The following is a 144,179-nucleotide window of genomic DNA, read 5'->3' on the forward strand; positions in this document are numbered from 1 at the left end:
AACAGGATTATCACAATTTGCGAATGACCCAGAATTTGGCCCTCAGACAGAGAATCACAAAGTGATGGAATATCCTTGCAATATATCAGATTTGCTTCTGCAGTATTGTCTATCATAACATGCACTGCAAAACACAAGAAGATTATTAATACATTCAAGTCATTGGGTAATAAACTTAAACCTATCCTTAATGTTAAATAATATGCTACAGATTATCGATCTGGCAAATAATATATTATAATCTACCATATGTAGGCTGCAGATCACCACAGCACATATGCCATTATTATGACCAACTATATCTTAAACTGCCTGAAGCATCTCACAGGCTGTGCCCATGCTGCCCATGAACTGGACCCATCTACAGCTATAGAAAGACAAAGGTACACTTTTATTTATATATATATATATATATATATATATATATATATATATATATATATATATATATGATATACAATCCAAAGAAAATTTCTTTCCCCTTTTCTATAGTGTACTTGAAGTAAATGGTCCCTGGCTTGATCTCTGTGGAAGATGGTTGATGAACTGATTAACTAATCAGCAATTACATATTCTTCTTTACTTATCATGCATGTCATTAAATCCAACCTAAACGAGCGCTAATCATTTCATTATAAATTGAGATTCTATGTGCCATTTGTAAGTCTGAATTTCAATCATGAAATTATTATCAGGAAGAGAAGAGCTGATCTGGCATAGAGTACTCTCCATATACCCTATGGGGATTATCTACTACTGCTGTGTATAAAATGGTGCACGCCCCTGCATTATACAGTACAGACCAAAAGTTTGGCAACACCTTCTCATTCAAACAGTTTTCTGTATTTTCATGACTGTGAAAATTGTAGATTCACACTGAAGGCATCAAAACTATGAAGTAACACATGTGGAATTATATACTTAACACAAAAGTGTGAAACAACTGAAAATAAGTCATATTCTCGGTTCTTCAAAGTAGCCACCTTTTGCTTAGATTACTGCTTTGTACACTCTTGGCATTCTCTTGATGAGTTTCAAGAGGTAGTCATCGGAAATGGTTTTCACTTCACAGGTGTGCCCTGTCAGGTTTAATAAGTGGGATTTCTTTCCTTATAAATGGGGTTGGGACCATCAGTTGTGTTTGTGCAGAAGTCAGGTGGATACACAGCTGATAGTTCTACTAAATAGACTGTTAGAATTTTTTATTATGGCAAGAAACAAGCAGCTAAGTAAAGAAAAATGAGTGGCCATCATTACTTTAAGAAATGAAGCTCACGCAGTCCAAAAAACTTTGAAAGTGTCCCCAAGTGCAGTTGCAAAAACCATGAAGCGCTACAAAGAAACTGGCTCACATGAGGACTGCCCCAGGAAAGGAAGACCAAGAGTCACCTCTGCTGCGGAGGATACGTTCATCAGAGTCACCAGCCTCAGAAATCGCAGTTTAATAGCAGCTCAGATTAGAGACCAGGTCAATGCCACACAGAGTACTAGCAGAAGACACATCTCTACAACAACTGTTAAGAGGAGACTTTGAGCAGCAGGCCTTCATGGTAAAATAGCTGCTAGAAAACCACTGCTAAGGACAGGCAACAAGCAGAAGAGACTTGTTTGGGCTAAAGAACACAAGGAATGGACATTAGACCAGTGGAAATCTGTGCTTTGGTCTGATGAGTCCAAATTTGAGATCTTTGGTTCCAACCACCGTGTCTTTGTGCGACGCAGAAAAGGTGAACAGATGGACTCTACGTGCCTGGTTCCCACGGTGAAGCATGGAGGAGGGGGTGTGATGGTGTGGGGTTGCTTTGCTGGTGAGACTGTTGGGGATGTATTCAGAATGGAAGGCATACTGAACCAGCATGGCTACCACAGCATCTTGCAGCGGCATGCTATTCCATCTGGTTTGCGTTTAGTTGGACCGTCATTTATTTTTCAACAGGACAATGACCCTAAACACACCTCTAGGCTGTGTAAGGGCTATTTGACCAAGAAGGAGAGTGATGGGGTGCTACGCCAGACGACCAGGCCTCCACAGTCACCAGACCTGAACCCAATCGAGATGGTTTGGGATGAGCTGGATCGCAGAGTGAAGGCAAAAGGGCCAACAAGTGCTAAGCATTTCTGGGAACTCCTTCAGGACTGTTGGAAGACCATTTCAGGTGACTACCTCTTGAAGCTCATCAAGAGAATGCCAAGAGTGTGCAAAGCAGTAATGAAAGCAAAAGTTGGCTACTTTGAAGAACCTAGAATATAAGGCATATTTTCAGTTGTTTCAGACTTTTTTGTTAAGTATATAATTCCACATATGTTAATTCTTAGTTTTGATGCCTTCAGTGGAAATGTACAATTTTCATAGCCATAAAAATACAGAAAACTCTTTGAATGAGAAGGTGTCTCCAAACTTTTGGTCTGTACTGTATATAAATTGAGTCATTAGAGATTCTTTATGACACTGAGGTTATAGTCACAACTGGCATATCTGAAGTTTTTTATACTTCCTGATTCACCTGATTAAGAATTACAGAAATCCATGTGCATCCAGGATCTTAAAATAATAGGGGCACAAGCCCCAAGACACGTTTTGAACCCCTTCAAAAAAAAATACATACATTTAAGACAAGTTAAAGCGTAACTAAACTTTTTGACAACTTTTGATTTTCTGGCAATATTTGTGCCACTAATAAATTTTGGAATATATTTTATTAACAAATTTTGTCTCTTTTATGTGAAATCCTGCATCTCTTTATTCTTTCCCATGATTCTGTATTGAGAGCGGTTTCTGCCTCTCACTGAGTAACTGTGTATGGAATACAGGAATGTGTAATATGTAGAAAATGTTATATTTCAGGCATTATAAAATGTATAAAAGTTGATGCTATTAGTAGAGATGAGCGAACACTAAAATGTTCGAGGTTCGAAATTCGATTCGAACAGCCGCTCAATGTTCGTGTGTTCGAACGGATTTCGAACCCCATTATAGTCTATGGGGAACATATACTCGTTAAGGGGGAAACCCAAATCCGTGTCTGGAGGGTCACCAAGTCCACTATGACACCCCAGGAAATGATGCCAACACCTCTGGAATGACACTGGGACAGCAGGGGAAGCATGTCTGGGGGCATCTAACACACCAAAGACCCTCGATTACCCCAACATCACAGCCTAACAACTACACACTTTACACACTCAATACCACCTCTCTGACAGTAGGAAAACACCTTGAAACATGTGTATTTGGCACTTGCAGTGAGGAGAGCTTGTCACCAGCAGTGAATTTGGCCCTTGTAGTAAGTTGAGGTTGGCACCAACATTTGTTTTGAAAATCAGGGTGGATTGAGCCTCTAACCAGCAGAGTTGGGGCAAATTCATGGTGGAGGGAGCCTCTAAAAACCCCAGTTTGGACCAATTCATGGTGGAGGGAGCCTCTAAAAACCCCAGTTTGGACCAATTCATGGTGGAGGGAGCCTCTAACAACCCCAGTTTGGACCAATTCATGGTGGAGGGAGCCTCTAAAAACCCCAATTTGGACCAATTCATGGTGGAGGGAGCCTCTAAACAGCCCAGATTGGGCAAATTCATGGTGGAGGGAGCCTCTAAAAACCCCAGTTTGGACCAATTCATGGTGGAGGGAGCCTCTAAAAACCCCAGTTTGGACCAATTCATGGTGGAGGGAGCCTCTAAAAACCCCAGTTTGGACCAATTCATGGTGGAGGGAGCCTCTAAAAACCCCAGTTTGGACCAATTCATGGTGGAGGGAGCCTCTAAAAACCCCAGTTTGGACCAATTCATGGTGGAGGGAGCCTCTAAAAAACCCAGTTTGGACCAATTCATGGTGGAGGGAGCCTCTAACCAGCAGAGTTGGGGGAAATCATGGTGGAGGGAGCCTCTAACCAGCAGAGTTGGGGGAAAGCAGGGTGGAGGGAGCCTCTAACCAGCAGAGTTGGGGGAAATCAGGGTGGAGGGAGCCTCTAACCAGCAGAGTTGTGAGAAATCAGGGTGGAGGGAGACTAACCAGCAGAGTTGTGGGAAAGCAGGGTGGAGGGAGCCTCTAACCAGCAGAGTTGGGGGAAATCATGGTGGAGGGAGCCTCTAACCAGCAGAGTTGGGGGAAATCAGGGTGGAGGGAGCCTCTAACCAGCAGAGTTGGGGGAAATCAGGGTGGAGGGAGCCTCTAACCAGCAGAGTTGGGGGAAATCATGGTGGAGGGAGCCTAGTATTAGCAGAATTGTGCAACGCTTATGGTGGATGAGTATGAGGATGCGGAGGAATTGGAGAGGTTGAGCACAGACATGGAGTTTCATGTTGGGGTGCTTTACACAGGTGGGCACAAAAATGAAGGCTCTATCCAGTGGTGGTTCATTTTTATCAAAGTGAGCCGGTCGGCACTCTCAGCTGACAGACGGGTGCGCTTGTCAGTGATGATGCCACCGGCTGCACTGAACACCCTCTCAGATAGGACGCTGGCGGCAGGACAGGACAGCACCTCCAAGGCATATAGGGCAAGTTCAAGCCACAGGTCCAACTTCGACACCCAATACGTGTAGGGCGCAGAGGGGTCGGAGAGGACAGGGCTGTGGTCGGAAAGGTATTCCCGCAACATGCGCCTATACTTCTCACGCCTGGTGACACTAGGACCCTCCGTGGCGGCACTTTGGCGAGGGGGTGCCATCAAGGTGTCCCAGACCTTAGACAGTGTGCCCCTCGTTTGTGTGGACCGGTGAGAACTTGGTTGCCTACTGGAGGAACTGCCCTCCCTGCCGCCAACGTCACATGCTGGAAACATCTCCATCATATTCTGCACCAATTGCCTGTGGCAAGCATTGATGCGATTGGCCCTCCCCTCTACCGGAATAAAAGACGAGATGTTTTTATACCGGGGGTCAAGGATAGCAAAGATCCAGTACTGGTTGTCCTCCATGATTTTGACAATACGCTTGTCGGTTGTAAAGCACCCCAACATGAACTCAGCCATGTCTGCCACAGTGTTAGTTGGCATGACTCCTCTGGCCCCACCGGAAAGTTCAATCTCCATTTCCTCCTCATCCTCCATGTCTACCCATCCGCGCTGCAACAATGGGACGATTCGAAGTTGCCCGGAAGCCTCCTGTATCACCATCACATCATCGGACAACTCTTCTTCCTCCTCCTCCTCCTCCTCCATTAAACGCGATGAAGCGGACAGATGTGTGGACCTACTCTCCAGCTGTGACGGATCGGATGCTATCCCTGACTCCTCTGTGTGATCTGAGTTATCCCTGATGTCAATCAGGGATTCTCTCAGAACACACAAGAGCGGGATTGTAAGGCTCACCATCGCATCCTCAGAGCTCACCCTCCTTGTGGACTCCTCAAACACCCGTAGGATGTCACAAAGGTCTCTCATCCATGGCCACTCATGGATGAGAAACTGAGGCAGCTGACTTTGTGGCACCCTAGGGTTTTGTAGCTGGTATTCCATCAAAGGTCTCTGCTGCTCAACCACTCTATTCAACATCTGAAACGTTGAGTTCCAGCGTGTGGGGATGTCGCACAAAAGCCGGTGTTGTGGCACATGCAGGCGTTGCTGGAGAGATTTTAAGCTAGCAGCGGCTACTGTCGACTTGCGAAAGTGGGCGCACATGCGCCGCACTTTCACCAGTAGCTCTGGAACATTGGGGTAGCTCTTTAGGAAACGTTGCACCACTAGGTTGAAGACGTGGTGCAGCGGCTCAAACCATATTGCCGTCTCATCGAGGAGGGCATCCCTCACCTCGGAGGCAGTGTGCTGTCTGTCCCCCAAGCTGATCAGCTTCAGCACAGCCTGCTGACGTCTACCAAAGCCAGTGCTGCAACGTTTCCAACTCGTAGCTGGGGTCAATCTAACAGCGGAGGAGGAGGCGGTGGCGGAGGAGGAGGAGGAGGAGGGGGGTGTTCTTCTCGTGTCCCTGCCAGGAATGTTAGGCGGGGAGACGAGGTACACCGGGCCAGTTTGGGAAGCAGTCCCAGCCTCAACTACATTCACCCAGTGTGCCGTCAGTGAAATGTAGCGTCCCTGTCCGCATGCACTTGTCCACGCGTCGGTGGTCAAGTGGACCTTTGTGCAAAGCGCGGAACTAAGGGCCCGCCTGATGTTGAGTGACACGTGCTGGTGCAAGGCGGGGACGGCACACCGGGAGAAGTAGTGATGGCTAGGGACGGCATAGCGAGGTGCCGCAGTTGCCATCAGGTCCAGGAAGGCGGGAGTTTCAACAAGCCGGAACGCCAACATCTCCTGGGCCAGCAGTTTAGCGATGTTGGCGTTCAAGGCTTGCGCGTGTGGGTGGTTAGCAGTGTATTTCTGCCGCCGCTCCAATGTCTGAGAGATGGTGGGTTGATGTAAAGAAGCGCCTGATGGTGCCTTTGATGGTGCAGGAGAAGGAGATAAGACAGGAACAGGGGAGGATGAGGAAGAAGTCAACAAAGTGGCGGAGGCAGATGAAGTGGTGTCCTGGCTCGTCCTCTGGAGTGCATCGCCAGCACAGTCAGCAGTGGCAGTGGCAGAGGCAGTGGCGTGAACGGCAGGCGGCCTTTGTCCTGCCGTTGCTGCCTGCCACTGATTCCAGTGCTTGGATTCCAAATGACGGCGCATTGAAGTGGTGGACAGGTTGCTCTTCTCAGAGCCCCTAATCAATTTCGAGAAGCAAATTGTGCAGACAACACTATATCTGTCCTCGGCGCATTCCTTGAAAAAACACCTTCGAGAAACGTGCCCTCGAGGTGGGAGTTTTTCGGGGCTGGGTACGAACTGGAACATCTTGGGAGATTCCGGGTGTGGCCTGGCTTCGCCTAAGCTGCTGACCTCTGCCTCTGCCTCTAGCTACCCTTTTTGGTGCTGCACCTGCCTCAACATCCACACTACTTTCCCCGCTTGACATCCCTCCTGTCCAGGTCGGGTCAGTGTCCTCATCATCCACCACTTCCTCTTCCAACTCCTGTCTCATCTCCTCCTCCCGCACAATGCGCAGGTCAACTGGATGCCCTGATGGCAACTGCGTCACATCATCGTCGATGAGGGTGGGTTGCTGGTCATCCACCACCAAATCGAACGGAGATGGAGGAGACTCTAGTGTTTGAGCATCTGGACACAGATGCTCCTCTGTTAGGTTCGTGGAATTGTGACGTGGAGGGGCAGGTTGAGGGACAATGAAAGGAGCAGAGAACAGCTCTGGGGAGCAGGGACAGTTGGGGTTATTGTTCTGTGAAGCTTGGGAATTTTGGGAGGAAGGAGGACAAGACTGTTGGGTAATAGGAGGAGAGGAGGCAGAGTCTGACTGGCTGCTGGACAATGTGCTGTAAGCGTTCTCCGACAGCCATTGCAAGACCTGTTCCTGGTTCTCGGGCCTACTAAGGTTTGTACCCTGCAGTTTAGTTAATGTGGCAAGCAACCCTGGCACTGTGGAGTGGCACAATGCTTGCTGCCCCACAGGAGTAGGCACGGGACGCCCTGTGGCTTCACTGCTACCTTGCTCCCCAGAACCATTCCCCCGACCTCGCCCACGGCCTCGTCCACGTCCCTTTCCGGGAGCCTTGCGCATTTTGAATTCCCAGTCAGAAACTGGCACTATATGGCAGTAGCAAGAAATGAGGGTATTTGTAACCCCAATATATTCTTTGAATTCCCAGTCAGACAATGGCACTATATACCAGTAGCAAAAATTGTGGGTGCACGTTACCCCAATATATTCTTTGAATTCCCAGTCAGAAACTGGCACTATATGGCAATAGCAAGAAATGAGGGTATTTGTAACCCCAATATATTCTTTGAATTCCCAGTCAGACAATGGCACTATATACCAGTAGCAAAAATTGTGGGTGCACGTTACCCCAATATATTCTTTGAATTACCAGTCAGAAACTGGCACTATATGGCAGTAGCAAGAAATGAGGGTATTTGTAACCCCAATATATTCTTTGAATTCCCAGTCAGACAATGGCACTATATACCAGTAGCAAAAATTGTGGGTGCACGTTACCCCAATATATTCTTTGAATTACCAGTCAGAAACTGGCACTATATGGCAGTAGCAAGAAATGAGGGTATTTGTAACCCCAATATATTCTTTGAATTCACAGTCAGACAATGGCACTATATACCAGTAGCAAAAATTGTGGGTGTATATAGCCCCAATCCTATTGCTAGGGGACTTGCAGGGTATTTCTGAGGTGAAGGTGGTGGGGGGGGGGGGGGGGTCACACCGTCGGAATGGGGATTTGGGGTGTATATATGGGGTATACGGGAATACACTGTCAGTGTATTCCATTCAGGATCCTGGGAAAGCTGGGTTGCGGCGATTGAGCCCGTCAGTGCCACGTTACACTGACAAGCTTCTCCCTGGAATTTAGCTCTTATAAGAGCTGTTGGTTGTCTTCTCCTTCCTATCCTAGCCTGTCCCTGCCTACCCAGAATCTAACCCCTAGCTAACTGGACGGAAACCTCCGTCCCCAGTGAATTGCAAGCTCAGAATGACGCGAAGCTGGGCGTCGCTGTTCTTTTAAATTAGAGGTCACATGTTTTCGGCAGCCAATGGGTTTTGCCTACTTTTTTCAACGTCACCGGTGTCGTAGTTCCTGTCCCACCTACCCTGCGCTGTTACTGGAGCAAAAAAGGCGCCAGGGAAGGTGGGAGGGGAATCGAGTAATGGCGCACTTTACCACGCGGTGTTCGATTCGATTCGAACATGCCGAACAGCCTAATATCCGATCGAACATGAGTTCGATAGAACACTGTTCGCTCATCTCTAGCTATTAGCTCATAGCTCACTAAAGTTGCAGTGCTATTACTTCCAAAGAGATTACTGGTTGAAAACACACACAAGATTAGGATATTTATATGCAGATGCATAATATATGATATAAATATCCTAATCTCGACTGTGTCTTAAACCAGTGATATCTCTAGAGATACTTGAGATAGCACTGCAGCCTTAGCGTCATATTAAAGAAGAGAATCTCCTCTTTCATATGACACCGAAAGCAAGTTTCTAGGTTATAACACCAGAGATATAACTGTTTGTAGTGAACCCCAATTCCCCCTTTATTTTCTCTACCTTTTATACAGGCTCGTACTCCAAGCTCGTACTCCAAGCTCGTACTCCAAGCTCGTACTCCAAGCTCGTACTCCAAGCTCGTACTCCAAGCTCGTACTCCAAGCTCGTACTCCAAGCTCGTACTCCAAGCTCGTACTCCAAGCTCGTACTCCAAGCTCGTACTCCAAGCTCGTACTCCAAGCTCGTACTCCAAGCTCGTACTCCAAGCTCGTACTCCAAGCTCGTACTCCAAGCTCGTACTCCAAGCACAGTTACTGAGGAAGACAGGAACAACTTTCAATACAGAAGAAAAAGGAGGGATTAAACAGATGCAGGATTTCATAGAAAGGAGCCAAAATGTGTTAAAGTACAGTATATTACAATATATTATTGACACAAATACTGACAAAATAAAAAAACACTTTATATGATAACTTTTATAAAATGGCTTAAGATAGTAGCTCAGTTTAATGTATACAGTATAGTTAAATTCAGTGATTCACAGGTTACATCTTCTATGATTGTAACCATTTAGTTTTCCTTTTCTCTTGTATCTGGGCCCACATCACTCATCTGTTTGCAATCCATATGTCCCTTTCAGTGCCCCAACTAATAACAACACTCCCTATTGTGCAAAAAAAAGCAATTACCATAGTTTACTCTCAAAATGTCTCAGACTCTTCAAAAAAAAAAAAAAAAAAAAAAAAAAAAATTGCATTTCTTTTATGAAATTGCCATAGGAGCAATTTTCCACAAATGCAGAAACTGCCAGATACCAGAGAGCAGCTGAACAAGCTAACTCAATCTCACAGCATTGGTAAAAAGTATCTACGTCTATCGCAAAGCCAGTTGGTCTTGAGCTGGATTTGCGTACAGGTTATCGCCCCAAAAGCTTAGTGTAAGATATACATGCCCTATAAATGGATATCAAACCATATCCCACAGCAAGACTCCCTAAGGCAGATCAAACCAGCAGAGGTCAATCCAAGATTTAACAGTCAAAGCCAAAATCAGTAAGTAAGGAATTATCCAGTAAATAAGACAAGGTCAGGAAAACAGCAAACCAACATATATGATCAGAGCACAGAAGTCTAACTAGTCAGAGTTAACTAATAGCAGGCAAATGGGGAGTTCAGAACAGACTTTAAATATCCCTCCACATCTGCCTATTGGTTCAGCATCTCAGAGCTCTGAAAGCTGCAGAAACCATGTTGGCATGACAAGGCAATAGCAGCAAGCAATGCTGCAGTGAGTAGAATACGCAATGAGATTGCTATCAAACTCCTACTCTCCTGGAAAAGTTTGAAAATTAGACTGGTACTGTGCGATATATTATGTGTACACCACTGGGATGCAGTCCGGTGGCGAGACTTAACTCTACTCAGGGGAGTGGGGCAATATGTGTAAAGAGGGCATCATTTGAATATAACAGGTAAGGCTAGGTCTTAAAAATTCCCTTTGCTTCTGGTCAGTAATTTGGAAATATTAAATTAAAAAAATAATACTGTTCCCCAGTTCATGCAATGAGGCACCGCCTATGGCAATTACCTCAGATTGCTTCATTGCAGACGCAAGAACATGTAACACGGGCCTTGTTTGACAACTTACACAGTATTTAATTTGTGTCACCACACAATAGTGCCATAAATTGGGGCAACATGGTAGCTCAGTGGTTAGCACTACAGCTTTACAGCGCTGGAGTCCTGGGTTCGAATTCTGCAAAGACAACATCTGCAAAGAGTTTGTATGTTCTCCCCGTGCTTGCGTGGATTTCCTCCCATACTCCAAAGACATACTGATAGGGGAAAAAAAAATGTACATTGTGGTCCTACATGGGGTTCTCAATCTACAACCCACCCCCCCCCCCCCCAAAAAAAAAACAAAAAAAAAAACGAACAAACAATAGTGCCAAAAATCCAAAGATGGTTTGCTGGTTGTAATATTTAACAGAGATGATATAGTCATTATGATAATAATCATGTACAGATTTTTTATGTTTTTGGAAAACACCATACACAGATAAACCTTCTTACCAAATTATCTTTATTTAAAAATATGAATTTAATTAAGGCAACTTTTCAGTGAAATGTGTTTGTAGTACAAGCCAAGAAAATTAAAAATATAAGAAAAAGACAGAAAACATTTAGTGGCATATGGAAACAGACCCAAAGACCAGCTATGGCTGAAACATCTGTCATATGTCTGTGTCGAAACAGTAAGGGAACATGACACTGCCTTAAAACAGTGGGTCCCGTTTCCCTGCCTTACAAAGATATCCTGTGTGCACCACTGTCAGAAATACGTGTAGTAAAATAGTCCCAACAGCACGAGACTAAAGGTGGCCATATATGTTAGTGTTCTGTCGCCCGAAATGACCAATGATCATTATAAAAAAAAAATACTGTTCACAATGTCAATGTCAGACTCAAGTCTGCCAAAAATAGATCAGCCATGTTGGAAATTCACGCCCAGAAGTCAGACAAAAACAGAAGTGTTTTGACCAATCAAAAGCCAAACTGGCGCAGATTCGCAGAAGTTTTTTTTGTTTTTTTTAGATTTCCTCCTGATTGGGCAGTTTAGTCATTAAAGCTGATGGCCGGATCATGACTGCAAACCATCAACGTAAGTGCTGCATCACATCTATTCAGAAACTAATGTCTATGGTCAGCTTGGTGACTTGATACATCTCCAGCCTTGTAAATTGAAGAGATTCTCTTTTGTTGACAGCTCCATTATATGTTTAAAAGACCAAGTGGGCAGTGAGTCAGTGTACCCATACCACCACCCATTAGGTATTCACAGCATAGAGTTTCATTGGGTCCCTCCTCATGGTGATGTGGCCGACATTGCGCTGCTTTGAGGGTAAACTTTAAGGTCTTAGATGAGAGAACCAGTGGCTTCCAGATGCGGAGACCGACTTGTGAAGTCACGTTGTCACAGATTTAATGGAATTTCCTCAGGAATCTATAGCACTGCTGGATATTGTTGTGAAGTTGAAGCAATTACATTTAAGATATTCAGCAGAGCTGAACTAAACCATTCTAAGTAAGCAAGAACTGGGCACAAAAACCCCTTCTGGTTCTGATACCAGCTGGAACATTTGACATTTTTGAGCTTTTTTGGCTTTAATGAAGAGTCTTCCCTCATCGAATATCCCTGAAATTTCATTTTCACACATTACACAGAATATTCCAAGCCACGGAGAGAGGGAGAGAATTATACAAATTCAAGTCATCTAGTAAATCGGCCTCCTTAGAGTAAGTAGTACTGTGCCTGTGCAATGGATAACAAGCTCTTATTCAATTACAACTTCAGCTACCGAGACCGTATCCTGGGGTCTGGACAAAGTTGTTGCTTCCAGTAGAGCGTAAACATTAATAAAATCCACCATGCCGCTTCAGTGGTCTTCTCTTTGGTAACAATATATTTCAGTAGTTAAAATCCATAGACAAGGCATTTTGCTCCAAACAAAATATTCATCTTCAGTCATGCCAAGAAAAAAAAAAAAAAATTCAAAAAAACCCATTTTGACTCTGTAACTTCAACTGGGATGATCTGATCTGGCAGAACCCCTGTGGAAAAAGAAATACCAACATTGATTTTATTTTTTAGTAATTGACAACAAATATCTTAAGATCTTAGTGACCCCATCATAAAGATATATTGTACCAAAGAGGAAACTTGCTGTTATTTTAAAAGGGACTCTATCATTATAATATCGTTTTAACTAAATACACGTAGGAATAGCCTTAAGAAAGGCTATTCTTCTCCTACCTTTAGAAGTCTTCTCTGTGCCACTGTTCAGTAGATATTCCCGGTTTTCGTTGTTATGTTAATGAGTTCTCACAGCACTGGGGGCGTTCCCCTACGCTCAAACAGAACTAGGGGTGTCTCCTGTGCTGCTTGAAAACTCTCCAGCACCGGCCTCTGTCTTCTTCTCTGTCTCTTCTCTCGCGCTCCCATCGCGTGTTCATCCAAAAGCGTTGACTGCGCATGTCCGCTGGCCATTTTCCTGTGGCCTCTTCCATTTGGCCACAGGAAAATGGCCGATGGACACGTGTAATCAGCGCTTTTGGATGAAGACACGATGTGAGTGCAAGAGAAGAGGCGGAGGTGGAGGCGGAGAAGAAGACAGAGGCGTCACTGAAAAGTTTTCAAGAAGCACAGGGGAACGCCCCCAGTGCTGCGAGAAAACTCATTTGCATAACGACGAAAACTTGGAATATCTACCGAACGGTGGTTTCTTAAGGCTATTCCTACGTGTATTTAGTTAAAAAGGTATTCCAATGATAGAATCCCTTTAAAGGGATTCTACCACTAAAACACTTTTTTTTTCTAGTTACCACGTCGGAATAGCCTTTAAAAAGGCTATTCGTCTCTTACCTGTGGAAGTGCTCTCCGCCGCGCCGTTCGTTCAAAATACCGGTTTGTACCGGTATGCTAATTAGTTCTCTCGCAGCGATAGGGGCGTCCCCATCGCAGGAGCAGCGATGGGAGCGTCCCCATTGCAGCTCGAAAACCGACCGCAGCGCCGCCTTTCTGGTCTTCGGTGTCCTCCCCTTGCCTCTTCAGCGTCTGTCGGACGCTTGCGCAGTATGCTCTCTGTTCGGCGAAGATTGCCGAACGTACTGCGCATGCGCGAAAGTGCGGTGCCCGCACTATGGCTGGGACCGCAATTTCGCGCATGCGCAGTACGTTCGGCAATCTTCGCCGAACAGAGCGTACTGCGCAGGCGTCCGACAGACGCTGAAGAGGCAAGGGGAGGACACCGAAGACCATAGAGGCGGCGCTGCGGTCGGTTTTCGAGCTGCAATGGGGACGCCCCCATCGCTGCGAGAGAACTAATTAGCATACCGGTACAAACCGGTATTTTGAACGAACGGTGCGGCGGAGAGCACTTCCACAGGTAAGAGACGAATAGCCTTTTTAAAGGCTATTCCGACGTGGTAACTAGAAAAAAAAGTGTTTTAGTGGTAGAATCCCTTTAAGTATTTTTCTGCTGCCACGGTTATAAAAAAAGATATGCATTTTGCTGATTTTAACAGACCTATAGCTATATAGGGTGCAGAGCTAGACATTACCCCATGTCTAAGCCAGATTTGCATTTGGCATATTTCTGTATTACTACATATTGTATTTATCAAGTGAGTTGCAGAATGGGCATTTTTCGGTACTTAATATATCCAATCTGATTCTGTATTACATAATGGAGAAAATATTGTGTACCTGTATAGAACAGTATGACTAAAATTGTGCAGTGCACATCTATGTTATATACCATATTTCCAGGACAGTGTCAAAGATGGTTGCAAATATTGGACGAGTTATGTTAACAGTTATGTCTCCTCCATAATAAAGTGTTTTTTTCAGATCCCATTCTTGGAACATCTGAAGTTTCCTGCAAATCAGCTTTTATAAAAAATATGATTAAAATACAGCTGAAAGGTTAAAAGGGGTGTTTCCACAAACATCATTTTTCACCTATGCCCAGAAACCATCATAAGGTATGATTGCTGATGGTCCAATTATTGAGCACTTCACCAATTGCTGTGGTCCGCGAGTTCCTCTGTGCACATGACAGACTGACAGAGATAACCAAGCACAATACTCCATCAGCCTCACAGCAGTAAACAGAGTATTGGTCACACATATACAAGCACTAGTTCTCCTTTCATCGGGTTGGTCCTTGTTCTTGTAATCATTAGGGTCACCGTGGTCAGACACCAGGACACTATACAATTACCACTAACCATGCGGCTAGGTGATGAACGTTGTTTATGGCAAGACGCCTTTAACATCACAGTAAAATAATCCTGGAGTTGTACATAAAACATGACATTAGAAGGAATATGGACTCTTGAAAAAGAATAGGTTTTACAATTTAGTGGAACTCTGAAAAGGTCCAATGTTGCCAAACCTATAGGCTTATAGAGGAGTACTGAATGTTTTAATACCTGTGATAAGGTGGAGGGGGCGCATCATATGTTCCAGATGCCTCCAATGCCTCTTCATAGGATGGCAGTCCTGGGGCTGTAGGTTCAGGTAATGGAGGTTGGTTCAGTGGGAGAGCTTCAGGAAGTGGTGTATTACTAGTGAGGTGTACTGGGGCCCTGAAAACAAAATTTTAAACAGATGGTCAATAAATGGGTGATTTATTACTTAAGGGGAGTCTACCACCACCAAATTCACTTCTAAACCACATTTATGGTGTACATGTGCACCAGTTATTCCATGTGATCATTCAGACCCGTAAATCTTTAAGTTTGGAGGTGGTGACCACTGGTGAAATCTGATGCTCTGGCCACATCTTGGGTGCAACATGGAGCCTTACCACTCGTTCACATCTGCGTTTGGTAACCGTCCGGGGAATCCACATGGGGACCCCGGAACGGACTACTGAACGCATTTGCAAGCGCTGTTCAGTAAAAGCACACAGACCCATAGTCTATATAGGGGTCCGTATGCTTGCCGCAAGTTCTCTGCACGAGTCACGTGGAGAGGAAAGTAGATTGTGAAGTACTTTCTTCTCCGCGGTGATCTCGTGGTAAGCACACGGACCCCAATATAGTCTATGGGAATCCGTGTGCTTTTACTGCACAGTGTTTGCAAATGTGTTTGGTATTCCGTTTGGGGGGGTCCCACTGCGGACTCCCCCGAACGGAATACCAACGCAGATGTGAGCAAGGCCTTAGTATTAAAAAGGGAACCTGTTTATTTATTTATTTTTTAAATTTAACTTACGTTAGTATGTGTAGAATGAATTAATGACCTGTTCTGTGGTGTCCTTTACTAAATTTTCTGTTGTTGAAAAGTTAAAGTTATAAGCTTTTAAAACCTTAGATTAGCATATGCAAATTTACTGTAACTAGTCAATGGGAGCAGCTTCAGCAGTTAAGTAGGGTATAAAGCTGACGTCTGACAGTGAGGGTCATGTCAATCACGCCTCACAGGGTGTAATCCACTGCAATGACTGCATGACTAGATGAAGCTGTTCCCTGTCCCTGCTCCAAAGATTAGCTAAAGTAAACTTGACTTTCCAGCAACAGAAATCTTAGTGCGGAGAAACAGGAAAGGTCATTACTTGACACTACATATCCTGGGACCAATTTAGGGTGGAGAAACCCTGACTGTAACCTTTAAATTAAGTTATGTTATCACAAAACAATTCCCAGAAATAAATCTGACAATATGACCAAACATTCATAAGGACCAAGTAATAACTTTTGATTGGACATCTGTTTCATTATCCATAAAATGCAACTTTATAAAATAAAAAACAAAAACAATCAAAAATAAAATCCCACATGCACCTAGAAGTATAGGGCACACCTACCTCCCATGTCTTGTCCGCTCCTTGGCTTTGTAACGCACACAGTACATGATGAGAACACCTATCATTACCAGCAATACGAGTCCTCCCACCAGTCCTGCAACCAAACCGGCAACATCCACAGCAGGGGAGTTTCCTTAAAGTATGGAAATGAATAAATGTGGTAGAAATTAGGACATGCTAATTAACCACCACCCACATCTTATACAAGTATACACGACGCTAGCAATTTGTGCAGGAAACCATGAGGACTGACTTGTACCAACATATAGAAGAGATAAAACCACATGTCAGAACACCGTATACAATCGAGAAACCAAGAAGAAACACGTTCCATGATTTTGCAGATATGAATGATAACCTGTGTACAGTGTTCTAGAAAATGTTGCCGTTATATAAAAACAATACAAAACAAAACTAGTTCAACAAATGTTATGATGCTATGCTGTCTGCCACAAGAAACTCTAAGGGCTAGTTCACACGGGGTGTTTTGGCAGCGGATTTTGAGGAGGATTTAATTTTCCTGTTTTTTTTTTTTTTTTTTTCCTAAATAAACCAATTTGCTGCATATTGTGTGTCCCTGTCTGGTTGGGTCCGCACCACTGCTACTACCGAGCTAAATTCCCCACAATATCTATAAAAAGAGGATTATCTCTGCATTGCATCATGTTTTTGTGGCCACTAAACTAGATTTCTGCTCAACATAAAGGCCTCTACCCAGCAGTATTATTGGTTTGGGAAAGGTTTTGGATCTGACAGACTCACTTTAATGAATTCACCTTATAATGTCCAACTGAAAAACTTTAACCACTTACCTGAATTACCGCCCTGCCCATTGTGTGCATATGTTTTCCAAAAGTCTTTCTAAAATACAAAGAAAACATCAGTATTGTATTATTTAAGACATCTTCTATGCAGACATATTACAAATACATATAATACACAGTATAATGTGAATGTCACGTAGGGGCAGTCCTAGCAAGTGACGCAAGTGCGGCTGTCAGTGGTCAACTCCCTTCACTCACTCAATCTTGTGCTCACCCTTCACTCTGGCTGCATATTGGAGCGTAAATCGCACCCCATCTACACGCCACCTCCACCTATTCTATGCACAAAGACCAATAGGAATGCTAGACACACTACTGCTTCCAATAGTCAGTAAAACACAAACACACTTCATTCCTACATTCCATCTAAATTGTGGCATAGGTGACTTCCCTGGACAGAAGGTAGAGGATGGGGTGCTCTTGCTCAGAGCGATTCACCTAGCTCAGGACCACACCCAGTCCATAGGTGCTGGTATGGATTTGTACCACAAACCTATGGGCATAATCTGGGGCTTGGAAAACAGGTGAGCTGGCTAAGTCGGCTTTTAATGCATCGAAGGACTCCCGACATTGAGCGGACCAAGAAACAATTTGGTGAGGCTTTTTATTCTTGGTCAGGTGGGCTAAGGGTTTAGCCATTAGCAGTAATTTGGCACAAACTTTCTGTGATAGACAGTTGTACCTAGGAACATCATCATCTGCTTCATAGTTTTTGGGATGGGTCAAGTGGTAGTTGCTTGTCACCTTCCCTTGTTCAGGTCTTAGCACTCCACACAGTGCCCTAGGTAATGCACTTCTGAATTAGCGATTTGACACTTTCCCGGTTTGATAGTCAAGCCTGCTTCTTTGAGTCTCTCCAACTCTTGCAACAGGTGAACTTCCATGCAGTTGCTAAACATGGGTATGACCCATACTCACGTATATCATGCTAGGTTCACGCTAGTGTTCGGGTTTCTGTTGTTTGCGTCCACATGGGGACCTGAAAGACGGAGAATCTGTCCACTTAACAAGTGGTTACCTCTGGACCCCATAAACTATAATGGGGTCCGTCAGGTTTCCTTGTAGGTTTTTTCTCTCCACCAATTTAAGTGGGATCTGCAGCGGAAACTCCAATGCAGATGTGAACCTAGGCTCTCTCAGTCCTGGGCAATTGTATTTGCTCTTTATTTCTTAAGTGTCTAAAAAGGAAATTATTTCCACCCCACAATGGCACTAATAAACTTTGGAGTCAAACTTATTCATTGTGGGTCATTATGGCTAATATGTAGAATTTTTTAGTGCTGCTAGGTTTAAGATAATATCATTATAGAAAAGCCTCAAACCTCTAAAGCTAGGCAGAGTGATCCATAGGGTGAATGCCCATTGCTAGTATAAATATTAGGCAATAATAGAGGAGAGGGTAGGAATGTTCATTCTGGATCAATAATACGACAATATATATGGACTATATGCTTGACTTGGGTCAGTTGTTGGCAGCATATGACCATTTTACTTTTTGTCCACCTTTTCTTTTATTTCTTCCTCTTTTTCTTTCCATTTTGCATTGTTATTCTATGGTTTATTATAATAGGTTTGTATCATTAAAGAGGCCCTTTCACCACTTTTGGGCACATGCAGTGTTATATACTGCCGGAAAGCTGACAGTGCGCTGAATTCAGCGCACTGTCGGCTTTCCCGATCTGTGCCCGCTGTAAAGAGCTTACGGTGCCGGTGCCGTAGTGCTCTATGGTCAGAAAGGCGTTTCTGACCATTAGCCAGAGACGTCCTTCTGCCTCGCGGCGCCTATCGCGCTGTGCTGTGGAGCGGGGAGGAACTCCCCCCTCCCGCTCCGGATAATGCTCGTCTATGGACGAGCGCTGTGAGCAGAGGGAGGGGACGTTCCTCCCCGCTCCACAGCACAGCGCGATTGGCGCCGCGAGGCAGAAGGACGTCTCTGGCTAATGGTCAGAAACGCCCTTCTGACCATAGAGCACTACGGTACCGGCACCGTAAGCTCTTTACACCGGGCACAGATCGGGAAAGCCGACAGTGTGCTGAATTCAGCGCACTGTCAGCTTTCCAGCAGTATATAACACTGCATGTTCCCAAAAGTGGTGAAAGGTCCTCTTTAAATCTCACGTTATAGTGAATTTTGTCATTTTGTGTTGAATTTCAGTAAAAGTTAAAAAGACATTAGCAGTACTGTAGAGGGCACCATGACAGACTAGACCAGATGAATTTCACATGCACTTGCTACCTATTCATCTGCACATGCAGAAATTGGATTCAAGAGTACTATAGTTGGTTAACTTGCATAAAGAATGAAAGCTTTATTTCTGCATAGTGAAATATCACTGAAGCAAAGGAAATATATGTGTAAAAAGCTTATGCATTGCCCTACATCTCTCTGCTAACCGCATATAGACAAATCTGGTTGAAGACTAGCGTTAAGTGCATTCTGGTGAACTATCACTAGAGGGCACACTTTGTTTTTCGACAGAATAAAAACTGCCTTGCTCTTCACATCTTTAAAAGGTCACACACACACAAAAAATTTCAATCTTCTCTTTCAGCAAATCCGATCAGAAATTATTTGTAGAATTGATCAGATAATACCGATGTGTATCCTTAACATCTGCATTTAAACTTGTACTATAGCTAGAAGAATATAATTTTGGAGATTTTTAACAGGTGCAGTCGAGGAATATAACAAAACCCCCTGCAGTCACGAACCATCTCTCAATTGTAGGAAAGAACCAAGAAATGTCAAATCTTAAATCATGCCGCGTTCAATATAAAATGAATGGTTTACTGTAAACCGTTTACATACAGTATAAAAGGAAATAAACAGCACACTGCATGAATGCCATTACCGTACACATACAATATGTATTTAGGCAGTTACCAGCTGCTTAATATCCAAGGGGGAAAAAAAAAGTCACCACCCCTTCTCAAAAAAGATTATCCTTTAGAGGTAAGATTTTATGGTTTGTCCAGCCTGTAAGACATCTGTCCTTACTCTGTATTTTTGTATCGGAAGCAAACTAAAAATAATTAAATGCTTTCATCATTAATTAATATATAAATAAAATTAACATTGAATTTATAACCGGTTTTATTAAGATAAACTAATCAAATTGTGCCTTACTTTATTATTTTTCCCTAGTTGTTCAGTTTTTCTATTTAATACAGGAAAAACAAAAATAAAAGCCATCCCAGTTCTGCATTGCATCTGCCATAATTATACCCCCATACAACGCCTCTCCCTTCTTAGAGCTCTGCAGAAGGGTTTTGGTAATAGCCATCTGGCAGTCTGTCAGCAAATCACTGCCGCCACAGTTCAATCAGATCTCAGGTGTCCATGGCAACCACACTGCCAGAACTGTCAATCATGCAGCGTTCCGATCTCCATCATTAATGGGACTGGATTACGTGACTGCACAGGAGCTGGTCTCTTCAGGCTGTGCTTCCATTGCATTCAGTAGCAGATAGATGAATCACAATTCCCTACTAAGCTATGGCACCGAGGGTTTGTCAGTATTTGGAGGAAGTTAGTGACGTCACACCAGGAGAGCAGAGATTTTATTTTAGTGGATATTTCAATCATTCTGAATATAATTTCTGGGCAGGACACAAGTAAAATAAGACTGGGACTAAAATGCAGCCCTGGAATACAAGCCCCAACAGCCGACGTACAAAGGAGCAGTTCTACTGAAATGGTCTAAACGCAAAGTTGTCTTAGTTGCCCAAAGCAACCAATTGCAGTGCAGCTTTCATTTTGTATTCTTCTCCTGAAAAATGAAAGCAGCTTAGTGATTGGTTGCCAATTATATGGCACATACAATATACAAGTTTATTTAAAGAATGTTATTACTTATATTGGTCTCAGTCACACTAGCATTATGTGACCACTTAGGGCCTCCATATCCCTCATTCTGCTTAAAACATGATCGAAAGTATAGTCCTGTAAGCAGGACTTTCCTCTCTGCCGATTTTGGGTAGAAACCCTGTGGACCCCATTTTAGTCTCTAAGGTCTGCGGTTTTCTGTGGGTAACCACTTTTTTTTTTTTTTCTTAATATAGATTGTGAGCCCCACATAGAGCTCACATGTACATTTTTCCCTATCAGTATGTCTTTTTTGGAATATGGGATGGAAATCCATGCAAACACGGGGAGAACATACAAACTCCTTGCAGATGGTTGGGTAACCGCTTTCAAAGCAGATAGGGTTTCTGTTCTTTGGGTCCCCAAGCGGATCCGAAGCACAGAGACCTGAATGGTAGTGTGAACCTAACATCACTAAATACCTTTAAAAAGAGGACCTTTCATAGTTTGGGGCACAGGCGGTTTTATATACTGCTGGAAAGCCGACAATGCGCTGAATTCAGCACACTGTCAGCTTTCACGATCCGTACCCCGGGTGAAGAGCTATCGTTGCCGGTACCGTAGCTCTTCACAGTCAGAAGGGCATTCCTGACAGTCTGTCAGGAACGTCCTTCTGCACAGCAGCGCCTATAGCGCTGTATTGTATGAGCGGGGAGGAACACCCCTCTCCCCTCCTGATAATACTAGTCTATGGACGAGTACTGTGAGCAGAGGGAAGAGTCGTTCCTCCCCGGTCTCACAGTACAGTGCTATAGGCGCTGCTGTGAAGAAGGACGTACCTGGCAGACTGTCAGGAATGCCCTTCTGACTGTGAAGAGCTACGGTACCGGCAATGATAGCTCTTCACCCGGGGCATGGATCATTAAAGCCAACAGTGCGCTGAATTCAGCGCACTGTCGGCTTTCCAGCGGTATATAAAACCGCATGTGCCCCAACTCATGAAAGGTCCTCTTTAAATATGTTTTTGGAGTGTGAGAGGAAACCCCACAATCAGAGAACATGCAAACTCTATGCAGTTGTTTCCCTTGGCCAAATTTGAACCCAGGACCCCACAGTGTTTACCCAGGATCAACTCCACAATAATACTCCTTATTCTTCCATATGACAAAGGAAAGTACACACATGACGTGTTTCGGGGTTAACATACTCCAAGTGTAAGGTGTAAGAACCTGGTATGGAAACGCATCGTGGATCCTGGGTAAGTGCGGTTCCTTTCCTATTGGGTTCTCCAAATTTGGATGTGCTTCTGATCCTTTGCTGTTCTATTCCTGGCGCCCTTCACCAGGTGCTGTGAATCCTGCTGTTACATCATACACAGTGATGTGGATTGATTTTGCTTACAAAGGTTAGTTGTGTTCTAGAACATAACCTGCCACACTGAGAGACACCTGTGTATTGCACTTATCTACCTGCCTTTAGATCAATGGTAATACACTATGCACTGCTAGCTGCTTGTTCTTATTTGTGTCCTACAGTAATATTGTAAACCCCCCCCCCCAAGTCATTTCCCTCTTTCACTGAAAAATAGTGCACCCACATTGTGGGTTCAGGACCCACTTCATGTGCCGGGGTATTAATTCTAATTCCGGCAGTTTACCACCTAGATGCTACCTAGTGGTCAATAGCACAGCATTCAAGTTGTTGACAAAGGGGTGGGGCTCGCTTTGTACACCATCAATACCAACAGTGGTTTAAAGTTATAAAAAGTTTACAAAAATGATGACAATGATTTCAAGCAAGGGCATAACTAACAAACTTTTGACTAACAACTAATATTAATAACTAATAAACTTTTGACCCCCACAATGCATAGCGCCCCCTTTCCAGGCCCCCACACAGTATAACTCCACATTTACACACACTATAATGTCCCACAGTGGACCCTCCACATAGCATCTCATTATCCCATCGTGGCGCCCCCCTTCCACATAGAAAAATCTGCTACTGAATTCCATTGAAATGAAAGGGAAAGTATAGGAGGTGGTTTATGAGGCAGATTTTAAGGTGTGAACTTACCCTAAAGTAGCTATGACTTATGCACAGATAAACTAAGTGAAGTTTCTTAACAGTTTATTTGTTTTGGTAGGCAAAGCCACTTCAAGCATATTATAGGTTGGGATGACATCCACTTTCTAGCATTGCGAAGTCTTGCCAAAAATAATCTCCCAAACCAGTTTTTTTAGGATTAGATGAGGAAGTGAAAACAGATGTCTCTAAGTACATGGATTGAGTGGTACACTAAAATGAGAGGAAGTCTGTCTCCAGAACAGTGACTTCGCAATTGGATGCAGTGACAGAATTCTGATTTTTTTCCCCTCATATGCTAAGGAGCAGTTTGGTGCAACAAAGGCGTCGTCATTGCTTTCATTGCATTGAACAGCCATGCTTTCTAGCAAACAGTCCCTCCATCCATCCCTAATATGATTAACATGTGCACTGCCTGGAACTATCAATCATAGCAGGTGCAATGAGAGCAAAGGTAATACCCTGGTTACAACACACAGTTATCAACATATCAGGGGAAAAGCTAAAGCAGAATTTTTGCTCCGTTGTTTCCACCAATCCATATAAAACTATGAGGAAGAAAATGCAACATTTTTGCAACTATAATTAACATACTGCATCTTATAAAACGACACAGCAGTGCATTTTCCACAAGGAAAAATGTGTGGATAAGATTAAATTAAATCTCATTCACTTTGCTGTAACTGTATAAAACAGCATTTTTGACACCTGCATTTACACAGTGGCTACTGCATTTCTGCAATGTGTGGACTATGCATACGCTCCATGCATACGAATGTGTGCACTGTCAGTTTGCTCTCCATGGTTTTTCACGTTTAGCACACTGACCCATTATATTGTAATGCCCTGTACACACACTCCTTAAATTATCACAAGCTGTATGGTTCTGTGATACCGGGGTCCTGTACTTATATAGCCTTAAGATATTAAACAGGTTCTTAGAATAAGTCATATATGTCATCAGATCAGTGGGGGTAAGATTCCTGGCACCATCACCCATTGGCTGTTCACAGCAACCGTCAGCAGAGAAATATACACAGAGAATGGGAGCAACCAGTGAATGGGACCTGATCTATGCGCAACAACTACAAAGAGGACTGCGTTGTCAGTTTCCAACTTCATTAACTGTTTAGCTTCTGGAAGCTGCTGTGACCAGTTGATTGGGGGGGGGGTGCTAGATGACAGCGATCTACCGATCTTAAGGGGGCTCTATCATTAGAATTTGGCCATTTGAGGTATTCATATGCCTGAAGGCTATCCAGGTGCTATTCGTTTTTTCAGTGACCCCCCCCCCCCCTTTTTATTACATACTGGTAAAACCGATATGTAAATGAGCCTGTCCGTCTACCTTGGCCATTCCTCCAAGTCTCTGTGCACCCCCTGCGTTATACCTTCAAACCGCCCCCTCTTTTGCTTGAGCTCCAAAAATTCCTCCTCCTCTCCCCCTGTAACCGCCTCCAGCATCTCTCATATCTCTCCTGCACATTGAAATGTTGGGCATGCGCAGTAACGCTCCCTTTTGAGCGCTACTGAATATGCCCGAGTGCCATTTTCGTGTGCGCTTTCTTCCACTGTCCACAAGAAAATGGCGCTCTGGCATGTGTAGTAGCACTCAGAAGGGAGTGTTACTGTGCATGCCTGACATTTCAATGTTCAGGAGCAATAGGAGAGAGACGCTGGAGGCCTTTAAGGATAGGGCATCAATATCTTTAGCTGCATTAAAAAGAACGTTTCATGTCCTCTGATACCGGTAGTATTGTATACAACTAGAATGCTGACAGTTCACTGAGTTAGCTTTGAGTTAGGTAGTTATGTCCCGTGTTACTTGCTTAAGCTGTTGAATGGCCTCAGTGGTCACATGGGGTGGGAGTTGCATCGGAAGGGAACATCCAAGTAGCAGGACTGGAGCATTGGGGATAGGCGAGGTTTTTATTATTATTATTATGCATTTAGGACACTGTTGGAGAATAATAATAATAATAATAATAATAATAATAATAATAATAATAATAGAGACATTATGTGCCTCGGGAGACAAGCTATCGGTGCCATTACCGATCTTTGTCCACTGTCAGAAGAGTGTTCCTCACAATCTAACTGGGAACGCCCCTCCTGACAGCCCGTCAATAGCTCTATACTGTCAGAAGGTGCGTTCCTTACCACCCAGCAATGGCTCTGAGCAGTGAGGAATGCCCTACAGTACTATTCTATGGAAGAGTACTGCCAGGAGAAGTGGGTCATTCCTCACTGCTCTGTCACTGAAACGCGTGGTGTGTACTTTTAGTTTTTGTTAATAAAAACAATTTACTTTGGACCTTTTTGAAGAGCGCAGATTTTTTCCCCCTTGTATTCATATTGGTTACAGCTTCAGAGAGAATACAGCCTACTAACATGAACTGAACATGAGCTGATCGGCTTTTGCAGGTATGTGGCATCTTGCAGAAAGCAAAACGGAAGCTTCCCAATTTATAATCGTATACAGTCCTCAGTAAGACAGGGATGGTAATACACCATCCCCGCTTTCACTATGGGGAGTCTGGCTATCACTAACATCTGCTTTCATGCAGCTGCAGACTTTCAATGATGTAATATTTTATCTTTGCAGAGTTAAAAGCTATTTGACATATATGGTTTATGCATGGAAGGCAAGTAGATAAATATTACTAAGGCCTATCAATGAGTTGTATATCTACATACAGTCGAAGGCTCCCCATTTGCAGCTTTTAGCTCAGGATCACCCAAGAAGAAGCAATTTGAAGCAATGCAAATGCTCAAGATTTCAACAAGGAAAAATAAAATCATATTGTGAGGAATTTCATGCCAGACAAAGTTCATAGACAACAACTTTAAAAGACATAACAAAATAAATGCACTTACTGTTTTCTGATCATCTTCAAAGCATTCTCGTGCCTCCTCGTAGTTACACACCTCCTCGTAACATTCTCGCTCCAAATTACCCTGAGTAACCATCTCAAAATCCCAACTGTTGTATTGCAGCTTGCGGGTGATGAAGGAATTGGCATCTTCATTATTTAAGAACACTAAAAATAGAAGAAAAGGAAAAATTCAAGGCACCTTACATGCAATTTTATTTCTTAGAATAGGTCATCAATATCAGATCACTTATGAACTGGCGTCATATCCTTGCTGATCTAAGAATGACTACTGCATTGTCATCAACTCCCTCACCCAATTTAAAAAAAATAATAATAATTCTGATGCAAATTACCAATTTGGAATTTAGAAGGAATCTGTCACTGGAACCATGACCCCCAAATTGATTCAGGTGACCCCAACCGAACACTATTTTCCCCTCTTGAATAGGTACCTGTCTTTTTGCCAACATGCAAATCTTTGGAGCAACAAGGGCATTGCAGTTGCTCCAAAGAGATAGTGACAACACTCTTGCAGCTTTAAAGAGCTTTGCATATTGACAAAAACACAGGCATCAAATAACATGAAATTGTCATTTTATGATCATGGCATGATTTGTTTTTATACATGCTAGCCTATCCGAGTGCGAACATATAGGTGTAGCCCTGCTATTTATTGGTATATATACATTAGTATGTAGATTATTCGGGAGTATTACAGCTGGGAGTCTGTCCAAAGCAGTCACAAGATGAACCTCGAGGATAGAATTGTACAGAATTATAAAAATATTGGTCCTTTGTTCCATAAATGGCCCTATTTGTCTGTGGGTTGTAGCTTGTATTTCAGCGCAGCTCTATTGAAGAAAATAGGATTAACTTGCAACATTAGTTACAATCGAAATACACTGACACTAGATTCACACTAGCATTTAGTCTGAGCCATTTGGGTCCACATAAGGACCTGAAAGATGGAGACCCTGTCCACTGAAAAAGCGGTTACCTTCAGAAAACCACGAACCCCATACAGTAGACTATAATGCCCGGTTTCCACTGGTTTCAGTATAAAATCTCCTCTTTGCAGGACTTTTCTCTAAAAATTTTATATCTAAATCACTTATATGCTGTTTAAGGGCCATAGTGAACACTTTCACCTGTGGTCACCACATATTGAGATCTGACAATCTTTATGTAGAAGGTGACAAACCTAAGCAAATACAACTGCTTTGGCAGATGCGGCCACACCAAACAGCTCATTTCCATAATGATTAAAAGTTGATTTTGTTGATTGCACTTTGACATACACACACAAAAAAAAGTACGTTCGCTATGTCACAAACAGCTCCTACAACAGAATAGAAGTTGTTTAGAAGTGATCTAGGTGGTGATAGTGATCTGATCAGATATAACCTGTGCTCACCTGTTTTGCGTGACTTCAATATTGACAGCATCTGGGATTCAGTAGCCACTACAAATGCCTGGATTAGAAGGAGGCATCTTGCCCACTGCATGGTGCCAACCTGTTAGATAAAATAGCACAAATTTCAAAGTATGTAAAGCAAAATTCTTAGCCAGAAACCTTAATTTTAGAAAGATTTGGCCCATGTATTTTATAGTACAAAAACACTTTCAACCAAATGTAAATCTGATTTATTTATTTATTTTTTTAAAGGAGTTTAAAATTTTTAAACTCACCAGTTACTGTAAGGGAATGGAAAGTTTGAATTCTCAACTCATATGATCAATTCAAATGGATGCAAGTTCAGGGCTTTTTAGGTATAAGGCCATATTCACACGACTGAGTCCTATCTGGGAAACAATGTGTGAGCAGGCCATATTTACTGCACTGAATGGAACTTATTGCAACATAGTTTGTTATGTTGTGGTGATCTCCCAAGCAGCTGAATTTCTAGAGTTCTGAACTGACAGCTTTATGTTGGTTCAGTACTGTAGCGATCCTGACAATCGGGAGAACGCTGATAACTCTCTATGATATTCCAAACATACAACAGAGTTCAGTCCAGAAAATACAACATGCGCACAGTCTGTTTCCCAGGGGAGATTTGGTTGTGTGAAGATGTCCTAATAGCGCCCTCTCTTGTGATGAGTCCCATACTTGAAGGGGTTGGCCACTTTCAGACCAATATTTAGAGACGAAAGTTATTGTTTGTATAATGAAAAGTTGTACAATTTTGCAATATACTTTATGTATTAACGTAATTCTTCACAGTTTTCTAGATCTCTGCTTGCTGTCATTCATTCTCTTACTTCTAGTGGATAATGTCTGAGCATGGTCATGTGATTTACGGTCCATGGTCATGTGATGAGCACACAGGTGCACAGCTGATTACCAGGCAGATGTCTGATTACTGTGCTGTGACTGTAACGAGCGGCACCTGTGTGCTCATCACATGACCATGGTCAGAGTTTTATCCACTAGAGCGGTGGTTTTCAACCTTTCTAATGCCGTGACCCTGCAATACAGTTCCTCATGTTGTGGTGACCCCAAACCAAAAAATAATTTTTAGTCTATATCATTAATATACCTCACGTAAACCAATAACTGTCCACATTTTGCCACATCTGTAGATTCATCATACACAGTATTATATGCTGCTCAGTACGCCCCCCCACAGTATTAGCTGCTCCTTAGTACGCCCCCACACACACACACAGTATAATCTGCTCTTCAGTACACCCACCCACACTGTATTATATGCTCCTTAGTAAACCCCCACCCCACTGTTTTATATACTCCTCAGTATGCCCCCCCACACAAATTATATGCTCCTCAGTACACCCACCACCCCACTGTATTATATGCTCCACAGTACGCCCCCACTTTAAAATATGCTCCTCAGTATTCCCCCACACACACTTTATCATATGCTCCCCAGCACATATGTACCCCCCCACTTTATTATATGCTTCCCAGTACATATGTACCCCCCCACTTTATTATATGCTCCCCAGTACATATATACCCCCCACCTTACAAACACACTATCATACTTACTCATGAAGAGCCACCGCGCGACCTCTTCCTTCAGACTGCAAGCGTGATGACTAACGTCATCGCGCCTGCGTCGGGGCAGAGGTTACTCTCTGCCATCAGTGTAGGCCGCGGTCGTGCGGCCTACAGTGACAGCTTTCAGTTGTATGTGCATTTGCGCAGCCTACAGTGACAGCTTTCAGTTGTATGTCCTCGGCGGGCTGCATGTGGCCCACGTGCCATAGTTTGAGTACCCCTGGCTTTAGACGACCCCTGTGTTTTGGTCGTTCGACCCCCGCCAGGATCGCGACCCACAGGTCTGCACTAGAGGTAAGCAGAATGAATGATAGCAAGCAGAGATCTAGAAAACTGAGGAATTGATACTGAAAGTATATTGGAAAATTGTACAACTTTTTATTATACAAACCATAGTATTTGTCTCTAAATATTGGTCTGAAATTGGCCAACCCCTTTAAGTCAGTTGGAGATGATTAAAGAGTATCAACTGCCACCATACTGCCAATAGGGCATGAACCTGTCTCAGGACACATTGTGAAAGCATCCATAAATGAGTGAAAGGAGCAGCTCAGGTTCATACTCGATGACACTGGGTGATAGAGATCACTCAGTTGTCAATCTATTTGCATATTAGTCACGGAAACAATCCAAGCTGACTGTAAGGGAATTGAGCAATAAAAACACAAAAGACTGCAGTTAGGAGAAAGGTAAGACGCAAAGTATGGTTGGAGCTTAACTCATCTGAGGTTTGAACTCCGTGTTAGGCTGGGTTCACACCAGCATTGGCTCTCCTTATGGATTCCGTTCTGCCCTCTGCTTGAAAAATATGGAGAGAAAAGTGCTGCAAGAATCGCTTTTCTCTCTCTATTTTTTGCACTTTTCGGGTAGAAACTGAGCGGAAACCAGGCGAACCTCATTATAGTCTACAGGGTCCATGGGTTTCTGTGGCTAACCTAGACTTAAAGGGATTCTATCATTGGCTATTGTGATTTTTAACCCCTTAGCGACCCTTGACGTAACTGTACGTCATGGGTCGCATGGGGATGTATGGAGCGAGCTCACACGCTGAGCTCGCTCCATACACGGCAGATGCCGGCTGTATAATACAGCCAGGACCTGCCAATAACAGCAGCGGTCGGTGCCCGAGCCGATCGCTGCTGTTAACCCTTTACACACTGCGGTCAAACGCGACCGCAGCGTGTAAACAGCGCAGGCGGCATGGGCGCCGCCATGTTTCCCCGATCGCCGCCCTCCTGAACGTCACATGAGGGCGGTGATCGGTTGCTATGACAGCCAGAAGCCTATTGAAGGCTTCCAGGCTTGTCTCTGCACGAGATCTATTAGACGATGCCAGAGGCATCGTCTAATAGAAGTGCTGCGATTTTCCTATTCACTGCAATACTGTAGTATTGCAGTGAATAGTATGAGCGATCAGACCCCCTAGGTTTCAAGGTACCTACGGGGTCTGATCATAAATGTAACAGAAGAAAAAAAAAAGTTTTTAAAAGTATTAAAAAAATAAAAAAAATATAAAAGTTCAAATCACCCCCCTTTCCCTAGATTAGCTATAAAAGTAATTAAAGAACATTAAACATAAACATATTAGGTATCCCCGCGCTCCAAAATGCCCGAACTATTAGAATATTAAAACATTTATCCCGTACTGCGAACGGCGTAGCGGCAAAAAAAATAAAAACAGCCAAAAAGCGTTTTTTCCAACACTTTGCCTCCTATAAAAAATTGAATAAAAAGTGATCAAACCATCAGATCTTTCCCCAAATGGTATCAATAGAAACGCCATCTTGTCCCGCATAAAAAGACACCACAACCAGCTCCATACATGGAAATATGAAAAAGTTACAGGTGTTAGAACATGATGACACAAATTTTTTTTTCTATTTTGCAAAGTTTATCATTTTTTTAAAAGTATCAAAACATTTCAAATACTATATAAATTTGGTATCACCGCGTTCGTACTGACACGTAGAACACAGGTAACATGTCATTTGTACCAAACAGTGAACGCTGTAAAAATTAAACCCATAAGAATATGGCGCAAATGCATTTTTTCTCCAATTGCACCTCATTCTGAATTTTTTTCCAGCTTCCCAGTACATTGCACAGCATATTGAATGATGCCATTACAAAGTACAATTTGTCCCGCAAACAATAAGCCATCATGTGACTCTGTGAACTGAAAAATGAAAAAGTTATGGCTCTTGAAATGTGAGGAGGGAAAAACGAAAATGCGAAACAAAAAAATGGCCTGGTCCTTAAGGGGTTAAAGAAGCATATATTTGCATAGCCTTTAGGGAGGCTATTCCAGGCATACCTTTTATTTAGTAATCCTTCCAGCCGTTTTTGATTTAGCCTGCATTAATTGATATGCTAATTAACCACCAGGGTGCACCCTGAAGTGTCTGTGATGCTCTCCAAGCACTGTGTGATATGTGTAAACAGGGGGAAGTGAGAGCAGGGAGGCTGATAAGTCATCAGCAACAGCGGCCTCCCTGCTCTCACCTCTCCCCTGTGTACACAGATCACACAGTGCTCAGAGAGCATCACAGACACTTCAGGGTGCACCGTGCTGGCTAATTAGCATATTAATAAAAACGGGCTAATTCAAAAACAGTTGAGAGGATTACTTAGTAAAAGGTATGTTTGGACTAGCCTTTCTAAAGTCTATACAAATACTGTATATGCTTACTTAAAAATCACGATTGCCAATGATAGTTCCTGTTTAAAGGGATTCTGTCATATCCCTAAAATAAAGTGTTTCTATAAACTGACAGCAAAAAGAAAGTGATAGAAACACTAGTACAGTAGAAACAATAAGAATGTTTTATATACGTAAAAATGAAACATTTCAAATTACAATCTGCACTCGCAGAAGAGGGACCAGGGGAAACCATAAGGCCAAGAGGCGATACTACAGCAAATATATAACATAGTCACAACCCAACCAAAACTGATACTATAGAGGCAAACTGTGCAGCTGATGTGATGACCTTCAAGGCAAATTTTTTTAAGAAGATCTCAGCCTTGTCTAAAACAGGTGAGAATAGGCTTCCTGTACAGGTTTTGCCCTCTAGTGGTGCTGTGTACAAGGAAATAGAAAATGTACTTGAATTCTGAAGGGCACAAGAGCGCCTGTCAGACAGTTAGGACTGGGGTAGTGTCAAACAATTTTAAAAGAGTCCTAGATAACATCATTGGCCCAATTTGATTTTCCAGGTTCCTTGAACCCCGAACCATTCTCGTATAACCTTACACAGCTTTCTCCTGGCTATACAGCGCTAAACAGATTCCCAACCAATTTCCTGGTTAATGTGCTGTCTACATGTCACTGGCAGGTTGACAGGAACACTCCTTTACAATATTTGTATTAGTCATAGAAGGATTGTCCTTTTAACTCTTTGTAAGTGGAACTCCGTTCTCTACATAGAGAAATAATTTATTACACAGGCGTATCTCACTTCTATTTCTTATTTAAATCCCATTTTCACTAAAGAAAAAAACAAAAAAAAACAAAGATATAAGCAGTAATACAGGATGCATTATATTTAAAGAAAGCTACAATATTATTACATTCAAGTAGTGTAGTAAGAAATAGGTCAGACTGCAGAAAGTATATCGGCATGACCAGACTAAAAGTTTATAGTTACCATGGAAGCAGATGGGCCTGCAGAAGAACTGTACAAATAATACTATATACGATTTTTAATCAAGGTGCTTCATCTTTTGAAGCTATATCTTGAGCCATAAAGAAAGATGGTTATGGTCTTTCCTTACTGAGAATATGTGAGACGCAGCTACTGTAGAGAGAATGTGAGAATAATCTACTTATAGTAAATGGCAGAGTCAGCAGTAAGGCAGAACGAGTTACAAACATGGAATAAGAATACAATGTCATAATAGTTCTATCAGAGAAGAAGTGAGGCTTTGTCCTATGCGGCAGCCCGGCCCACACAGCTTATCTATACCAGCTTAGTCCTTATTGGGGAGTTTCAACTACCAGTGAAAATCCAGCTTAAAGGGGATGTCCAGTTTCAGAAAATAAAAGTTATTGTCCATTTCCATTCATTATTAAATTCCAGTGAATAAAAATCAGTCCATGGTCATGTGATGTAATGAGCAGTACAGCTGTGTGTCCAAGACTAATATCTGGTGATGGTGACAGTACCGAGTCATGCACCGGTGTGTCCGTCATATGACCATGGACTGATATTAGTCACTGGAAGTAAATAATGAATGACAGTAAGCAGAGATCTACAAAGCCGTGATGAGTTGATACAGAACATATATTGGAAAATTGTATTACTTTTTAGCATACAGACAGAAAAGACTATTTGTTCAAACTGGACAACCCCTTTAACCACAGTAGACAAGTGCCTTGCTTCTTAGGTCTAGCAAATGGCCGCATTAAAGGGTCTGTCCAGTCTTCACAGTCCTGTGCTGACATGTGGCGGAAGTCTCAGCCACACGTGAACGCTGAGGCAAATCAGTGGCCTCAGCAAATGGCATGAGATGTCACTACCTGTGACATAATGGGTCTTTTCATGGGGTCGCTGAGGCCAATCAGCAGCTTCAGTAGAAGGGATCTGTGATGTCACAGTCGGCAAGTAGTTTCACTTTGTGAAGATGCCAAATCAGCAGGACTGGACTGTGCTGGGAGGACACCATAGCCCCGGGGACAGGTGACGCTAGGTTCACAACTTCGGGTTTCCGTTCAGGGGAAACCTAATCTGCTTAAAAAAGCGGTTACTCGCGGATTATAATGGGCTCCGCCGCTACTTGCAGTACTTTTCTCTCTGCATTTTTCAGGCAGAATGGGGAACCGAATCACCCATCAGAGAGCAGTTGCACGTGTAAACTTAGTCTAAATAGGATTGTCTTATTCAAATAACATATTTAAAATGGAAAGCATCAGAAAATAAGCTATTCTGCAAAACACATTTAATATTAAACATACAGTATGTGTTTATTATCCTGTGATAGTTCATTTTCTCTACTGCACAGAGCATGCCCACAACACTTTCCTATAGAAGTCAGTTATCAGACTGCAGGTTCCTATGGCCCATAGGGCTGCTGTAAAGCAAGATAGCCACCCCATAATCACAGTCAGAAAGCATCTAAAACATTCCATATACGAGGTGGAAAGCCTGTATATAATTTTTGGTACAACCAAACTACACACTTTATATCTAATTTAACAAAGGAGATTTACTGCATAGCAAGCTATTACCTATGTACAGGATAGGGGATAACTTGCAGATCAAGCGCTCCCACTGATATGAATAGAACGGTGTGCGTGTGTTGCCCAAGCACCATTCCATTCAGAACGGCAGATAATAGTTCTCCTGATTTGTGGGGGTCTGACCATTTGGACCACAGATCTGCAAGTTCTCCCCTATCCTATTCATAAGAAAAGCGCTTTAAGACTAAGGCCCCACACGGCATCCTGCAGCAAAAAAAGCTGCGTTTTTTCTCATAGAGGCAACTCATTGTGGTTCTTCCTGCAGCACTCTTGGCAGAAAGTTTGCACAGTTTTCTTCTGCAGACTTTCTGCTTCGATTACACCTATAGTGAAACAGCTGGCATGTATGTAGGTATAATTGAAATTCTGCGATTGCGGCGTGTCCAAAGCGTATATTTTTAACACAGATTGGGGGTGGAATTCAGTAGTATCCCATCCACTTTGATGGGACTGTAAAATGCCATGTTTTTTTTCTGTGCGATTTACACTGCTGGCAAACTGTGGTGTTTAGACCACACCATAGGTCACTGATATGTGATTGGTGTCCAATACTTAGGACCCCCACAGATCAGCTGGTTGAAGAGTCTACAAGGTTCAGGAGAGCACTACAACCTTTTCACTGAATACCAAACACAGTGCTGTACATTGCATAAGGGCTGTGTCAGGTTGGGGCTGAGCTACTGCTGTACCATGTGACGGATGAACGTAATGGTAATAGCACAGGCAAAATGCCATGGTACTTAAGCAGGTGACTGAGCAGCTGGTCCTGGGTATCAGACCTCCACCGATTACATATGGATGACCTATTCTAAGAAAAGGCCATCAATATGTAGGCCCCAGAAAAACTCTCAGTAGAAACTAGACTTTGAAGTTCTCCATAGCAACCCACTGTGAATTGCCAGCGGGAATCTGTACTCTCCTGTATGACCGTCCTAATGAAGTCCATGACTGTTGCTAACTGTACCTACTTAAGAGACTCTACACCAGTTTACCAACATGTAGGGAATAGTATATACTACCCATTGTGTATTGCCAGTATGTAGCAGTTTACAGAGGATGTCACTTCAATGACCATGACAAACATTTGTAATGTTTTTTTCTCACCAATGCTAAAAGTGCAAAGCGTGTTGTATAGTAGAAGAATTATTGGCTGCCATATAAGCATTTATCCCCAACACCTACAAGGCTCAGTTGTTTTACATACACACGTGAATAGCTGTATCTCTGGTTATATATCACCTAGAGCAGTGGTTCTCGCAGCTTTCATATGGTACCAAGATTGCAGTTCTAGCAGTAAAAATATTATTTACAAGATAAAAACACAGTTAGAAATGTAAGCTTTACATGCAGCAGTGGAAATAGCTCTCCCATCCCTCCTACAGTCCATAGACATGCTTTAATGAGGCTTTGCCTGTAAAAGTTGGAAACATGGAGCAGACCAGAGCCATTGGCACAATTCACACTCCAAAAAGGTTACAATTTTACATTATTTAATCAAGCTAAAAAGATGAATTCTGAGAAGCGAGTTTAACTGTAGACCCAGGGAGGAATTGGCTAACTTCCCCTGCTTGGTTTCATTACAAACAATACTGCTGACAGCTTACATGGAAATAAAAGTAAACTCTTTGAGCTTTATATCCGCCCATAGATTACATTCTAGATACTATACACAATCAAGTCAATGCCTTGTTTTGGATGTAAGAATTAGATGAAGCATTAGTTGATGTTACCAAGTAACCATGACAACATCTATATTCCTTCTAACAGGTTGTGCGCATGCGCAGTAGGTCAGCGAAGACGATGCAGCTGATATTTGGCTTTTCACCACTTCATATTGCCCGTTTTCGCCTGGAATAAAGATTTGCAAATGGGTCCTTATTGGAACCATGACCATAGCTATTTATTGTATACCCCAAAAGTAGGTATTGCATTTATTTATGTCATTGTCACTCTTCTAAGGGAGGTGTTCACTCATTCATACTTCATTGCATAGGATAAAACCAAATTTGAGATAAATGTAGTTTTATTGATGGGGATTCTGTCTGACCACTCTTGACAAAAAGCTCATGTCTATATTCTGCATAGCACTAATTAACCATTACTATTTAGCGCCAATCGTGACTGTTTTCAACCATTGATATCTCCTGGAAATAATATAGGTGTAACTCCTCTTTCATACAATACCAGAAGCAGGTTTCTATATTTTATAATAATTCCAGAGATATGACTGTTTGCATTGACCCTCCCTACCCTTATTTTCCCTGCATTACACACAAGCCTGTGACCACGCACAGTGATAAGCAGGGTACAGCCCTTAATATAGAAGAAAGGGAAAGAATAAAGAATTGCAGGATTTCACAGAAAGAGAGCAAGATTTGTTAATAAATTATATTACAAAATGTATTAGTGACAAACGCTGGAAAAAAAAAAAAAAGTTGTTTGAAAGTTTAGTTGCGCCTTAATGCTGAGGCCCCAGGTAGAGCAAACTCCACATAGCAAAAACCACAGTGTTTTACAGTAGCTGCAAAATGGATGGGATACTGGCTAATCCACACATTGCAGAAATATATCCACAGAGGACATTTCAAAAATCATTTCTTTTTTTTGTAAATCACTGCATTTCAATTATACCCATGGAAACGCTGGCGTTTTATGTATAGATATAATTGAAGCAGAAAGTCCGTAGTGAGTCTCCACCACAGTTTTTGCCACAGTACTTTCTGGCTACTGTTCACTTCGTGGGGCCTTAGTCTAAAAGAGAATGTCTTATCAGAATGAGCCCTGTTCATATAGGTCATATGGACAACATGCTAGCTCAGGCAGACTCAAGATGTTGATTGATTATGGCAATTCATCCTAAGGGTAAGTTCACAATGAGTTTTTTGGTCCAAAAAGACGGCTTCCATTGAAATCAATGGGAGCCGCTCAGGTTTTTTTTTCCGGGAGCCGTTTCTTCTGGTTCCTGGATAAAAGAAACGAGATGCTCATTCTTCAGGCCAAGTCACCTCGCGATTCGGCCTGAAGACACTCCCTCCTCCGGACTAGGCACATTCATTGGGCCTAATTCGGAGCGGAGTGCACAGCTGGATGCAGTACACCGGAATTCAGTCGCGGCCTCAGTCCGCCTCAGGTTCCGATCCAAAAAACTCCATGTGGAGTTTTTTTGGTCAGGAATTTGGTCAGGAAACGGACTCAAATTCTTCCTCCTAAAAACGCCTCCGCATAGGACTGTAAGGTGAGGCTTTTTTTTGAGGAGGAATTTGAGTCAGTTTCCTGACCAAAAAACTCTGTGTGAATGCAGCCCAACGGTCAAGCCAAGGAGTATATAGAAGAGCAGGAAAAGCTAAAGGAGTTTTCCCAGAATCGGCAAGAATGAGGAAATGGCGTAACATTAAGGAACCATTGTTCACCTGAAAAATCCTCTGTCACTTCAGTAGTACCTGCAGGTCTTTGTTTACAGTAATCTCTCTCTCTAAAAGTTCTGGTTAACTCTGCCACATAAGTATGTATACTTATACTTATAATATTAACTAATTATTATAATATAATATTATAATTATATAATAATACACACACATACATAGTGTGTATTTATGTGTATAGCAATATGGACACACACATATACAGAGGCATATAGAGGAAACATATAAAGCTATTCTGCAGATGAAGCCATCAGACAGGACTGATACCAGTAATTACTACGCAGTATACAACATAACATTCATTATACAGAGCTTTCACTTAACCAGTTTGACCATTGTACGAGCAGTTAGATTAACGTCAGTTTACATTACTTTAGTCCCCTGAGGGGATTTTGCTCCATTCATTATGAAATGAATGAGATAGAAAGGGTGTGAGCAGGTTATCCCTTGAAAACACAATACACAAGTAGGTGCTGCAATGTGCAGCTTCACTAACACTGAGGCGTGCAGCGCCTCAACCCTCTCCTGTCAAACGTCACATTGATTAGTTAATAACTAGATTACTCAGCATAGATTCAAGCTAAATCCTGCACCCTCTCCTGTACAGAACATAAACTAGTATAGCATACTTTATATCATTACAATGTCAAATTCCAGTGCCTTACAAAAGTATGCACACCTCTTGAACTTTTTCACATTTTGTCACCTTACAAACACAAACTTAGGGCGGCTTCACACCAGCTCCCACTCTCCATTTTGTAGGTTTCCATTTCCTGCCCGAGAAACTGGACAGGAGACGGAAGCCTGCGGTGTGCAGTAAAAGCACACAGACCCCATAGACCATAATGGAGTCCGTGTGCTGGCTGCGCGCTTCTTGCACGAATCACGCGGGCAGGAAAGTGTATTGTGAACTACTTTCTTGTCTGCATGATCCTTGTGGAGATCTGGCGGCAAGCACACGGACTCCACTATAGTATATGGGGTCCATGTGCTTTCACTGACACACCGCTTGCAGTTAAGTTTGGTGGTTGTGGTGGTGGTGGGGGGGGGGTGTCCTCATGCGGACTCCCCCAGACGGAATCCAAACGCAGATGTGAACGAGGCCTATCAGAGTACAGGGGACTGAATACTTTTGCACATCACACTTCTGAGATTTTTTTTTTTTTAATTACAAATTTTAAAACCATGTATCATTTTCCTTCCACTTCACAATTACCTGCTACTTTGTGTTGGTCTATCACTTAAAATGGCAATAGCCATTTTTAACTAAACATATCTTTGCATATCCTTTAGAAAGGCTATTCCAGGCATACCTTTTATTCTTTCATCGTATTTGAATTAGCGCAGTTTTAGTGATATGCTAATTATCTAGCATGAAGCACCGGAAGCCTTCTAACTCTTCCTTGAGCACCACAGCAGCCACCTTCCCCTTCTCACCGCCATCTGGAAGCAGTGAAAAACTGTAGGAGGAGGGATCCTGTGTAAAGAAGGAGGCAGTGAGAAGGGGAAGGCCGATGATGCTGCAGTGCTCAAGGAATAATTAAAAGGCTTCCGCTGCTCCATGCTAGATAATTAGTATATCACTAACACATGCTAATTCAAAAACGCCAGCGCCAATGAAAGAATAAAAGGTAGCCCTGGAATAGCCTTTCTAAAGGCTACACAAAGATATGTTTAGTTAAAAATGGCTATTGCCAATGATAGACTCACTTTAAGTTTGTGGTTGTAAGGTGACAAAATGCGAAAAAGTTCAAGGGGTATAAATAATTTTTCAAGCCACTGTATACAGCGCTAACATATTCTGCAGTGCTTTCCATGTATTTCATCACTCATTGTTCCAAGCAGGGCTCTTAATCTATAAATATCCCATCAGAATGCCTTTGTAGTGTAGGAAGAAACCAGAGTATTCAGGGAAACACATGCAAACATGTGGGGAACATACAAACTCTGTGCAGATGTCCTTAGCTGGATTTCAACCCAAGCCTCCAGCCATTCAAGCTACTGAGCCATGAATTGTTTACTTTTACAATCTCATTTTGTTACAAGGGTCCCCCAAAAATAATTTATTGCTCCTCCAGGAATTAGCTGTGATTTCTGTGGAAAACCGGCTTAAGTTTCCTGAAATGATACTTCAGAGGAAATCGAAAATTGCAGTTGAAGTCTGTCCACTGTCCCAGATGTATCTGGTCCTCCAGACCGTTGTAGTAAGCGGAGCTCTCTTTCCACCAGTGTGCTATCCTGATCTACTGCAGTAATAGTAATTCAGTAATAATCACCTTCATGTGTCCCGTATTCGAGAAGCACGCAAGCGCCGGTGGTCACACAGCCACCACCTATTTAATCCCCTGCTCTCACCATCCCTTCATTCATTTGTTATCCACTGCATCTCCAGGTTAGCATGATGAAGATACCAGTGTGGGTGTCAAAACGCGTTGCCATTTAATCTAATAAAGGATTTCAAGCTTTTAGCAACGCAATCTTCATCCTGCTTTTTTTTTTGTTGCAATTTTGCATGGTCTGTGCCTACTGCAGTAATAGGGTACTTGGAAATAATTTTTGTAAATCAACATCAAATGACTGCAAGGTTCCAAATTAAAACTATCTAGAACATGTAAATGGCTGCTTTTAACCCTATAGAGACACAGCTCAAAAGTGACTTGAGGACCAGGCCTCTTTTTTTCAAAACTGACATGTGTCACTTTAAATGGCAATAACTTTGAGACGCTTTAACTTACACAAGTGATTCTGAGATTGTTTTTTCGTAACACATTGTACTTCATGTCAGTAGTAAATTTTAGTCGATATGTTTTGTCTTTAATTATGAAAAAATAGGAAATTTGGTGAAAATTTTTTAAAAAATGCAGTTTTCAAACTTTGAAATTGCAAGCCTTTCAAATAGAAATCCATACTACCCAAATTTTTTCATAAATATAATTAACCATGTCTCTGATTTATGTAGCAGTCAAATTTTAATTACCCTTTCATTTTTTTCAGATATTATAAGGCTTACAAGTCAAGCAGTAATTTTCCAAATATTCAAGAAAATTTCCAAAACACATTTTTCAAGGGACCAGTTCAGTTCTGAAGGGTACTTGAAAGGCCTCTCTAATAAAACCCCCCGAAAGTCACCCCATTCTAAAAACTGCACTCTTGAAAGAATCCAAAACAGCAGCTAGAAAGTTTCTTAACCCTTTCAGCATTTCACAACAATTACAACAAAATGGAGGTCAAATTTACATTTTTCAATTTCTGTCGCTAATATATTCATTTAGCCCTAGAATTTACACATTTACTAAGGGTTAAAGGAGAAACTGCATCCCACATTTTGTTACACAATTTCTCCCGAACACGATAATATCCCATATGTGCTGGTACCCTAATGTACGGGCACACGGTCGCTCTCAGAGCGGATGGAGCGCTAATTGGATTTTGTAGGCCAGATTTTGCTAGAATACTTTTCAGGCGCCATGTCCCGTTTGCAGAGCCCCCAAGGTGCCAAAACAGTGGAAACCCCCAAAATGTCACCCCATTTTGGAAACTAGACCCCTCAAGGAATTTATCAAGGGGTATAGTGAGCCCTTTGACCCTACAGGTGTTTCACAGATTTTTTTTACCATTGATATGTGAAAATGAAAAATTACTTTTTTTATAATAAAATGTCACTGTAGCCCCAAATTTTTCATCTTCACAAGGGGTTAAAGGAAAAATTGCACCCCAAATTTTGTTACACAATTTCTCCCGAACACGACAGTACCCCATATGTGCTGGTACCCTAATGTACAGGCACACGGTCGCTCTCAGAGCGGATGGAGCGCTAATTGGATTTTGTAGGCCAGATTTTGGTACAATACTTTTCAGGCACCATGTTCCGTTTGCAGAGCCCCCAAGGTGCCAAAACAGTGGAAACCCCCAAAATGTGACCCCATTTTGGAAACTATACCCCTCAAGGAATTTACCAAGGGGTATAGTGAGCCCTTTGACCCTACAGGAGTGTAACAGAATTGGCCCAACAAAAAGAAAAGTGACATTTTTTGCTATAAAATGTTGCTTTAACCCCAAATTTTGCATTTCCACAAGGGGATAAAAGAGAAAATGCACCCCAAAAATTGTCAAGCATTTTGTCCCAACTACAGAAATGTCCCATATGTGGATGTAAAGTGATGTATGGGCACACTGTGAGGTCCAGAGCTGAAGGATCGCTATTGGGATTTTGGAGGGCAAATTTAGCTGAAATCTATTTCAGGCACCATGTTGCATTTGCAAAGCCCCTGAAGTGCTAGAACAGTGGAAACACCCCCCCCCCCCCAAATGACCCCATTTTGAAAACTAGACCCCTCAAGGAATTTATCAAGGGGTTTAGTGAGCACTTGGACCCTACAGGTGTTTCACAGATTTTTTTACCATTGAGATGTGAAAATGAAAAATTACTTTTTTCCAATAAATTGTCCATATTTTTAATTTTTACAAGTAGTTAGAGAATTAAAAGCCCCCCAGTTTGTTACACAACTTCTCCTGAACATGGCAATACCCCATATGTGGTCATAATCTGCTGTATGGGAACATGGCGGGGCTCAGAATGGAAAGAGGGCTATTTGGCTTTTGAGGGCAGTTTTCTGGTGCCATGTTGCATTTGCAGAGCCCCTAAAGTACCAATACAATGGAAACCCCTCAAAAGCGACCCCATTTTAGAAACTACACCTGTCAAGGAATGTATCAAGGGGTATTATCATTTTGAGCCTAAAAATGCTTCCCAAAAATTAATGTACAAAATGAAAATTTTAATTTTTAAAAAAATATGTCATTTCGGTGCCCAATACGTTGCTCCCACTTTGTATTGTCAGAGACCTGCACTCCTAAAACTATTAAGTGGGCCATCCCGAGGGGCAAAAAATTATATATGTGGGTGTAAACTGCTGCTTGGGCACACAGCAGGGTTCAGAAGGGAAGGAGAACTGCACTTTTTAGCTTTTGGGGTACAGATTTAGAGGGACTTTCTGGGTGCCATGATGTTTTTGTAGAGCCCTGGAGGTGACAGTGAACTGGAATTCCCCAAGAAGTGACCCCATTTTGTAAGCGCAATTTTAGGGTCTCTGTAAAAGTGTCATGGCATCCAAAAAAAACCCCCAAACCGTCTAAGTCTGTGCTACAAAAACCAAATAACCTTCTTCCCTTCTGTGTCTGGCTGTGCCCTAATATCAATTTATACCCACATATGACATTACGTACATTATCCTGGTTACACCAGTATCATACATGTGTCATACATGTGACATAAAATGCAGTTTGGGCGCACAGCAGGGCACAGAAGGGAAGGAGCGCGATGCGGCTTTTGGAGCACAGATTCTGATGTTTGGTATCTGGACGCCATGTCATGTTTGTAGAGCCTGTAAGGTACCAGAAAAGTGGATTCCCCAAAGGAGTGACCGCAGTTTGAAAACTGCACACCTCAAAGAATTTATCAGGGGGTGTAGTGAGTATTAGTATCCCAGACGGGACTGCACAGCGGATGGCGAAGAGGGAATATGTAAGCTGTGCGGAGGACATTGCAGACACCAAATTCCCTACTATGTCCCAGTAGCTCCTATAATTGGGGGAGTCACTCTGGGGGTCACTTTGGGGTCACTTCTGGTATATTTTCCCTCGTAAGCTCTAAATCTGGGGTGTCCCCTGATATTCGCTCGCACAGCTTATATATTCCCTACATGACGCAGCCAGTTGAGTTCTAATAATTTGGCGATTTTTGCGGGTTTTTGTTCTTGCATTACTAGATGCTATATTTTCTTTATTTTTCTGGTGACGCGGCCATATAAGGGCTTGTTGTTTGCGGGATGAGATGTATTTTGTAATGACACCATTTTGGGGTGCCTACAACTTACTGAATACATTTTATTAACTCTTTTTTTGCTGGATTTAAATAAAAAAAATCAATTCCGGCATTGCGTTTTACCTTTTAAATTTTTCACCATGCAGCGTACAGTATAAGTAACATATCTTTATTCTGCGGGTCGGTACGGTTACGGCGATACCTCATTTATATTATTTTTTTTATGCGTAACTAATTCTGCAGAACAAAAACACATTTGGAGACATAAATCAATGTTTTTTGCATCGCCATCTTCTGAGAGGCGTAACATTTTTATTTTTTGGTTGACAGTGTTGGTTGGGGGCTTATTTTTTGCGGGACAATGTGTGCTTTTTATTGGTACTGTTGTGAGGTGCATTTGACTTTTTGATCACTTTTTATAGCACATTCTGTAAGGTGAGATGGCAAAAAAATCACTACTTCCGGCGGGTTTTTTCAGTTTTTTTTCTCCGTCATTCACCGTGTACATTAAATATTGTTTCAGTTTTATTGTACAGATTGTTACGGACGCGGCGATACCAAATATGTATTGTTTTGATTAATTTTTAGGTTTTTTTTTTAGAATTCATTTTCTATAGAAAAAAAGGGTTTTTGGGGCTTGATAACTTTATTAATTGTTTCAAAACTCTATTTTTTTTCCACTTTTTTTTTTTTTTTTTTTTAACTTTTTCATGTGTCCCCTATGGGACACTTGCATGAGTGAAGATTGCATCACTGATCCTGTTACAGAGTGAGTCACAGGCTGCAGTAAGAGCCTGCACGTTATCACTCTGTAAACAGGAAGTGAGGCTCGGCTCGTGCAGACGGACAGGACAGCACAGCTCCAGAAGACGCCGGCCAGGATACAAAGGTAAGTGGGACTCAGAGCTGGCTGGGGTGACTAATTAGACCCCTGGCTACATAGTAGGGATACCAGCACCCCCCCGATCTCGCAGCGGAGGGTGCCGGGGATCCCTACAAGATCGGGCAACCCGTTGTTTGCCGTGATCATGTTTGATCACGGCAATCAACGGGTTAAAACCCAAAATCAGCACTCATGTCTGATGGAGGGGGATGGAGCAGGATGTTAGGTGTCAGATACAACTGACATCCGCTCCAAGAACGCCCGCACTGCGCTGCGGGGATTGTTTACATCCATGACGTACTATTACTTCATGGGTCGTTAAGTACCAGACATCCATGAAGTAATAGTACGTCATGGGTCGCTAAGGGGTTAAGGCCCAATGTAGCAGGTAAAAACCGCGGGAGGTTTCCTATTCAGACTCTCTGCTTTCTCTTTTGGAAACTTCAGCGTTTTTGCTGCGCACATTTTTCTGCAATGTGTGAATGGGATTATCTAGAATCCCATCCACTTTGCAGTGACTGTAAACCGCCACAGTGTTTCTGCCACATAGGGCCATGGCCTTAAATGGGTCTTGCTGTGAATAACCCAATATGTAATTTCGACACCTACAGTATATTTTGTTAAATGCTATGTAATGCTTTATGGTTGTGGGTAGAACATCATCATCTGAGCCCTCACCTGAGATAATGCCAAAACATTGGACATTCCTGACAACTAGATCAAGAACAAAAGGATTTTGTTTTGGAGTAATAGTATCATTTACTGCAGATATTGAGAATTAACCAGATTGTCTGAGGTAGACAATTTCACAGGGACTGATGAAACTCAAGAAAACACTTGGCAACATTTGCAAGGTTAGGATAGGGCTGCATGATGCAATGGACGTGTTGCCATGTATGAAGGGACAGAGAGGGAGGAGACTTTTGCATATAGCAAAGGGTAGGGGTTCCCATTGATGGGACAGTGCTTGCAGCTTAGGCCCAGTTCCCATCTGCGTATGGTATTCCATTCAGGGAGTCCGCTTGAGGACCCCCCCAAACGGAATACCGAACGCATTAAAAAGTGGTGTCCGTATGAGTCATGCGCATAGGAAAGTATTTCAAGCACTACTTTTCTCTCCGTATGATTTATGCAGACACCGCATGGAAAACACACGGACCCCATAATAGTCTATGGGGTCTGTGTGCTTTTACTGCTCACTGCTTTTTAATGCGTTCGGTATTCCGTATAAAACCAGCTGGGATCCACTGTGCATGGAGTAACCTACTGATCACTGTCCATATTCACGACTCAACATTATGACATACTGTTAGTGACTACTATTAAACATGGTCTGATTGTTATCCAAGTTACAATTGTAGACAAATATACTGCGTAATGGCTAACACTATTGCAGCTGAGCAGCCAATACACAGTACAAAGGTGCCTGCTTTTGGCACTGTACACAGTCCAGATATCAGCTGATGGGTTGGGGCCTCAGGCATCTGAGGAGAGGATATCAATATGACGTCTTGAACAATGCATTTAATTCAGAGATTCACTTACTTTTTCTTCTGCAGTATGGAGGATAAATCAATGTGTTCACTAAACGTACACAACCTGTACTATGGTTTACTTAGGTCCCTTGCACATGACCCTGTGTGCTATCCAGATTTTTCCCAATAATTTCTGTTGGCCCACACGCACAACAGCCATGTGCTGGCTGACAGTCTGGGTTGCAAAACTCAGGACAGGTCCCATTTCCGTCCGGATTTGCGGCCATGATTCCACGGCTTCAAAGCAAGGGCAGGAAAATAAAACAGGAATAGGACCAGTTCTATATTTTGCAGCCTGGACTGTCAGCCCACACATGGGCCCATTGAATAAATTTTATTAGCGAGCCCTAGGCACCCCAGTCTGACACCAATTCTACTTGGCTGTTCAGGTCCCACATTATCCGCACAGTTAGGCTAAGGTTCCACGTAACGTCCTGCAACAAAAAAAGGGCTGTGGGAAAAAAAAAAATGTGGCAATTTCTGCTTCATTTATACCTATAAACCGTCAGCATTTCCATAGGTATAAAGCAGCACCATTTATACCTGGATAGTCTCTGACTTCCTTGGGGAAGTAGAACACTGTGGTAAGGAGGAGGAGGACGGCTTGTGATGAAGGACATTTGGGGCATTTTTTGTGGTTAAAAGGACAATAGTGCTGATGCAAGATACCGAACTATCAGCTGTGAGCAGGAGATCTCACCACCTACCAAAGGAACTACCACATGTTATCATGATATGTCCCCCACCTCTGCAAAAATTTCTGCTTGTTATATCCACATGCTGTGACCCCCCTCCTCGTGTCCTACAACCAAGTCGGCTGTATTATTATTATTATAATTATTATTATTAACATCAATCTGCACAGAGAACTAAATGATCCTGCAGTGTGTCTGTGTTTCTTTCTTTTTTAGTTGCTATGATTCCTAGGACTTCTCTATCTGCCATGAGCTTCTATGTGTCTCTCTCTTGTTATATACTATTGTACCATCTATGAAACTGTATCACTGAAATTTCCCCATTGTGGGACTATTAAAGGAATATCTTATCTTATCTTATAACAGACATGCAACGATTTCTAAAACTGCAACGGTTTTGGAAATCACAGCAGGTCCGCTGCACGTATTTTTCTGCAAGGTGAGGATGGGATTCGCTAGAATTTTGCTGTGATTGTAAAACTCTATGGTACATGGGTTAATGTAAATTGCCTAGAGGCTTTCAAACGAAATCCTTAAGAGTTTTTCTTATTGAAAAGAACATCTTGTAAAAATACACAAATGCTGTTGTGTTAGGTGGTTTCCCCATTACCACAAAAACGTCCTGGCTAAAGCTGCAAACATAAAGGTGCATAATAAAGCTATAATCTCATAATATAGGAAATTGACTTTACATACTGAACATGACAAATGCCATATACATGTTTTATTTGTTAATTTGACCAGAACTTATCAAATCTGGGCTTATAAATATAACAGACTCTGGCAGTTCACAGCTTTCAGGACCTACGGTGTAAATTCAGAGGAAAACCATAATTATGGTCAAAATAGACTGACTATTTTTATCTTTCATGTCCTGGTCATGTGATCCATGTAGACAAACATACTGCGTAATGGCTAAGACACACTGTTGCAGCTCAGCAGCCAATACACAGTGGATTTGTAAAGTTGTAGAAATGCCAACCTTCCTCAAAATTGCTACAGGTAGGGACTTTAAATCCTTGCGCAAGATTGACATGTATATCTGTTATGTATGTTTGGTCTACTTTTTGGAAATAGGTTGGTTTGACGATGATAACCACACGGAAATCTGCTGTGCCGTGGAGGGCCCCCTTTTCTCATCGTCTTTTGTACAGCCTATGCACACTACAGTCTCATGCTATACAGTCACGTCAGACCGGGGGAAATTACTAAATAAAACAAAGGATTCACCCGCACTTTTAGGTTGTCCATCCAGAATTTCATTGCACCTACTTGTGTATGGGGCTTACTCATAAAGAGACAGACTGCTTATAGATGCAAGTATAGACAGCTTAGGGTATGTTCACACATCAGTATGCCATCCGTCCATTTGAAATCAGTTTGGCACTTCAAAACGTACTGATGCACATACTGATTGCATACTGACACCTTTTTATGCTGATAGCAAACGTTCTCCGTCCCCTAGAGGACAGATAAGGAGATTAAAAGTAGCAATTGTAAACAGAGTAGAGATAAGGAGGACACAGGGACATTTATTATATCTCCTTATCTTTACTTTGTTTACAATTGCTACTTTTAATCCCCTTATCTGTCCTCACAGTGTTTGCTATCAGCATAAAAAGGTGTCAGTATACAATCAGTATGTGTATCAGTCCGTTTTGAAGTGTCAAACTGAATTCAAAGGGACGGATGGCATACTGATGTGTGAACACAGCATTAGAGTGTGACTGAGAAGCAGTATGTGTAGGAACTGAGCATTAACCTCTATGAGAAGTAGGCAATTGCAGCCTTGGAAATGCTACTCTCACACACATACCCCATGCAAACCTCTACAGACTTTCTGTGAAAACCGCTGTGGGAAAAACTGTGATGCGTTGCTGCCATGGTTTTTCCCACAATGCTTTTTTGCTGCGACCTGCTACGTGTTTCACCAGTAAAAACCAAATGGTCAATAACTACATTATAAAACTGCAGCAGTGCGTAGTAAAACCTGTGGTTTTGTTGTGCAGCGATCTAGTACAATGTATGAACCCAGCCAAATAGTATTGTTATCAAAATGAAATGAATACTCCATTAACATCGTTGAGGTCAGACAATATATTTTTTTTCTTACTTGAAGTTCTGCCTCGAGGTATAATGTCACACTAAGCGTGTAGTTAGCATTCAGCGCTATAATGGCACGACGCTGTAATGCCGTGGCCACAGAAGCAGCTGTGACTGCGGCATTACTTCCAGCACTCGGCTGTGTTAAACAGCTGAGAAACTGAACCAGCCACTTGAGTCGGAAGATACTCCAACTCCGGCAGATTAATCCCCTTAATGCCGTGATTTATAATGACCGTGGAATCAAGGGGTTTTGGGGGCCAGATCACCCCTAGTCTCTCTGCGATAACATTGCAAGTTCCAAGAGGTTGCATGTCAGCCAGGAGACAGCCTCCTGTATGCCTTTGCATAGTTCAAAAATGCTTGCGGTTTCCATATGGGTTAAATAAGGGAAGAAAAAACGCAGAGAAAAATGCTGCAGAAAAAACTATGCATTCCTGCAGCATTTTTTTTCATAGCTTTTTTAAATTTTATTCCACAACGTGGGGCCCTAGCCTTATGGGGATGGGCAACATTACAGAACCTCTCCTTTTTTGTTTTACCCCTCTAAGTATACAGCACAAGGATTTGCATTTTCTGTTCATAGTTGTTGAAATTTTCCAATTTTTTTTTATTTCACTTTCCAATGCAGGCATTGGGATAGTTGACTAAACATAAAATCTCAATTTCATTCAAGTTTATGGGCGATTATCTATTTTAATCTAGATTTTAATGTTTTTCCTTCACTAGTTCCCACCCCATGACTATTACGGCTGCGGTGGAAACCTGTTCACGTGAGCTAACATAATAGTATGTCAGGAAGATGGCGCCGGCTTAGGAGCCATCAGAAGAGCAAGTCATCTGTGACACACGGTGGACATCCTCTATTAATGGCTGTCAGCAATGAAAACATCATAGAAGTTTAACCCCTTAGATGCTACCATCAATACTGATTATGATAAAAATCTGAATAACGATTCTTTGAAATGAGAGATTGAATTAATTTGACTAATTGTGCAGATCTATTGTAAAGACTAGATTAGTTTCATTGACACAAGTAACCTCTTTATGAATAACATAATGATTGAGATAGTTTTATAAATTATTTCTATCCTAGTTCCAGTGTAAAACACTAATTTTTTCTTTCCTTACAATTTTTTGACCCTGTAAACTTAATTTGACAGAGAGAATTTGGGCAAACCACCGTGAAAATTTTAAAATGTACCACATATGGTTTGTAGCCACAAATAGTGCCCTGTGTAAACTATCCCAAAGCCTGCGTTGGAAAAACCAAATTCTTTTGGTCAGATACCAGATGTTCAATCACCTAGCAAAATACCAAGTATTGCTTATGAAGTGGAGAAAAAAAAAAAAAAAAAAAAAAAAAATGAACAATGGGAAATTTCAGCAACTATGAACAGAAAATGCAAGTCCTTGTGCTGTATAGTAAGAGTGGTAAAACAAATAAGGAGAGGTTGTGTAATGTTGCCCATCCCATAAGGCTAGGGCCCCACGTTGTGGAATACAATTTTAAAAAAAAGCTATGGGGAAAAAAATGCAGCAGGAATGCACATTTTTTTCTGCAGCATTTTTCTCTGCGTTTTTTCTTCCCTTATTTAACCCATAGGGAAACCGCAAGCATGCAACTATGCAAAGGCATACAGGAGGCTGTCTCCTGGTCGACATGCAACCTCAAATCAAATCAAATCAAATAGGCTTTATTGGCACGTCTGAATGGATATTTGGCATTGCCAAAGCTAGTAAAGTGTGTGTGTGTGTGTGTGTGGGGGGGGTTCACACAGAGTTTTTTTGATCAGGAATTTGGTCAGGAATCTGCCTCAAAATCAGCCTCCAAAAAAAGCCTCCCAATAGAGTTTCTTGTGCTTAAAAAAAAAATGTACATGCTTCACAGCAGTGGTTTTCAGCCTATGATATATGTATCCTGAGGGTCTACCCCAAAGGAGTTTTCTGTGCGGTGTCCGCACAAGTCACGTGGAGAGGAAAGTAGTTCATGAAGTACTTTTCTCTCCACATGTTCCGTGCGGACACCGCACAGAAAACACACAGACTCCATTATAGGCTATGGAGTCCGAATGCTTTCATAAGCTTACTGCTTGTCAATGCGTTCGGTATTCCATTCAGGAGGGGGGGCCCCCATGCGGACTCCTCAAACAGAATATTGAACGCATATGTGGCAGGCCTTAGACAGTATTCGTTAATCTTCCCCAGTGATGTCCAAACCCAATGATTTTGCCGTAACAGAGAGTTATCTAATTTACAGGGAGTGTGTCAACTTTCCCCCAAAGACAAACGTCAAGAGAAAGAAAGAACAGGTAAATTGTACTCATAGGAGATAAATTGCTGTGGCGGGTATTTGGCAGCAACTTGTTTCCCTCTCCCCTCACACATGCTCTGCCAAGCCCAGTGTTCATGTGGACAGGAGATATAACATTCACCTGCGAACTTGTCAGAGGCAGCAAGCTATAACTATTAGAATTAGTTATCATATATATGTAAAATTGTTGCATGTAAATGTAATTGTATTGTACATCCTGGAGTAAACAAGGATATCTGTCCGTCTAGCTGTAACACAACAGATAATATTTGCATGTCATCATACTTAAATGTTACAACACCCTGACCAAGGAATGGACGGATTTTATTTACCACCCTTGTTACGTAATGAATTGTGAAGTGATAAATCCTTTGTATTCGGTCAAAAGCTGACACTGCAAGTTACCATATCCATCTGCAAGAATGAGCGGCCAAACAAATAACTGATAACAGGTTTCAAAACAGCAGAATGTTATGGGGGAGGGCGGACTGTGGGTGAGAATGCAGCAGAGAAATGGTTTTCTGCATCACGCCCTAGCTTCTGGGCAAGAAGGATTCATTACATATCATCTCCCAGTATACAAAGCAAGGTAGCTAATGGGAAAGATCATGCCACATAAGTGCCATCTTATTATAATCCTTCATACTAAAAGGCTTGTGTTCATATAATTTGGATCATGATGGGGTGTTTGGTTGAGCCACTTTTGAGACCTTCATGATCAGCTGTTACTGCTGGGTAAATGCTCACTTTATAAGTGAGAGGTGTTGTATACAGTAGTCCCCTGCCACAGGGCAAAGCCCTAAGAGCTTACTCACTGTTTTGGTCATGTTACTATTTTCTCATCGAAAAAACTACATAATATTTCTCGCAATTTTGAAAAATTTAAGGAAAAAATAAAAACAAACATGTAATAGGACGACAACAACACGCCAAATAAACCCTCAGGAAACGATCCAACTTTAGAAACATGTATTTGTTGGATGGAAAGAGTCTTTCAGTAGAAGGGGAATAAGTGGCCTCCAGAAAATCCATCAGTGCTCATCTCTCATGGAAGAAAAGGATCAAGCAAGATATACAACTGGTCTCTCTTCACCTAATGACAGACATCGGGAAACCATGAAAAGGTCTTATTCACACGCCCATGTTTTGTGTCTGGCATACATATCCATTAATTTCAATGTATTTATTCAGACTTTCATTTTTTTTGTATACTATAAGTCTACAGAAAAACAATGGAAACACATCCTTTTTTTTTTTTTTTTTTCTTCTTTACAGACGCATCACATCAATGAAAGTCTATAGGTCTGTGTGCAGGGTGGGAAGAAGTTTGTTACTAGCACAGAGATCTGAAGTCCAGAAAATGCGAATAAGGCGTTAGGGCTCGTTCCCACGATGTAACGCGGCGCTCATTCTGATACGTAAACACGTGTCAGAGTCAGCGCTTCAAAACAGAATCCCATTGACTTCAATGGGTTCCGTTTAACGCGCGTAACACATTTAAATCAATGGGTTAAAAAGCCTCCCATTGATTTCAATGTGTAGCGTGCGTAAGACGGAACGCATTGAAGTCAATGGGATTCTGTTTTGAAGCGCTGACTCTCACATGTGTTTACGTGTCAGAATGAGCGCCGCGTTACATCGTGGGAACGAGCCCTTACATTGTCATTGGATTTCACTAAACATTGACCGCCTGCTTCATATCTATCACTTATGAAATTCCTAATTCTTTGTTGCCTTATTTACTGCTATGACTTTGTAGTGGTTTTATGGCATTTAAAATACTTCATATCTTCATTTGTGCAATAGATATGAATGTGTTTTCGAAATAATAGTAACCGTAAGGTTGTTACCACACATACAGGGAACTTTATGATTGGCATTTCCTATGCCAGCCTTAATCCATTCCCCCTTCCCTCCCGGTGGCGTGAGATATGCCAGAATTATTAAAAGGTTCTATCCTCTTAATAATTACAGTGCACAGCGGGAGGTCACATGAAGCATATGTCAGTTAGGGACTGACGTCGAGTTATGGCATAATTCATGCCAGTTTTAAAAGGTCGAGTTATAATAAGTATGGCAGGTTGAAGCGTCCCCGACCCAGTTTGCCTCGATACCTGTACATTTATTCTAAGGGTCCATTCACACGGAGGAAAATGGTGAGGAATTTGGTGTGGAATTTCAGCGCTGAAAAAAAAGCCTGGCATTGACTTCAATGGGTTCCTTTTTCTGCCACCAGGCAGTTTTCACAAGCAGTGCATTTTTTCAGTGCATTTTGAAGAATTTTCTTTTGCAGCCATAAATTATATTAAACTCCGTACTCTTGATCAAAGGGGTATAATTTATCACAGAGTATGACATTTTATCTATAGGCTTCTCTCAAGTATTGAGAAATGCCAAAAATCTGTCAAGTTTGCTAATATGGTCCACTGAACTAGTTCATTCTAGTGGAACATCTGACCATCTAATGTGAATGGAGGCATCTTGACTCACCCCTGATGGCAGATGTCAGGGGCAAGAAGGATTGAACTGCTGGATTTCAGCATGGCCGCCGCTTGCGTTCTTAAGGGAGATAAGCTAGCACCAGAAGTGTCTGCTCTTATTCAGAACATATACATACTGTTTGTATATAAGAGCTATCTAGCATGTATGGCAAGCTATATACAGCATCCGATATATGCATCCGATTTCGTACAAAACCATATGGAATTTTTTGTCTTATTGATTCCAATACACAAATGCAAAAATCACCGAAACTGTTCTCCCTGGAAAAGTAGAAAGCCCTGTCTGAAACCCATAACAATAACTGACAACCTGCGGGATTTAAACCAACAGCACAAGTCTCACTGCACTGCTTTAGTAACAGCATTCAAAAGTTCTGATTTGTTGTATTAGTATCCCACACAAGCCCATAACTGGGCACCCCCATTACTGGCTGACAATGAGGATCCCACGTCAAGTCCTTAAATTTATTGTACTGGGGAATCCTTAAATTGAGCCCTGAAGATAGATTGGTTCATGTGATAATAATCTAAAAAGGTTTTGTTTTTAGACTCTGCAACACAGGCATCCATTTAGGCTAAGGTCCCACGTAGCGAGCCACAGATAAAAAGCACTGTGGAAAAAAATGCAGCAGAAACTCTTTTTTTTTTCCACAGTGTTTTTCTGAGTTTTCCTTTGCAGAGTTTCTGCATTTTTATACCTATACGAAAAATGCCAGCATCTCTGTAGGTGTAATAGACATGTTGAGATTTACATAAACGCAAGCATTTTTGAAATTGCAGAATTTCTGCTGCAATGTGTGGATGGGATTAGCCAGAATCCTACCCACTTTGCAGGGACTACAAAATTACGTATTTTTGTTACATGGGGTCCCAGCTTTATACTCATTTGTATATTCACAAAAAAAGATAATATAACATTAATGGAGGCAACGATTTACAGGGAGAAGACAGTGTATTATTCAGGTGACCCCAATGTCTCTCTGCAGGGCTGGGTTGATATGCTGGGTTCTGGCTCTCTAGTGACATGACCTTTAGGGTCCATTCACACGAAGGAAAATGGCGGTTTATTTGGCGCTGAATTTTCAAAAATTCCACTAGTGGACAAAAAAAGCTAGCGGGCACCCATTGCAGTCAATACACCCGTGCTTCTGGATTTCACAGGAAAATGGAATCTGGTCTCCAAAAAGATCGGGTTTGTTAAATTTCTGCTTAAGGCTGAAGACCCACGTTGCAGAAAAGCAGCTTTTTTTGTTGTAGATTTTGTTGCGTTTTTTTGAGCAAAAACCAGGAGTGGATGAAGCAGAAGGTAGAAATATAAGTGCTTCCTATATATTCCACATTCCTTTTGAAGCCATTCTTGGTTTTGGCTCAAAAAACCACAACAAAAAAAGCTGCATTTCCGCAATGTGGGGCCTTAGCCTAATTGTGTGTGAGCAGTGGCAAAAAGAATATCGCTCTAAATGTGGGTTTTGCTTACACATTTGGTCAACATTCTCTTCTCTGTAGAACTACAAGTTCCAGAATGAAAAAAATTGAAAATGGATGGGGAGTTACCTCTATGACACAAAACAAAACTGGTGTGAATGGGAATAGTTGTGTGTTTTTGCCAAAGATGCTACACGTTCCTCTTTCTACGCCCCCCGCTTGCCACATTTTACAAAAAAGAGCAGAATGGAGAGGAGACCATGGTGGTTCAAAGATGCTTCAGCCCCAGAAATTTTCTAAATAATTTACAGTTCTGGTGCAAGTTATATAGGAAATCTGCACCAGTTTCTGACTGGCATAGATTTCCATTCTGGTACATAGGAGCGTGGCTGAATTATAAGGAAGCCAGATCCTCTTGATTTTTTCCCCCCATTGTTGTAAAAGTTTTGCCCTAAAATTCCTGAATCAGTGAATATACAACATTGAAACTTTATGTTAAATTCTGTTAAATTTATGTTAAGTTCTTAAATCCCTACTGATAATTGTGTCATTTCAAAAACACACGTATAGATAGCAAACATACTTTTCATTTTTTTGAGCTGACACCAAATAATCATATTTCAGAGATTAATACAATTACAGGATTATAGGTTACTGAAATAATCCTACTACATGGGGTGGGTAGATGTTGTGTTCAAGGGAAATAATGTGTCACGTTATGAGCCATGTACTGCTATAACAACAAGTTAGACATCATAAAATAACAAATGCAATTTACTTCACCATCTCGTTGACTGAAATATAAAAAGAAAAATAAAAGTACAAAAAGCTGCCGTACTCACCACTTGTAGATTTTGGCAGGTAATGAATCACACCCTGTTATTAAAACAGCTGGAACGCAGTTGTCAATAAGCAAGTAACTTCCCCTTCACAAAGATAAAAAATATGGTTGCGGTTTTCAAAAAGAGCAGTGAATATTAATAATCCTTTGCCCAGGACACGGCCGGCTTCAGGTCAGTACAGACCATGCAGTTTATTTATAACCATGCACCTCATCTTCCTGCACTGAAGTACAGCAACCAAACATATTGCAAGACCGAGCTTCTAGTAGCACTTGGGTTAAGAAACCAAATCTCAAGTGATTTCAAGTAGTGAGAGCTCCAGAAACAGGGGTCTACTTTCCAATGCTGAATCACAATGTTCCTCCTTTTCCTGTAAGCTCTCCCTCCCCCTCTCCTTTACTGTGTCAGTACAGCCCCTACTACTAATATGAGGTTTGGCTGTCAGCCTCAGGTAGTTAGAGGAGGAGGAAGAGGAGGAGGAGGAGGGTTGTGCAGGTCACATGGATAGCTGAGAAACAGGTAGAACGCTGTACAAAGGGCTGCAGGCAGGTGTATGTGGGGAACCTTGCATTCCTACATGACTTTCTCTATGTGAAGGCTTCAAAGCCAAATGCCTGGATTAATCAGAAACAATCCTACATAAGCTCTCTGCAAACTCTCTTCAGTAACATGAATTTTATAGCAGTGGAGTGTGCAGGGAGGACAGACGGACGAGGCCTGACTATTACATGCACAATACAAGCCTCTATTTATTTTTTCCAGATCTTCCCAGTTATCCAGCTAAACACAGATCTTGGGATTGTTCATTGTCTGCTATTTGTTATTCTCCAAGGAGGATCTGCCAGATTGTTATGACTTTCAGCCTTGTTTGTTAAAGGTGGAGACTGATACAATATAAGAACTCTGCCATGCGGCAAATATGACCTCACAATTCTCATTTCCCATAATTATTACATGATGCTGAGGGTTCTCAGATTTGTGCCCTTAATGGTCTGTGTGTACTGAGCTCTACACAAATGTGCACTTGTTTTCTACAATAATTAATAATTTATATACTTAGAGTGCTATGTACGTCAGCAGAGGACACGGACAGCTCTGTTACTAGACAGAAGGCTTTAGAACACATTGGTATTCATGCATAAAAACCATCCTAGCAAAAAACGTTAGTGTCGCCCATGGAAACCAATCAGATGTTTAATTTCCAAATCTAAATATGATTGGTTGCTATTGGCAACAATCAAAAAAGGTTACAGTTCCTTTGAAAAGTTGTAGGAATAAAAACCTATATGTAAGAAGTACGACGTAGGGATCTTCATCCTAAACTCCACCCTATGGCAAACACTTTAATATGGAGAACTGACATCACTACTGGATTTTAACTACACGGTTGAAATGTATAAAATCCCATTCACTACTGTGTATCATATACCTAACATAAATATAAATATATATCGGTCCACACTTGAGAAAGGTCCCAGTGTGGACCGATACGTGGTGTACTGCTTTTTCCAATAAAAGGACATTTTCCATCCATACAAGTTGCTGACAGACTGGATTGTGTTTTTTATAGATAGATAGATAGCTGATGGCTGGTCAGGTAATGGAGGGAGTGTACATCTCACCCAGACTACTCAGGTGGGTGAGATGAGAAAACTCCAGAAAGAATGTTTGTTCTCAGCAGACAACTTTCGTCTGCTGAGCATTTTGGTAAATGCTCAGTATTGGGCTGGATTTTTCGGGATGACAGGTATGTTGGTAGTGGGACCTGTCATTCCACCCCCCTCCAGTCCACACTTTGAGGATGTTCCAGAAGAGACTCAGCTGCAGAGAGTCTCCTCCTCAAGGAGGCTTAAGAAGTTGCTCCAGCAGCAACACTTTGGCAGAGCTTGGCTGGAGAGCTGACAGAGCGGTCATATTTTTGGAGCTGTGTCCTGAATGATTCTACTTTTTTTTTTTGGATTTCTGTTATTCTAGGTGATGTAACCTATTCTTATGTTTAGTTAGAGCCTAGCCGGGCAGGTATTTATTTTTGTATTGTTTCCTTTTGTTGCTACACTATATTTTTGAGTGAAAATAAACTCTACCTTTGTTTTGGACTAAAGAAACTGGACTTGTGTGTCTATGCCACCCCACCTACAGCGGTTGCTGGGGGCAACGAGACATCCACTCCTTGCTGGAGAATTTTTTTTTTAATGTCCTGGGTAAAGGCTGCTGCCGCTATACAGACCCAGACTATGGAGGAGATACTGAAGCATCTTGTACAGTCCAATGTGCAGCAACAACAAACTAATCATTTGCTGATGGAGCAAATTGCACTCCTTAAAGAGACTGTTGTCAGTAGCTCGCAAAGACCTTTTGAAAGGATTGGAATGGACTTGGTCGGTCCAAAATTCAAGTCAGCTAGAGGTCACCAATATATTCTGGTTGTCTTAGATTACACTACTCGCTATTCTGAGGCAGTTCCCTTGTGTAATACGACATCAAAGAGTATTGCCCGTGAGTTATTCTATATGTTTTCAAGAACAGGCATAACTAAAGAGATACTGACCGACCAAGGCACACCGTTCATGTCAAAGGTGATGAAAGAGCTATGCAAACTATTTAAAATTATCCACATACAGACCTCTGTGTATTACCCCCAGACAGATGGGTTAGTGGAGCGCTTTAATAAGACTCAAGCATATGCTTAAAAAGGTGGTAGAAAAAGATGGTCATGACTAGGATTGCCTGTTGCCATACCTGATGTTCTCTATTAGAGAGGTTCCACAAGCGTCTACAGGTTTTTCCCCTTTTGAATTAGTCTATGATAGACAAACCCCAGGGGCTTACTTGATATAGCCAAAGAAACCTGGGAAACGGAGGCTTCCCCATACCGTAGTCTCATAGAGCATGTAGCTCAAATGCAGGATCGCATTTCAACAGTCATGACAATTTTAAAAGAACATCTGCAAAGAGTACTAGAGGCCCAAAGCAGAATTTACAATTGTTCTGCCAGAGCTGCATGCCATGAGCTCCTGATACCTTTCAGAGGTTGATGGACCAAATCTTGCGGCCACATCGTGACTACGCAGCAGCTTACCTGGACGATGTGGTCATTCATAGCCCAGACTGGGGAAGTCATCTCTGTAAGGTGCAGGCAGTACTGGACTCCATAAGTGAGGCAGGCCTTACTATCAACCCTGAGAAATGTGCTTTAGGGCTGGAGGAAGCCAAGTACCTGGGCTATGTCATTGGCAAAGGGGTAATAAAGCCCCAAATCAATAACGTGGAGGCAATACAGAACTGGCCAAGACCACTGACCAAGAAGGAAGTCAGGGAATTTCTTGGCATTGCAGGCTACTATCGGAGGTTTGTGCCAAACTTTGCCTCTATTGCAGCTCCTCTCACTGACCTAACGAAAGGTGGGAATCAGAGATGATCCACTGAACACTAGAGGCAGAGGAGGCATGCCAGAGGTTAAAGCAAGCTCTATGCCAGCAGTCAGTGCTGATAGCCCCTGACTTTAGGAAGGAGTTCCTGGTGCAGACAGATGCCTCAAATGCAGGTCTAGGAGTAGAGATGAGCGAACACTGTTCGGATCAGCCGATCCGAACAGCACGCACCCATAGAAATGAATGGAAACACCTGTGACGCCGGCTGGCCGCTGGCAGAGTCAGCGTCACAGGTGCTTCCATTCATTTCTATGGGTGCATGCTGTTCGGATCGGCTGATCCGAACAGTGTTCACTCATCTCTATCTAGGAGCAGTGCTGTCCCAGGTTGTAAATGGTGAGGAGCATCCAGTGATGTACCTGAGCAGGAAGCTGTCTCCCGCTGAGAAAAATTACACCATTGTAGAGAGGGAATGTTTGGCCATTAAGTGGGCGCTGGATGCTCTGAGGTATTACCTCCTGGGGAGAAAGTTTAAATTGATCACTGACCATGCTCCCCTTACATGGATGAAAATCAATAAGGACAGAAATGCTAGGGTTACCCGATGGTTCCTGTCTCTGCAAAATTTTGTGTTTGATGTAGAACACAGGCCAGGGAAATTATTGGGAAACGCTGATGCCCTGTCAAGGGTGCATTGTATGATGGCCACAAATGCCCAGCCCTCCGGTCTGGAGAGGAGGGGGATATGTAAGCCGATGGTTACTAAGGTAGGTGAGATGAGAAAGCTCCAGGAATGTTTGTTCTCAGCAGACAACTTTCGTCTGCTGAGCATTTTGGTAAATGCTCAGTATTGGGCTGGATTATTCGGAATGACAGGTAGGTTGGTAGTGAGACTTGTCATTCCCCCCCCCCCTTTCCCAGTCCACACTTTGGGGATGTTCCGGCAGCGACTCAGCTGCAGAGAGTCTCCTCGTCAAGGAGGCTTAAGAAGTTGCTCCAGCAGCAAACTTTGGGCAGAGCTTGGCTGGACAACAAACAGAGAGGTCATATTTTTGGAGCTGTGTCCTGAATGATTCTACAGGGTTTATTTTGGATTTCTGTTATTCTAGGTGATGTAACCTATTCTATGTTTAGTTAGAGCCTAGCCAGGCAGGTATTTATTTTTGTATTATTTCCTTTTGTTGCTGCACTATATTTTTGAGTGAAAATAAACTCTACCTTTGCTTTGGACTAAAGAAACTGGACTTGTGTGTCTATGCCACGCCACCTATCAACCCCGGACCCCGACAATATATATATATCTATCTATATACTGTATATATATATATACAGTCCTATGAAAAAGTTTGGGCACCCCTATTAATCTTAATAATTTTTAGTTCTAAATATTTTGGTGTTTGCAACAGCCATTACAGTTTGATATATCTAATAACTGATAGACACAGTAATATTTCAGGATTGAAATGAGGTTTATTGTACTAACATAAAATGTGCAATATGCATTAAACCAAAATATGACCGGTGCAAAAGTATGGGCACCTCAACAGAAAAGTGACATTAATATTTAGTAGATCCTCCTTTTGCAAAGATAACAGCCTCTAGTCGCTTCCTGTAGCTTTTAATCAGTTCCTGGATCCTGGATGAAGGTATTTTGGACCATTCCTCTTTACAAAACAATTCAAGTTCAGTTCAGTTTGATGGTCACCGAGTATGGACAGCCCGCTCTCAAATGATCTGAAAACAAAGATTGTTCAACATAGTTGTTCAGGGGAAGGATACAAAAAGTTGTCTCAGAGATTTAACCTGTCAGTTTCCATTGTGAGGAACATAGTAAGGAAATGGAAGACCACAGGGACAGTTCTTGTTAAGCCCAGAAGTGGCAAGCAAATAAAAATATCAGAAAGGCAGAGAAGAAGAATGGTGAGAACAGTCAAGGACAATCCACCGACCACCTACAAAGAGCTGCAGCATCATCTTGCTGCAGATGGTGTCACTGTGCATCGGTCAACAATACAGCGCACTTTGCACAAGGGGAATCTGTATGGGAGAGTGATGAGAAAAAGACGTTTCTGCAAGCACGCCACAAACAGAGTCGCCTGAGGTATGCAAAAGCACATTTGGACAAGCCAGCTTCATTTTGGAAGAAGGTCCTGTGGACTGATGAAACAAAGATTGAGTTGTTTGGTCATACAAAAAGGCGTTATGCATGGAGTCCAAAAAAAACAGCATTCCAAGAAAAACACTTGCTACCCACTGTAAAATTTGGTGGAGTTTCCATCATGCTTTGGGGCTGTGTGGTCAATGCCGGCACCGGGAATCTTGTTAAAGTTGAGGGTCACATGGATTCCACTCAGTATCAGCAGATTCTTGAGAATAACGTTCAAGAATCAGTGACGAAGTTGAAGTTACTTCGGGGATGGATATTTCAGCAACACAATGATCCAAAACACCGCTCCAAATCGACTCAGGCATTCATGCAGAGGAACAATTACAATGTTCTGGAATGGCCATCCCAGTCCCCAGACCTGAATATCATTGAACATCTGTGGGATGATTTGAAGCGGGCTGTCCATGCTCGGCGACCATCAAACTTAACTGAACTTGAATTGTTCTGTAAAGAGGAATGGTCCAAAATACCTTCATCCAGGATCCAGGAACTGATTAAAAGCTACAGGAAGTGACTAGAGACTGTTATCTTTGCAAAAGGAGGATCTACTAAATATTAATGTCACTTTTCTGTTGAGGTGCCCATACTTTTGCACCGGTCAAATTTTGGTTTAATGCATATTGCACATTTTCTGTTAGTACAATAAACCTCATTTCAATCCTGAAATATTACTGTGTCCATCAGTTATTAGATATATCAAACTGAAATGGCTGTTGCAAACACCAAAATATTTAGAACTAAAAATGATTAAGATTAATAGGGGTGCCCAAACTTTTTCATAGGACTGTATATATATATATACTAGCTTTTACCCGCGACTTCGTCTGCGGTGATTTGAGAATTGGGCGGACACAGACGTGTGAAACTGTAAAAGTGCTTTAAAAAAGTTTGGTGGGCTAGCAAATGTGATGTGTTATATTGTGTATGTCGTGATACAGACAAAGTGATGTGTTGTATTGTGTATGTCGCGATACAGACAATGTGATGTGTTGTATTGTGTCAGACAATGTGATGTGTTGTATTGTGTATGTCGTGATACAGACAATGTGATGTGTATATTGGAAAGCTATATGTAAATGTGAGTGAGTAGAGTGAGGGCTACTCCTGAGGTGACAGTAAGGAGTGTGCAGGCAGGTTGAGGCAGGAAATGCCAGGCAGTGTGTGTGAGTCTATAGCTGGGGCTAGGAGTCCTGCTTTTGTGAGTCTCCTGCTAGGAAGCCATGTTGTTTAGTGGCACCAAAAGTAGCCTGTGACTCAATCCTAAGGGAAAACTATGTTTGTGGAAAATTGCACGCAAATCCGTCCAGGCGTTTTAGCATGATTGAGGAACAAACATCCAAACTCACAAACATCCAAACACACAAACTTTCACACTTATAATATTAGTAGGATATATAGATACATATATATATATATATATATATATATATATATATATATATATATATATATGTATATATAAAATACAGACCAAAAGTTTGGACACACCTTCTCACTCAAAGAGTTTTCTGTATTGAAAATGAAAATTGGAGATTCACACTGAATCATCAAAACTATCAATTAACACATGAGGAATTATATACTTAACAAAAAAGTGTGACACAGGGCAGTGAAGAAAGGCTCTCCTGGGATATACAAAGATTTCCTGTACAAAATAGGATCATTGGAGACTCATTTCTGAAATTTTTCTTATTTGTACAAATTGCTATGTTTAATGTTTCTTTAAGGTCATATTAATTTTCAGATTTGTTGTATAAATTAAGAATGATTTGTTATCTATACAGTGCCAACATATTCTGTAGCACTTTACATATCATTGGGTACATATACAGACATAAATTAGACATTACACATTTATTTATTTATTTAGCTTCATTATGTAGTGTCAACATATTCCAAAGAGCTTTACAATCTATGAGGAAGAAGAGGGTGATACAAGAGGTAAGGGATAAATGTGCTTGCCTAATGGTCAGCCATGTTTTATAATACAAGGTAACAAAAAAACAAACAAACTGTATGAGCCAGTCATCAGCCAGTATCTGTATGTACAGGTACAAAATGAGGGTTATTCTTAGATGAAATAATTAGGTCCTAAGGGATAAAATAGAGGAGAGGTTAGATAGAGAAAGGCTAGATTACTATCTGCGTTTGAGTCTGCGGCAGATTCCGCCGAAAAGCGGCAGAGAAAAAGTCATGCACGGAGGATAGAAACAGCAGAAACCCAACAAACCCCATTGTAGTCTATGGTGTAACCTTTGTTCTAGTGGACGTGCTCTCCATCATTCAGGTCCCCGACTCCAGTGAATCTAGCCAAATGCTAGTTTAGGGAGGGGAAGGTAAGTGTGGAAGAGTTAGATTAGGGAATGTGATAGGCCTGTTTACAAAGATGTATTTTAAACGCTTTCCAAGATGGGTAGTAGTCTTATTATTCAATCCAGCCTATACCAAACATTGGCACTACTTAGGAGAGGAACTGGAGGGGAGAGTGCATAGTTTGCATTATGGAGGATGCTTGTTCTTGCAGAAGACAGGGGATGAGTAGGATGGTAAACAAAAATGAGAAAGGAAATTACTGAGGTGCAAGACCGATGAGCGTAAAAAGTTTATATTATTTCCTAAAGTAGACAGTTAACCTGTGGCGTGATTGACACAAACTGGAAACATCGGTGTAGTGTTTGGACTTTAGGATGAGCCTGTCTGCTGCTTTCTAGACAGACTGCAGAGGGGAGAGTTTAGTGAGAGGAAGATGACTAGTAGGGAGTTACAGAAGTCAAGTGAAGAGTGAATCAGGGTAACAATACAGGTTTTTGATGTTTCTAGGGTAAGGAAAGAGTAAACTTTTTTTTTTTAGATGAAGGCTGCATAAGTGGAGTGTGCAAGTGAATGAAAATGTGACAAACTGGAAGGGTCTGAGTCAAATATAACCCCAAGACAGCAGGCAGACTGAAAAGGAAATATTTGGGATAGGTCAATGAGTAGATGGTGGGAAGAAAAGGTTAAATTTTTGAAAGTTCTAGGTCTCAAGCACATGATACAACACAATTTTATCTACAATATAAAAGTATGGGCCCAGCTCCCTGCTGACACCCAAACCAAGCATGACCTTCCTATAACCGAAGAGGAAGTTGTCTAGGCGCTTCAGACAATGCAACGTAACAAGGTCCTGGGCCCCAATTGCCTCTCAGCCTCTTACTATAAGAAATATTCATCTGAACTTCTGGGTCCCCTGGTGCGTGCCCTGAATTCCCTGTCAGCGGATACGACCCATTCTCCCGACTTGACCAGAGGGTAGAGGGTAGGGACCCTGCGCTCTATGCACGTTATAGGCCAATATACCTCCTTAACCGGTTAAGGACCGCCGTACGTAAATTTACGGCCTGCGGTCCAGGTACCTAAAGACCGGACTATTGTAAAAATACGTCCTGTCTTTAGGTACCTATTTCGCGGGGGGAGGGGTGCGGGGAGGACGGGGGTTAGGTGTTACTAACACCTAACCCCTTCCTCAATAACGTCCAGTCGGAACTGAGTCCGACTGGACGTTTTAACCCTTTCGATCGCGCCGTGAAACATCACAGCGCGATCGAAAGGCATCCGCCAACAATTGAAGCTGATCGGCACCCCCCGCGGCGAGATCGGAGGGTGCCGATAGCAGTAAAAGGTAGTCTGGGGTCTGGCCAGTGACCCCAGACTGCCCGGAGCCCCCACATACCTGGTGATCCTGCCAGGACCTTCTGATGTCAGGCTGTGCGTCTACACAGCCTGACATCCTACTACGGAATGCCATGTGGGACACCTGCACGCTGTGTCTCACATGGCATTCTATATCAGCAAAGTATTGCTGATTGAAGTGTCCTAAATGGACACATGAAAAAGTAAAAAAAAATGTAAAAAAAATAAAATGAAGTGTATGAAAAAAATTAATAAAGTTATAAAGCCCAAAAATCCCTTTTTCTCAATAGAAAATGAATTATATAAAAAAAGAACTAAAAAGTAATAAAAACAATGCATATTTGGTATTGTCGCGTCCGTAACAATCTGTACAATAAAACTGAAATAATATTTAATGTACACGGCGAACGCCGGAAAAAAAAAACGGAAAAAACTTGCCGGAAGTAATGATTTTTCGCCATCTCACCATACAAAATATGCTATAAAAAGTGATCAAAAAGTCATATGCATCCGACAACAGTACCAATAAAAAGCGCAGGTTGTCCCGCAAAAAATAAGCCCTCAACCAACTCTGTCAACCGAAAAATAAAAATGTTACGCCTCTTAGAAGATGCGATGCAAAAAACATTGATTTATGTCCCCAAATGTGTTTTTCCTCTGCAGAACTAGTAACACATAAAAAAATACTATAAATGAGGTATCGCCGTAACCGTACCGACCCGCAGAATAAAGGGAACATGTTACTTATACTGTACGCTGCATGGTGCAAAATTAAAAAAGTAAAACTCAATGCCAGGATTGATTTTTTTTTTTTAAATCCAGCAAAAAAGGGTTAATAAAATGTATTCAATAAGATGTAGACACCCAAAAATGGTGTCATTACGAAATGCATCTCATCCTGCAAAGAATAAGCCCTTATATGGCCGCGTCACCAGAAACATAAAGAAAATATAGCATCTCACAATGTGAAGACAAAAAGCCTCAAAAATCGCCAAATTATTAGAACACAACTGGGTGCGTCATGTAGGGAATATATAAGCTGTGTGAGCGGATATCAGGGGACACCCCAGATTTACAGCTTATGAGGGAACAGACACCAGAAGTGACCCCTAAAGTGACCCCCAGAGTGACTCCCCCAATCATAGGAGCTACGGGGACATAGTAGGGAATTTGGTGTTTGCAATGTCCTCCGCACAGCTTATACATTCCCTCTTCGCCATCCGCTGTGCAGTCACGTCCGGGATACTAATACTCACTACACCCCCTGATAAATTCTTTGAGGGGGCAGTTTTCAAAATGGGGTCACTCCTGGTACCCCATGGAATCCACTTTTCTGGTACCTTACAGGCTCTACAAACATGACATGGCGTCCAGATACCAAACATCTGAATCTGTACTCCAAAAGCCGCATAGCGCTCCTTCCCTTCTGCACCCTGCTGTACGTCCAAACTGCAGTTTATGACACATGTATGACACATGTATGACACTGGTGTACCCCCGGATAACGGACATAATGTCATATGTGGGTATAAACTGATACTAGGGCACAGCCGGACACAGAAGGGAAGAAGGGTCATTTGGTTTTTGGAGCACAGACGGTTTGGTTTTTGGATGCCATGACACTTTTGTAGAGCTGAAACGCCAGTAATTTGGAATCCCCTGATAAATTACCTTATTTTGGAAACTACACCCCTGAAGGATTTATCCAGGGGTACAGACAGCATTTTTAACCCCCAAGTGTTGCTATAACTTTATATATATAACTATAACTGTAGTGGATTGTGAGAGGTGAAAATGACCATTTTTCCAGGAATACGTCCTTTCAGTGCCTAATATATTGTGCCCGACTTGTATCAGAGATGAACGCTCTAAAAGCTGTTGTGCCTGGGATACCCGTTTAACAGTTTTTGGAGTGTCTCTGCTGACATAAGTCGGGCACAACATGTTGCACACTGAAATGGCAAATCTGTAAAATTTTCATTTTTAACTTCTCTATCAGTTGCGATTTCATTTCTGGAAACTAAATAAATGCAACACTCAAGGGTTAAAAATTCTCGCTACACCACTTGATAAATCCCATCAGTGGGGTAGTGTCCAAAATAGGGTGACATGTCTGCGGATTCCACTTTATTGGCAATTCAGGGGCTTTGCAAAAGTGGCAAAAAAAACCAAACTGTGCTCCAAAAACCAAAATAGCGCTCCTTCCCTTCTGTCCCCGGTTGTGCCCAAACAGCCGATTCTACCCACATATGGCATTAAGTACGTTATCCGGGGTACACCAGTGTCATACATGTGGGCATACACTGCTATTTGGGTACCCAGCAGGGTGCAGATGTGAAGGAGCAATATGTGCTTTTGGAGTGCAGATTTAGATTCTTCGTTTTTGGACACCACGTCACATTTGCAGAGACCCTAAAATTGCCCCTACAAAATGGGGTCACTTCTTGGTGAATTCCAGTTTACTGGAACCTCCAGGGCTCTGCAAAAACATCATGGCGCCAAGAGGGTCCCTCTAAATCTGTATCCCAAAAGCTAAAACGCACAGTGGTCCTTCCCTTCTGAGCCCTGCTGTGTGCCCAAGCAGCAGTTTACACCCACATATATAATTTTTTGACCCCCGGGATGGCCCACTTAATAGTTTTAGGAGTGCAGGTCTCTGACAACACAAAGTGGGTGCAACGTATTGGGCACCGAAATGGCATATTTTTAAAAATTTCAATTTTCATTTTGTACATTAATTTTTGGGAAGCATTTTAGGCTCAAAATGATAATACCCCTTGATACATTCCTTGACAGGTGTAGTTTCTAAAATGGGGTCACTTTTGAGGGGTTTCCATTGTATTGATACTTTAGGGGCTCTGCAAATGCGACATGGCACCTGAAAACTATTCCAGCAACATCTGCCCTCCAAAATCCAAATAGCGCTCTTTCCATTCTGAGCCCCAGCATGTACCCATATAGCAGATTTTGGCCACATATGGGGTATTGCCGTGTTCAGAAGAAATTGTGTAACAAACTGTGGGGGGCTTTTAATTCTTAAACTATTTGCAAAATTAAAACTATGGCGCTAAATGGACGATTTATTGGGAAAAAAAGTAATTTTTCATTTTCACGTCCCAATGTTAATAAAATCTGTGAAACACCTGTGAGGCCAAAATACTCACTCTACCCCTAGACAAATTCTATGAGGGGTGTAGTTTCCAAAATGGGGTCACTTATAGGGGGTTTCCACTGTATTGGTACTTTAGGGGCTCTGCAAATGCGACATGGGACCTGAAAAATATTCCAGCAAAATCTGCCCTCCAAAAGCCAAATAGCCCTCTTTCCATTCTGAGCCCCGCCATGTTCCCATACAGCAGATTATGACCACATATGGGGCATTTCTGTGTTCAGCAGAATTTGTGTAACGAACTTTATGGAGCTTTTTCTCCTTTATCCTCTTGTGAAAATTAAAAATTTGGGGCTAAATTGACAGTTTGTTGGAAAAAAAGTAATTTTTCATTTTCATGGCCCAATGTTAATAAAATCTGTGAAACAGCTGTAGGGTCAAAATGCTCACTCTACCCTTTAATATGTTCTGTGGGGGGTATAGTTTCCCAAATGGGGTCACTTTTAGGGGGTTTCCACTGTATTGGTACTCTAGGGGCTCTGCTAATGCGACATGGCACCTAAAATTATTCCAGCAAAATCTGCCATCCAAAAGCCAAATAGCGCTCCTTCCATTCTGAGCCCCGCCATGTTCCCATACAGCAGATTATAGCCACATATGGGGTATTGCCGTGTTCAGGAGAAATTGTTTAACAAACTGTGGGGGGCTTTTACTCCTTTAACCCCTTGTGAAAATGAAAACTTTGGAGATAAAGTGACATTTTAGTAATTTTTCATTTACACATCCCAATGTTAGTAAAATCTGTGAAACAACTGTAGGGTCTAAATGCTGACTATACCCCTTGATGAATTCTGTGAGGGGTGTGGATTCTAAAATGGGGTCACTTTTGGGGGGTTTCCATTGTTTTGGTACTCTAGGGTCTCTGCAAATAAGGCATGGCGCTGAAAATTATTCCAGCAAAATCTGCTGTTCAAACACCCAGTGTCGCTCCTTCCCTTCCATGCACTGCCGTGTGCCCAAAAATCAGTTTACACCCACATGTGGGGTATTTCTGTGCACGGGAGAAATTGCACAATAAACTGTCAGATGCATTTTCTCCTTCAACCCTTTGTGAATGTGTTAATTTTGGGTCTAAATGAATGTATTAGTGAAAAAAAATGAAATGTCTAAATTTCACTGCCATATTATTTTTATTCTTATGAAATGCTTAAAGGGTTAACAAACATCCCAAATGCTGTTTTGAATAATTTGAGGGGTGCAGTTTTGAAAATGGGGTAATTTATGGGGGTTTCTATTATACAGGCCTTTATAATTACTTTCAGAACTGAAGTGGTCCCTAAAAAATTGGTTTGGAGAATTTTCTTGTAAATCTGGAAAATTGCTGTTACACTTGTAAGCCTTGTGACGTCCAAAATAAATTAAAAGACAATCAAAAGATGATGCCAATATAAAGCAGAGATATGGGAGATAATATTTATTCATGTATTTGGATGGTATGACTATCCGCCTGAAAAGCAGAGAATTTCACATTTTGAAAATTGCAATTTTTTTCAAATTTCCATCAAATTTCCTAGTTTTTTTATAAATAAATGCAAAAATATTGATTAGTGTTTACCACTAACATGAAGTATAATGTGTTACGAGAAAACCATCTCAAATTCATTTGTGTAAGTTAAAGCGTCTCAAAGTTATTGCCATTTAAAGTGACACATGTCAGTTTTGAAAAAAGAGGCCTGGTCTTTAACATACTTTTGGGCCTGGTCCTTAACCGGTTAATATTGACTTAAAAACTTTCTCTAAGGTCCTAGCAATGAGATTGGCCCCCCTCCTACCAGACCTGGTGCAGGCTGACCAAATTGCTTTTATTCCTATTTGAGAGGCCAGGGACAATGTCCACACACATCAACTATGCAGTCCTGGATCTTATCCTATTATTCCAATCTGTCGGCCTCCACGAGAGTCAATGGAGTTTTATCCTCTCCCTTCCCGGGGAATGGCACATGCCAGGGTTGCCCCCTCTTCCCCCTGATCTTTGTCCTGACCCTAGATCTCCTACTCCGGAGGATCAGATCTAACTCTGACATTGGTGGTTTATAGGTGGGCAGTAGACATCTAAAAATTGTGGCTTATGCGGACGACCTCCTATTTTTCTTGCAAGATGCGGCTACTTCCCCCCCCCCCCTCCTTTAATGTCTGAATTCTGCAAATTCCAAAGCCTTACTAACTTCCAAATTAATTTTCAGACGTCCGAGGTGCTTAACGTCATGCTTCCACAGGGGCTCCAGTCCTCTTTGGAATCCTCCTTTCCTTTTAAGTGGTCTGGTGCAGCCATTAAATACCTTGGGGTCTGAATTACCTTCCCCTCCTTTGAGTCATCAGATCTGATCTAAAATGATGGACTAAGGGTATTTACACATGGTTTGGGTCTGTGCTATTTATAAAATTAATGTTATTCCCTGTCTACTCTATCTCCTTCAAACTTTACCAATTCATATTTCCCCCTGTTTCTTTAAACCACTGTATAGTGACGTTCTCAACTTTATCTGGCAGGGTAAATGAGCTAGGCTGGTCCATTCGACTTTCACACTGCCGAAACAGTGGTGTGGGCTGGGGCTCCCCGAACCTTCTAGATACTATGAGGCCTCCATGTTCCAAAGAGTGTTGGACTGGTGTCACCACCTTCCGTTCAAGCAGTGGATCTCCCTGGAAAGTGTCTTCTCTAGCACCCCCCTACACTTGCTCCCATGGCTAGACTCGCTACATCCTGCCACTCTGACGTCCCACCCTACTATAGAGCTCACTCTCCAAGTATGCAAGTTGCTCTTTCATAAGGAATGGATCTCCCCTTTTCCTCTGTTCCCTATATTAGGAAACTCCACTTTCTCGGCGGGCCTATCTCCTGGGCCGTTTCGACAGTGGGGGAAGGCAGGCACACAGAGGGCAATACATTTCCGATCTTAAGGTAACTCGTGAATCTTAACCTCCCTTTGTTGGGCCCGTGGCTAGTACTTCAGCTTACCCACTATCTCTTCGTTGGCCAACTCCCCAGGCTATGAAAGACCGCTTTCGTAGTTTGAAAAGGCCTGTTCTGGGTCTGGCCCAGTCAGGCACTGCGTTTCTATTTGCTGTTGGTCTCCTCTCCTCCAGGCCACAGACCTTTCTACTTAATCAAGTGAGAGGCAGACTTGAATTTGACCTTTTCTGACTTAAGTTTGACCACAAGAGTTCATTAGCCAGTAAATATCAAGAGGTGGAATACAAAATTCTGACCAGATGGTACCATGTTCCATCCAAATTACACAAATTTTTCCCGTCCTCCTCTTCTAGTTGTTAACGCTGTCGCACAGAGGAGGGGACACTTTTGCATATCTTTTGGGGATGTGCTAAGCTGAGGGATTTTTGGGATGTCCATAGGGTAATTGGCCAGATATTCCAGGTTCCCCGCCCTTACACGCTGACCTTCTTCCTGCTACACCTCTCAGACTACTCCCTTCATGCCTACCTGCAGATCTTCTTTATGGCACATGATCAATGCCACCAGAGCATGTATCTGGCCTTTTGAAACTACGAAAGCGGTCTCTCATAGCCTGGGGAGTTGGCCAATGAACAGAGGTAGTGGGTAAGCTATATCTGTCTGCATTTGCAGCTTGACCCCTTCGATAGAATGGATGGGTCAGTGAAAACCATGGATGACACCCAGATACCAATCATCTGACCCACAGGTTGCACATGATCATGTGCATGAAGCCTAAGTTTCAGACAGAGAGAGGATATGATGTAAGATGAGCAATGGGGAGCAGTGTCTTTAAGGCCAATAGAGTGAAACATACTGAGGTGGAGTTTGTGATCTACAGTGTCATATACTGCAGAGAAATCCAGAAGAATGAGTAGTTGGATTTAGATTTTGCTTTAAAGGGAGTCTGTCACCATGATGAAGCATATTAAATCAGCAACAGAGTTAGAGAGGTCAGGTCCCTTGAAAATTCTTTATGGACGTCGGTAAGACGGTTCTAATTTTTATACGTCAGATATTTATTGAGGTTTTTTTTGTCATTAATGAGCCTGCTTTTTAACATTTAAAATAAAAAGTTATGTCTTAATATGATCCTTATTTGCTTCAATATATTGTCTAATTAGGAGGATTTTTTGGGGAACTTTATTGGGACCTCAACATTGGCACCTTCTGTATAATCTCCATTGACGAGATATAAATAATTCAGTTCTGGAGAAAGGGATTGGACAAGGTGGTGGTGGTGTGTGTGTGTGTGTGTGTGTGTGTGTGTGTGTGTGTGTGGTAACTAATGCAGGTAGTGGGGCAAGAAGAAAGGACCTGCAAAACGTATTGGAGGGATGTGCTAAAGGGAGGGGAACAGTGCGGCTTGGAGATTGGGTGATTATTTCCTGATGGATCTTTAAAGGTAGTAACCAGATCCTCAGAACAGGTCCTCTTTATTAAGCACCTGCATTTTGTGAGTTAGTCTATATGCACACAACAATGTGCTTTAATAGGCTGCTGTTTTCATGGATCCATCAATACACTCAAATGAACACATCCGTTTTACACAATGTTCCTGAGAATCTAGGCTAAGGAGGGAGCGAAAAGTGTCAAAGAGTTGTTTTTGCCTACTGGACAGTGATGAGATAAAAGTGGAAAAGTTTGCTTTTTTGGTGAAGTAAAGGGCAGAGTTACGGGTTTCAAGCATAAACTTGAAATTAAGGATGCTGATGTATGTGATTTTCTCCAAAGACGTCTGACACACCTTAAGCACCGCTGAAAAAAGAGCATTTGTGTCTCGTGCCAAGCTTATAAAATAAGATAATCCTTTAATAGTCCCACAGTGGGGAAATTTCAGTATGTTACAGCAGCATAGTAATACAGTTACAGGATAATACACAGTAATGTATTACAGAAGTAGACACACAGTAGATAGAAAGGAAGACTTCAGAATCATTTAGTTTTCTGTGTGGAGCGCTCCTTCTCACACTTGGGGTGAAGCAGACGGTAACTTACTGTGCTGCCAAGTGCCATCAAGGTCTCATACATGGGGTGGGATTTGTTCTCCCGCATGGAGCTCACCACAGACAGTATCCTTCTGTCACCCACCACCTGTACTGGGTCCAGGGGACTCCCCAGGACAGAGCTGGCCCTTCTGATCAGCCTGTCAAGTCTATTTCTGTCCCTGGTTGATATACTGCTCCCCCAGCAGGCCACACCAAATAAGTTGGCTAAAGCAACCACAGAGTTGAAAAAGGGCCCAAAGAAGTGGCCCCTGGACTCCAGAGGCACTCAGTCTCCTGAGGTAGAGTCTGCTGTGACCCTTTCTATGCAGCGCCCCCAGGTGATCAACCCAGTCTAGTTTATTATTGAGGCGCACACCCAGGTAGTTATAGGTCCTGACTATCTCAATGCACGTTCCTTGAATCTCCACCGGGATCGGAGCACTTCTCCGTTTACTAAAGTCCACCACCATCTCCTTGGTCTTCCCAGCATTAATCCTGAGGTGGTTCTGCTGGCACCATTCAACAAAATCCCGGTTTAAGTCTCTGTATTCCCTATCATCACCATCAGTGATAAGACCTACTATAGCAGAGTCATCGGAGTACTTCTGTAAGTAACAGCTGGATGAGTTGTGCCTAAACTCAGCAGTGTACAGTGTGAAGAGAAATGGGGCAAGAACTGTACCTTGTGGTGCCCCCGTACTACAGATCACGGTGTCAGACACACAGTCCACAGGCTCTCACATATTGAGGTCGGTTTGTGAGGTAGTCTAGTATCCAGTTGGACAGGTGGTGGTCCACTCCACCAAGGTTCAGCTTCTCCCTCAATAGCCCTGGCTGAATGGTGTTGAACGCACTGGAGAAATCAAAGAACATTATTCTCATAGTGTTCCCTGGTGAGAGAGAGCTCTGTGAAGAAGGTGCATGATGGCATCATCTACCCCAATGCCCTGCCGATAGGCAAACTGGAGGGGGTCCAGAGCGGAGGACACTAGAGGGTGTAGGTGTGTCAGGACCTGTCTCTCTAGGACCTTCATCAGGTAGGATTTCAGTGCTACGGGTCGGTAGTCATTGTAGCCCATTGGGTTGGGTTTCTTTGGGACTGGTACCAAACAAGATGTTTTCCACAGTTGAGATACCACTCCCAGCTTTAGACTGTTTTTGAAAAGTCCATATGGAAGGGCACACTGCCTCATCCAGGGCACTATAGAAGGGTTATCCAAGACCCACGTATAATGGGTACTGATGACCTCTCCTTAGGATAGGTCACCCATATGGTAAAAGAGGGGGTCCAATACCTGAACCCCAAAACAATTGGCTGATTTGGATGCTGAAAGTTATATACAAGGTATATAGCTGGAAGCAGCTCTGCTCCTATTGCTATGAATAGGAGCAGAAGTGCAGATCCCCGGTGCCACCACTATTGTGTATGGAGTGTGAACTGCGGTTCTGTTCCCTGTGTGGTATAATTGCAGCTCTTCATCCACTAACTTAGGGTTGCTGTTGGCTTTCTGCAGCCAAATCAACTGATCGGTGCAGGGTGTTTGGACCTCCACTGATCTGATATTGATAAAATATTGTATGAATAGGATGTTCATATACCTGAGTCTCTGACAAACCACAGGACACAATTAAAAGGGACAGGAGTCTCTACAAGGCATAGTTAAAAGGGATAGGAGAAGGATATAGAGAAGAAAATTGCAATTACCCAAAGAAGGTCAACCAGGGATGTGGGAGATATCCCCAGCAGTTAGTAACAGCAGGTTAGATAGTGATTTATGAGATCATTTTTTTCTAAGGGTGGAACAAGAAAGGTTCAAGTGCTTTAAGAAAGTGAAAAATGATTGAGGACTGTGCATAGATAAAGGAAGGAGAGCGGGACTAATGTGAACTGGAGAAATAAATAAGTGGTAATTTAGCAGAAATATAGAATCTAAAATAAAGAATATGGCGGCATATCCTACACGCCTCCTCCAGAGAATTCACTTTTTACTCAGAAGCACATAATAGTTTTTCCTATATAGACATTTTCGTATAAACAGCTCTGATTATTTAGGAAGGTGGAGTATTTATCCATTTTCCCAATTGCAATCTCAGACCATGCCTCTAAATAGTTGGTTCTCCTAGGCCTAGAACTTTCAATCAATAAAAAGCAGGAGTACAAAGGAGCCAGAGACACCTTGGAGGCCAAGGTGTCCAAAGCCACAAAGCCAGGCAATATGCCTCACTAGGTGTGATTAGCCCATTCCTGCTCTAAACTCATGCTTATTCTCAAACTGGTCAACCCTGATACTAATAAGAGATGTACAAAGGAAGAGAACCTGGAGGGACTCTTGTTTAATTACTTTGGGGATCTCTACTGGGCAGACCAGACACAACTTGATTATATTGAATCCTTTTTGTCAATCTGCCTTGACTCTAGGTAGATCAATACAATACAAATGGAATACCCTGGGTGTCTAATAGAAATCACCATATCCGAAAAAGTAAACACCCAACAATGTATAATAAAACTATAAATTTTATTAATATCATTAAAATGATAACACTGATAATTTAATCACAATACCCATAATATATAAGAGGGATCTCTATGATACCCACACCAGGTGGTTGCAGAGGTATATTAATAAATAGCTATGTAGCCATATAATAAACATAGGAGGTCCATGCACACAAATAAATAATAGGCACAAGACAATGGGTGTTTTAAGCATATGTTATATATGCTGGTATACACAATGATACCTAGGTAAGTAGAAGTATAAACCATGCCATGTTGTTTTACTCTTGTTAACTTTCCTTTATATGTCACACTGAAATTGTTAAATTTAAGGTTACTTAGTGTTGCTCTATGAACCCATTACCTTTTTGAGGTATGTCAGAGACGACTGTGTATGTATATGAGGTTTCTACTGAACCAGCCTGAATCAGTAGTGGTGAGTGTGGCGTGTATTTCAGGTGTGTGAACTGTGTTGGGGTGCGACTTACGCTAAATTTGCAAGCTGAGTGAAGGGTGAGTGCAAGATTGAATATGTGGAGTTGAGTTGACCCATGACAGCTGCACCCGCGTCACGTACTAGGATGGCCCGTACGTAACACTCTCTCTAGAATATTTCATGTATAACTATCCCCAAATACCTCTTCTGTATGGAGCAGCAATTGATGAAGGCCGCATACCTAGTCATGTACCGGGTCCAGTGTACATGTTGTGGGTGCAGTGTCTGAAACTTACTGAGCAGTTAGTACAATTAACAGAGGGAAAGTATACAGTGCCAACTATAATGGAAAAGGATACATATTTCCCTTTATCAGAGGTGGGAGATATGCTTTCCTTTGCGAGTCTGAAAAGTATATTGTTAGAAGGTGTAAACAGTCTATAATCTATATAAAGCTATGCACCTCATATCCACAATTAAGGTCTCTTGGCTCCAAGGTTTGTAATGTATGTATTTAGTATGCCTCATGCTTTTTGAGGATCTGGATACGGTTACCTCCCCTACGGGGCTGCGGGACATCTTCCAGGACTTGAAATTTGAGCTGTGAGATGCTATATTTATGCTGAATGAAGTGAGCTGGAATAGGTAATAATAGATTATGGCAACAGAAATTGGATTTATGTTTCATGCGGTCTCGCACATGGTGGGTAGTCTCCTCAACGTATGTGAGACTGCACGGGCATTTCATTAAGTAAACAACAAAATTACTATTGCAAGTAAAATGTCCATGCTTATGAAGGGTCTGGCCAGTTTGAAGATGATATACAATGTCCCCTTTCTGGACGGTAGAACATTGGAGGCATGATAGGCATGAATATGTGCTTTTTCTTTGCATGCCAAGGAACTGTTGCCTTGTGTTTACAAAAGTAATTAGGGAGTCCAATGCGATTGGAAATGAATAGAGGATACTTTGTTGTAGATGTCTGTCCAAAGTATTTTTATGCGGGGTCTAACGGTGAGGATATGATCTGAGGTAAGGCTAGTGTAAACAGTAGAGTCAGTCAACTGTCACATTACCTCTGCTATGTAGTCAGCTCAGTCCTCAAGTGTCCTCAATCAGGGAAGTTAGCACTTGTCTGTCCATGTTGTTCAAGTTAGATTGGCAGAAATATCCTTATTATTCAAATTCTTTACTGAAATTGGCTACACCCCTCTTAATGAGAGTAATTGAAGTCTCTAAAGGGGGGGTAGTTACATAAAGCAGTAAACTTACTTTTTTAATTTAGTCCCAGTGATCATGCCATGATGCTGAGCAGTGAGGAACGCCCCCCCTCCCCCAGTACTAGTCTATGGACGAGTACTGTCAGGAAGGGGAATGGTAAGGAATGCCCCCTCTACCAGTACAGAGCTACGAACAGTACTGTCAGGAGGGGTGTTCCCAGCTAGACTGTCAGGAACGCCCTTCTGACTGTGAAGAGCTATTGGTAAATGCACTGATAGCTCTTCACCAGGGGAACATAATGGGAAAACTGACAGTGCGCTAAATTCAGCACACTGTCTGCTTTCTAGCAGTATATAAAACTGTGTGTGCCCGAGGACATGAAAGGTCCTCTTTAAGTTTGTGATTGTAAGGTGACAAAATGTAAAAAAATTTCAAAGGGTATGAATATTTTTGCAAACCACTGTACACTGCACATCCATTTACAATTGAAACAGATTGTAATTGTAGGAAGGGAGATCCATATTTCTAGCTGAGACCTGGTGGACATACTTGGAGGTGCAGGGATATGGTACCAGTATATGAAAATCTTATATTGTACTTCCCAAAAAGTCACACATGTAGAAGATTTGGATGCCCGTTACCATGCCATTGTGCTGAAGAAATTGTCTGCCCTAGGGTTTTCTCCCACCCAATCATATACCTGTAGGTAGGAGAAGGGTGACCCCAAGGAAAGGATAGAAGTTGATAAATAGTGGAGATAAGGTTCTTAGTAGAAGTACCTGAACTACACAACTTCTCAAAGGCAGTAGGGGTAGAGACATTCAAAGATCCAAAACGAAAAAGCATGAAGTCGATAACTTGACTATAATGGAACCACTCGGCTCGAGGGAGGTTCAGTGTGGAAGTGAGACAGTCAAAGGACCTAAGCTCCAGGGTCAGACGGTCAACCATATCAGCTAGCCTAAAAAGGCCAGCTCTGGATCAAAGTGTACTATAGAAGCCGACAGTCCTACTGGGAGAAGCAGGTTGTATAAGAAGGAAATCATGGAAGATTTCTGTGAGGCGAGGGAAAATAGTAGACGAAACGAGCATCGGGGTCTTTGCAGTGTAGTGTACTTTCGGGGTCTTCCACGCCATCCAGTATATCTTTGGATAAGCAATTGTTTCTTTTCTGACATATTGTTATTGATATTGTTCACCATTTATATACCGCATTGTGGGCAGCCATAAGGATTTCTTATATCCAATTACTTACCCTTACATCTTCTGATGGTCCATTGTCATCTGTATCATCTATGTATAATTTGTATCATATTGTTTATATTTACCGTCTATTTATACAGTCCTATGAAAAAGTTTGGGCACCCCTATTAATCTTAATCATTTTTAGTTCTAAATATTTTGGTGTTTGCAACAGCCATTTCAGTTTGATATATCTAATAACTGATGGACACAGTAATATTTCAGGATTGAAATGAGGTTTATTGTACTAACAGAAAATGCGCAATATGCATTAAACCAAAATTTGACCGGAGCAAAAATATGGGCACCTCAACAGAAAAGTGACATTAATATTTAGTACATCCTCCTTTTGCAAAGATAACAGCCTCTAGTCGCTTCCTGTAGCTTTTAATCCGTTCCTGGATCCTGGATGAAGGTATTTTGGACCATTTCTTTCTACAAAACAATTCAAGTTCAGTTAAGTTTGATGGTCGCCGAACATGGACAGCCCGCTCTCAAATGATCTGAGAACAAAGATTGTTCAACATAGTTGTTCAGGGGAAGGATACAAAACGTTGTCTCAGAGATTTAACCTGTCAGTTTCCACTGTGAGGAACATAGTAAGGAAATGGAAGACCACAGGGACAGTTCTTGTTAAGCCCAGAAGTGGCAGGCCAAGAAAAATATCAGAAAGGCAGAGAAGAAGAATGGTGAGAACAGTCAAGGACAATCCACAGACCACCTCCAAAGAGCTGCAGCATCATCTTGCTGCAGATGGTGTCACTGTGCATCGGTCAACTATACAGCGCACTTTGCACAAATAGAAGCTGTATGGGAGAGTGATGAGAAAGAAGCCGTTTCTGCACGTACGCCACAAATAGAGTTGCCTGAGGTATGAAAAAGCACATTTGGACAAGGCAGCTTCATTTTGGAAACAAAAATTGAGTTGTTTGGTTATAAAAAAAGGCGTTATGCATGGCGTCCAAAAAGAAACAGCATTCCAAGAAAAACACATGCTACCCACTGTAAAATTTGGTGGAGGTTCCATCATGCTTTGGGGCTGTGTGGCCAATGCCGGCATCGGGAATCTTGTTAAAGTTGAGGGTCGCATGGATTCCACTCAATATCAGCAGATTCTTGAGAATAATGTTCAAGAATCAGTGACGAAGTTGAAGTTACGCCGGGGATGGATATTTCAGCAAGACAATGATCCAAAACACCGCTCCAAATCCTCAGGCATTCATGCAGAGGAACAATTACAATGTTCTGGAATGGCCATCCCAGTCCCCAGACCTGAATATCATTGAACATCTGTGGGATGATTTGAAGCGGGCTGTCCATGCTCGGCGACCATCTAACTTAACTGAACTTGAATTGTTTGTCCAAAATACCTTTATCCAGGATCCAGGAACTGATTAAAAGCTACAGGAAGCGACTAGAGGCTGTTATCTTTGCAAAAGAAGGATCTACTAAATATTAATGTCACTTTTCTGTTGAGGTGCCCATACTTTTGCACCGGTCAAATTTTGGTTTAATGCATATTGCACATTTTCTGTTAGTACAATAAACCTCATTTCAATCCTGAAATATTACTGTGTCCATCAGTTATTAGATATATCAAACTGAAATGGCTGTTGCAAATACCAAAATATTTAGAACTAAAAATGATTAAGATTAATAGGGGTGCCCAAACTTTTTCATAGGACTGTATGTGGAAGTTACCACCTCTGCTACTTTCTTGTGTCTACCTATAGAGTGGAGATAGGAGACGGCTTTCAAATATACCCTATCTATTTTTGTGATGTTGTGTATCACCTAAAAAACTTTGAGTGCTATTTATGCATAAAGATTTATATTTTATACATATTTATATAGTTTTGTGCTCATGGTTTTTTTCATATTAGGGAAGGGAAAATAGGCCAGAACATGAAAAACAAATCGCCCTTGTGAAATGTATGGGACCCAATGTGGGGATTGGGAGGTGTGAGAGAGTGAAGGGTGTGGTCTGGAAAGACAGGTACATTCCAGCCAGGCAGCTAAAGGGTGTATGGTAAAGATTCACACCAGGGAGGTCAGCTGACTAATCAGGCCCTAATAACAGTCTGAGTGTCAAGACTAGCAGGGTGGCACCACACTGACAGAGTTGAACTGTCCAGACCGGACCTCCAAGGCAGGTACTGTGCCACCCATGGTTGTTGCCAAGGTGGGAGACTGGTAGCCAGTCTCCTGTATATTCAGGGAAAAGTTTCCTTACGTTTAAGTTAGTTTTCTCAGCTAAGAAGGAGTTTGCGTTTGGTTTTTGTTTATCCTGTGGCTTTTCAAAAGCAGTTTATGCGCTACATGTGAATAAAGCCTGAACTTGTGTGCAATCCAGTGTCTGTGTCCCTGTTTCCTGCACTGTTACAAGCATCTACCTGAGCGATTCCCCACAGAGGGGAGGGGGAGTTTGAGTCCACAAGAGATCATTAGGTTGCATGGGAGCAAGCCACAAGTTACAAATCTCCACCCACTTTGTATATGCCTGAGATGCAGCCCAAAAGATACATCACAGGTGGGTGTCCCAATTGTAATGTAGGCGGTGTGGAACTGATAATCCCCCAAAAACTTTCCCCACAAGCATAACGGATCTAGGGAATCTGCAAGTCATGAAAGTCCAAATGGTGAACCGCCACTAGGAGGGTCTCTACAAAATACAACAGTTTAGAAAGCTGGATCATTTTTACAGAAGAGATCCTACCCAGCAGAGAAATATGTTAGAGGCGCCACTTATCCAACAGTAGCTAGATCTCAAAGAACAGCCGATGGTAATTAATGGAGTGGCGCATAAGAAGAAGAGAGATAGATTCCCAGGTATTTAATTGATTGCTCTCATCATAACAATTGCAAATATGTTGCGTAGTAGATGTACAGTTTAGGTGTAATCAAATTTTATTGAAAGATTTTTTAACAAGAAATAAAAAACAAACAAATAAGTTGAGCAAATGATGAGGACAGGAGGACCCCAAAATGAAACAGGGGGCCAAACAGGGCCCCAGGGTAGAGTATACGCAAGGGGGATGTCCTCTCAAAGTGAATACAGTATTCCTAAAAATAACAAACCAAACAAAAGCAAGGAAAGAAGACAGAAAGAGGAAACAGAAGAAAGAAAGAAGGAAAGGAAGAAGGAAACAAGAGAACGGAAAGACTAAGTCCACGTACTAGGGACCAGAAGAGGAGGGGGGGGGGGGAGAGATACCAGACAACCATACAAAGCAATGGGGAATGACAAAAACCAGAAACCACCACAGGAAAACAAACAACAAAGACCGGGGAAGAGACACGGTGAAGAGATCAAGCAAACAGGGCAGAGAAGTTCGAGGATTCCTGGAACACCACCCACGGCCGCCAGAGAGCATCAAACTTCGAGGAATTGGGTAGATCCATCGCCACTAAATACTCCATCCTACGTATAAGGACAAATTCCTGTAACCATTCCAACAGCGAGGGAGGGGTGGTGCTTCGCCAATGGCGGGGGATAACTGTCCTGGCGGCCGTGAGGAAGTGACGCAGGAGATCGCCCTTAACACTGGAAAGTTTACCTGGTAGAAGCAAAAGGAGGGCTACCTGCGGGGAGGGTGTCAGAGAACGGCCAGAGACCGTCTCGTACAGGGAAAACACAGACTTACAAAAGGGTTGAATCTCACCACACTCCCACCAAATATGTAAGAGGGAACCCTCCGCAGTACCACAGCGCCAACACCGGTCAGAGACCGCAGGGTAAATTTTATGGAGAAGGGAGGGGCACCGATACCATCGGGTCAGCAGTTTAAAGTTTTTCTCCTGAGCACTACAGGGCAAAGGCAGCTTGTGTGAGAGTAGGAAACAACGATCCCAATCAGCGGCAGATAGTCTCGCCCCCAAGTCAGAATCCCATGCCCTAACATAAGGGGGTGGGCCCGGGGCAGCGGCTGTCAGCAGGATATCATAGAGGAGGGAGAGGGCCCGGGGGGGGGGGGGGGAGCGGGTCCCTTCATCACATTCTCCAGAGGCGTGGGGGGGAGGGAGAGGAGAGAAGGGACCGAGCACCTGTGCCAGAAGTCAGAAAGATGATGATATTCCAGCCAAGAAACTGGAACGTCCGGGTTGGCTGACTGCAGTTGGGCGAATGAAGGAAGTGAAGGGGAGAAGCCCGAAATAGAGCCTAAGCAGACATACGTAGAGGAATCCCATCCCAAAAAGCGACGGGCAGAAACACCCGGTAAGAACATCGGGTTCCTAAACAAGGGACTTAGAGGACCAGGGATCCTTGCTAGGGCAGTGGAACGGCAGAGTCTATCCCATAAGGATGAAAAGTGAGAAGCCAAAGGGGAAGAACAGATGGAGGCTGGACGCAGGTGTGAAGGAATCCAAGGCACAGAGGGGAGATCGGCAGAAGTAAGAGAGGCCTCCAGGGAAACCCATTGCTTGTCTCTATGTCTAAAGCGCCAATCCAAAAGTCGAAGGAGGACCGTCGCACGATAGTAGAGAAGAGGGTCTGGCAAACCTGCCCTGCTCGCGGTCTTGCGCCGGGTGAGAGTACGAAAACGCAGCCTACTTCGAGAGGAACCCCAGACAAAACGGCAAAAAAGAGAACAAAGAGCAGAGAAGTAACGACGAGGAACAGGAATTGGCAGAGCCTGGAAGAGGTAAAGAAAGCGGGGGATGACATCCATTTTCAGGACGTTAATGCGACCAAACCAGGACAGTCCGAGGGGGGCATAGGAGTTCAAATCAGAGGTAGTCCGCTCCAGTAGAGGAGAATAATTAAGGTCTACCAGCTCTTTAGGGTCAGCAGGGACCTGGATCCCCAGATACTTGATCGCACGGGCCTGCCAACGGAAGGGAAACTGGGAAGCTAGGAGGGCAACCTCAGACGGGGAAGGGAAATATTGAGAGCTTCGCTTTTAGTGAGGTTAACTTTAAAGTTGGAGACCTCACCAAACCGGCGGAATTCATCCAGGATGGCTGGGAAGGAACGGGATGGTTGAGCGACGTAGAGCAGCAAATCATCTGCATAAAGAGCCGTCTTGACCTGGGAGGATCCAACAGGGAACCCCACCACATCAGGAGAGGCGCGAAGAGCCACAGCCAAATGTTCCATCACAAGGGCGTAAAGAAGAGGGGAGAGGGGACACCCCTGTCGAGTGCCGTTGCGTACTAGGAAAGGGTCAGAGATTATACCATTCGCACGCACCCGTGCAGAGGAGTCGCCGTACAGAGCCAAAACCCTGTGAAGGAAGACTCGGCCAATTCCAATCTGCTCCAAGGAGGCTCTGAAGAAGCCCCAATGGACCCGGTCAAACGCCTTCTCAGCATCAACAGAAAGTAAACAGAAGGGGAAAGAACGTGACCGAGCTGCATTCACAAGTAAGAGGGTTTTATTAAGATTATCTCGGGCTTCTCGGCCAGGGATAAAGCCCACCTGATCAGTGTGAACCAGGTGAGGCATCAGGGGGGAAAGACGATTCGCCAGCATCTTAGCATAAAGTTTGATGTCTACATTGAGGAGGGAGATCGGGCGGTAATTGGAGCAGAGAGTAGGATCCCAGCCCGGCTTGGGGATGACGGAGATTAAGGCAGAAAGGGATTGGCGAGTAAACGGAGTGTCAGCGCTCAAGCTGTTGAACACCGCGAGTAGAGAAGAGGATAGTTGATTCTTACAAGTCTTGTAGAAGCGTGGCGTAAAGCCGTCAGGACCGGGGGATTTACCCGACGGAGCCGTCTGAATTGCCAAGGAAAGCTCCTCCTCAGTAAAGGGGGAGTCCAAAGCCACCTGAGCCTCACGCGATATAGTAGGAAGCGCCGTCGATTGCACATAAGCGCGTATTTTACGCAGGACCTCGTCCGAATCCGTTGAGCCACTTGAATCCACAAGGTTATATAAAGATTGGTAAAAGGAGCGAAAGGAGTCAGCAATGTCAACAGGATTGTGAAGAGAGCGGCCAGTTCAGTCTCTAATACAGGGGGATGTACGTTCCAGTCGCCCGAGGGTGTAGACGCTTAGCTAAGGAACTACTGCATTTGTTAGCGAATTCGTAATAATGTCGTCGTTGCTTGTCACGACTTACTACATACAGTTCATCCAGGAAGGCACGCAAGTCCTCCCGTGCGTTGAGGAGCTCGGTGAAGGAGGAAACAGTAGGAGAGCTCTTATGGGCGAGTTCCAGGGAGTGGATCAGCGCTAAACGCGAGGAAATCCAGGCAGAGCGCTCTTTCTTGAGGCGGGAGCCATGTTTAATAAGAACACCCCGAAGTACGCACTTGAGAGCCTCCCAATGCACAGGAAGGGGAGTGGGATCCTGGGCATGGTCGAGTTCGAATCCCCGAATGGTAGCAAGGACGTCAGCAAGGCAAGTGGGGTCCTTAAGGAGGAGGGAGACGAAAACAGGGGCGTGATCTGACCATAAGATGGAGCCTATGCGCGCCGATGGGGACCAGGAGAGAGCGTGATGGCTAACCAGGAAGAAGTCAAGTCGGCCATAAGAACCATGAGCAGGAGAATGATACGTATAGTCCCGACCTTGGGGGTTAAGGATTCTCCAAACGTCCACCAAACGGTGGGAGAGCAATGAGGCTTTAAGCTTTCGGAGTTGGGCAGGAGCACCAGGGGTGCGTGGGGGGAGGGAGTCAACCGATGGATCAAGAACAAAGTTAAAGTCACCCCCCAGGATCACAACCCCCTCACAGAAATCCGCCAACTTGGTAAGAAGGGACCTACAGTAAACCAACTGCCGCTGATTGGGAAGATAACACCCCGCCATAGTCACAACAGAGCCGCCAATACGTAGCTTCAAGAAAACGTACCTGCCCTCTGGATCAAGAACCGAACCCAGAACCTCAGATTGGAGAGAACGATGAAGGGCAATAGAAACTCCCTTTGACTTAGCAGGCGGGTTGGCGCTGTGGTACCACGTCGGGTAATAGCGGTTATGGAGCGAGGGGATATGGTCCCTCCGAAAGTGTGTCTCCTGTAAAATCAGAATGTGAGAATGAGATTTATGCGACTGATAAAGAATCTGATTCCTTTTCTGCGGAGTATTGAGGCCCCTAGCGTTGAGGGAACAAAAAGTAATTGAGGCCATCGCAGGACAGGAGGGGGGGCAGAAGGGGGCAAACAGACAGGGGAAGACAAAGAGAAAAGAACGGCCTAACACGAGGACAAGGGACAGCAGATAGAAGAAAATATAGGGGAAGACAGAGCAAAAAAGGAAGAAAAGGGAACAGTCAGAACAAACACCACAAAGTGGGAGAGGGAAGGCCTCCCTCGAAAAGGTGGGGAAGGGTGACAAACGCACCAAAAATCGCGTTAAACACTAATGCGAGGACCCCGGGGGGGAGAAGATCCAAGCACAAGACAAAACAAAAAGAAAAAAAAAAAAGAGAAAACGGGAAAAGGTGGCGACTCCCCCCGAAGACCCCGTGCCACAAAAACAGATAAGCAGTACAATTCACTGACGACTGGCCAGGTCTAAAGCAAAGCAAAAAAGAAGCAATTGTAGAGGCATGTAGCAAACCAGACAGCAATGTAATAAACAAAGGGACCAACAAGAGGATCAGTTCAGGTTGGAGGGGCATCGCGTCCGGAGGGACCCGGATCAGGAAACCTGGTACGGGGGCGCTGGCGGGGACGAGCCCTCCGCGGCAGAGCAGGGCGCGGGTAGGTAGCAGAGACGCCACCAGGCGTCGGCCAGCTGGGAATGTCCACAGGACGGAGGTGGAGGGCCAACATGAAGGCTGGTATCTCATCCGGATGGTGCAGAGTAAGAAGACGTCCGTCCCTCCGGACTTGCAGGTGGAATGGGAAGCCCCAGGAATAAGGAATGTGGTTGCGCATCAGGACATCCAGAAGGGGCTTCAGGGCTCTCCGCTTAGCAAGCGTTATACGGGAGAGGTCAGGCATAAGCTGGATCGGGTGATCTTGGAAGAGGACTTGATTTGAGTCTCTGGCTTTCCGCATAATCTGCTCTTTGAGTTGGTAGCGATGAACACGACAGATAACATCCCGTGGGTTGTCCAGGTCCGGGACGCGAGGGCCAAGGGCTCTATGAGCCCGGTCTAATTCCAGGGGAGAGTCCAGTGGGAGGCCCAACAGGGAGTTGAAGATAGAGCAAAGGGTCTCGTCCAGGCGTCTCGGATCAACTGATTCCGGGAGACCTCTGACTCTGATATTATTACGCCTATTACGATTTTCCAAGTCATCCAAAGCATCAGAAAGGCGCTGGAGCTGTTGGGCATGAGTCTGCAGAACTTCAGCGTGAGAATCCAACACGACAGAGGTGGAGGAGGACGAGGCCTCAATTGCTGACACACGTTGTTCCAGGTGCTTAACAGAGGAGGAAACAGCTGCTAGTTCGGCTTTATAGGACTGTTCCAGTCTTAGGACATAAGATTCCATGTCAGCCTTGGTAGGGATAGCGCTGATAGTAGCACTCAGGCGGCGTAATTCACTTAGGGCATCACCCAGGGGAGCAGCAGGGCCAGCAGGATCCAGTGTAGGGTGATTGGAGGCCAGGGGAGACCCCGGCGGCTGGTTGTCAGGAGGAACAACAGGGAGGCCCAGGGAGCACGCAGGAGAAGGGACAGTAGTAGGCCATGATAGGGAAGGCCGTGGGGGCAGCACAGGGTAAGCATCCAGGGTGGCAGAGGCCCGGGCCAGGGGGGTAGGAGAGACCATGTCCTTGTGGGTAGGGGCCTGGACAGGAGAGGCAGGGAGTGAAGGCCAGTCCAAATCTGAAGCCAGGATAGGGGCCTGAGGTAGGAGGGAGGCAGTGTCCACAGCTATACTAGTGGTACCTGGTGGAGAGGCCGTCGGTGGGGTACACAGGAGGAAGGAATGCTGGGCCAGCAGGAGCGGAGTGGAGGCCAGGGAGCCGGGTGGAGATCCGTCCGGAGTCCCCTGCTGAGAGGAGGCCGAAGCAGCAGCGCTGCGCTGTGAGTTCTGGGGGATCGCGCACGTGGTGGGCACCATCTTGGATCCCCCGTCGGTTGCAGCCGCAGAGCTGGTGAAGCGCCGCTCCGGGAGTCAGGGGAGGCGGCGTGGAGGAGGAACGAGCAGGACCCTTCCTGGATCTGCCCATGGAGCCAAGTGTCGGCGGCCGGTCGGTTCAGGTAAGGGCACGGGAGAGCTGTCAGGCAGGAGCCGGAGTGAAGTGCGACCTCACAGACGCATCGCTAGGCCACGCCCCCTAGCTGTACAGTTTAATTCAGCATATTGAGGAGGAGGGCCTCCATCTTAGATGAATTAACTTTGTATTCTGACAGTTGACCATAGTCATGGAGGATTTTCATAAGGGAAGGTAGGGAGGTATAGGGGTTAATGAGAGTAAGGAGAATATCATCTGCAAAGAGAGAAATTTTAAATTCCCTGTCCTGAACCCTTATGCCCGTAATATCAGGATTTTGGCGAATACATGCCGCTAGAGCCTCAATACAAAGCACAAAGATGAGCGGAGAGAGAGAGCAGCCTTGCTGGGTGCCATTTCTAATGAGAAGAGTGTTGGCGGAGGAGTGATGGAGCTTCACCACAGCAAAAGGGGTAGAATACAACACTCATATTGCCTATAGGAACTTGCCTTAAAAACCAAAAGCATCCAGGGAAGCCATCATGAACGGTCAATCGATACCATCAAACACCCTTTCTGTGTCAAGGCTAAGGAGAAGGGCAGGAATGGAAGAGTGGTTAGCCATAACTATCAGGCCCAAAGTCCTTCTCATGTGATTTCCACCCTGACAGCAGGGAATGAAGCCCACCTTGTGTCTGTAAAGAAGAGCGGGGAGCCACACGTTTAGTCGGTTAGCCAGGAGTTTGGTAAATAGTTTTAAATCTGTATTTAATAGAGCATTTGGCCTATAGCTAGAACACCACTTGGGGTCCTTATCCGGTTTGGGAACTAAAGTTAGGTGGAAATGCAACATTAACGGTGGGGAGGGGGAGGAGGGTAAAGAGGCGCCCCTAGGAAAGAATTGAATAGACATCTCAGATGGGGGAGAAGGTCGGCCTAGAAAATCTTATAGTATAGTTAAAGAGGACCTTTCATCACTTGGGGCACATACGGTTTTATATACCGCTAGAAATTGCTGAATTCAGCGCACTGTCAGCTTTCACAATCTGTGCCCCAGTTGAAGAGCTATCGGTGCCGGAACCGTAGCTCTTCACTGTCAGAAGGGCGTTCCTGACAGTCAGTCAGGAATGCCCTTCCTCACAGCAGCACCTATAGTGCTGTACTGTGATAGCAGGGAGGAACGCTTCCTCCCTCTCCTCACAGTACTTGTCCAGTACTTGCTATAGGCGCTGCTGTGAGGAAGGGCGTTCCTGACTGTCAGGAACCCCCTTCTGACTGTGAAGAGCTATGGTACTGGCACCGATAGCGCTTCACCTGGGGCAGAGATCGTGAAAGCCAACAGTGCACGGAATTCAGCGCACCGTGGGCTTTCTAGCGGTATATGTGCCCCAAGTGATGAAAGGTCCTCTTTAACTAAACCGACCTGGACCTGGACCTTTACTGTTTGTAAGGTCCCTCAGGACATCTGCTATCTCCTCATCTGTGAAAGATGAGGCCATGTGTACTACACATGCGCGGGATTTGGAGCATGGAGGCAGTCAGAGCAGCGCTGTAATGCTAGTGACAACACCAGCATGAAGATTAGGGAAAGGTTTGGAAAAGAGAAGAGGGTGGCGTATAATGGTACATAGGAGGGACCAGAAGGATGACGCGGCTGTACTTGTGGTGAAAGTATAAGCCCCCTGCTGAAAATAAAGAAGAAAAGTGAGTTTATTTAAAATCTACAAGATGCATCTAAACCACAAAGGTACTGCTGGAAAAGCCTTTATAAAGGCTACAATATATGGTGTTTCGTTAAAAAATGTTTTGCCAATGATAGATTCCTTTTAAACAAGGTAGGTATAGCCGTCATATGCAAACCACGAATGATGCATTGCACTTAGACATACTCCGCTAGTGTAGCACAGTGAAGTTCTAAATTACTCAGGCGTCTAGAGCCCCTATTAAGGGGATACATTTTGGTCATATCTCCCACCTTGATAGTAAGCAATATGTATCCTTTTTCTTTTATGGTCAGTATACTTTCCCTTTGTTAATTGTACTATAAGTGATTGTATACTGTACAGACACCTGCATATCTCTGTTTTAACATCCTATGCAGAATCCAACATCGGAATAATTATAGTTTATCTGCCCATAAACTAAGCCATAATTACCCATCCACATAATCTTTGATCATACAGTCACCTAATATACACATAAGAGCTAATCCACAGGTGACATCACAGGTGACAAATGTGAGTGACATCCTGGATCCTTTCTTTAAGCTGCTAATTAGCCTCAGCTGTTACATGTGACGAGGACAGCCGCTGGAACAAGCCCCTGGGCCTGCTGAACAGGGGTGGGAGGGTCAGGGACAGGTGAGTGTGGATTTTATTTTTCACCTTCCTTGCAGAAACCTGTAATTCCTGGACAACCACTTTAAGGATTAGGCCCAACACAGTGAAACACAGCTAAAAAATGCTGGAGAAAAAAAGTGGCAAAAATACACAGTTTTTTCCACAATTTTTCATTGAGCTTTTAATGCATTTTTTTCTCTGCCCTTACTTCCCCTATTAAAGGGATCCTATCTTTCAAACACATTTTTTTCTGAGTAACACGTCAGAATAGCCTTAAGAAAGGCTATTCTTGTCCCACCTTTCGTTGTCTTCTCTGCGCCGCCGTTCCGTAGGAATCCCACTTTTTGTCGGTATGCAAATGAGTTCTCTCAAGCACTGGGGGAGGGAGTCTCCAATGCTGCGAGAGAACTCTCTCCAGTGCCTCTCTACAATGCAAACCTTATAAACATACATGTCTAACTAAACCACTCCCACCATTAGACTAATTAACTCTTACATTTCCAATACGTCCACATTGAAATAAATTAAATGAAAATGAAATAAAACATCATAAATATCACATTACATTATATGAACGTTTCTAATTGTGAACAATATTAATACAAACAGTCAAATGTAAAACATATCTATTATGTATTGTCTACCGTGTAGAAAAACTGCTGAAAAAACGCAGCATGTGTACAATAACCAACCTGATAACTGAAAGAAAAAAAACCAACCCCCCCAAACCCCCCCCCCTCCATTCTATATATAACACTGCTACAAATAAACACAAGTAATAACCTTATGCATACCTAAATGGAGAACCATAGCTGACTATAAAGGATAAACTATGGAATATGCTGAAAAAACCTGCTCAAAGACACAGCATGTGAACTGTAACCAACATGATACCTGAAAGGGCAGAAAAACTTCCTTTCTATATGTCACATAGTTGTCAATCAACACAAATAACCTTCTGAAAAACCCTGCTCAAAAACGCAGCATGTGAACATGACCAACATGATACCTGAAAGAGCAGAAAAACTTCCTTTCCCTATATCACATAGTTACCAATCAACACAAATAACCTGCTGAAAAAACCTAATGTGTATGTTTCACAGTCATTTTCTACTTTTATATGTATTCTAGGGAAAGGAGTGATTTAGAACCTTTATTTACTTTATTTTTTTATTATTTTTTTTAAAGCTTCTCTTTTTCCCCACTATTTTATGGGAGATTCTATACATTACTATTGTGGCTGGTCATAGACCCCCCCCCCCCCCCATTTTTTATTTTTTTTTGCTTGACTCCAGTATAAGCCGAGGGGAACTTTTCAGCACAAAAACTGTGCTGAAAAATTCGGCTTATACTCAAGTATATACGGGTATTTATTTTATTTTTGCCTGAAGTTAAGGCTGTATTTCGTTTTGCTCATTTTGTGCCTGAAGTCAAGGTTTATTTATTTTCCTATTTTTTCTAAATAAACAAGTTTGCTGCATATTTTGTGTCCCTGTCTTGACTGTTTGGGTCTGCACCACTGCATCTACCGAGCTAACTTCCCCACAGTATATTAGTATTTTATTGTGTGTAGCGGTAGATATAGGTCTTGTGCACCTGATTTATAAAGGGTCACAAACAACTAGTTTGGCTATGTAAATAAATTTACATACATATGAAACAACCCCTTTAGGCTAAGACCCCAGGTTTTGGAAAAGACTGCAGCGGAAATGCATTTTTATTCTGCAGCATTTTTCATAGAGATCTCAGAATTTTCCACTGTAGACTTTCTGCACCTAGTACACCTTTAGGCAAGGGCTCCATGGGCCGGAAACGCCGCTGTAAAAATCGCAGTGTCTTAAAGTACTTGCAAAGTGGATGGGATTCATGCAAATCCCATGCGCACTTTGCGGAAAAAATCGCAGCACGGTTACGCTGTGATTTCCAAAACCGTTGCGGTTTTGAAAATCGCAGCATGTCAATTATATCTACTGAAAAGCTGGCGGCTTTCCCATAGTTATAATTGTAACAGAAAGTCTGCGGAGGAAAACTCTGTGATACGTGCGTATCACATTGAAAGCAATAGGTAAAAAAGCCTCCCATTGACTTCAATGGGTAGCATGTGTAAGTCCGAAGCCATTGAACTCCATGGGATTCTGTTTTACGCCGCTCACTCTGAACGTGTTTACGTGTCAGAATGCGCGGAGTCTTAACTCCGTGTGAAAGCAACCTTTCTGTTCAAAGCGTTGCGGGAAGAACCGCAATGCGTTCACGCCACGGTTGTTCTCGAAGTGCTTTAGCGCGGCAGAGCGGCAGTTCCAGCCCATGAGGCTTTAGCCTTTCTGCAGGTATAATTGACATGCTGTGAAAACGCAACTTTTCCACTGCAGATTTTTTTTCTGCAATGTGTGTATGGGATTAGCCAAAATCCCATCCACTTTGCAGGACTGTAAAATGATGCGTTCTTTTGCTGCGGCATTTCTGCTGTGGCCAAAACGCTGTGTTTTCGCAATGTGGGGGCCTTAAAGACCTTGGGAACAACCCTGTAAGTACCAGTGACAGGCACTGCAGCACATCGAATTAACAGAGTGTGACTATGTGGGAGATACAATGTTTCAACATTTTGGACCCCACTTTTAATTTTGACCAGGACCTCACTTTGTCTATAACCGGCCCTACCCCTGCCAAATCGGGCAAGACCTGTTGGCTCAGAAAACACATTTTTGTTCTAGATCATATTGGTATGTACCATGTCTGCCTTTTCTGAGGTGCTGGGCCACCTCTTTAGTTGTCTTTTTTAAGTTGTTTTATTGGAAAATGTGAATGAAAACAATTAAATGTAGCATAAAGATGGAGAACGCAAGTTCGGATAGGGGCTTGCAGAAATTCATGTACATAGTACTGAATTCAGATGAATGGAACTGATATTCTTTTGTGCTGATACAAGTCTTACATGTTTAAACACAAAACTTCAGCCCAAACTTTATTCATACTCATGAATTCAAATAATTTATTATCAGCACACAGGATCATAGAAACTGAACTTTTCTCTGAGTTCACTCAAAGCAACATTTGTTTCAGCTTCACATCCTGGATTTTCTAGTAACTCGCAATGTAGAAACCATCATTTCACATAGTGAAAGAGAGCAAGTACATGACCTTAGGGGTTACAGCTAGCGATCTAACTATTTCAACCCTTCACAACATATCTGCAGCTTACACCTCCCTCCCTTATGAGAGTATATTTAAGGGTGCATTCAGACTACGTAACGCCGGGCGTGTATGAGAGCCGTACACGCCGGCATTACGGCAGACTGCCGAACACTTCCCATTCACTTCAATGGGAGCGCTCGTAAACGCCGCTGTTACGAGCGCTCCCATTGAAGTGAATGGGAAGTGTTCGGCAGTCTGCCGTAATGCAGGCGTGTACGGCTCTCATACACGCCCGGCGTTACGTAGTCTGAATGCACCCTAAAAGATGTTTTTAACTGTGTTCTGAAAACTGAATCAAAAATTGATTTGCCGTGGTTTATGTAGTGTTTTTCAGCCACACAGCTTGTATATGTAAAGTACATTGAAATCTCGTGCTTTACCTGTATAAGGCTAAGTCCCCATGTAGCAGGCCACAGCCAAAAAGTGTGCGGGAAAAACTGTGGAAAAACTATCTGCTTCCATTACATCTATATGGAAAACGCCAGCATTTCCATAGGTATAATTGACATGCTGTGGTTTGCAAACACAAGCGGTTTTTGCAATGTGTGGATGGGAACAGCCAGCATTGCAACAAATGCAGTTTTTTGCAGCAGCAAACTTGCAGTGTTTACGTTATGTGGGGCCCCAGCTTCATGCAGTCTTTATTGAGCAGTAAAAAATGTATAATGTACAATAAATGTACCCTCGGAATAAGGGCTCATAACCATTCCTATATTATGCCTCCATATAGCCTTCAAGTGACCCCGATTGCATAGTTCCCAACCTTCTAGATCCAGTGGGACAGTCCCGTTTTTTCACTGCTGTCCCGGATAACTTAGGGCGGGTTCACTCCTGCGCCCGGTCTCCACTTTGCAGGTTTCCATCTTCTACATAAGAAACTGAACATGAGATGGAAACTGGCAGTCAGTTTTCAAATCCATTCACTTGATTGGGTTTGCAAAGTGACCGCCCATGAGCGTCTTCTGCCTCTCTTTCGCGAAACTGTTTTTTTAAAACCGGACACAAAGTCAGACATGCAGGATTTTGTGTCCGGTTAAAATAGAAACAGTTTCGCCGCGGAGACCACACGCTCACAGGTGGACACTGATTGCCGGGTTTCCGTCTCCTGTCCAGTTTCTCAGGCAGAAGATGGAAACCCACAAAGTGGAGACCAGGCACAAGTGTGAACCTGCCCTTACAGTTAGTCCCACTATGCCCCTGAGGTGTTTTGTAGTTAACAAACTTTGTGATCCAACGTACAAGTGGATGGAACTAAATTTTCAGTGCGCAAAGTCCTGTTTTTTATTAGGCTTCAGGCCAAGCATGCGCCATCTCCATCCATAAGATGTGGAGACATGTCTGAATTTGAAGGTAGGGATCATTGATGGTAAATGAGGTTGGACAGAGCTTTTTTTTTTACTTCTTGTCGCTCACCCAGTGGATAATGGCTGACATCAGAGAACAATAGACAATATACAACTGCTCAGAAAATGTAGACAGACTTTAGATTTACTATCCCTTTACAATCTAATTAGAATATACCAGAGGTCAGATATTTTACTAGACTTTCTGAAGTTGACTTATCCAGTATATTTCCCCACAATCCATCAATGCGATAGCTAATTTGAAAAAAGAGAAGTTATAATTGCGCTGATTTTTTATTCTATTTTTTTCTTCATCTATTTTCATCACACAAGTGGCTTTTAGAATGACAATGGTCTCATCATGATTCATGTAAATTACAGGTGCTCTCTAATGCTATGAAATATGCATTTAGTGTACGAGGTACATCCTGACGTGATGTGAATATAATTAGAGCCTGCTTTGATTCATTTACAACTTGCTTTGATGACTACCCTTTATAGCATAAAATCAATGCTGTGTCTGGATTTGCAGCCTTAAAATCAGAAATTCACTTCCTGGCATCTCCGTCTTCCTTAAAGGTGGAACTAGAACATTTCCCGCTTCAGTATAAAACCAGATTGAGGGTAATGCTCTAAAAGCAGCATGGCATACTAGTTAGGAAAAATTATGAATCTGCTCTCCTCCAGAAGGTGCGGGACTAGTAATGCCAGAGGTTGGTCAAGCAGTGGTTTTCCCTGGAATAGGTTCCCTCTCTTCTCTTCCTTGGTTGAGCTCTCCCCCTTCAATGATCCTGAGGCCACATCTAACCATAGGGTTTACACTAACAGTTTGTGCATTGCTCTTTCAGAGAGAATCAGTTTCAGCTGCCCTGTCTCCCATGTTCCCAATCTTAGGCAACCCGAATTGCCCAAAGCATGGGCACAAGCCCCTTTTGCTCTTGGCATGAGGCAGGTATGTCAGGAGCGATAGACTCCAATCCTGGACAACTTACACAGACCTATTGGATTCCTGGAATCTGACATCCCTAGGTCCATGGAAGTCTATACAACTGACACACTAATTGTCTTTCCTCACCGCTCCGGAAGGTTATGATAGGCCATTGATTCCCTTTAAAAACTGTTCTGCCCTGTCAGAATTCTATGTTGTCTTGATCTCACCTGCGTACGACCACACTCCACCATTCCTGCATAAGTAGAAAGAAGCCTTGAGAGTGTCCTTATCGGCCTCACAATACAGCAGGAATCCTAGACTTCACATATAAATCCTCTATCTCCAGTATGTACCAGGAAGTGGTATAAACTGTTAACAGGTTGCTATCATGCCCCCTTCAAGTTGTGCAAGATGTTCTCAAACACCTCCTCCCTCTGCTGGAGATGTGGGTCCGTGGAGGCCCCCTCCTTCACATCTTCTGGTCATGTTTCTTAAAAATACTAATACTTAGACAGTAGTATCTGGGGTAGAGTGAAGGGTGTGCCCATTATACCACAGGCGAGTACTTAGCGGACTGCGCGGTACATAAGAGGTCAGGGTTTGGGTGTCTATTTGGTAGACAGGCAAACAGTCCAGGCTGGGATAGCCTACGCCATGAAGGAAATGTGTTGTTGAAAAGCAAGATCACGGACGAGATGAATGACATTTTAGCCTCTCCTTTATGCAGAGCAACTGGATAAACCTGTCACTGAAGGTGCTGAATTGATTCAAGATGAATTTGTATAGGAGTGAGAAGGGTTGCTACAGATACATCAAAATTTCCTAGAAGTCCTCTTTTCCAGAAAGATGTCCCATTCCTCAAGTTTGCAACCAATCACCAAGCTAGCCTTTTTAATCAGTTTGACAAGTTTAGCAGCATCACATTGTCAAGCATTGCCCCTTAGGTTACAGCCCTGTAAACTGGGGGACAATGGGGGCGCTTTTGAATAAGGCAATTAGCATTTGGAAGAACATACTAGGTAGTTCAATGCACACTTTGAATGATTGTAACTTCTTGAGTAAGAATCTACTGGTGCACTGATAAAGTGAACAAAAGCACCCAACATTTGTTACACAATTTCTCCTGAACACGGCAATGGTCGGAAAGTGTTGTATGGGTACATGGCGTGGCTTTGAATAGAAAGAGCGCTATTTGGATTTCGAAGGGTAGATTTTGCTTGAATGTGCAATGGAAACCTCCCAAAAGTGACCCAATTTTAGAATCTACACCCCTCAAGGAATTTCTCAAAGGCTATTATAATTTTGAGCCCATGAGTGCTGAAAATTTTTAAGAAATATGCCATTTTAGTGCCAATATATTGTGCCAACTTTGAGTCAGCAGAGATATGCACTCCTAAAAATATTAAGTTGATTATCCCATGTACGAAAAAGTTGTATATTTGGGCGTAAACTGCTGTTTGGCTACACAGCAGGGCTCAGAAGGGAAGGAGTATTGCACTTCTTAGTTTTTGAACTATAGATTTAGAAGGAATTTCTGTTTTTGCACCCTGGAGGTGCCAGTAAATTTTTGTAGGGACAATTTTAGGGTCTCTGCAAACGTGACCTGGCGTCCAACATCCAACAATTAAATCTGTACTCCACAAGCACATAGCGCTCCCTCACGTCTGCACCCTGCAGTGTGCCCAAACTGCATTTTATGCTCACATGTAGGACACTGTTGTACCCAAAATAATGTAATTAATGTCATATGTGGATATAAACTGCACTTTAGGGCACAGCCGGGCACAGAAGGGAAGGATCACTATTTTGGTTTTTGGACATCATGCATGTTTGCTGAGCCACTGAATTGCCAGTAAAGTGGAATCTGCAGACATGTGACCCCATTTAAAAAACTATACCCATCAAAGGGTATTATTGTGTAGCATAGCGAGCATTTTTAATACTTGAGTGTTGCATTAATTGCGTTTTCATAAATGAATTTGAAACTGATAATGAAAAGTTATTGAAAACTGCAATTTTTCCAGAGATACCCCATTTCTGTTCCCAATATGCTATACCCAGCTTGTGTCAGCAGAGACACACACTTCAAAAACTGTTCGGTACAACCATTTTTGGAACATTCATTTCTGATACAAGCTGGGTACAACATAGTTTGCATTGAAATTTCATATTCCTGGAAAAAATGCCATTTTCACCTTTCACCATCAGCTGTTCATTGATGTCACAGAAAATAAATTAATTCAACACCTGGGGGTTAAAAATGCTCACTGTGCCCCTAGATAAATTCCTTTGGGGATGTAGTTTCCAAAATCAAGTCACACGTCAGGGGATTCCACTTTACTGACATTTCAGGAGCTCTGCAAAACTGTCATGATGTCCAAAAAACGAAACCATTTAACCACAAAACAAAATCAAAATAGCGCTCCTTTTCCTTCTGTGCGTCGCTGTGCCCAAACAGTAGTTTATACCCACATATGACATTAAGTACATTATACGGGGTACACCAGCACACAGCAAGGCACAGATGTGAAGGATCGCTTTGTGGCTTTTGAAGTACAGATTTAAATGTTTGATATCTGGACACCATGTCTTGTTTGCAGAGCCCCTTAGGTGCCAATAAAGGGGAATCCTCTAAAGAGTGACCCCCATTTTGATAACTGCAAATAATTTATCAAGGGGTTCAGTGAGCATTATTTTCCCAGACATGAATGCACAGCAGATGGTGAAAAGTGAATATCTAAGATGTTAAGAGTAAGTTGGGCACACCAAATTCCCTACTATTTTTCCAGTAGCTCATATGATTGGGGAGGTCACTCTTGGGGTCACTTCTGGTGTCTTTTATCTTGTAAGTTCTAAATTTGGGGTGCACCCTGATATACGCTTGTACAGATTATATATTCCCTTCCTGCTGCATCCAGTTTTGTTCTAATGATTTGGCAATTGGGGTTTTTATCTTCACACTGTACAAGATATACAGTCCTATGAAAAAGTTTGGGCACCCCTATTAATCTTAATCATTTTTAGTTCTAAATATTTTGCTGTTTGCAACAGCCATTTCAGTTTGATATATCTAATAACTGATGGACACAGTAATATTTCAGGATTGAAATGAGGTTTATTGTACTAACAGAAAATGTGCAATATGCATTAAACCAAAATTTGACCGATGCAAAAGTATGGGCACCTCAACAGAAAAGTGACATTAATATTTAGTAGATCCTCCTTTTGCAAAGATAACAGCCTCTAGTCGCTTCCTGTAGCTTTTAATCAGTTCCTGGATCCTGGATGAAGGTATTTTGGATCATTCCTCTTTACAAAACAATTCAAGTTCAGTTAAGTCTGATGGTCGCCGAGCATGGACAGCCCGCTTCAAATCATCCCACAGATGTTCAATGATATTCAGGTCTGGGGACTGGGATGGCCATTCCAGAACATTGTAATTGTTCCTCTGCATGAATGCCTGAGTTGATTTGGAGCGGTGTTTTGGGTCATTGTCTTGCTGAAATATCCATCCCCGGCGTAACTTCAACTTCGTCACTGATTCCTGAACATAATTCTCAAGAATCTGCTGATACTGAGTGGAATCCATGCGACCCTCAACTTTAACAAGATTCCCGGTGCCAGCATTGGTCACACAGCCCCAAAGCATGATGGAACCTCCACCAAATTTTACAGTGGGTAGCAAGTGTTTTTCTTGGAATGCTGTTTTTTTTTGGATGCCATGCATAACGCCTTTTTGTATGACCAAACAACTCAATCTTTGTTTCATCAGTCCACAGGACCTTCTTCCAAAATGAAGCTGCCTTGTCCAAATGTGCTTTTGCATACCTCAGGTGACTCTGTTTGTGGCATGCTTGCAGAAACGGCTTCTTTCTCATCACTCTCCCATACAGCTTCTCCTTGTCCAAAGTGCGCTGTATTGTTGACCGATGCACAGTGACACCATCTGCAGCAAGATGATGCTGCAGCTCTTTGGAGGTGGTCTGTGGATTGTCCTTGATAGTTCTCACCATTCTTCTTCTTTGCCTTTCTGATATTTTTCTTGGCCTGCCACTTCTGGGCTTAACAAGAACTGTCCCTGTGGTCTTCCATTTCCTTACTATGTTCCTCACAGTGGAAACTGACAGGTTAAATCTCTGAGACAACTTTTTGTATCCTTCCCCTGAACAACTATGTTGAACAATCTTTGTTTTCAGATCATTTGAGAGTGGGCTGTCCATGCTCGGCGACCATCAAACGTAACTGAACTTGAATTGTTTTGTAAAGAGGAATGGTCCAAAATCCCTTCATCCAGGAACTGATTAAAAGCTACAGGAAGCGACTAGAGGCTGTTATCTTTGCAAAAGGAGGATCTACTAAATATTAATGTCACTTTTCTGTTGAGGTCCCCATACTTTTGCACCGATCAAATTTTGGTTTAATGCATATTGCACATTTTCTGTTCGTACAATAAACCTCATTTCAATCCTGAAATATTACTGTGTCTATCAGTTATTAGATATATCAAACTGAAATGACTGTTGCAAACACCAAAATATTTAGAACTAAAAATGATTAAGATTAATAGGGGTGCCCAAACTTTTTCATAGGACTGTATATTGATATTATCAGTATACGGAGGCTGTATAGTGGTATGTGCCAGCTCTGCACAGGCCCTGCAGACAATTTACGTGAATACAGCATCAGAAACATTTAGTGACTTGCGGGTGATGTCTCTGACTGCAATCTTTTACATTTGTTGTCTCCTCCATCTGGAGCGCTAGGACCACTTCTTCCAGCCCTCACCCAAATGAATAATACCTCCAATGTGTCCTTAAATTAATAATGTCCTTCCATGGCCTCTTAAATAGTACACCTTATTTATAATCTCCCCTGTATGAATGAGGTCTAACTAAAGGGGTTTTTCAGGTCATCAATAAAAAAAAATTAGTGGTGTTCTGATACCCAAGACCCCTGTTAATCAGCTGTTTGACGGGATCTACAGAGATATATATATATATATATATATATATATATATACATATTCTGGCGTTGCTTTTTACCTTTTAAATTTTTTGACATGCAGTGTACAGCATAAGTAACATATCCCCTTTATTCTGTGGGTCGGTAGGATTTTTCTTTTATGCAATACCAATTTTGCAGAACAAAAACCCATTTGGGACATAAATCAATTAATTTTGCATCACCATCTTCTGAGATGCTTAACATTTTCATTTTTCGGTTGACCCAGGGCTTATATTTTGCAGAGCTAGCTGTGCTTTTTGTTGGCACTATAATGGGGACTTTGTCACTTTTTATAGCTCATTTTGGGAGACAAGATGGCAAAAAATCATTACTTCCAGTGTTTTTTCCTTATGACGGTCACCATGCAGGCTAAATAATACTTTTGCTTTATTGTATGGGTTGCTATGGACACAGTGATACCAAATCTGTATTATTTTTATTAATTCTATTTTGATTTAATTTATTTTATATAGGAAAGAGGCATTTTAGGGATTTATATGTTTTTTTTGTTTTTTTTTTACACACTTTTTACATTTTTGTGATGTCCCACTAGGTGACCTGAACCACCAATGCTCTGATCGCTGATTCAGCACTATACACTACATAGTGCATATAGAGGATGTTAGCCTATGTAGACGTATCGGCTGACTTCCTCCCATCGCGGCAGAATCAAAAAGGTGTGAGGGCTCCTAACTCACAACCCAAACTTGACAAATGAGTGTCAAAAGGGACACTATTACACTATTTTACCATACATTTGTACAATAGATGTCTATGGAAGTACAGTATAAAGCTGTTCTTACTGAATGTCTACAAAATATAGTTATGGGATAACAAAGGTCAAAGATAAATGCACTTTGACAATAAAAGCTTGATAGCTCACGTCAATTAAACTAATGTCAATAAGACTTTCAGGCTTTCTTTGTCTGTCCTCTCCTGATATATACATACATGGTAGTAACATAGCAGACTCACCCAGAGCACTGGGCTGATACACCCACACGGCTGACTGACTTCACTCTTCATTTCGGGGGTGGTCCATTAAGATGAAAAACTGGTTTGCAGGGTTCTTTTATGTGTTTGGTCAAGGAACTAAAGTAAGAAATACCAAAACTGAATACAGAGAATGGCTGTGACACTATTTTCGTTTCCGCAGTATGGCGTAAGTGGTCAGGTTGCAGGCTTTAGTCTCACTTCACACACAGTTATTGTTTTGTAGTTGGCTTGTAAAAAGCACCATGATTTTCATGAATATTTTTACAAGTGTTTTTGGTGTTTTTTTTTAACCCTTAAAAAGGACCTTTCATCAGATTGCGCACAGGCAGTTCTATATACTGCTGGAAAGCTGACAGTGCGCTGACAGAATGTCGGCTTTCCCGATCTGTGCCCTGGGTAAAGCGCTATCGGTGCCGGTACCGTAGCGCTTTACAGTCAGAAGGGCATTTCTGACACTTAGCCAGGGACGCCCTTCTGCCCAGCAGCACCTATCGCGCTGTACACAGCTCGTCCATAGACGAGTGTTATCAGGAGCGGGAGGGGGGAGTTCCTCCCCGCTCCACAGTACAGCATGATAGGCGCTGCTGGGCAGAAGGGCGTCCCTGGCTAAGTGTCAGAAACGCCCTTCTGACTGTAAAGCGCTACGGTACCGGGACCGATAGCTCTTTACCCCGGGCACAGATCGGGAAAGCCGACAGTGCGCTGAATTCAGCGCACTGTCGGCTTTCCAGCAGTATATAGAACTGCCCGTGCCCAATCTGATGAAACGTCCTCTTTAAGTACTATCATGGTTTCTATCATAATGATATGTCTATGGTAGTGGTGTATGACAGACACCATGATAGTACTTAAGGGTTAAACATATATTTTTGTCATTCTTTTTTCAGGTGTGTATTTCTTATAAAAAAAAAAAAAAACTCAGGAGAAAAACCATGGCACAAAAAGTGAGTAAATGAGATTAAAGAAATAAAATTGTGCTCAGTGACATTAGAGGGCCAAGCAATAATCCTTGGCTCATTACTGGGCCAGAAAAGGCTGATCCATGAAATAAAAGGAGGTGTATGGTTCTTTCCTGTAACCCTGAGTCCGGTGAGACAATATTGCGCTTGTTTTGTTCGTGTGGCTGGAAGTAAGCCATATGTATAGTCAGGTTATCAGTTCTCTTTAGTTAGTGCTCAGACGAGCAGGTTTTTTTTTTATTTTGTTTTTGCCGAAATTAAGGCTGTATTTGGTTTTGTTATTTTGTGCCTGAAGTGAAGGTTTATTTTCCTGTTTTTTTTTTTGTAAATAAACCAGTTTGCTGCATAGTTTGTGTCCCTGTCTTGACTGTTTGGGTCCACACCACTGCTTCTACCAGGCTAACTTCTCCACAACATATACATGAATAAGACTTATACTGAAACAGGACGCTTCAGTGTTACATAAATACTTCATCTGTATTTGCATACATTGGTTTTATTTTCTCTAATGCTAGGTTCACACTAGCAGTGGCTTTCTGTTGTTCGTGGTTACACCCAAAGCTCAGCAGACTCCATTGACTATTATGGGGTCCATAGGTGTCCATTGTTTTTAAACTGATACCAGTGGAGAAAATGTCCTTTGTGCCGAACTTTTTTCTCCCCGACAACTTTCAGCAGACACTCAATGCAGATGTGAATGAAGCGTTGAGGAAAATATGGCCCAATAGAAATAATAGCAACCAATGTACAGTTATAAGAAACACGAAGAAGACCCTAATTGAATTATATGTTTCTATCCATCGTAACATAATACAAACAGCAATACACAACAGATTCCAATGTTTCATCTTTTTTTCAACAAAAGTTAAATAAAAATGCATCGGTTATATGTGTATGAAAGATCTTAGCAGCAATAACTTGAAGTAATGGTTTTCTGTATGACTTCAGTCTCTGTTCTGGAGGAATTTTGGCCCGCTCTTTTTTACAGCATTGCTTCAGTTCTTTGAGGTTTGGGGGCATTCATTTATGGAGATCTCTTGAGGTCCTGGCACATCATTTCAAGGATTAAGGCTATGGCCACACATTGCAGAAATGCAGCAGTTTACAGTACCAGCAAAGTGAATGAGGTTCTCACTCATGTCATCCACAAGCAGAAAAAAGAGTTGCCAAAAAGCTCTGTTTTGAAAAATGCAGCATGTTATTTTAGCTCCAGGATTGTGAATGTTCTCCTTATAGATTTAATAGTGGAAGAAAAAACAGAGAGAAAAATGCAGCAAAAATTAAATGAAAAAGCCAAGAAAAAAAAGCGCAATTTGTTTTTGCTGTGTTTTTGTTTGCACTGTTTTTGGTTGTGTGTTTTGCTACATGGCACCTAAGTTTGGATTTTGTCCAAACTTAGGTGCCATGAGAATGAACAGGATGAAGTGCGGCAGATCAATGCTGACTGGAGATTGGGAAATAACTTCCTGATGCATCTTATCAATGTGGCTTTGAAGTAAGTGGTCAGGTCCTCACCACAAAGGTCTTTAATTGATGGATGCCTGTACCGGATGATGTCTTCGTTTCTGGTGAAAGATGTCAAGGGAATGAGTTTTTGGGGTCAAGATATTAGGCAGTTGGACAGTTTGTGGTGCAGAACTGCTAGACAGCTCAACCAATCTAATAGTATGTCACCAATAAGCTCTAAGGCTGGATTCACACCTGATCCCACTTTTCAATTGGGGTTTTCGTTCCCCATTTCACTTGAAAAATTGCAAGCAGGACTCCGCATTTTTCAGGCAGAAACCCAGCAGATACCACTATAGTCTATGGGTCCGTCTGTAACTGCTTTTTAAGCAGATTGACAGGGTCCCCATGAAGCTGAATGGCAATGGGGACACATGGTGGCATAGCCCCACAGAGTATTGATTGATTAATGGTCTTTATTCAGTTAATAATTAAAGTTGAGATATTAATTTGATGATTGATTAATCTATATTTTGTCTCCCCCTATTCTCTGAGGTGATTTTTGTGATGGTGCTTACCTGTGGAGGGTCAAGCGAAGGTCAGCTGTGCAAGCCACGAGCAGCTTCTGGATGAATCTTGGTTTTCTGCCTGGTAACGAGTTTGACAGCTGATTGGTCAGCTGTTGAAAATCGGCGGGAAAAAGAAAGATAAAAGGCACAGCAGCTGTTCACTTACCTGTCAGTCGTCTGGAAGAAGCTGAGGAACCAGACACCCGCCCTCCCTCCCTATTGCTATAGGACTTGTCGCAATGCTTTTTTAGTGGAGTTTTAGTCTCCCAGCTATTGCTGGGAGGACTGGAGTTCAACATATTTTTAATACATTTCATTTGGTTTGGTTTTAAGGTTAATATTTATTGATGGTTTATTAAAGAGATTTATTTATTGGAAATAATAATTTATGGTTTAATATTTAATTCATTTGATTTTACATTGAAGGTTACTCATAATAAAGCATTGCGACCAATTATTTCCACAAGAAAATGGTGTCTGTGTATTTATTTATTTCATATTTTGGTTCACATAACTTGTTTATATTCTGTTGGGGCTTGTGCCACCATGTATTTCTTACTTTCGGGTCCCCAAGCTCAGGTGTGAACCTAGTGTAAGCCAGTATAATACACCTCACATTATCATATGACTGGCACCGCGTGTTATCCTTATCTGTGTGGAATACTAAGCATCCTCCCCCTCATGGATTGTAGATGTTTGAGTGAATGTTCTATCAGCATTATGCATTTGTGTGGCCCCACCATTTACCACTTAGGCCAATGCAATGAAATATTGCTTTACCCAACACTAGGTAAATATGGTCTTTCTTTCAATGATATGATTGACCCTTTCCATAACAGTATGGTGGATGTAGGGTATTTAAATGATCAAGGTGCCATTTTCCCAGTGGCATACAGATGCCACCATTTTGGGGTGGGGGGTGGATGGCCATCTCCAAATGTGAGATTTGGGGCCAGTGATGCATTACTATAACACTATCCCAGGCTTGTCATTAAAATGCTTGTATTACTGCCTACGCTAACTGCAAGAAAAGAATAGATACTTCTCAGTATTGCAGTCAAACGTTAGAGTCCACCACAAAATAATTCTTCATTAAAAATGAACTTTTAATGGTAAAGTGAGGTGTAAAATACAAACTTCAAGCACATGATGATACACAGCTAACGCATTTCGTGGTTAGCACCTCTTATTTACGTGACTGCTGAGGTCAATCAGCGATCTCAGGAAAGGACATGGGACGTTACAGGCAGATAGATGTAGTATAAATGGACTTTTCCATTGTGTTTGATACTGTACAATATTAACCCCTTTCTGCTTTTTATTCTCCGCCTTCCAAACCCCATAACTTTTTTATCTTTCCATTTACAGAGCCATATAAGAGTTAGTGTTGATGGGACAAAAGGCTCTACATGATGCTACCATTTATTGTTCTGTACAATGTACTGGATAGCTGGAAAAAATTCAGAATGGGGTGGAATTGGAGAAAAAGTGAATTTGTGTGACTTTCTTACGGGCTTTGTTTTTATGATGTTTACTGTGCAGCCAAAATGACATGTCACCTGTATTCTAGGTTTTGGTACAAAGCTGGGGATATCAAATTTCATAGTTTTATTTACATTTTAACTCCTTAAAAAATACAAAACTTTGAAAAACAAATTTTTTGTCTTAAACTCGCCATATTCTGACAACCGTAACTTTTTTATATTTCTGTTTGCGGGGCCAGATATACTTTTCAGTTATACCATTTTGGGGAATATGGCTTTGATCACTTTTTATTCACGTTTTTATCAGAGGTGAAACAGTGAAAAAATGGCAGTTTGGCACTTCCAATCTTTTTTCCCACTACAGCATTCACCACACAAGAAAAATATTTTTATAAGTTTATAGACCAGGAGTTTCGGACACAGTGATTTTTTTTTTTATATACTGAAATTATTATTATTGTTAATTTATATAGAAACCATTAATTCCATGGTGCTTTACATTTGGGGGTTTACATACAGTACACAAAATATACAGGTAGATATAATACTAACAATGACCAACTGACACGGTGGGGTAGGGGGCCCCATTACAATCTATGAGGGAAGGGGGGTAGAGACAGAAGGAGGAGGGGGAGACTGTACAGATGGTGGTGTGGTGATAGTGTTATTGGAGGTTGTAGGCCTTCCTGAATAGGTGAGTCTTCAGGGCCTTCTTGAAGCCTGTGATTGTGGGGGTCAGTCTTATGTGTCTTGGTAAGGAGTTCCAGAGTATGGGGGATGCACGGGAGAAATCTTGGAGACGGTTGTGTAGGGTGCGGATGAGAGTAGAGCGGAGTAGGAGGTCTTTGGAGGATCTGAGATTGCCTGTAGACAGGAAGTGGGAGATTAAGTTGGAGATAATTATTAGACCCCCTAGGAGTCTTGAACCTCAGAGGGTGTGATCACTAATGCAATGCATTGCAAAATATGGGCATTTGTATGACAGGCTGCAAAGAGGCGTCAATAGGCTCCCAGCTGTCCTGGCAATGGGTCTCTGCAGTACATTACAGCGGAGACACAGAACAGTAGCTATTGCAGTGGGTGCTGGCCCCCATGGCAAAGTTGTAATACTTTGTGGTGGTGGTGGTAGTGGGGGTTGGGGGTCACACTCAGCAATGCCAGCGATCAGAATGGTGTCTGATGACGAGTATCAGCTCCGGGTCACCGCTGTACATTAGAGGAGTCCGATACGGTAGCCATGTCCATGAATCATAAACCACTAGGGAAATATCACCTTTATAAAAGGGTCTTTGCCCAATTCCCTAAAGTCTATATACATCACCTCTCAAGACTTTAACTGCAAAGCGCGGTGTACCTACATGTCACTTCATCCATATACTGTAGGGATTGTTTTTTTTTTATTTTTCACATATTTCTGACTGTCCCAGAGCCTCCTGCCTACCACTACACACACCACAAAGTCCCTTTGGTCCACAACATGCAATAAACCACTAATGTGTTAGGAGCACGACCACAGGGTCTGCTCTTTAGCGCCGCACACAACGCCACGATCTGACTGGAAACGCCTCCCTTTTCATCCCGCCCTCTCCTAATCACGTGTCACCCGCTGTCTTTCGTCATTACTTTGCGACTCCCTGATTCCGGTGGAAGGCGACTCTTCCGAGGTAAACAAGTTTGTGTGAGAGCGAGTGTTTCTGGCGAGTGTTTGCAGGTAAGTCTCTCCTCGTGTGGCCGAGCTGCGGTGAATTGTTCTCATGGCTATTATTAGGTGAACTGTCAGCAGCTCTCGTAGAGCAGATACTTAGGATGGAATGCTGGGTCTTGTAATTCTCAATCTCTGTTCTCTACAGTGCTATAATGGGGCTGCTTAGTCTCGGCTATGTTCAGTATATTTAGGCAGTTTATATGCAATGAGTGGTGACATCAGGACATTCCTTTAGTAGCTGCTGTATCAGAACCTGATATTTCCCTTTTATTCCATTACAATCATAATATAAATGTTTGAGAAGGACCCCAGATATCAGCTGCCATTGTTTGGGGGAGCTTCTATACATGGTTGCAATTGATCCTCACATCTATGCTGTCTTTCTGACCTATTACCCAGAGGAAAACTGTCTGCTGCTTGAGGCAAACTATAGAAAGGCACCCCCCCCCCCTTCTTTTTCATTTTAACCCCCTACCCACACAGCATATGATCCCTCTGTTTATATCCACATCACTCACAATAGCCGCTGATCATTTTTATGCTCCTGTCAACGTTCCAGGCCGCCCTTTGCTGTCTCCTCTAGTGGGCGCTATACTTACTTCACAACGCTGAAGAGTTCTCTTTGTTGTGCTGTAAGTGTAGCGCTAACTAGAGGAGACAGCTGAGGGTGGACAGGTGAGTAAAAATTATCGGCAGCTAAGTATTGCAATAGCACAATAAGTAGTAGTAATAAAATATACATATATGCGCCACCCCACTAGTTTGTTTCATGAGGTGCTGCTTGAGGTCATCACCTCAGCTTGCCTCATTGATGGCCTCCAATCAACAGTTACAAAAATAGATGAAAACAGACAGCCATCTGTTTACATAAAGTAACACTATTCACATGACTGAGCCAAGGCTCGCCTGTGTGTGTGTGACAGATTCATGTATGTCATAAACCTATTCACTTCAATTGGTGAAGCAGGTCTAAGAGGCCAATCTGTTGAAGAAAAAAAAATTGTGCTCTGCAGAAGTCAGGTATTCTGTGAATAGACTCTCAATGTTTAAAAAAAAAAAAAAGTGGCAAACCATTAAACGGATTAACAATGTGATGTGAATGACAGCTAAGTGGAATTTGTATTAGTTGTGTCCAGTATGCAAAACTGCCTGAGGGTTACACGGCTGCATTCACAACTTGTCTGCATTCTTTCTTGCATTGTATTTATCTTTCTTCTGATTTTATTTTACAGAGTTACATGCTCAAAGACACACAATGACCAGGCATGGAAAAAACTGCACAGCGGGGGCAGTATACACCTACTATGAGAAAAAGAAGGACACAGGTTTGTAGTAATCTGAGACTACCACATTGAAGCAGAAAAGAAATAAGAGGAGATTGTTTTCCTTTTGCTTTTATGGGTTTCACAGAAACGGCTGAGCATGCTTAGTCCATTGGAGACTCCATTGCCGAAACCAACAAAAATTAGAGGAGAAAAAAGTCTTGCACGGAGGTCTTCTCGCTTTTTCGCTTTCTGTTTGAAAACAGCCGAACCCACTATAGTCAATGAGGACCACTGGTGCCTGTGTGTAACACATGTTAACAAAGACTCAAATTTTAGGTGTCTCTGAGACAAAGTGATTGTGAAGTTGTCTATACTGGAAGCAAATATGATTAGCTGTTATCTGTTAAAAGTGCACTGAATATTGTGTTTCAGAGGAACTTCCAATGGAAATTGTAACACACAGTAGGATTTTTGAGTGTTGTTTAGACTTGTTGGGTGTTGAGAATTTTGTTAGATTCTGCTCTTGTCAGTGGGGGTTCTATGTTAGTAATACGCATATCTTTTATGGGGTGTACAGGAAGGAGTTGTCTGTAGTTATACTATGTATGTTATAGATCAGGAGGAGTTGAGCGGACTCTATGATTAACAACTGTTTCTGCATGTACATTCATAGAGAAAAGGTTGTCAAGTCACTGGGCCCCTTGTTATAGAGATAGCAGAGATTTAAATGAATAAATGACAAGTCTATAAATCTGCAGAGCTCATCTTCCTGTATAGCATGCTGCCTGCAGATTACAACCATTTTTCAGTGTGAACAGTTCTCTTTAAAAGCTGTCAGTGCAGTAGATTCATAAAGTTTTGTAGAAGGTCATCAGTTTACATGACATGATATATTCCAGTATTGAATGCCATTTTCTGTCTTGTTAAATCACAGAATGATTTCTTTTTCTTGCAGCTGCTTCAGGATATGGCACACAAACCGTTCGTCTCAGCAAAGATGCTGTAAAAGATTTTGATTGTTGTTGCTTATCCCTACAGCCATGTAAAGACCCTGTAATAACGTAAGTGTTGTAAACCCAGTATCTCTACAGACTACATAGATTTGCACAGGAAATGTAGATGCCAGCCGAATCATATAGCTGAAACACCTCTCCAACAAGCCAAAATCGCAGATAACACCAGTCCCAGACGTTTAACCCCATACTGTGCTTAATGCTGATTGCATCTGCAAGGTTGTAAGTATAAATTGTTTGCTATCCAAAAATGAACATGATCACGCAATGCTCAAAGTCAAAATCCACTTTATTAACCAGTGCATTGTAGGGTTGGGTCATTATGGTCAATATCGTAATGTGTCTTGTAGTCCAAATATGGGTGTTTTTTGGTGGGGGCAGAGGAGCGGGGTCACAGCATCGCCCCATTCCTGTTGCCACCAGCTTTCTGCAGAGGGGCTTCCTGCAGCGGTAGGATTGGGGCAATGTTGCAGGCCCTGGGCTTGGAGGAGAGGGTGTCTTGGCTGTGTAAACCCATCCTGGCATCCACATGCCGGGTCTGTAAGGATAATGGCAGCTGCTCTGCTACATTTGCAGCGGAGACCCGGAGCTAATGCCCACCATGAAAGTCCACTCTGATTGTGGGCATTACTACCTGTGAGCCTACATAATGCTTATGTTAAAGGGAGTCTACCACCTGCCCAAGCTTATCCATCTGGAACCACCATGTTGTACAATGCATTACAATGATAAATTTATTACAATTTATCAAAGGGATCCTATCATACAAACCCTTTTTTTTTCTGAGTAACACGTCGGAATAGCCTTAAGAAAGGCTATTCTTCTCCTACCTTTCGTTGTATTCTCCGCACCGCCCTTCCGTAGGAATCCCGGTTCTTGTTGATATGCAAATGAGTTCTGGGGCGTCCCCAGTGCTGCAAGAGAACTCTCTCCAGCGCCGCCTCCATGTTCGGCAGTAGCATCCTCTTCTTCCGGCGGTGGCTTGTAACTTCTAGGCCTTGGGCAGAGCAGACTACGCATGCCCACAGGCCATGAGAAAATGACCACTTACAATACTGTGCAAGCGGCCATTTTCTTGTGGCCTGTGGGCATGCGCAGTCTGCTCTGCCCGAGGCCTAGAAATTACAAACCACTACTGGATGAAGAGGACGCTGCTGAGTTCTTTTGCAGCATTGGGGATGCCCCCAGCGCTGCGAAAGAACTCATTTGCTTACCGACACGAACTGGGATTCCTACGAAACGGCGGCGCAGAGAAGACAACGAAAGGTAGAAGAAGAATAGCCTTAAGGCTATTCCGACGTGTTACTCAGAAATAAAAAGGGTTTGTATGATAGAATCCTTTTAACCTCTACTCTTCTAGGTTTGGAGAAAACCAACTTTGAAGTCTTATACAAATGAGGCACTTGGTGCATGGGGGAATTCAGATCCCTGGACTACTTGCCACTCAGATACCTTCCATCTTCTGACTCTGCTACAGTGGGAGTTGACCCACGCACTGCTATGACTTCACCTATTCTACTTGAGCAGTGAGGGGCTGAAGACCCAACCTCAGTACACCAACTCTCATTTGCATAAGACTTCAAACTTGTTTTTACCTAAATGTACAAAAGTGACATACATAACAGATGAATTTTGGTTATCGCAGTAATGTGGTGGTGGGGGCAGTTGAATATGCTTTAGTAGACTCTTTTAATGACGGGATGAACTGTCACACATAAATAATACAGTGCTTTATATGATCAATCAGATAATGTAATGCTCAAGGTTTTTCACTGAGAGTTACCCCTGGTTCACATCTGAGTTTGGGATTCTATTCGGGGAGTCTACTTGTGGACCCCCCCAAATGGAAACCTATACATATTAAAAAGCAGTTAGATAAGAAACCACACGGACCCCGTAGACTATAGTGAAGTCTATGGCAAAAATCCCCAGCCAAGTAACGTGCCTCAGCTTGATCCATAGAGTGGAGATCAGGGACTGATACTGAACTGTGTCTTGTTTTTAGTTAGCCTTGTCCACTTCTTGTAGTCAATGTAGTGGACCATGGTTGTCTATACGGGAATGGATTGAATAATGGCACAAGTCAAAAATCTTCTTTATTTTCTGCCTAGGCCGGATGGATACATTTATGAGAAAGAAGCCATTTTGGAATATATTTTGCATCAGAAAAAGGAGATTGCTCGACAAATGAAGGTAGAAACATTATTTATTCTTAGAATTTTGACTTTTTGCCAAGTTCAGGCATAATGGGGAAAAAAACTATGGCAAAACATATTTGCAATTGATATAAACCTGTCAATTGCAGAGAATGGGTAATAATCTGCAGCATACCCTCAAATTTGAAGGAAGAAAGCCTGCTGCATGTAAAGATTTGATTCTGCATCCTAATAATAAATGTCTATACCCATAAATATATAATGGGTAATGGTTTCTTTAAGAGGCTGACCATCAAATGGCAATGAAACCTAAGGTGCTACTCTGCGCTTATCAATTGGAAGTTGGTTGGGTAGACCCTGAAATTGTATGTTATTTATATATAGTAATAAAAAAATAATTAAGCAGTACTATCCCATTACATGGACAAGGGGTTACTGTGTAGCAGTTTGAGCATTTGGTTGCTTTTTCTGTAATGTGTGACTTGTTTGTAGCATTGCATAATGGTGTATTATCCTCCATCATGTAGGCCTATGAGAAACAGAAGAACGAGAAAAAAACTGAAATGGAGGAATTAAACAAAGCAGCCAAAGAATCCAAAATGAAAGTATTTCTTGAAAAGGAAATGTCAATCATTAGTAAACCACTTAATCCATTTACAAGGAAGGCAGGTAATATCCACAATTCACTTTTGTCTGTTGAGGTTTTACTCAGTCACTTTTATTTTTATTCTAGTAGGGTAAAAATACAAAAAAAATACTGTTATGTGTACTTTATGATTTATTTTTTTATGTTTGTATTTATTTTTGAGTAGAAAGCAGCGCGGCTGCAGCAGAGGCTGGCACAAGCAGTCAGGAGAATGGTGAGGAAAAGGCTAAGCAACTTCCTAGCTTTTGGATCCCATCATTGACTCCAGAAGCAAAGTCTACACTTTTTAAGAAGCCGGTGAGTCTCATCCTTTATTTTGAAATCCCTCATCAAGTAATTCACCTTTTGATCAGGGTTGGCTATGGGGTTATGTAGTTGGAACCAAATGCCGACTTTGTGAAAAAACATTCACAAACTTCAGCTCTAAAAAAAAAAAAAATTCAGGATTTTTCAGACCATAAGATGCACACAAGTTTTATGCAACAGAAAACCGGAATAAAAGTATTTCATACTGATTAAACTTCTCTGGTGGTCTAACAAAGCTCCTTATAAATCCTTAAGGAAGAGTATAGTACAATACAGAAGAGGCTATGCAGGAGTGCTCGATCTTCTTAAACCCAAACACAAAATCTGAAGACTCCCATAAGCTGCAGGCAAAAGCATACACATTATTGTTATTTAGCGTGGAATTTTCCCTAATGGTCAACAACACTCTTTTTCACACTACAACAATATCACTTATTTATTTTAGTGATAATGGTGAGTGTTTACCATAGTTAAATTATTATTATTATTATTATTATTATTATTTTTTTTTTTTATAGAGGAGAGTCTGGCAGTAGCAATATATAGACAGTGTGATATGCTGTCAGTCAGTGCTCTGCAAAGATGTGGTTACAATCCACAACACTTATCAAATACTCAGCTGGATCTAGATTTTTTTTAGTGTTAACTAAAGGAGTTAGCAGTTTAGCAGCAGCTGTCACTTTAAAATATTTCTGTGGTAGTTGCTTGTGAGACAACATTACAGGGGCAGTAGCTCATACATTTGACCTTGGGGGCATTCACCAGCCACCCCTCCTCTCAGTCGGGAATGACCTCAAATGTGTTACTAGAAAATTTAAGACGCTGAACGGCCTGAATGCTCAGCAGTGGGTGGAGTGGGTACAGTGCAGCAGAGCCGACACTATAACTGTTAATGTGGAAGGTAACAACTCTGACATATAGGAATTCACACAAGTGCTCAGGTGAAGACATTGACAGTATCTCCATAAATCCTAAGTGAGTCTCATGGACATTTTAACAAGAGTTTTTCTTGCTAAAAAGTGCATGTAATAGTCCAGAAAATATGGTAGTTCTTTGAAACTATATTTTACCATCATTAATATTATATAATTATATGCATAGTTTGTAGCATTTACTTTTATAGGAATTCCATGATTAGAGGACCTTTACAGTTTCTGTTTGATCGGGGCTGCCAGCCATTTATGCAAAACAACATATGAGTCAGTGTGTGTGTGTGTGTGTTTGTAGACCTCCCTTTAATAAGGACCTTTCATTGCCTCCACCAACTACAATTCTTAGCTCTGTTAATAGGCACTGCTCTACCAATTCCGGCCCAGTTGGCATTTTTTTCCTCTAGCTCCCACCATTCCCAAAGCAATCAGTGAGGGCAGTTTTGGTGCCTGATATACTACTTGGGATATGTACTCAGGTGGACAGGAGAAGGCAAGAGGGTGTGATTCAGAGCTCTAGTCAGATCGTGGACAGTGTCAGAGCTCAGAATCGTACCCCTTATCTCCTCCTGCCGTACAGAGCCTACATAGCATATCAAGCACCAAACCTAACAGCAGTTGTTCTCCAGGGGCTACAGAAAACATTCCAACACTTTCTAAATCTGTGAAACAGGAACTATTAAATGATGCAAAGTGCAGGACTTGGTGGAAATGGTGAAGGATTCTTCTTGGTTTATTTTATGAATCAGCATCCCAAATGTGCCATACTTGAATGTGGCTAATAATCCTATTAAATATTTACAGGAGATGGTGTAAATGACTAATAGGTACAGGCTCCAGAGGTGGGACGTGCTTCTATCTGTAAAACAAGGGTTCTCACCCTAAATGTATAAGTATATCCCGAAATGTATTCCTAGAGAGCTTTGTGGTGTACTTTGATGCCTTGGTTTTCTAATACAATGCCCACATGCATAAATTGTTTCAGTAGTTGCTTTTACAGGAGAAATTCACGTAAAATGATCATGTGTCATCTATGAGACACAACATTGCAAGTGAAGTATCATGGATTTCAAGGGTTCTTCATTTAGAAGGCGTTTCTATTATGCATTGAGTTACTTTATATTTTAGAAAATGTTTGGTGGTCTAAAGTCATGGAAACAAGTATCTTTATGACACATTTTTATGACCTATTAGGCAGAGAAATTTTTTTTATTTTCTTTTTTTAAGATTACCTCTAACTTTTAACATTGATAAATTTATTTATTTGTATCTGTTCAGCTCAGATGGTATCTGTGTCACTAGTACAGGGACAGTATAGAATGGCAGTAGTCAGTTTTTAGGGACCAATTAAAGTGGTTTCTGCTGTTTGATACAGGACAAGACTGTGTACTGTCCCATGAGTGGGAAGCCACTGAAGATGAAAGACTTGGTCTCTGTGAAGTTTACTCTAGTAGATGACAAGGTGGATCGCGTGGGGCTCATAAACCGGCAAGACAGATATGTATGCGCTGTAACTCGAGACATGCTGGGCAACTCCGTACCATGTGCTGTTCTGCGGCCCTCGTAAGTTGTCATTGTGAAATCTTATTGCATAAAAACCTCATATATCATAAGGAGTGTGTTATACAGATACCATTGACTCTTCATTTCTGATCTATTATTTTATAGTGTAAGGGGAAATGCCATCATCTCTGATAACCATTTTAATTTTATTTCTTTTATTTGTAGTGCTATCAATATAAGCAAATCTGGGCTTGTTGAACAGATTTCCTTGTGTGTAGTCTATGTGCAGCGTGTGTGTGTTATTTTCTGCCATGCTGATCTGTTTTTTATGTCTCTACTAGAGATGTGGACATCCTTTCTCGTCTGCCGTCTAGACATCTCATTTTTTTTCTGTATACCAGAACGTGCCATTTTATCTGTGGCTAAGATCAGGTCTGCAGACTTATGCTGACACCTGGTGGCTGAAAAGGGAAGAGGCCAATAACTCCAACATATTCCATAGAACATTTAAAGAGGTTGTCCAGGCTAAAATTTGTTTAATTTGGCCTGGGAGGTGAAAAAAAACTAAAATAAATTAAATAGATTAAAAAAAAATACTTTTTTTTTTTTTTTTTCCTCCAGTGCCTCCTAGTGCAGTCTGGTCCTCCAACTCTGCTGTTTTCTTCTGGTGGGGTCTATGCCACATGTGACCCATTATGTGTTTGGCTCCCTGCCTTAAGCCACTGAGGGCGCGGATCAGGGACCTGGGATGTCACAACCAGTGAGGAATTCCACTGCAAGAACAGCAGGACCAGATTGCTCTGGCAGGACGCTGTAGCATCGGGGACAGTTGAGTTTTTAGTTTATCTGCATTGCAAAGTCGCTGGTTACCATTGTGACTTATAATTTTCCTTCGCATGGACCATGTTTTTCTTGCTCTTCTTTTTTCCTTTTATATCATAAATTCAGAACATGAAAAATAAATGACAAAAGCAGGATATTCTTCTCTAGCGACACAGCCATGTTTTCTCCCCCTCCCTCTTTCCTTCTAATGCTAGCATGACCCAGAAAGTTGAGGAGAAGAGGGGTGGAATTTGCCCAAAAAGTGAATGTGGATATTTTGTTGAAGGGAATCCCCAAAGTAAACTGATGGTATGAAATAGATTCCTAATTAAAGGGGTTATCCTGCTTTCAAAAGTTATCTGCAAATACATCCACTGCAGTGCTAAGTACTCACTGATCCCTTTTGTACCCTTTGCTTGGCTTTAGTCTATTTCCTGTTCCTTGTATCTGTTATTAGCATGCAGTGAATCTGTGGAAAAATTACATTTCCCATGACTCATCTGCCTGCTGTCAATCTGTGTATCCCTCCCTTCTCTACTTTCCTCCTTGAGCATATTCCCTCCCTGCTATACCGGGTCTATTTTGTGTCATACTTGTTCAGTTCATGAAGCCACTCTCCTCTGCATATGTGCCCAGCCAATAAAACACTCTCAGTAGTGGCTTGAAGGGGCAAGGAGGTCATTTGCTGTTGTGATATTTAATTTAATGGGTTAACTGTTCACAGGGAGGGGTAGTGAGCTTGCAAATGAAACGTCACAGCGGAGGTCCTTGACCTGAAAATAAATCCGATAAATTGTCCCAGATTTACACAGGACATGTATTTGTAAGTGTTTTGTCTTGATGTATTCTGTTGTTTGGCCCCCTTTTTTTTTTCTTTTTTTTTTTTTTTTAAACCAACAAAACCTGGATAATCCCTTTTAAATCCCCCCTCCGTGCTCTGTAACTGTTCAATAACTTGCTAGATACTCCTTGCAGGGTCTCAGGAGCTGAGTAACTTATCTGTAATAGAGCTGTAATAGGAACTTTTGAAGCAGAATTTATCCACATAAACCTCTATTTTCAAACTATGACACAGCTAGCTAGTTTTACCTTTTAGTAATCTAGGAAAACTGGGTGAATTTTACAAAGTAGATAAAACAACAAATACATTATAATATTCACACATAGAAATACTACTGTGGTGTAATTCATACCCTGGGGTTGCCCTGTTTCCATTATAAACTTCCTGCTATGTCATGCTCCTGGCCCTTCTGTAGCTGAGGGAGGCAGGAAGCAATGTATACCTACTATGTGTGTGCTGCTCACAGTAGCAGTTATGTCATCAGGACCCCCAGCAGATTAGTTGCTCTGGGATATTGCATCTCACAGTATTGCTTACATATCAGGTGCTGCAGTACCTAAAGCCGCATCTAGTTTGTACAGAGTCTGAGTAGCTCGGCTCCTGAGATGCAAATATTACTGGGAGTCAAACTGTCCTGGAACAGCTGATCTGCACCATAAGGATAGGCCATCAGTACTAGAAAGTAGTTTTAATCCTGCAGACTTCCCTAGAAATGATTTATTAAAGTCAAATATGTAAAAAAAAAAATATATATTATTTTTTGCTAGTTTTCAGGGTTGAGTGTCTCTTTTAATAAATTAATCTTCAATATTTTCTTACTCAGAGGAGCAGTAGTTACCCTGGAATGTGTGGAAAAACTCATCAAAAAGGATATGACCGATCCTATCAGCGGGGATAAGCTAACTGAGAAGGACATCATTGTGGTGCAGAGGGTATGTAGTTTCTTTGTGCCCTTTTTTTTAATCTTTTGTCCTAATGGCACCATACCCACGCTTATGTTGTAGATCTGCTTCCATCTCTACTGGTACAATATTAAGTTTGAGCGCTCATGCATATTAAATTATTTATTTCTTTTTTTCAATCTGGAGAAGGGAATAAACCATCGCCAGACCGTTCTGGCAACTACCGTATTTTTCGGACTATAAGACGCACTTTTTTCCCCTCAAATCTGGGGGGAAAATGAGGGTGCGTCTTATAGTCAGAATGTGTCCAATTCAGACTATCGCCACCTTCCTGCCACAGCTGGCTTCCTGCAGGGATGGGAGCGTGGCAATGCTGCAGGCCCCGGCACCTGTGCCGGCGTCTAAAACCCCCTTCCCAGCATCCGCCGTTCTATTGCCGGGATGCCGGGTGTGTAAGAATAATGGCGGCCGCTCTGCTGCAAAGCGGTCACCATAGCAACCGGGTCTCCGCTATACGCGGAGGCCCAAAGCTAATGCCCACAATTAGAATGCATTCTAATTGCGGGCATTAAAGCTTAACCTCCCTTCTCCCCAAAGTGTAGAATACACCTCCATACCTTTTAAAGTTGCAGGCCGGCTCCTGCGCGGCGATTTTGCAGGAGCCGACCTGTTCTGGTGACAGCCGGGAGCCAACTGAAGGCTCCCAGGCCTGTCATAGCTATGTTACTATTGCGGTTGGTCTATGACCAGCCGTAATAGTAATGTAGACAATCTCCCATAGACGTCAATACACTTCTATTGCCGTCTATGGGACTTGCAATCAAATGATTGCAGGTTCAAGCCACCTAAGGGGAAGGGGCAATAAAATAGCGGAAAAAAAAAAAAAAAGCTTTAAAAAAATAAAATAAATAAAACTTCTAAATCACCTCCTTTCCCTAGAATACATATAAAAGTAGAAAATTACTGTGAAACACATACGCATTAGGAATCCCTGTGTCTAAAAATGCCCGGTCTACTGATATTTTTCAAACCGCCGTGTTTTTTTTTTTTTTTGTTTTGTTTTTTTTCACAGTTTTGCCTCTGATTTAAATAAAAGGTGGTATAACTAAAAAGTACATCTGGCCCCGCAAAAAAGAAAAACGCTCTATGGATCTCTGTACAGCTGCAGGGTCACCTGTCAATGTGGCCTTGCAGCTGTTGCAAAACTACAACTCCCATATATTAAATATTTTACCTTTTTTTTTTTTTGTTTCAAAATCCCCCCCCCCCCCCCCCACTTTCTTCCTCTAAAACCTGGGTGCATCTTATAGTCCAGTGCATCTTATTGTCTGAAAAATACGGTACTTTCTTTTCACAGTAACGAAGGCTTTGGTGTGTTGAAATCCAACATACCCAGCCCTTTTTTCCAATGGCATCTTCTTTCTGAGGAGGAAACCCTTATACGTATTAGGCAGTTGAGTAATTCCACTGAAATGAGCATCTTTATTTGCAAATGGCCAAGGTTAGAGGGTTCATTGTAGTCTGTGACTACCAGCAGTACAGAGAGACAACCCCAGGAGCAATCTTAGCATAATGTAATATGGCCACGGCTGGTTATATATATTTATATCTCCTGATATTTGTGTTTCAGGGAGGAACTGGATTCTCTGGCTCTGGAGTTCAACTACAAGCTAAAGAAGCTCGGCCGGTCATGCAGGCGTGAAGGTTACACTGTGCCGTCTGCTTGTTTTTGGAGCAGAAAGCCCCCTCTGCGTGCTCTTGTTCTTCCAGCTTATTTCTCCTATTTCAGTTTTCTGGATTGCTAACATTTTGGACTATAGTGTCAAGGTCTGTGCAAAATATTTTTAATGTGGCGTCCATCAGTTTCTAGACTGCACATTCCAAATGAATAGTTCTGATATTTGGAAAAAATAAGTGTTGGTCTTACTTCTGATTCTGTGGATTCTGGACTATCAGATTTTGGGTGATTGGAAGTTTTCTAATTCTTTTAGTTGATGTGTCAGTCTCTTTATATGTGGTATGTATTCACTTTTTTAATCAGAATTGAAAATGTAATTGATCATTACTGTTTCAATACCGTGTCTGCCGGTAAATGGATCCATTTGGGTAGATTATATAATTTGTCTGAAAACAAGATGAAACTGAGTTCTAACTGGTTTCTAGGCAGACAAGACAGTAAGAGGCTCATTAATATATTGTAAAGCTTATTTATTTTTCAGGCTGCTTTTGTACGGTGTAGCTAATACCGCATGGCAGTAAAAAACACACAAGATTGTGCTTCAGATTTTATAGGTTAAAATGTTCAATAAATGACTCTTTTGCAAAAAAAAACTACAACCACAATGAAAACCATGGCAAAACCACACCTTTTTCCTTTATGCAGTTTTACCTGCATTTAGCCTCGTTTTTATTCTGGAGCAACCATTTTTCTGTACATACCATGCAGATTACTATCAGGTCCACATGAATGAACTATACCTGTTCTGTTTAATAAAATCCTTCCGTTCTAGATGAGATGCAGATCTTTTTATTTTACACCTAAAACTGGACACATTAATGAATATTACTTCCCCTTTTAAGTCTTGGTTCGCATTGTAGAAGGGATTTATCAAATATGTTATGCCACTTATGTGCTGTAAAATAGCTACAGATCTTTAGTCTAAAATAGTCATGAGTGGCATTTGTTTCACTGGACACCAATGATGTTATTTTCATTATTGTTCACACCACAAATGTGCCATACATGATGGCAGAATCTATAGCAACACAGCAGATTTGGGACTTAATGCAAGGGTCCTGAGGAGAAGTTCCTAATTCATCACATATTAAGCATTCCCTGCACAGGTGAAGGAGACGCCAAGATCATTGTAAAATACACCAATCTTGATGAATCCTCTCTATCTGTTTTTGACAGTTATCCGTAGTACTTGGTTTTATTTGTTTGTTGAAACCCAGCAAAACAAAGTTATGTCACTCAGTGGGAGTTTATCAACCAAAATAAAACTTGCATGTTAAAAACTCGAATTGTGAGCCCATCCTAATAGAAAATCTACCGTATTTTTCGGACTATAAGACGCACTTTTTTCCTCCAAATATGGGTGGAATGTAGTCCGAATGTAGTCCGAATGTAGCGTCTGTGTCCCGTCCCTGTCCCGTCTGTGCGAAGCAGAGAAAGGCTACAGCTAGAGGATACAGGCGGCGCAGGCAAGTTAGAAGAAAGCCTGCCGCGCCTGTACTTATTTATTATGCCCCTACACTGAAACCCCTTCCTGACATCTGCCGTTTCATTACGGTAGATGTCGGGTCTTAAAGATGGCAGCCGCTCTTGTAGAGCGGTTGCCATAGCTACCAAGTCTCCGCTGTACAGGAGACACGATAGCTATGGCAATCGCTCTGCAAGAGTGGCCACAAGTCTTAAGAGCTAATGCCTGCGATCAGGCATTACTACTTCCGGTGTTAAACCCCCCCCTTTCCCCCAGAAAGTTAAGAGACCGCCCCTGGTACCTGTACTGCGCCAGGCCAGCTGTTTGTGTTTTGTTTTTTGTTTTTTTTCCCCTTTGGTTTTTATTCTTGTTTGTTTATTGGAGTTTTTGAATTTACAGCTGGAACACTAATTTTGTTACAACTGCAATTGTGAATGCACCATCATACCTACACCATCCTATACTTTCCACCCAACACATAAAAGGTGAATTTTAGTACAATCACCAATACCCAATTACTCCCAGGCAAAAACAACTAATAATGTCCCCAGTAACCCCAGGAAATTAGTAATGTCTTCCATAAGCCCCAAGCGAGTAATGTTGTATTCCAGTGGCCCCAAGGCGAGTAATAATTTCTTCCTATGGCGCCACACTGAAGTTGTGCTATATAAATAACACTTCCCCTGAAAATCTGAGATTATTTCTTATTTCTTCTCTGCAGATCAGTTCAGCAGACATCACTAGCTGCTGCCTGATAGAGAAGGACGCTAAAGTCTTCCTCCTGCACCGCTCTATTCAACTATACTGGCATCCTATTCCTATCAAATTCTTCCCACTAAAAGTGTGCCTAAAAATTGTTATTTTGAAGTAGGTTTGACTGGTATACAGTGGTGCAGATTTAGTATTTAGAATGCACAGAATTTTTTCAGAAATTTTAAATTTTTGTCACATTTATAACAGTTTTAGGTCTTATTCTGACGTCCACACCTGCTTTTCATGGGCAGTACCTTACCCTTTTCAATTGCGTAGAGGTTGCTGTCTGTGGTTAATCTGCTTTTTATAAGGGGTCTAAGCTCTCTTGATTGTACCGTTCCTGAGATATTCCCAAAACAATGACCTGCATTAGCCAATACAAACCTGCAAGTCTTTCACTCATATTCCAACTGCCAAACACACAGTCAGTCCACATGCACACAGCATTACTCCAGGTTTCCATAACGGATATCTAAAATGAGATGCCCACATTAGAGGATTAGTTACACAGCCCAGCATACAGTATCACACCTCAAAGGATTAGACACACAACTCAGCACACACCCTCACACATCAAAGGGTTAGCTACACAGCTCAGCACACAGCAGAGAATTAGATATACAGTGTGCCACACTTTATCACACTTCAGGAGCTTAGATATGTGGCTCAGAACACAGTATCACACATCAAAGGATTAGATACACAGCTCAGCACACACCATCATACATCAGATCTTTACCCCAGGTTTCCATAACAATCCAGCCATTTTTTATTTTCACTGCTCTAGGTCAGCTTTAAAGGGGCATAGTACTGTGGATGACAGTTACACAAGGTCACATTCACACAGCTTTACTCCAGGTTTCCATAACAACTGATCACAGGTTTTTCACTAATATCCAAACATGATGCTTATGGACACACAAACGACATACAAAGTAGACCAGTGCAAAACTGGGTAATTCTTATGGGGCCCTACACACACACACACAAAAAAAAAATAATTAAATATACCCCTGTGAAGCCGGGTCCTCCTGCTAGTTTCATATAATATTAAACAGAAAACAAGCTTACCTTGGCTGCATGGTTATGTAGTTTTGGCCACATGCAGCTGCTACTACTACTTAGCCATGCAGTCATAGAATGCTGCCACACTGGGGTCTTAGGCACACGCTGATGTTTTTAGTTACATTAAATGCCTACACCTTCTGTTAGTCTAGATTCACACAAACATCATTCACAGCTGATTTTATTTTGCAGCTGCATGGAAATCAATGAATTCATTCACATGAGCATTTTCTGATGGACCTTTTTATGTTTTTGTATGGGATCTTTTAGCACATTTGCAACACATATGGCTGTAGGATGTCATGAGGTATGCTGAGCTGTTCGTGTCCCTTGTATTCCCAGATTATCACACCAAAAGATGGGACAATGTGTCACTTCAAAATATGAAGACCTCTGTACTTGAACCTGTCATTGGATCCCATACAACCTGAATTTGTTTCTATAGATGATAAAGTTCCAGTTTGTAGCAGTCCAATTTTCTTGATCATGTCACCAGTGTAAACAAAGGTGATAGTGGCAGGCTGGCAATGGGTGCCGTGACACAAAATTTCCATCTAAGTGCCTTGAAATGGCCTGGGCACACACTGGGATGGGTTCATAATGCTCTTCAATCTAGACATTGTGAGGGCCAATTCTGCTTGGTGGCTCAAATGCTTCTCTCTACTGGAGGTCTGTCTTGGCCATCTGAAACCCGCTTGCATGCCCTCTGGTATACAGTGTTCCCAACAGCCATGTCATAACTAGCCTATAGAAAGACCCAGTATATAGTCAGACCAGATCCTATTAATATTATAAAGGTGAAAGTTTGTGAGTTTGGATGTTTGTGTGTTTGGATGTTTGTTCCTCAATCATGCAAAACCCGCTCCACCGATTTGGCTGAAGGTTTCCACAAACATAGTTACTACACTGGATTGCGCAATAGGCTGCTTTTCGTCACAATAGCTCACAGACGTTTTTCCTAGGACCCCCACAAAACCCAAACTCACATCTCCATCTGTGTAATCTCATACACTTTCAACCATAGCAAACCACAAAACTTCCTACTGCCCTCTACAGCCAGGCCCTAACCCCACACAATCACATTTACAGATACTTTAAGACTTATAATTTCCCATTTCAATTCAAACGACTACAATTTCCCCTTAAGTTGGCTTTTACAATGACCATTAATAAATCCCAAGGACAAACGCTGAAAGTAGCAGGAATACATTTGGCCACACCAGGCTTCTCACATGGACAAATTTATGTGGCTTGCTCAAGAGTATCCTGTGCCCAAAACTTACATGTCCTGGTGGAAAATAACAAATCATACAATGTCGTATATTGAAGTATATTCACTTGAAATACCTCTGTCCCAAAGACACTATGTACAGTTTATACCAACACCGTATAGCAGCTGAGATACAAATTACATTCAACACAAAAGTCTCATGTGCTCTCAGAATTACAGCAAAAACAAGATACAAAGTTACATTTCATATCCCATACCTTATACACACTACTAAAACCTTACCCGCGCCTGTATTTACCCACTTCTACAATCATCGCAGACGAAGTCGTGGGTACCAGCTAGTTATTTATATGTCTGCGTAAGGCTCCATGTATAGGTCCAAGTGTGCCATCTGAGGATACATCCAATAGTCTATTCTGTTACAATGACAGAGTAGGTTCTATCCTGCTCTGTTTTATCACTATGGATCGGAAGCCTCAATGGAGGTAAGTGCATCACATCAAGACGTAACTATCACTGTATTTTTCAGCATGTGCGAAAGATTAGGGAGCCTTTACATGGAGTAAACACTCTGCTCATTCTGAACGTAAACTCTTTCAGAGTGAGCGGCATTAAAACAGATCCCATTGATTTCTATGGGTGCCAGCATACGCACTCTCCCCATTGAAATCAATGGGAGGCATTTTTACCTATTGCTTTCAATGTGATATGAGTTTACGTTCAGAATGAGCGGAGCGTTTACTCCGTGTGAAGGCTCCCTTACTCAGCTTTCAGACACTTTGATTAATCTGGAGCAGGATTTCTCTCTGCTGCCTTCAGTTTGAGAACACTAGACCCCATTAGTCATTGGTATCCACCAATGTCCATGTGTACTGTTTTAGCAGTCCAACCCTCAGTTCTTCGGGTCCCAACCATTTTCATGGAGAGAAACAAAAAAAATATATATATATATTTTTATGTAAGTTAGATGAAAGGGCTTAATGGGAGAGTCTTCACTTGCTGGAGCTTTATTCTCTGCTCTAGATAACCATCCCTAACTTGTGCCCAGCTCTTCCACTCCATTGCTTTAGTGACATCTTCCACTTTGCCTTCAGTTACCTAGAATGGAGTGTGAAGCCCAGGCAGAAGAAACACCCCTAAAACACTTTTCAGCTAATTTACATAAGAATGAAGCACAGATTTTCACCCCAACTTTCTCTTTACCTGTGAAATATATGATGATAGCCCTTTGATGTCTTAGCACATCAACACATGGCCAGCTTGAACCAGTACCATCCTTTCCTGATGGGAGGACACTGCAATTTTTTTTCTCAACATACCTCTAAACCTATGGCTTGAATTTGGAAAAAAATAAAAAATCATATTTGATTTATCACTAAAGAAGGTTTCGGTGGATGTGCATATGAAACTGGTGGGTTCGGTACCTAAAACAAGGTTAAGAATCACTGGTCTAAAGAATAGGTGGGAGACCACAAGAATAGAGTTTGAGAAGCTGTGTGTAAACAGTCTAATAACTTTTTTGCCTCCCTGTGGATTTCTTGTGTAGAAAATGTAAAAAGACATTCCATCCTACAATTAAATTCTAACAAGATATCAATAAAATTTTAATTTCCACATTTTTTTTTTATTGGTTTGTTCAAAATAATTCACTGTGGACAGCATAAAGGGTACACATTGTTCAAATGGCTCAATAAAAAACCAAAACAAAAAAAACCCTCCATCCTATAGGGCATCTTGCAAAGGTCTGTGGCAATACAAAGTCCAATTTCTTACAAATTACAAAAGGATTTACTGTCCTGATATTGGGACATTATTCTGGGGGATTTACCATAAAATGTATGCCATGCAAGAAAAGTGGCATGGTTCATATCAGCCAAAAAAAAACAAAAGTGTACAGCTTGAAAGGGAACGTTACAAAATGTTAACAGATGGCACTGAATGGTTTCCCACTACCCTATACATGGCCCCACAGTGGGCATTTTACTTGGTAGTGAGAGTCCCGTATCTGAAGTGGTGTTATTTCATAAAGTTTGGTAACTTTGGTGTCACATGTTATCAGATATAGTTTTTACGGAGACAAAACCTTATAACAAAGATGTAGCTTTGGGCCTTGTCTAGCAAATCGTCTACTGCAACCAATCACAGCCCAGCTTTAATTTCACAAGAGCAGTTTAACAAATGAAAGCTGAGCTCTGACTGGTGGCCGTCCATAGACAGTTCAGAAGGAGGCTAAAGGATACAGATGGAAGTTCTCCCATGTAGTTAGCACATACATACTACCCCCAGATGGCAGCAGCCCTATTTCCTGAGCACCAGAGTCTTCAGTAAGTATTTACACAGTTTCAGTCCCCTATTGCCACAATTGGAGTCCAATCTGAAAGTAACCAGCAATGTGCTGGGTGTTATACGCTCGTTCAGAAGCAGAAAGGCTAAAAGTCTGTTTAAAATTCATCATGCCGCCTTGTCAAGTCTTCACCGTAGTTTGTTGCTTGACTACCCACAAACATGTTCCAATTGTCCAGGATTTCCTTCTTTGTGAGTTTATCATCCTAAAGAAAAATGAAATCTCTGATATGAAAGTGTCAGAACATAAACGCAAACATATATGCAAAAGATATTCTGTGGTAACGCTTCACTGACATTTAGCCCACTAGAGACATTAGTCTATTACTTTTTTTAATATAAAGAAACACTGGTTAAAACTACTATACTGTGTTGAGTCTCCTCTGCCTAAGGGGGGCAGAGCATGACAGGTATAATTTTGGTGTCCTATGAATAGCTATGTGATACTCCACCCCCTTTTTTAAGCCTCTTCCCAAAATCTACAGCAGATATCAGACCATTTACCTTTTCTGACTGACTAGTGTAAATAAAGCAGAGTACTGTCACCATCACCGGATAAGACTCCGATCTTTCATGTCCTCTAACACCAGCTGTACTACATACCTCTAGAAATCTGACTGTGCAGTAAAATCAGCGCAGTGTTGGTTTTGCTGGTATCTGCCCCAGTTGTAGAGGTATCTGTGCTGTTAGTACAGGGATCAGTACTGAAACTAATTTTACAGCTCAGAGTTATCGCTAGACAGTGAGGAATGGCCCCCTGACCTTAAACTTTTATGATCTTGCACTGTGAGGATCCATTCACATAGAGTAAATGCATGCTCATTTTGGCAAAATACACATGTAAAAAAATACACGTGTAAAAATAAGACTCCCATTGACTTCAATGATATACCCGTGTAAAAAAAAAAACCCCATCAAAATACACGTGTAAAATGTCATTGAAATCAATTGGAGTCTTATTTTTACATGTGTATTTTGCCAAAATGAGCGCGTGTTTACTCCGTGTGAATGGACCCAAAGTGGTGTGACGTTACTCAACGCTTAGCAATGATGCCGAGCTGTAAGGTAGGCCCTTCTTAAAGTGCAGGGTTATCTGTACTGAAACTAACCCCTCTAATAGCTCTGAAACTGGGGCACATACTGGCATACTGAATTCTGTGTTTGGTATTCCGTTCGGGGAGTCCGCATAGGGACCCCCATGGGGGTCTATGGGGTCCGTGTGCTTTCACTGGCACACAGCTTGCAGTTGCGTTCGGTATTCCGTTCGGGGGAGGGACAGACAGAATACCAACGCAGTTGTGAGCGAGGGGTAACATAGCCGCTGTAAGAGGACATGAAAGGGCCTCTTTAACTATGACAAAGGAATCTGTCACCTCTTTCACTTACTGTGCAATTTCCAATTCATTCTGTGCGCCTAGCTGAGATAGTGGTAGCCAAGAGCTTCCTGATGGCTCCTGGACCTGCACTGCCTCGGGTAGAATTTACTATAAACCTAATGATTTTTCCATAGAACTGCAATATTGATGATAACCTGTTTAAGCTGAATACAATGTTGAGCAGTAAGCTTACTAGCCTAATATAAATGTATATGACTTTTTGATAAATTTTTAGTCCATACTTTGAGAGGCAAGAGGGCAATCGTTGTCTCTGCCCCCCCCCCCAATCCCCCCCTCCCCTTACAATGTTCATTGTGTGGGTTAACTAATGGTTTCAGGTTTAGATTTTTTTCTTATGGATGTGGAAATGCCAAAATTTTTGGGTTTTCACTTTTTTTAAAAACATTTTTTTTTTCCTATATATAGAGGGGGACATGAATCAGCGATCTTCTAATACAGAAGTATTGGTGTGTATCAAGGCCTTAAGCCTTTTCATAGACTGGAACTAGATCAGAAGACCTTTATAGGAGATTACAGGGGCTACGGAACAGATCCAAGGCTGATGAAATAACACCATGTTACAGGGAAGGTACACATAAATCATGGGTCAAGGAGGGGTTAAAGAAGTACTAGTTATGGAGCAAACTAGTGATTTGTTCCCTATCGAACTGTAGAACGTCTAAAGTGGCTGTTAGGACATGCTGGGAGTGTTTTGCAGTAGATGAAGAGCCATATTCTTCATATGTGCCAGCATAGCACATGGAGTATATGTCTAATTTATCCTGTAAGGCTCCATCAGGCTGGTATACATCAGTAATGGCATAGGTATATAAGGGTATGCTGAAAAACTCCCATTCACAAAATGTATCATATACTGATGACCACTCACCTTGTCTTTGTCAGATTCGTAGATAAGATGCTTGGCCTCCAAATCTGCATGGTCATAGTCGTGTGGATGGATCCAGTGGCTTATCTCAGATCGGTCCATCTTTCCATCCTTATTCAAGTCACGGTGATCCAAAAACTGCTGGCGCTCAGTTTTAACCCATTCAGGCTCTGGTTCATCGGCTTCAGGTGTGTACATGTCAGCTGAGGAACACAATGAATTATGAAGGGATGAATATTCCAATATAACAGGTTACAATAGTTATTGGTCAGGATAACCTCTTTATCAACCAAGCTTACCAATGTATTCATTGACATCCACTGTACCATCTCCATTTTTATCTATATCCTCAATGGTTTCCTGCAGAAAGACAACAATGTAAACTTTACTAATGCAAGTGAAAAGGTTTATATTACTTTATTGAGAGTCACCCCTAAGGCTTATATTGGGCATACTCTGGCTATGGCTCATTTTATGTCCTTTTGCATTTTAATAAGCTCCCAGGGAATCTACCACTACCTTTGTTCATATGCAGTTAGTGATGATGTATAGGGCAATACATAAGTTTATTAAAAGATATCTTTCCTTAGCTTTAGCGATATATCAGTTTGCAGAAATGAAACCTTTATATTTTATGTAAAAGAGCTAGATGGTGCATCTGGTACATGTGTGACACTCTTACTGTACAAAATTGATTTCTACAAATAGACATATTGTTGAAGCAAGTAAACTAAACTTCTTGTTATAAATTTTTTAAAATCTGTAGTATGGGTGATAATAGGAAACACTAATATATACCTGCACAGCCGCTGCAGTTCGAGACAGCGACAGTGCAGGAATTTATACATTCTCACTGTATCTCAGCAATACAAGGAGAGCATTGATCACTAATGTGCACTACATACCAGCTCAATATCACAGAGGAGGGACAAGGATTGCAGAGAGGAGCCAGCCCACAGTATTACATATGGTCACTTATCCATGTCCCTGCAGGAAGGGTAAAACTAAACCATTGTTCCTGGCTTAGCCCTGAGCTAGGACTCCCCGCACCACTACTGTCCTGTACTGAAAACATTAGTACAGTACTAGACAGTATTCCTATGGGGAGGCAGGGTCTGCTAGTATTATAGGTAATGATGCTTTGAATCCTGGTTCTGACTCAGTGTTCAGTCCAGGAAATACATTTAAGTATTTCACTAGCTGAATAAACCCATGGGAAGCCAGTCTTAACAGAGACTTTTTTCCTGTAAATGGCCCCACTTCCCCAGCCAAGAAAAAAAAAAAAAAAAAAAAAAAAAAAAAACGCACCGTGACTACAATGTCTTGCATATAATCAAACTCTTCTGGGTGAAGGAATGCTGTGAACTCCTCCCTGGTAGCGATCAGGTCACCATCTTTGTCTGCTTGCTTGAATCTTCTCTCATCACGCTTCATCATTTGTCTGTATCTATCTTTATCAAGGACATCATAAAACTCCTCTTCCCCTAAGACATACAAGACACTGGTTATCAGCGATAATTCAAATTGATCGGAAATAATGACCGTCACCAAGCACCTCATAACTTACATGCCAGATATGATTGTTATTATTAAAGGGGTCTTCCACGATTTTGATCCTTAGAATATGGGATCAATATCAGATCACTAGGGGTCCAAAACCTTGCACCTTCAATCAGCGGTTTGCAGCAGCTCCATTGCCTGTAGTGGCCACGCTGGGTTAGTGTAGCTCAGCTCTCATTAAAGTGCAGTAACCAAGCTTGACCACTACACTGTGTACTGCCAGTTGTTGCTGGAGCCATGCTTTGTGTGAAAAGCAGATTAATGGGGTGCCAGATGTTGGAGCCCCCAATCTGATATTGAGGACCTAGCCTAAGAATAAGTCTTAATCCTAGAATATTCCTTTAAGGGATTCTATTATTAGATTTAGGCATATTTGCCTAACAACAAATTGGAATAGCCCCCGTTATATACAGTATCCCGCCTCCTCTAGCCGCTACACGATCCTTCATGTGAAGAGATCCTTCTCTTATTCTTTGCTGAGTTAGCAGCAGCCTCCTACACAGCGAAGAATAAGAAAAGAAGGCTATCTACACATGAAGGGGTGGGTACCGGATATGACAGAGGTATGCCCCCTGTGCTCCGTGCACGGAATTAGCATATAAGAATAAACTATTTCAAAAACGGTGTCGGCTAAAAGCTAAAGAAAGGTAGAGCTAGAATAGCCTTTCTAAAGGCTATTCCAAATTGTTGTTAGGCAAATTTGCCTAAATCTAATAATAGAATCCCTTTAACAATAGAAGCCAGAACTGAGACACTGGTTATGAGCAGGGCTGGCCTGAGGAGATGGGATATTATGGTGAATTCCTTGGTGTTTTAAATAAGAATCATGCCCCACCACCTCAGACTTCACACTAGGCATAGCATGGTTTGGTTCTCAGTATTCCCTAAAATTAGTTTAAAAGATCCATTTGTATTTCCACAAAATCCCCAGCTGAGATCTGGTTTTATTTCCTCCACTATATAACCCTCTAACATGCATAGTAAGAGAATGAAAGCATAATGGTGCTAGGAGCAAGCATTCCCACCCAAACTGCAGCCCAGCCAGTCAAGAAAGCCAATGTGCACACCGACAAGAAAAATATGGGTGTATACTCAAGAAGGTCTCTTAAGCTATAAGCTTGCAGATAGGCTATGTAATGTAATGTTTGCAATGGACTAAGGCAGGGGTAGGAAACCTTCAGCTCTCCAGCAGTTGCAAAACTACATCTCCCAGCATGCATACTTGCTCTGCTGTTCTTGGAACTCCCATAGAAGTGAATGGTGCATGATGGGAATTGTAGTTTGACAGCAGCTGGAGAGCCGAAGGTTCCCTACCCCTGGATTAAGGGAAGATTTTCCTAATGCCTAATGGTGGGAAGTACAAAGATATTGCAGAAATTACTTCTATTAATATCAGGATATGGTTATACTATTTTAAAGATGGAGAGGGACAAGTATAGGCAACACCCAGTAACAGCTACACAAGTTGTCAAAGTAAATACATGCATATTAGAAAAATCAATGCAGATCATGCAGATTAACCTTCTTTGAATTTGGCTGTATACAAGTTAAAGAGATTCTCCACCTAAATGAACTTGTGCAGGTGCAGGCCAACATGCGCTATGTCAGGACTGCTGTCACTTGTTTGACAGAGGAGTTATCAACCACAGGCGACGCATGTCCCTAGCACCCAACCTGCGTGAGATTTAGGTCTCTAATCCAATTAACAGCGGCATGAAAACCAAGAGCGGTCAGCACTCAAAGCAAGATTAGCACATTTAGGTGAAGAGTATCTTTAAGAAGCGGCAGTTTGACAGAAGCTCTCCTCACTGAAGACAAGTAATGCTCTCATCCCCTTACCTGCTGCATACCCATAAGTAGTGTTCTTGTACTCTTCCCAGGAGATTGCATTGTCCTTGTTCTTATCGTAATCTGCCCAGTGTTTGTTCACATTCTCATAGATGTATCGATTCTGGCTGTGTGTGATCCAGTCTTTCAGCTCTTCGCCAGTAATAAAGCCATCCTTATTCTTGTCTATCTTATCAACTATCTTCCTGTGGGTGAAAGTGGAAACAACAGTTAACCAGGAAGAGAGGGCTCATACCTAGGAGATGGGAATAAGTCTGCTTGGAGTACTCCTCCCAAGACACAGATCCATCGCGGTTCTTATCGTGCAGCAGCACCTGCTTATCCACATCCTCTGAGACAAATCGTCTATGCACAAACTTGATCCAGGCCAAGAGCTCAGGTGCTGTGACATAGGAGTCATTATTACTGTCAATCTTATCAACTATCTTCCTGCAATGAACCAAAAACTGCACATGTTAATAGCTGGCGTGCCAGACAAGAGTTACACTTTCACTGCTTTCATACAACCCCCCCCACACACACACACTTCATATGCTCAGTTCACATCTACCCTGGGTTCTCAGTCGTACGGGTCCGCCAAGGGACCCGAAATATGGAGAGCTGGACTGCTTAACTGCAGTTACACTTGGACACCAAAGGACCACATTGCCTAGAGTCTGCCAGTTTCATACTGAAATAGGAGGAAAGAAAAATCAGCGCAAATGTGAACTTAGCTTTAGAACACGTTTATCATAGAGGGGTAACTGACCTCAGGACTACCCTGCAGCAGCAATACCTTGCATGTCTATTGACAGACTCTACCATGTTCTGCATATTGCAGATGAACCACCCAAGTGGGATAAAAAGCATTCACTATAGTTATGGCTTCACACACCACAGTAAAACTAAGGAGTCACTAAGCTGCCCTGAACTTTTCCACCATTACTATAAATCTGACTTAGGGTTGCAAACTGTCAAGGTTTGCCAAAACATCAGCACACTGTCGCATTTCACTTGCTCATCGCATTTCATTACCAGAATACTTCCTGGACATCTGCGATACAACAGTATCAAATCACAAAACGTGGAGTAACACTTTGTGATACAGACACAATGAACTTTCAGAACATTTTATAATATATATATATTTTTTCATCTATTATATCGGAGGAGTGTGCGGTAGTTCTTTCATTTTATACTTTAACTGGAATTCCTCTTCATTTCCCACTACGTATATTTGTCCGTGGTCTAATCGCGACAGGATGCCGATGAGCTTTCCATCCCGATTTTCCAATCCAGATTAAGTCCAGATGAATGGGCCTAATCAGCAGGGTGTCTCGGCCACAGATCAAGCAGGATGGGTTTTTTTTGCAGGTCCTGCTGCAATCTCTGCTTCCCATTGGGGAGACAGATTCTGGACGGAATCTGCTGCGGATTCTGGGGTGGAATCCATCCCCAAAGCTTCAGAAAATTCCTCTGTGTGAACATACCCTAAGGTTTATTTCTATAACCACACCAACAAAGATGGACCTTATACAACTGCTGGTTGATTCTTCTTCCAGTTGACAGCTATTCCTCCTGAGTCCCTCACACGCATGCATGCTGGTCCACTGTGTAAACACTTCTACCTCTTGTGTCACCCCTTCTACCACAGACTGTAAGCAGTACAATTATGTGAATTGATTTATTACTCTGTAATGTCTCATTTTGATAGTACATGAACCCAATGGTTTGTAAAGTATTCCAATGGGAACATGGTCATAGGCCCCAGGCTGTGACTTATCTCCTAAGGGTCTGCCATCATAGGAGGGTTGGGACACCCACATACATGTTATATGGTAGGCCACTTCTACCAAAATCTGTGCGTTTAGTTGACATTCATTGGCTATATAAGGACACTGTGTTAAAGGAACAGTAAACCTTTGATAATCAGATTTTGTTTATATTGGCCCCACTAGTAATACACTACTCCGAGACCTGGTAAAAGTGTTCATTTTCCATTCAGCACCATTGCAGGAGAAATGGAGTATTACATCATGATCATTGAAATCAGCAGACTATCCATGTAATACAAATATGCTGAGTCTTAAAGAGAAATACTACTTTTGTAGCTGCTCTCTGCTCATGGATTTTTAGTACATATAAAAAGTAAGAACAAGTGCAGACCCTTTTAAGTTATTGCCTTTACCTACTGTCAGTCAGAAATGGTTGCTTCTAAATTATTATTATAGGTTATAATGTAGACAGAACTAGTAGTAAAATCTGCACCACAATCTTCTCTTGATGTGCTATAAAAGACAAATTCTGCCCTCCATAACAGTGTGACCCAAGGTCATAGATTTTAGGCTACATGCACACAGCCCCATGCATGTGCCAGGTCCGTGGTAAAACACACGATGGTACTGACACATTGGAACGGTGAAGTGGCAAGAGGATGAAAACTATTAGCACTTGGTAGTGAAGATACAGTGTTACATAGCAGTGGGGCACAGTGAAGTGCACAGAAGACTTCTGCATCCTTAAAGGGGTAACTTCTAAACAGTTGACATTCCTCCCTATTCTTAGCCCTCCTACTATAAGAAAAAAAAACCCATCTGGATACTGCCACGTTAACAATCTGGAATGTTCCTGAGTCCCCCCCCTTCCTCCCCTCCAGGCTCTTTGTAGGGTGGGAGATGTGTAGGCGGTCCCTCCTTTATGAAGGCTGTGCCTGGATTACAGCTGTACTTCATATGCCATCAATCCTTCTTCCTCTGTACAAAGTTCATTTAGACTAGGCTGGCACTCTGCTGGGCACCTCAATGTATTACAGACTGTGCCCATTTTGGAAACTCAGATCTAGGGGGTCATTTACTTGTCTTTTGTGCATTTGGAGCAAATAATTCCAAATTATATACATAGATCAAGACCATAAACTTAACCCCAGAGTCACAGTATGGTAGAGATCCCATATTCAGGCAGGACAGAGATGCCTTATTTCTGTGCTGCTAAGAACGGAAGAAATCTTGGATAACCTGTTGCTGAACTAGAAGTCTGAGATGACCCAACACCCACAACTGGCAAGACATTGTCAGAGAAGAAGTAAAACCCTTCATGTAGTGAATGTCATTGCTACATAAAACTCAAGTCCTCTGTAAAGTATGTGAGGTGGCAGCCATGGGTGGGGATCCCACCACTTCTGTACATGCAAATGAATGACAAGTCAAGAGACTTTGAGACTGAATAAGTCTTAATAAAACGGCTAAGACATTCTCACACATGAGAGACTACAAACGGTCAGAGCATGCTGGGAGATGTAGTTCTGACACAGTTAAAATATACTGTAGAACAATGCCCTGGAATGCCAGTCTTGATCTAGCCGTTGTACCACAAAGGCAGAGGACCTAGTAAAGAGACTGTTACATTCCAGCACTCTGGGCACACAGACTATTCTAATGCAACAATCAGCCATGAAAATTTAGTGATGCCAATGACCAGTCTGCCCAGTGCATGACAGGAATGGATTATAGAGCCCACCAGACAGTTCCCAAAGGCTTAAACACCATTTTCTTACCCCAGTCGCTCTTGGCTTTCTTCAGGAGTGAGCTGATCAAACGTCTTAGCTTCTTCTTTCCCTAGAAAGGCTTCATGGTCGTACTGGAAGTCTTTGCTGTCGTCATGTTTGTGGTCACTCAGGTCTTTGCTGTGGTGGACACGGTCTTTTTTCTCCTGAGCAGGTTTGCATGCCACCCAAGAGGCACAGATGGCCAGCACGAGAAGAACAGTAAGTGTCCGCATTGTCCTACCTGAAATACACCAATGGCATGTTACCACTTTACCCACTACCAAACTGGGCACCATTATATCAGGGTCAACAGTGGTCTCCAACCTGTGGCATTCTGGATGGGACAGAACTACAAATCCCTGCAGGCTGCTGAGAGTTGTAGTTCTGCAACATCTCAAAAGTAAGAGGATGTAGTCCCCTTCATGTTATCATTCCAGTCAGTCATTAATCCTTCTGCATGTACATAGTGGGGCACAGAAGTATAGGAGCCCCCCAGTGATGGAGACCCCTGCTGCCCACTGCCCTGGACATTACCTTTGTGATGCTCCTCCAGTCCCTGAGCCCAGCGGTCTGTCCGTATTGCCGGTGCACGGCCCCTTTAAAATGCTCGGCTAGAGTAGGCGTAGAAAAGGTGGATCCTCACTTCATTAGCATATTAGAACGCCTATGAGGGGCGTGGTCAGAGAAGGTTCTGGACTGAGCGCTGCTTTCTCAGTGGTCAGTGCTCGCCACGTTGACACGACCACGTGTGTGTGGAGCTCTTGTTTGGGCGCAGACTTGCTGCACGTGGGCGGGGCTGCTCGCTCTGTTGCCAAGCAGTCACCTACACGCTGTGGAGTTCGGTACTGGTGCCGGCCGCGGACAGAAAGGCTTGGCGGGTGTAGAAAGCCGGCAGATCTCAGAACAGCGCACAATGTGCGGCTCTGCGGTGCTTTATATGGAAAGTAGTGCTGCCAATAGAAATCAAATCACATTCAGGTTTCTCGGGTAGGGTTACACAGCAAGTTATCCCATCGCCATGTAAGGCTATTTCACATCTGCACTGGAGTCTCCAAGAAAATGTCCTGCACTGAGGACTGGTTCCTCTGAAAGTTTTAGGGCTAGTTCACACGTGGGCAAAGGGGAGGTTTTTGACAGCGGAATTCGCTTCAAAAACCTCTCCTTTAACATGGTGGTCTATGTAGACCACTAGCTTTTTTTTTCCTCCTAGCGTTTTCCGCCTGAAGAAGCGACATGACCTTTCTTCAGGCGGAAAACGCCTGAAGAATTGCATAGAAGTGAATGGGAGGCGAAAACCGCGCGGTAAAAAACCGCGCGGTTTTTTGCACACAAAAACCGCGCGGTTTTCTGCAAAAAACCGCGCGGTTTTCGCCTGCAGTTTCTATAGCACATATAGGAAAAAAAACCCTAGCGAAAACCGCTAGCGAAAACCGCGTCAAAAACCTCGTCAAAAACCGCGCGGAATGCAAAAAACAGCGTCAAAAAAACTCCTCGAGGTTTTTTACCTCGCACAAATAAGCTAGGCGGTTTTCACGTGTGAACTGACCCTTAAAAGGCCGCACACCCATCGGTCCTGGTTAAAATCAATGGGCCCATTGATCGCCGTGTATTACCGCTGTGTTACGCTAGGATCATACTAGCGTTTGGGTTTCTATTTTTCCGTTCGAAAAATGGAAACCCCATCTGCTTAATAAGCAGTTAGCTGCAGACCCCATGGAATAATGGGGTTCACTGGGTGTCCGTCCAGTTTCCACCTGAAATCTGCGAAGAGAAAAGTCCTGCTTGCAGGAATCCCCGAAAGCTAGTGTGAACCTAGTGTTAGTAAGTATTGCAGCAGTTCTTTCATAGACTTGAATGGGACAACGACTGTGGTACAAGCAATTGTGGCTATTGGAGCCAAACTCAGAAGTGGCTACATATAAAGTGGGAAATATATTGGAAGTGCTTATACTCAGTGCCGTGACTAAAGTCTTGTGGGCCCGGAGCATCTTTTATCCTGGTCCCCTACCTTATCCCTACTGCGAATTCTTGATAGTGATAGAATGGTGCTAAGGAGTTTAATCACACTAAGGGCCCCTTCACACGGCGTAAGCGGGCCACTCATTTAAACATGTATACACGTGTCCGAGCGCAGCGCTTCAAAACAGAGCCCATTGATTTCATTGATTGATATCGGCATATACTCACGCTTCCCATTGAAATCAATGGGTTCTGTTTTGAAGCGCCCCGCTCGGACACGTGTATACGTGTCTAAATGAGTGGCCCGCTTACGCCGTGTGAAGGGGCCCTTAGTGTGATTAGGGTAATCTGTGGGTCTCCTTGGTTTACGGTCCAGAAGGAATCTGTAATCTCAATACTGATGCCAGTGTTTATGGGCCCCCTGAGGGTAAGTTCACACGTAGTTTTTTGGTCAGGATTTTAAGGCCGTAACCACCTCAAAATCCTGACCAAAAAGATGGCTCCCATTGAAATGAATGGGAGCCGCTCAGGAGTTTTTCCCGGGAGCTGTTTCTTCCGGCTCCCAGAAAAAAAAGTGAGGTGCTCATTTTTCAGGCCGAGTCACCTGAAGTCAGCCTGAAGACACTCCCTCCTCCGGACTAGGCCCATTCATTGGGCCTAATCCAGAGTGGAGTGCGCAGCTGGATATCAGTGCAGTGCACCGGCCTCAAGTTCCGGACCAAAAATCGCCATGTGAACTTACCCTAAGGCTGCACCCCAACAAGTTATACCCCTGCTTATACTCCTCTCTTTTGCTTAATCCACACCTGCCTGTGGCTCAGAAACAGAAAAAGCACATCAAAATCTGCCATAGGCTAAGGCTTCATGTTGCGGAAACACAGCTTTTTTTGTAGCAGATTTTGATGCAATATTTTGAGCCAAAGCCAAGAATAGCTACAAAAGGAATGGGAAATATATAGGAAGCTCTAATACTTCTACCTTCTGCTCAATCCACTCCTGGCTTTGGCTCAAAAAAACGCAACAAAATCTGCAATATAAAAGCTGTATTTCCGCAATGTGGGGCTTCAGCCTTAGACTGAGACCCCACATTGCGGAAACGCAGCTTTCTTTGTTCCAGACTTTGTGGGTTTTTTGGGTTTTTTTTTTAGCTAAAGTCAAGAATGGCTACAAAAGGAACGGGATCTGCAGCACCAAATGTTTAGTCTGATGACCTGGATCAGGGGAGCCCTACTTACAAGTGTATTGGCTTGCTATGCATGCTTATACTGTGGACATCTATGCTAGAGCAGGGAGCTATAAAGTCCCTGCTCTGACATAGATGACTGCATGGAAGACGGGTGTGATGAAGTCACTTGTTTTGTTTTTTATTTATATGTTACAATTACATATTCTCTTTTGGTGTGTCGCTATGTGCGGCTTTCGCAGAGGCTTGATGGCTGCATTCAGCCTGTGAGGAACTTGCGCCTCCACTGTGTATTCTAGTGGGCGATGCAGGTGACATCATTAGAATCAGCTGCTCTAAGGCTAAGTTCACACGTGAAAAAAGCTAGCTGATTTTGTCACTGATTTTTAAGCCTCGCTTTTTTTGGACGCTGTTTTTTGCATTGGACGCTGTTTTTGACGCTGTTTTTGACGCTTTTTCGGTCGCTGTTTTTTTGAAGCTTTTTTTTTCCCTAGCCCATTTTTTAACTAGCCAGCCCACTGGGCATGGCCAAAACCAACCCCTTTTTGTCTGTAGGCGCCATTTTAGCACACATCTCCAACTGAGCAGAGATCACTGCTACTTCATAGCAAGCTGCTATCTTTGATATCAAAAAATAAAATTTCCTGGAGAGAAGGGAGCCCAATGAATGCTGCTGTATCCAGATGTGCTGTGCTGTGATGAGTACTGTCACAAAATGGCTGCAGGAAGCAGCCAACACCCATGGCCACTCCTCTGGGATGTCACTTCCAAAAGTGTGATAAAAAACAGCTAGCTGTTTCAGTCGCTGTTTTTGCCAAAACAGCTGCAAAAAAAAGCGACCAAAAACAGCTAGCTGTTTTTTCAGCGCCCAATAGACTCCAATTCATTTTTTCAGGCGGAAAACGCCTGAAGAAAGGTCATGTCGCTTCTTTTTCTGCTAGCAAAAAAAGCTAGCAATAAAAAAAGCTAGCAGAAAAAAAAAAGTTAGCAATTCACATAGGGCTCCATTTTATGGAGGCTGATTTGGCCGCGAAATCAGCTGTCAAAATCAGCGTCCATGTCCCCGTGTGAACTAGCCCTAAGAGCCTCCCTCATTGGAGTAGCTATGAGCTCGCTTACAGCGAGTCCTATGACTGCTACTAGTATAGTAGAGGGAACGACCCATGTTACCGGAATCTAACAGATATGGCACACCTTCTAGGGGTTGTTGATCCCTGGTCTAAAGTCCAGATAAGAGCAAAAGATAAGGCAGAAGAGTGCTGGTCCAAGTTAATGTAACACACAACGTGTTTCAGGAGACCGATGATTCCAGACCCACCAGGGGTGCCACACCAATCCAGAGGGGAAAGAGCCACATGCCTTCTCTCAACTATACCGGAATCCTCAGGATGGCATCCTCAGGCATCTGTTAATGATGCTTGGTGAAGACTCAATGTATTGAGCTGCAGACAAGAGCAGCAGATCTCCCAGGAAGTGACGATGGGTAAGTGTTTTTTTTTTTTTTTACATTTATTTATATGTCACAACTACATGGTGGACCAGTCAATGAAAATATTTCATTCATTTAGATCTAGGATGTGTTATTGGAGTGTTCCCTTTATTTTTTTGAGCAGTGTATTTATTAACTAATTTGGGTGGGTTGACTATCTGCTAAATAATAAAATTGCTAATTTCTCAAAATTTTCAGTGGTCCCCAGGCAAATGACTATGTCCCTGAGGGTGCCCCATTTGCCTTTGAGAAGGCAAATAATTGCCGAAACATCAACTCAGAGGGGAAGTGGGAAAAGCAGAGGGGGAACCAAGAGAGGCGACAAGACGAAAGGGGACAAAGGAGAAAGAGAACTACAGAAAAAAATGGGGGAAGAAAATATAATGCACAGTAAATCAGAGAACGCTAAAACTGTGAAACTACAACAATAGGCATAGCATCACTGAGACTGAGAAGTGGCTCCAAGAGAAGAAGCATAAAATGAGGAATGGAAAGAGGAATAATAGTAGAAGTCATTCCACAGTAGCCATACTTTCTGGAGGGCAGGCACTATCATCTGTCGGAGAGACACGACAGCTCTTTAGTTATGGGCAGGAGGCTGTATTCCTTCTGCAACTGGGGCTATATGCTAAAGAGGAAATCAGCTTCCTTATCAATAAAAAAAGGGAACACAATGTAAAAAAATAAAGAAAGAAAAAAGTAGAAAAGTAAAAAATTTAAATTAAAGTAAAAAATTTATAAAATAATACTCCAATAAGACACCCTTATTACAGGTTCTAACCCAACCCCCGACGACACCATACAAAATCAAAATGACCATAACAGAGAGGAAAAATCTTATAAAGTTTTTTTAGTAGCACTTTGTGCTATTAAAAAAAAATAAATATGAAAAGTGAAAAACAGACATATTTTCATTCATCTTTTGTTTATATTTTCCCGGATGTAAATTTAAAAAAAAAAAAAAATATACAAAAATAAAAACAACATAAAAATAAAGCCCTATGTCAGTAGGGGCCACACGGTGGCTCAGTGGGTAGCACTGCAGCCTTGCAGCACTGGAGTCCTGGTGTTCAAATCCCGCCAAGGGCATAAAACCATCTGCAAGGAGTTTGTATGTTCTCCCCGTGTTTGCATGGATTTCCATCCCATATTCCAAAAAAGACATACTGATAGGGAAAAATGTACATTGTGAGCTCTATGTGGGGCTCACAATCTACAAAAAAAAAAATAAAATAAAGCCCTATGTCTCATCAAAAAAAGGCGCAGCAATTAATTAAATAACCCAAATGATAAAAATGTTTTAGTCCTCAAAATCACAAATGCAAAAAACCCCAAAACATGTCTTGTCCAGGACCAGAAATTGGCCCGGTACTGAAGTGGTTAAAAATGTGATTCAAAAATATTCCTGGCACTAAGTTTCTCCCTAGAAAATTTGCTGTTCACTCCTTGTTACTAGGGACCCTACCCATAGATACAATAACCACCCTTGTCCATAGATATATTAAATAAGTAAGACATCTTCACAGTGACTGAAAGGAGGAGGGTCTGGTCTCTTCACACAGTGAAAACAGTTGGGAGGGGCTGATTCTCCTCACAGCCTCCACTCATATCTGTAAATTGCTGAAACTGAACTTTCTACAGCATCTCACAAGTCTTCTATGTACTTGTATCTACTTCTGGCTACTTGTGTGAGTAAAGATGGGATATTATTCAAAGACAGACAGCAGCATTACTGACTGTGCTCATAGATTGCCTTTTTTGTGACACGGATCTTATGCGCTGCATCAGACCTGCATGTTTTTGCAGCCTGGTGTTCCTGAATCTCCTATATTATGCTCACTTGGGCTTTTCTTTTCTTTGTTATTGTACAGTTTCTCATGGCAGAATTACATGTAAATAAAGCAGTACTAGGAGTAATGGACAAGGCAGGCAGGTTCACTTTAACCATAGAGTAAATGTACTTGCACGAGGCCCTATTGTATCAGAGGTCCCCTAAGGACAGTTCTGCATTTAAAGTGCCGTTCCGTGGCATGGGTCCCGGCTGTCATAATAAGTCCTTACTCCAACTCATCTGTATCCTCTAGGTGCAGATGTGTTGAATACAACGGTGAAGCTCTCTTTTCCCCATACCCTTGCCTCTTATTTCCAGTGTCTTGGGAGCAGTAGGCATGATGTAGTGATGTCATTTATATTGTGCCTGATAATACTCGTCTATGGACGAACACTGTGAGCAGAGGGAGGGGGCGTTCCTCCCCGCTCACACTGTACAGCGCGATAGGCGATGCTGTGAAGAAGGACGTACCTGACTGACTGTCAGGAACGCCCTTCTGACTGTAAGGAGCTACGATACTGGCACCGATAGCTCTTTACCCAGGGCACTGATCGGGAAAGCCGACAGTGTGCTGAATTCAGCGCACTGTCGGCTTTTCAGCAGTATGTAGAACTAAGCTTTTGTGGTTCTTGAAATTGGAAGATATTTTGCAGAAGGGAAACCCTAACTATTCCCTATCTGCTTCCTTGCTGAGTGACTGAGAAGTCTCCCAGACCCAGGCTTTTATATGCTTTAGTGTACCCCTCCCTCCCTTCTTCTGACATCTGTTGTTCATGGGGTCACAAAACCACTGCCATGAACGTTCTGGAAGGGCACTATATGTCCCCCAGATTCCTCACTTATGTGTGGTGAGTGAGGTTAACACAGAGCTATAGAAAAAACCTTACCTGTGAGTTTCTAGCTCTGGCCTCTCAACCATATTCCGCCACCTATCAATGGCGCTATACTCAGCTTTCCCACTTCTATGCCTCTCTTAAAACATCTCACGATCTTCATAGGCCCTTCCTGCCTTTTGAGCGTCTTTGCCCGTCCTCTGATAAACATTCTTTTTTTTTTTTTTTTTTTAAATGTAGATTGTGAGACCCATATAGGGGTCACGATGTACTTTTTTTTTTTCATTTTAAGTACCGTATATACTCGAGTATAAGCCGAATTTTTCAGCTCAGTTTTTGTGCTGAAAAAGCCTCCCTCGGCTTATACTCGAGTCAGCAAAACAAAAACAAAAAAAATTAAAAAATAAAAGTTCTTAATCCCTCCTTTCCCTAGAACACATATAAAAGTAGAAAATGACTGTGAAACACAAACACATTAGGTATCCCTGTGTCTGAAGGTGCCCGGTCTACTGAATATAGGGGATCTGCAGTGCTCCTGTTCCGTCAGGAAGGGCTTAATAGGAGCACTGCAGATACCCTATATTCAACTAGACTGAATTCCAAGTGGGGGGAAAAAAAAAAAAACAGTCCTCAAGCTCAGGGAAGGGGCAGACAGACAACCAAAACACCCCCTCCCCTTCCCCAGCACCTAAAAACTCCGACCATTTTCTTTTTTGAAATTTTCCAGTAGCCGCTGCATTTCCCCCCCTAGGCTTATACTCGAGTCAATAAGTTTTCCCAGTTTTTCGTGGTAAAATTAGGGGGGGTCCGCTTATACTCGAGTATATACGGTATGTCTTTTGTAGAATGGGAGGAAATCCACACAAACACGGGGAGAACATACAAACTTCTTGCAGATGTTGTTCTTGGCAGATTCAAACCCAAGACGCCAGCACTGCAAGGTAGCAAGGTTGCAGTGCTAACCACTGAGCCACTGCCAGGCATGTGGTGTTTGGCTTTCCATGCGTGCCATAAGTTCTCCATATCATGCAAAGCACAAGAGACAATTTATAAGATTCTCTCTAGATGGTACAGAGTCCCCTCTGTTCTTCACGAGATTTATCCCTCTACTACGGATCGATGCTGGAGATGTAGTTCTGAGCAGGGCATGATTGCACACGTCTGGTGGGGATGTACGCGCTTATGTTATTTAGATGGTTA

General features: G+C 42.4%; 3 protein-coding genes across 4 annotated transcripts; 1 reads left to right on the top strand and 2 right to left on the bottom strand.

The window, feature by feature from the left end:
• Nucleotides 1-11,116: 11,116 nt before the first annotated feature.
• Nucleotides 11,117-56,188, bottom strand: PRRG2 (proline rich and Gla domain 2). The gene is made up of 7 exons (XM_075280331.1): nucleotides 55,770-56,188; nucleotides 27,379-27,478; nucleotides 25,966-26,129; nucleotides 17,187-17,235; nucleotides 16,375-16,507; nucleotides 14,996-15,151; nucleotides 11,117-12,613 (listed from the first exon to the last, which is right to left on the bottom strand). Exons 2-7 carry the CDS (start codon nucleotides 27,467-27,469, stop codon nucleotides 12,583-12,585), a joined length of 624 nt encoding a protein of 207 aa, XP_075136432.1. The 5' UTR covers nucleotides 27,470-27,478; nucleotides 55,770-56,188; the 3' UTR covers nucleotides 11,117-12,582.
• Nucleotides 56,189-107,429: 51,241 nt separating this feature from the next.
• On the top strand, nucleotides 107,430-120,461 carry NOSIP (nitric oxide synthase interacting protein). Of its 2 annotated transcripts, none has more exons than XM_075280263.1 (9): nucleotides 107,430-107,519; nucleotides 108,748-108,838; nucleotides 109,734-109,839; nucleotides 111,903-111,984; nucleotides 112,475-112,616; nucleotides 112,760-112,890; nucleotides 115,204-115,391; nucleotides 117,818-117,926; nucleotides 119,527-120,461. In XM_075280263.1, exons 2-9 carry the CDS (start codon nucleotides 108,769-108,771, stop codon nucleotides 119,596-119,598), a joined length of 900 nt encoding a protein of 299 aa, XP_075136364.1. In that variant the 5' UTR covers nucleotides 107,430-107,519; nucleotides 108,748-108,768; the 3' UTR covers nucleotides 119,599-120,461. The 2 variants fall into 2 exon arrangements, with proteins under 2 accessions (XP_075136364.1, XP_075136365.1); XM_075280264.1 differs by having other exon boundaries at nucleotides 107,454-107,472; nucleotides 108,746-108,838.
• A 5,333-nt stretch (nucleotides 120,462-125,794) lies between these two features.
• On the bottom strand, nucleotides 125,795-136,268 carry RCN3 (reticulocalbin 3). Its single transcript, XM_075280265.1, has 7 exons — nucleotides 136,219-136,268; nucleotides 135,694-135,925; nucleotides 132,153-132,346; nucleotides 130,062-130,237; nucleotides 129,053-129,113; nucleotides 128,757-128,956; nucleotides 125,795-126,697 (listed from the first exon to the last, which is right to left on the bottom strand). The coding sequence occupies exons 2-7, from the start codon at nucleotides 135,915-135,917 to the stop codon at nucleotides 126,590-126,592; spliced, it is 963 nt and encodes a 320-aa protein (XP_075136366.1). The 5' UTR covers nucleotides 135,918-135,925; nucleotides 136,219-136,268; the 3' UTR covers nucleotides 125,795-126,589.
• Nucleotides 136,269-144,179: the final 7,911 nt, after the last annotated feature.

Source organism: Leptodactylus fuscus, chromosome 6, assembly GCF_031893055.1.
Source record: "Leptodactylus fuscus isolate aLepFus1 chromosome 6, aLepFus1.hap2, whole genome shotgun sequence".
Classification (NCBI taxonomy): Eukaryota; Metazoa; Chordata; class Amphibia; order Anura; family Leptodactylidae; genus Leptodactylus; species Leptodactylus fuscus.

Coding starts and splice junctions, on each gene's coding strand:
- PRRG2 (XM_075280331.1), bottom strand. CDS start 27,469: ATGCAGTGGGCAAGATGCCTCCTTCTAATCCAGGCATTTGTAGTGGCT. Junction 26,130..27,378: donor ATTGAAGTCACGCAAAACAG/GTGAGCACAGGT, acceptor TTCTATTTTTAG/TGTTCTTAAATAATGAAGAT. Junction 12,614..14,995: donor CCCCCTCCACCTTATCACAG/GTATTAAAACAT, acceptor CTTTTTCCACAG/GGGTTCTGCCAGATCAGATC.
- NOSIP (XM_075280263.1), top strand. CDS start 108,769: ATGACCAGGCATGGAAAAAACTGCACAGCGGGGGCAGTATACACCTAC. Junction 109,840..111,902: donor TGTAAAGACCCTGTAATAAC/GTAAGTGTTGTA, acceptor TTTTCTGCCTAG/GCCGGATGGATACATTTATG. Junction 111,985..112,474: donor AGATTGCTCGACAAATGAAG/GTAGAAACATTA, acceptor TCCATCATGTAG/GCCTATGAGAAACAGAAGAA.
- RCN3 (XM_075280265.1), bottom strand. CDS start 135,917: ATGCGGACACTTACTGTTCTTCTCGTGCTGGCCATCTGTGCCTCTTGG. Junction 128,957..129,052: donor GGATGTCAATGAATACATTG/GTAAGCTTGGTT, acceptor TGTGTTCCTCAG/CTGACATGTACACACCTGAA. Junction 126,698..128,756: donor ACGAATCTGACAAAGACAAG/GTGAGTGGTCAT, acceptor ATTTTTCTTTAG/GATGATAAACTCACAAAGAA.